Source organism: Stenella coeruleoalba (genome assembly GCF_951394435.1).
Source record: "Stenella coeruleoalba genome assembly, chromosome: 5".
Classification (NCBI taxonomy): domain Eukaryota; kingdom Metazoa; phylum Chordata; class Mammalia; order Artiodactyla; family Delphinidae; genus Stenella; species Stenella coeruleoalba.
Window position 1 is genome coordinate 141,604,622 of NC_137150.1, and position 112,588 is coordinate 141,717,209.

The 112,588-nt window shown below is 50.6% G+C and overlaps 2 protein-coding genes and 1 long non-coding RNA gene across 4 annotated transcripts; 2 read left to right on the top strand and 1 right to left on the bottom strand.

The window, feature by feature from the left end:
- Nucleotides 1-6,631: 6,631 nt before the first annotated feature.
- On the top strand, nt 6,632-17,093 carry NDUFV3 (NADH:ubiquinone oxidoreductase subunit V3). Of its 2 annotated transcripts, XM_079921377.1 has the most exons (4): nt 6,632-6,770; nt 7,994-8,114; nt 13,081-14,172; nt 16,696-17,093. In XM_079921377.1, the coding sequence occupies exons 1-4, from the start codon at nt 6,717-6,719 to the stop codon at nt 16,857-16,859; spliced, it is 1,431 nt and encodes a 476-aa protein (XP_079777503.1). In that variant the 5' UTR covers nt 6,632-6,716; the 3' UTR covers nt 16,860-17,093. The 2 variants fall into 2 exon arrangements, with proteins under 2 accessions (XP_079777503.1, XP_079777504.1); XM_079921378.1 differs by lacking the exon at nt 13,081-14,172.
- A 10,638-nt stretch (nt 17,094-27,731) lies between these two features.
- LOC307186485 lies at nt 27,732-46,049 on the bottom strand. The gene is made up of 5 exons (XR_013828344.1): nt 45,898-46,049; nt 45,220-45,273; nt 30,531-30,841; nt 28,235-28,379; nt 27,732-28,045 (listed from the first exon to the last, which is right to left on the bottom strand). It is a non-coding gene; the product is annotated as an uncharacterized lncRNA (long non-coding RNA).
- An 872-nt stretch (nt 46,050-46,921) lies between these two features.
- Nucleotides 46,922-97,282, top strand: PKNOX1 (PBX/knotted 1 homeobox 1). Its single transcript, XM_079921648.1, has 11 exons — nt 46,922-47,020; nt 67,323-67,429; nt 70,909-71,036; nt 73,047-73,218; nt 75,009-75,179; nt 78,904-79,003; nt 79,888-79,985; nt 85,660-85,788; nt 89,443-89,519; nt 91,668-91,840; nt 94,184-97,282. The coding sequence occupies exons 2-11, from the start codon at nt 67,379-67,381 to the stop codon at nt 94,393-94,395; spliced, it is 1,311 nt and encodes a 436-aa protein (XP_079777774.1). The 5' UTR covers nt 46,922-47,020; nt 67,323-67,378; the 3' UTR covers nt 94,396-97,282.
- The last annotated feature ends 15,306 nt before the right edge of the window (nt 97,283-112,588 follow it).

Here is a 112,588-nt window from a genome sequence, read left to right on the forward strand (position 1 = left end):
AGCTTCACTACTTTCATGTTATAGGTTACAACCTCGAGAAATAACTACAATTTTTGTGGAGTTGCACTATTCCTCTTAAGTCTTTATTATTTGTTATTTGGAGGAAAAATAATAAAGACTTAAGAGGAATACTGCATTGTATCAAAAGACGCAGAGCAGCTATAAATGAAAACTTAAAGATCTGTACTTGACCATCAGATGTAAGCAAAACTTAAGCATTTTGAAGTTTTTGAGTTGATAAATCACTTGCCTCATACTTTGAATTCTTCTAGTACTTGTGCCAACAAGACTTATTTTCCTCAAGATTTTTTTCATCAAATTTCATGATAACATCTACCTTTTTAATTTTAATCAAATCTAATTGAAGGGACTTCCCTGGTGGTTCAGGGGTTAAGAATCTGCCTGCCAATACAGGGTACACGGGTTCGAGCCCTGGTCCGGGAAGATCCCACCTGCCGCAGAGCAGCTAAGCCCGAGAGCCACAACTACTGAGCCCACGCACCTAGAGCCCGTGCTCCACGCACCTAGAGCCCGTTCTCCACAAAAAGAGAAGCCCCCGCGCACTGCAACGAAGAATAGCCCCCGCTCGTGGCAACTAGAGAAAGCCTGCGCGCGGCGGCGAAGACCCAATGCAGCCAAAAATCAGTCAATTAATTAATTTTTTAAAAAGTTAAGAGAATAGATCTTGAAAGTCCTCATCACAAGAAAAAAAGTTTGCAACTATGTGTGGTAATGAATTTTACCTAGACTTACTGTGGTCATGATTTCACAGTGTATACAAATACTGAATCATTATGTTGTACACCTGGAACTAATACAATGTTATACGTCAACTATATCTCAATAAAAAATAAAATAAAAATTTTACGGAAAAGAGAAGAAAAAAGAAAATGCTACATATATATATATACATATATATATGTATATATATATATAATTCAGCCATAAAAAAGAAGTAAATCCTGCCACTGCACCATTGCAACAACATGGATGAACCTAGAGGGCATGGTTCTGTGTGAAATAAGACAGGCAGAAAAAGATGAATACTGTATAATCTTATTTATATGTGGAATAAAAAAACCAAACTCATAGAAACAGAGCAGATTGGCAGTTGACACGGACAGGGGTTGGAGTGGGGAATCAGGGGAAAATGGGTGAAGGTGGTCAAAGGCTACGAACCTCCAGTTATAAGATGAATAAACACTGGGCATGTAATGTACAACATGGTGACCATAGTTAGGAATATTGGATTGCATAATGGAAATTTAATAGAGTAGATCTTAAAAGTTCTCACCACACACACAAAAATTATACCTATGTGAGGCGAGGGGAGTGCTAACTAAACTTACTGTGGTAATAATTTGCAATATATACACTTGACCCTTGACCAACTCAGGGGTTAGGGGTGCCAACCCCTTGTGCAGTCGAAATGCATGTACTGCTATCTCTGCCTCAAAGGGCAGGAAGCTGACGCAGTTTGTTCCGAATCAGGACTCAAACCCCAGTTCTTTTGATTCCGCATATTGGGATTGCTAATCGAACACAAACTTTTCCCTACACTTAGTTAATGTAAAGATCTGTAAAAGGAAAATACAGGTACTATATTTATTGAAAAAGATACAGGTATAAGTGGACCCATGCAGTTCAAAGCCTGTTGTTCAAAGGTCAACTGTACATACGTCAAATCATTACATTATTCACCTTAAACTTACACAATGTTTTGTCAATTATATCTCAATAAAGCTTAACAATTTTTTCCATTAAAAAAATAAAGTCACTCATAATCTCCCATTTGGTGTGGTTTTGACATATGTTATGGGTTGAATTGTGTTTCCCCCAGATATACTGAAGATATATGGAAGCCCTAAGCCCCGGGACCTCAGAATATGACCCTATTTGGAAAGAGGGTCTTTACAGAGGTAATCAAGTTATAATGAGGTCATCAGGGTGGGCCCTAATCCAATACGACTGGTGTCCTTATAATAGGGGGAAATTTAGATACACAGACATGCACAGAAGGAAGACTCAGTGAAGACACACAAGGAGTACGCCTTGTGGAAACAGAGGCAGAGACTGGACTGATGCAGCAGAAACCCAGGGACAGCAGGGACTGCTGGCCACCACAGCTAGGAAGAGGCAAGGAAAGATTCTACCCAGGATCTCAGGGGGCGCGTGGCCCTGCTGACACCTTGATTTAGGACTCCAACCTCCAGGAAAAACTGTGAGACAATAAATTTCTGTTGTTTTAAGCCACCCAGTTTGTGGTCCTTTGTTACAGCAGCCCCTGCAGGCTACTACGACACGTGTTTTCATCTTGAGGACACTAGTATTATAACAACTAAGTTCTTAGTGGCAGCACTCAGCTTCTCGCTTAGTTGGTAGCGACCTTTGTCCATCAGACGCTTGGAAAGTCTCCAGTAACAGCCACTTGGTGAGGCGGGAGAAACGTGAAAGCAGATCTTCCAAGCTGGATGCAGGTTTTATCCCAGTTGGTCCATCGAGAATGAGTTAGAGCATGCTTAGATATGCAGGATTCATATACACAGGACCTTGCTGGATAATCCTAGTCGTCACGTCAGTGTACAAGAAGACAGCCTTTCTAGTAGCATCGTTGGAATCTACATCCTTTCCATGAAACAGTGGGCATCTAAAACGATCATATCAGGACTCCCCTGGTGGTCCAGTGGTTAAGACTCTGTGCTTCCACTGCAGGGGGCACGGGTTGGATCCCTGATTCGGGAACTAAGATCCCACGTGATTCACGGCATGGTCAAAAAGTAAAAAAAGAAGAGAGAAAAGAAAACAATCTTATAACTCTGAAGCACCAAATGAAACAAAACATTTGTGGGGTTTTTTAACTCATCAAAATGCATGATGAAATATTTCTTACAAATCAAAACCATGCATATAAGAGAACAAACACTCCTGTACCCCCAATATACCTTAAGAACTAACCATTACAAACAGAACTGAAGCCCCAAGGCTCCCTTCCATGTAGGCCTCACTCCAGTCTCCCAAATCCCCTCCAGAGGTAGCCCCTATCTGATTCTTTTGGGTGGCTTGTCCCTCTTGTTAATAAGTAGGAAACGGGCTTCCCTGGTGGCGCAGTGGTTGAGAGTCCGCCTGCCGACGCAGGGGACATGGGTTCGTGCCCCAGTCTGGGAATCCCACATGCCGCGGAGCGGCTGGGCCCGTGAGCCATGGCCGCTGAGCCTGCGCGTCCGGAGCCTGTGCTCCACAACGGGAGAGGCCACAACAGTGAGAGGCCCGCGTACCGCAAAAAAAAAAAAAACAAAAAAAAAGGTAGGAAACACTTTATGTATTTTGGGAACCAATTCCTCACGAGTTAAATGATTTCCCAGTTTGTGGCTTGTCATTTCACTTTTTATACTATCTTTTGCTAGAGAGAAATTTTAATTTTAGGGCTTGGCATGTCCTGGACCATGGGAGGTATGTGTATGTTTTAACCCCAGACTCAAGAGAGAACAGGCCTTGAGGTATGTATCCCCACCTGACATAGACACATTTCCTGTGGACTTTTCTTTGCAGATTTTTTTGCTAGCGGGTGGCTTTGCCCAGGTTCACCCTGTCACTGAGGGGAGCTCTGCAAGGGCTTCCTCTGATGCTCTCCAGCCCACTCCCAAGTGTCCTCAGGGCCAAAGTCTTGTCTCCTCTTCTGATGTCAGTTAAACCAATGCTTTGGCTTTACTGAGATCAGCAAATGCTCCCAGGGCAGTGCTGGCTTCTTGTCGTTTCTGGCTTCTGTTTCTTGGCCCCTGGAGACACACACTTCCTGTGGTCCAGGACACTCCAGACTGTGAAACACATGATCACACTCGACCAAGACAACCAGCACTAAGAAGGGTATGGCAAAACCCAAATCCACTCGGGAGGAACGCACACTCAACCCGGAACTTGGGAATCCCCACAGAGAAGAGCCCAGAAACACGAGCTCCCAGTACATCACTGCCCGGCAGTCATGAACAGGAGCTAGCAGAGGCCACGGAAAGCAGAACTGGCGTGAGAACGGAACCGGTCGTTTGAAATTATGCTTGTAATACTGTACCCAGCATTGCTACATGTTTTGTAACCCGAGGGTTCTTCATTACGTCTCGTGGCCACATACTGCCAGAAATAGAAGTCATTACATATGTTTTAAAACACAGTTTTAGGTACATCCAGTATAACTTCAACTTTATTTTCTTATTTTTTCTTTATGTAAAAGCTTTTAAATTTACTTTTCCTGTTTGCTGAGCAATCTGTTTTTTTATTCGATTATTAAAAAGAAAATTATCTTACTAACTTAGGCATACTATGTATGGTCATTCTAAACAATAGTTTTAAACTACACTGTTATATACACACTACTATACATAAAATAAACAACAAGGACCTACTGTATAGCACAGGGAACTATACTCAATATTTTGTAATAATCTATATGGGAAAAGACTCTGAAAAAAAATATATATATATATAACTGAATCACTTTGCTATACCCCTGAAACTAACACAACATTGTAAATCAACTGTACTTCAATAAAAATAAATTTAGAAACTACACTGTTACTGAAAGCTTTGTTTTAAAAAAATCTTAATTTAAGACGTAATTAAATCATACATATTTACATAGGATAATGCCATAATACATTTCCTTTGGGGCTTACGAAGTATGTACATATTAGCCCAGGATGCAGAGTGAGGTCATGCGTATGGAAGGTGTGATAGCTGAGTATGTTAATTTTCCTCTTTGGCCCAAACACCTTTGAGTTCAGGACCCATCACTGGGTCCAAGTGATGCCCAAGTGATCCAGTTATCTTAAAAAGAAGTTTAATTCACCCTTGGTTGGGTGGGTGGTGGATTCCTAATAGTTTAGATAGAATTTTATGTGACTCATTAAGGAATATAGACAAACACAAGTTTTTGAGGTTTTGCCTAAAAACGCTGGATCATCACTTGCTAGAACTTCAGGCACAGGTGACGGTGCCTGCAGAACGACTAGGGCAGAGAATTAACAACTGACGAACAACCCCCACTGGCAGCAAAATCTAGCCTACACTTTTCCAGCTGACTGTGAAATAAGATATAATCTCCTCTCCACAAATACCTGTGAAACCACCGGCCCTTTCTCTGGCCCCTGCTTGATTTTTCTATTTCCTATTTGCCTCTTGCACTTGGCACTGTTGCTTCTGTTCCTTCTGGCCAAATGTCATGTAGGCCTGCTTAACCTCCCCACCTGACTGCAGCAGCGTCCAAGGAGGTCCTGCTCCCCCCAGGCTTAGGTGCTGGTGCCAACTACAAATTGTCCCTTGCCATCTGCCTCTACAAAGATGAGATCATCCTCCACTGCAGCCACTCACCTTCAACACCCCCTGAAAGGAGCTCAGGGTGGAGATCAGGAATGAGGCCCTCTGTGCTCTGGGAGAAACTGGCAGAACAGGCCCTCAGATAGTTAGAGATTTGCAGCGGATGTTATGAGCCAAATATCTAGAAAAGCACTAAAATTACTCACGGTGACATCTGTTCCTCCTGATTAGCAGGATCTGAGGGTGGAGTTTTCCACCCTCTGATCTCAAAAGGTCATTCGTCCGACACCTGGCACGGGCCCAGTTTTAGGGTTGGTGATCCCAACCAGTCTTAGCCGGCTTGAACTGGACAGGAGCCCACCCCAAGTTCCTGAAAAACGGCGCTGGCGGCCTGGGCGCTGGGTCACAGAAGTGGTCATTGAAAAACCACTAAAGTTCTTGAAAAACCACTAAAGCCTCCATTACTACAGTGACCCATAGGTCAGAGGTGTTATCTTTAGGCGTGACTAAGGAGTCAGAAGTAATTAAGGTGAGCTTGGTCAGTGAAGGCACGTTAGAAGCAGAGTTTTTAGCGAGCTGTTCCTTTAGCTGCTGTTCTGTCAGACAAGCGCAGGTATTTCTGTTAGTCACCAGTTTCTGTTAATCCTATGGGGATGCTTTTTTTTTAACCCTATGGGGCACGGTTTCACGGGGTATCTGTTTTACCCATTTATCTGGCACTTGTATGAGTCTCCAGCCTTAGCCACGGTGGGGAGCCTCTCCCGGGTGGAGTTGAGGTGTGGGTATGCTCCTCTTGGTTGGAATGCTTCCCGGCACCGGGCATGAGCAGGAGTGGGGAGGCACGATCAATGGGGGAGAAGGAAGCCAATAACTAACTACACCTACTCCATGTCTATGCCTAACTTGGGGGGAGTCTGCACCGCAAGTTATAAACACTCAAGTAAACTAAAGCTTGCACTTCTGATCTGTTTGGCTACGGGACTAGTGCGGTCACAGGCCAAAAGAGCGTCCACGGTCCCACCTGAGGCTGCCCTGCAGGGTGACCACAGGTGACCACTCCGGACGGAGTACAGGAAATGGCACCCACAATGATCACTTCGGTGACCCAGCGCCCAGGCTGCCGCGCCGTCCGGGTCCGCGGGCCCCAACCGCCAGTGATTGGTGGCTCTTCCCGGGGGCGTGGCCTCGAGGCGCAGCGCGGGGAACCTGGAGGCCGCCAGGATGCGCGCGCAGGACCTCGGCCGTGGTGCGCGCGCAGCAGCCGGAGCCCCGCCCCGCCCCGTCCCTGCCTGTGATTGGCGCCTTCATCCTAGGGGGCGGGCCCTCAGGTGGCAGAGGGCGCGCTGCGGCCGCGTCTGTTAGGTGTGACCTTTTTCCGCCCGGCCTGTTCCCCGGCCCGCGCCCCCGTCATGGCCATGGCGGCCTCGTTTCTGCTGCGGCAAGGACTAGCCGGGGGGCTGAAGGTAAAGGGGGGCCGGGCCGGGCCGGCGCCCGGGAGCCCGCGGAGGGCGGGGCGAGGGCCGCGGCCCTGACGGTCACCTCCAGCCGTCCGGGGACGCCGCTGACCCCACTTCCTGGGCCGAGGAGAGGACGTCTGGTCGGGGGCCGGGCCCGGGGAGTGGCGAGGGTCCCGGCGACCCCGGCCACCGCTCCCTCTGGTCCTGGATCACCGGGAAGCTCCGGTGTGCGGTCCGGGCCTCCGACAGACGTGGGGGCCGCTGGTGCCCCGCGCCGAGCCCTGTCCGAACCCTTGAGGACAGTGTCTCTACTGCTTATTTAACCCGCGAGGAAATAAGGGCACTTTCAGGCACCTGGTTGACCCGGTAACTTACGAGGCAGCCATGTGAAGCCAGCTTAGGTTACCTCATCTGTGAAAAAAAAGGAAGAAAGAAGGGCTTTCTCCATATAGGAAAAGCGAAGTCCCCTTCACTATCTTTAAAATTAAAAGGGGCTCTTATTACAAAAGCAAGAACTATTCGTGGCAAAATAAAGTACAGATGGTTGGAGGGGAGATCTGTTGTCAGAGAGGCCACTATTTACCTCTGCATATCTAGTCCCAGTTCATTTCGGGTTTTGCTTTCATGTATACATATACGCACGTGCTGACGTCATGACCATAGGAAGCAAATGTTTCACTCTCGTACATGGGCTGTGGGCACCTCTCTTCTGTGTCCAGCATCTGGAACAGTGCCCGGCACATAGCAGGCCTTAGTAGATGTATGCTGAGTGAATGAACGCTCTGTAAAATGCTTTCCACTTATGACATATGGTAGGCAGTTTGGAAGCAACTATTATTCATCTACATTATTTTTCATGGCTAGATAGTGCTTCTACTTTATATTCTAAGTACAGGAAAACATTTTATGAAAAGAATCAGTACTTTGTAGGTTGATAGGTAATTGGAGAGTACAGAACAGTACGCTCAGGAGAAAGTCTGGTTGGAGAAATACCCAAATGCTAAGCGTGACTGTCCTTGAACTCAGGTGTTTTTTCCTTGCAGCTTTTTTTGTATTTTCTCAAATTTCCATAATACACATAGGTTAAGAGAATTGTAATAACTGCTAGAAATATGCCATATGTATGCAAAGCATTTATATGTCATCATAATACGTAGTATTCGTGTCGTAATAGCTGTTAAAAACGGTATTACTCTAAAATATTCGTATTTGTGCCGTTCTTTTGTCAGACTGTGCTCCTAGAAGCAGGAGTGTTTCGAGGACTTGCTTCTACAGTTTCTCTCTCTGCAGAATCAGGAAAGAAGGAAAAGGGATTGCCACCGAATCCCAAGAAGCAAAGTCCACCAAAAAGTAAGATTTTAGTGGTCGTTTTAAGGGAGACAGAATACAGAGTAAATCAGTCAGCTTCCCAAGCAGGAAAAGGAGTTTACTAGCTACATAATTGGACTCTTTGTTTCTAGCAGTGTCCAGGTTATAATCAGACATAGGATCTGTAACAGGCTTTAGACCAAACACATCAGTAACATAAGTTAACTCTGTTAAGGCTGAACTCAACAATTAGCCCTGAACTGTTCTCTCTGTATTTTCTAAATGCCAAACTACACGGATAGCAACGGGCTGTAGAGTATGCAGGCTCTGTGGCATTTAGGTGGCCCTAATACCGATCCCATACTCCCGTGAAGTAGCTGTGAACCCCTCCTTTTTTTCCTTCCCTGATTGTGACTTTTCAGTGTCTCTGGGACTTATCCGTAGTCTCCCAGGCTTTGCTTGGGCATAGCCCAGGACTGCAGGCATCCTTTTACGACTGTGGAGAGAGAGTTAGGAGTAGGTACCGTCTTCCATTAGGACTCTGGTGAAGCATGATTCTAATCTGCTTCCAGCTCTGTCCACAGTCATTTTGACTTTTATCACCAGTTTTGACTTTTCCCCCTGAATCCAATGTCGTGTATCCTCATAGGAGGAGAGCAGGAAATGCAGCAGTGTAAACCTGGTTATAATCCGGGTCCACCGCGTTTAGTCTTAACTGATGAAACCCTAGTTAACTCTTAATACATGCATATGATATATACAGTCTCTTTATAAAGCTTTGACTGTGTGGGGTTTAGAAGGATAATTGGAGTTTGTCTTGTTTTCATCAAAATATCATTTACTCAGTTTGAATGCTTGAGAAGCGTGTAGACACTTGTCCCCCTTCATCTGCCCACGGAGACATGGGCAGCCTATAAAACGTGCGCGCGCTGTTGAGAGAGCCAGCCGCCCACCGCCTTTCACACGCCATCCGTCCACGCTGAGCAGGTGTGCCCTCCCCGTGGTGTCCACGCGCTCCCGTCCGAATGCAGCAGGAGCGTTGTTTTGTGTCCTGTGCCTGCTGTGTTTTTAGAGCCAGAATTCCATTTTCATCTTAATCTGTACGTTTCTAAACAGGTATCTTAAACATAAGGACTCTTCTTTTTTCCAAAGATCCCCCTTTTTACAAACATGCTTCTGCATATGAGTGGAAATGGAATACTTCATCCTGTGGCGGTTTGGGGTGCAGTTACGAGAAGGGAACACTGAGCTGGGAGTTGGCCTCGGGCTCATGTAGCTTCTGCCTCTGGGCGTGGCGGGCCCTGCCGCCCTCAGCGGGATCAGCATGCCAGTCTTGGCCTGGTCGATGTGAGACTGACGACTGGCGTGTCATGTGTATGTGCTGTCAGGTGGGAGGACAGTTTTTAGAGCTACACCGTCTTTAATGCACATTGTTTGTATCTCAGAATTTAAAAAATAATTACAGTCCCTCCATGAAGAAAAAGAAATGATGCTTCTAAGTCAACATGTGCAGGCCTCAGTATTTCTCCCGAAGTGTCAGTGATTGGTGAGTGTAAGATACAGAAATGCTTTGGCCCGCCAGTGGCGCATTGCCACTGTGGGTGGTTTTGGAAGCTCGAGGGAAAGTTCCCTGCGTGCAGACCGGGCCCCGAGCGCTCACCCTTGGGTTCACATCTAGTCCGGGGATCTGCATCTGGGGTGAACACGCTCTCCATTGTTCCACCTGGGGCGCAGCTCATCGTAGCCAACGCTTCCTTCCTGAGGGGAGCTGCCAGCATGGCGAGCACAGACATCAGAATCCGGGTCTCCAAGTGGGTGCCTCCCCTGCACAGCTGCCTGGCTTGCTTTGATGTTCTGGTGAATTCCATCACTAGGCTGAATTTTGCAATAATCAGTAATAAACCATTGACAGAATAACTCCTATGTGGCTTTCTAAAGACTCTGTCAGGAAACCAAAGTTCATTATCTGCTTCAAGCCCCTGTTCCAGTTTGAGAAACGAGGAATCTACGGAAATAGGAATTTGATGTATTTAATTCTAACCAATGTTGCTAGGCACTGTTTTAAGCACTCCGTATCTCCCCTCCACACCCCGTGAGAAGGTACCATTAGTATCCCTGGGTTATAGATGAGAAAGTGGGCGGGGGACTCCTGGGCTGCCCAAGGTCACACGGATGTCGGTAGTGGAGCCCAGTCTGAGCCCAGGCAGTAAGTCCCCACAGCCCATATTTATAAGCAATGTGCTGTCTTGCCTCTGAAAAAGGTCTCGGTTCTCGCATGTTCATTAAAACCAAAACCAAAAAAAACAAAACAAAACTTTTTTTAATAGTAAAAAACATGTAAAAAGAGGTTTTAGTTACCATACAGAATTTGAATAACTAGTCTTTCACATCTTGTTGAAATGCACCTTTGTTTCTGAATGTGCTTTGTTTCTGAAATTAGTTTTGTGACCCACTGACAAGATGTGGCGGTATTGTAAGGCTGCTGACCTGTTTCAAACACCAAAGGCATTTTTCCTTTCAGTAGGGGACTACTAAAACGTTGAAGGTCATGCCCTCCCTTGCTTTTCAATGAGCAGGAAAGAAATTCAGGAAATTCAAATTGAGAGGAGATAGAGAAGCAATAAGAGAACTCCTGTCTCTGCACTGTCACTAGTGTTCGTAGACCTTTATTTACGTGGGTTGTGATGGTCTCTGAGGGTTCGAAACCGTCCCTGAAAGCCCCCCTCTTGTGCTGGGAGGGGTGTCTCCATGGCTAGTCTTATTTAAGTAGCTTTGTGTTTTCGTATATTTATCTTTCAAGGAAAGTCACACTGAAACTAAAACGTTTTCAGAGTATGCAGGCATCCCGCCTCTAGACACGCAAGAGCTTTCATGAAAACAAACAGGTAAAGTCATACTTATATTCAAAGTGAGAGCCATTGTTCCTGTACCCGATGGTTGTGTCTCCAGGTGACATCCTGCACTGTGAATGCAGGTGTGGTGTCCACACTGGCACTTTGGCACAGAGGTCACTGGTGGCAGCTACAGATCGTTGTGGCAGGCTTCCTGCTGAGTCACAGAGGACGCTGGGCCTGTGCTGCAGCAGGTCAGAGGTTGGCTCTTAATAAAAAGCAAATATGCTACTGAGGCTTATTCTATTAGCCTTTCCATGGAATTGTCCCAATAACTAAGCCTGAATAAAAGATATTTTAAAACATTAATATTCTTATTAACATTATATGTTAATGTTAATAAGAGCATTAATGTTCTTATAACATTAAATAAGACAGAAGTTTCCTTTTTCAAACAAAATAAACTATATCATTTGAAGTCTTCTTCCTGTTTTCAATAGGTGATAAACTCTAACGTTTTAATAACTTATTTACATTTTTAAAAATCTCCACAATAAATTTTAGAAGATTGAGGCATAATAATTAGATAGCAGCCTATCTAAAATAAGCCTTACTTTTAGTTAATTTTTCACACTGGAAAATTCATGCTCAGCCTAAAAGTGTAGTAATGATACAGGTGAGCAGGCTAGCAGGGTTTGTAGACCAGCCTATGTTACCCATTGCTTATAGGAATTTCTGGGCTATATCAGGTATGGTTTAGAAAGACAGAGAGAGAGTTCAAGTGCATGTGCATGCCTTTGCCATGCTTTATGTTTAACACGATCCTGGAGCTCTGTTCTGCTCCTGTAGTCAGAATGCAGATTCTGGGGTGGCACACGGCCACAGAATCAGACAGGGCATGGCAGAGGAGGTGGGGGGGGTGGAGGTGACACGGTGATGGTTTTTTTAAGCAGTGACCCACTGCTCCAGCTGTTCAGTCATATCCTCTTACACTGCCCATTAACCTCTCTCTGGCCCGTTTCTCATTATTTCTGGTTATTCCTCAGTTTTCTTTGACCATTTTCTATCATTCTGTTTTAGAGAGAGAGAGAGTTCCTGAGCTCAGAAAACAATTAGAAACTTTTTTGGATACCAGTAAGATGGTAAAGTTAGAAATACATTTTTTTCCACTTTAAAGAAGTAGTATACTCTTTAGTATAAAGTAGACTCCTAGACTTGAAAGTAAGGAATGCATTTAGCGTTTGCTCATCTGAAATTCACTTTATAAAGTTTTGCTTTAGATTTGAAAAGTAATTTTAATTTATAAACACTTGTCCTGTATTTTTCTTCTAATCTGTATGGTTAAAAGAGATTTAGCACCTGAGAAAACTGAATGAAATGAGCTCTCATGAATGTACTGTGGCGGGCTTTCGTTTTCTTTTGTAACTGACTCTACAAAGTCTAAGACGTTTATATCAGCATCTTTTTGTAACAGCTTAAAACTCATTGTTTCCCATGATATATATGATACTAAATTATTTTAGACTTTTCTGGTCTTGTAATACTTTTCCTTGGCAGAGGAAATCCCCAAATGGTATGATTTTGCAGGACTTCCCATCCTCTCCAGCATCTTCACTTGAATCACATTACCCCCTCCGTCTGATCTCCCACTCTTAGACTCATGCATATGCTCACCCCAGGCCACTGTCTCTACTTCCGCTTTGCCGTTTTGTTCAGAAAGTTCAAATTCATACAATACGGGTAATTTTTTAAAATATTTGAGGTGCACCAGTTTTTTTTAGGGATTTAAGAAATGATACATTTCTAAAACTTCATTATCTGAAAATATCTTTATATTATAGTTTATCTTAAATTTAGATGAAAATAGCTTAAAAAATTACCATCCAGAAGCTCTCGCTGCAAAAAAATGGAGACAAGATTGTTACTTCTATTGGTAAAAATCCCATCTTAAAAAGTTTCAGCTACCGAGAAAAACATCTACGTTTTTTACTGTTCTCTGTCTTGTGTGGCTTGCCTTTCACTTAAGAATGGGTTTCGACGGAACAGTTCCTAAGATGATTATGTTGAAGATATTATCAGTAACAAGGTGATATGTAATGAAATGTCTGTGGCCTTGGTGACTTTTCACTGTTTTACTAAATATTAAAAATAATCTTCCTCTTTATGCCATTTCCTAGATGTAGTGGAGCCAAAGGAGAGGGGCCAGCAGCTAGCCACCCCAACAGCAGATGAATTGTCTAAAAACGTACCTTCACCCACTTCCTCCCCACCAGTTGTGAAGCAAGGCAGGGTGCTAGCTGGCCCTAACCCCGATGCCAGCATGCCGCTCACAGACCAAGGGGTTCTGAAGTTTTTGCCAAGAAAGACTTTGGTCGAGTTTCCTCAGAAAGTTGCACCTCCATTCAGAAAACAGGGTTCTGATTCAGAAGGAACCCAGCAGGGCAGGGAAGGGACAGATGATTCATCTTCGTCTTCATCTTCGTCCAGCTCCTCTGATTCCGAGTCAGATGAGGAGGGTGACAGCTCAGAAGCGGGTCCTCAGGCAAAGAGCAAGCTCAGAGGAGGGTTCCCCGTAGCACAGGCCTCCCATTCCTCTGCAGGTGGGGCCCCCCGAATTGAAATATCCGCACAAGAGAAGAGTGTATCACAGCAGCCGCATCCGGACCTCGTCTCTGCACAGAGGCCCCCCGGGGCGAAGAAAGGGGCCTCCCGTCAGCCATCAGAGGACAGAAAAGACCCCAAACCAAAAACCACGGCGCCCAAGCCACACGCAGGCGGAAAGTTTATGGAGCAAGATGTAAAGGAAAAACAGTGGCAGGAAGTATCTGCGTCCAATGAAATAGATAAGGAAAGCCAGAAGCCACTGGAAGTTAAAAAAACCTCATCTGACCGTACGAAATCAGGGTTATCCACGCGACCGCATGGCAGCCCAGCGCCCACTCAGTCTGCGGAAACCAGAGCAGGACGACGGCTGCCAGCGACTCCTGAGACCACAGAAAGGCTTTTGGAAAAACAAGTACCAGAGCCTGATGGGGAGGTGGCTCTTTCCCTGTTCCAAAAGGAAAATCTGGGAAGGCAAGTAGCAGAAGGAATCTTGAAGGCTAAGGAAGAGGTTTTGGAAGATCAGTTACCAGTGAAAAATTTGAAGCCAGTCCCTGTTCACAATAAAGACGTTTTTGATGAAAAGACAGCAGTACTAAAGCTTGAGGAAAAGGGCGGAATCATCGAAGACTCAGCAACTCAGATGGAAGGCCAGGACGGCACACAGGGTATACCTTGATTTGGGGCTGAGAGCTCTTGTCCTGTGGTGGTGGGTGAGACTGAAGAGCTGTGTGATCTGAAGAAGCCTTACGCTTGATCAGATTCTGCAATAGGAATATGGCCTAGAGCACTGTCTCAGATAAGCTGAGGGATATATGTTAGTTATGGATAAAAGTTCCTGAAACATTTGAAATTTATATCACAGTGGAAGAGTATGCCCTTGGCACTCTTGGACTGTCCCTTAACCAGTGTAACTTGTGAAAATAGGCAATTTAACGTCGTCACCCTTAACTTTTGAGGGTGTTTAAGTGTTCATTTCTTGAACCTGCAGAGCATGTCACTGAGTGGAGGGGGGGGGGGCTGTCCTATTAAAGTCCCACAGGTGAGGAGCGATAGTTCCAGCTGTACTGATGGTCTTCAGGTGAGCCAGACAGGCTGTGGCTTTCAGCATCTTTATGCCTAAGGGAAAATCGCATTTTAGGGAGTAAAGCCGTGACATGGAGGCAGCCATGAAATGCACGAGTCTCATTTACACTAGACAGTTCCTGCTCCTAAAAAGCACAACGGGCTGCTTTTTCTATATTGAATTTTTATGAAGGGCTTTTTTGCTACCCTAAATTATTATTATTATTATTATTTTGCGGTACGTGGGCCTCTCGCTGTTGTGGCCTCTCCCGTTGCGGAGCACAGGCTCCGGACGCGCAGGCTCAGCGGCCATGGCTCGCGGGCCCAGCCGCTCCGCGGCATGTGGGATCTTCCCAGACCAGGGCACGAACCCGTGTCCCCTGCCTTGGCAGGTGGACTCTCAACCACTGCGCCACCAGGGAAGCCCTGCTACCGTAAATTTTTAAAGGGAAACTTTATTCCTATTATTTTACCATTTTCTTGCCCTTTGAACTTCATAAAATGCAGTGTGCTCTAGGTGGATCATGGCAAAACTGTAAAGCAGGTCTCCTGTCTTAGGATCTGTGGCCCTTGAAAACGCATCACTGATAAACCCCGCTCCTTCCTGTTTGCTCTCTTCTTTTTAAAGCACCCCCCTTGCCTAATTTACATTACCTGTAATTATACTTACGGGTTGCACTATGTTGACAGGATTGATGTGTTTTCTTCCCTCTCCATCTTCTCTTTCATAAATGTGCGAAGTACCAGCCCCTGCCAGACTTCTCCAGACGTCAAGAACCACTTTCCTGATGCTGCTTTAGTCATTCTGCTGTAAATTTGTAAAACCTTCAGGATGATAACATAGAGAGTTGGGGGTTTTCAGACTGCAATCCTTTTGAAAACAATTTGCCCCTACTTTTTCATGGTTGTGTTATTTTTCCAGTGTTCTCTTTGCCCTTCAGAGGCTAAAGACACTGCCCAAGAGTGCAGCTCACTTGCAGGGGCAGCGTCTACAGGGGGGCCGACTTCGTCGCTCTCCCAGCCCAGCTGCCTGGCTCCTGGCCCTCCCGGGGGATTGGTGTTGGACAAGCGTTCTCCAGACCCTCGTTCCCTCCAGTCAGCACCTGCCCCACCTGGGCTGTAAGAGTGCATCTGCTTGGGATGTCCCTGGACCACATCGAAGATACTCTGCGTGTTGAGATTGGAAAGACAATCGTTTATTTAAATAAGACATCATTTATTCTAATACAACCAAAAAAATGAAAACCAAAACTTTTGGTATGAATCCAAATAGTGGAAAACTGTAGTTATTTTTTGTGCCGCATGAGTAGGAGTGGCGAGAATCCCGACGGCAGTGGTTTAGGGTCAGTAAGAACTTAACCAGGCTGAGCCGTCACCCACGCCAGCTTCGCTGTGCCTGCATCGTGTCGCGTGTCATGTTGCAGGAGAGCCGGGCGTCTTGTGCTTCATCCACGCTCTTAGTTCTAAGATCAGCAGTTGTGTAGGCGTGTGGATTTTAATTCTTCTTTCCACTTAGAGAAATAAGGCTAAGTATTTCTTAGTCTGTGAATCTAAAGTATACCAACAACTTCTTCAAAAAAAGTTAAACAACAGAACTTACACATCTCATTTCCAGTTCCCCTTAACTGTGTCATTATTATTATAACCACTGGGCTTTATCTAATTTTCTTGCGTTTAGAGACTTAAAAGGTTCACTTAGTTTCTGCTTTTAAATTTCTCTTCTGTGAATGGTTTATTTCTATTAGAGACATTTTTTAATAGATCTGCTTTTTTTCTGCATCTTTAAATGACCTGAAAGTCCCTCCATAACTGTTCTTGGCATCTTCAAGGCTAGAGGTATACAAAGCTAAGATGTTAAGGCACGTTGTAAAAGCTATTCCATTTCTTACATTATTGAGGCTGTATGTTTTAGGATAAATTTTCAGCTAATTTCTTTATTTTGCTTTTGAAGACAGTGTTGCTTTATGGGCTTTTCTAAGTAGACAGTGCATTCAGGAAAGGTTCATGTAGAATGCTTGGTATGTGAGTGTGTGTGTGTGAGTGAGTGAGTGAGTGAGTGTGCGCTGACTCACTCAGAAGCTCCCTCCCTGCCGGAGGTCCTCACCTGCGCTGTGTTTCCCCCGCAGAGTCCCCGCTGGCCGCCACCCCCGCTGAGCCATTTGACAACACCACCTACAAGAATCTCCAGCATCATGACTACAGCACGTACACCTTCTTGGACCTAAACCTGGAGCTCTTGAAGTTCAGGATGCCTCAGCCCTCCTCAGGACGAGAGTCACCTCGCCACTGAGAGCTCAGCTTAAAGATTAACCTTTCGGTGTCTTTCTGCATTCTTGCATGCGAAAATAAAATCTGCTCAGTGGTCATGCGGCCTGGTGTGTAGGATTGCTTTCCCTTCCACACCATTCATAGTGAGTTGTGAATTGGCAGCAGTCCTGCTGATGATTTATTCACCATGTGTTTAGATGCATCTATGTGCAGGGAATTTTTCTTTTTTTTAAATTAAAAATTTTTTAAATTAATTATTTATTTCTGGCTGTGTTGGGTCTTCGTTGCTGTGCGCAGGCTTTTCTCTAGTTGCGGTGACAGGGGCTACTCTTTGTTGCCCTGCCCAGGCCTCTCATTGCGGTGGCTTCTCTTGTTGCGGAGCACGGGCTCTAGAGCACGGGCTTCCGCAGTTGTGGCTCGTGGGCTCTAGAGCTCAGGCCCAGTAGTTGTGGCGCATGGGCTTAGTTACTCCGTGGCCTGTGGGATCTTCCTGGACCAGGGTTTGAACCTGTGTCGCCTGCACTGGCAGGCGGATTCTTAACCGCTGTGCCACCAGAGAAGTCGGGGAATTTTTCCTTAATTATAAAGTATGGGTCACTGGACAGATCCACACAATTAGAGAACTGCAGGTGCTTTCCCTCTGTGATTCTGCTGTGCTGGGCCCCTGGTCAGTTCAGCGTTTTCTGGTTCACCAGCAAGGTGTTGGTAAGGGCAGCAGGGCCTTCTGATTTGGGAGACCTAGTTCTTGATGAATTGGAAATAGGAGTTTTACACACGTTAACTACCTGCTGCATTGCAAAGAAGTTACTAAATCATGGCATTTTATTATCAGAAGGATGGGAATTCTTTTGCTCACTTGAATTAGGCATGGGATGTAAATCGGGGAAGTTTTGAGCGGCGGCATTACAGACAGGTGAAGGTCGTATAGGGTCCAGCAGCAGCTGGGTTCCCAGGTGGCCTGGCAGACTGAGCTCGTTTAGCCACAGAGGGTTTCTGGGTTGGCCGAATAACTCTGTCATTTGCGGGAACATTACCCAGGCTTGGGGACGTGCGCTGTGTGAGCAGGCTCCCGTGTGTCACTCGGTGCCTGCACCAGGCCCCTGTGAGGCCGGAATAAACAGTCCGCTCTGAGAAGTAACACATCCAGACGAGGTGTTGCTGGGCTGAGAGACTGCACCCATCTGCTGGGGCCTCGCGTCCCCCCCGAAGCAGAATGTCCGTCTGCACACCGGGGACGTTTCCTGGTTTGCCTGTTCTCACACTTCCCCGATGTTTATGTGCCCAAACTCGTGGGCCTTATTTCATTTCAATTCTGGTTCTTGGCCTCTAGGCAATTTATAGCAAACAGTACAGGGTATTATAACTTCTGACTCACATTTCTGTAATCCTGCATTTCTTAAAATGAGTCCAAGTAAGGATACCAGGACCGAAAACATGGTGTTGAAAACTAATATCGTGATCACATGTCTCAGACTTTGTTACCACCCTGGAGGCTTAGCAACTCTGCAAGATTCTTCTAATCACGTTTTTTATTATAATAGCACTAAAACCCCATTACCAAAAGAAAGAAAACGGGGTTTCCCTGGTGGCGCAGTGGTTGAGAGTCCACCTGCCAATACAGGGGACGCGGGTTCGTGCCCCGGTCCGGGAAGATTCCCACATGCCGCGGAGCTGCTGGGCCCGTGAGCCACGGCCGCTGAGCCTGCGCATCCGGAGCCTGTGCTCCGCAACGGGAGAGGCCACGACAGTGAGAGGCCCGCGTACCGCAAAAAAAAAAAAAAAAGAAAAAAAGAAAGAAAATGGAAAATACTAAGATTACCTAAAATCCCCTCTGCTAACCCAACCATTATTAACACTGAACAGGTTTTCCTGGTGGTGGTGGTGGTTTTGTTTAGATATGACCATATAATGTATGTACAGTTTTCTATCCTTCTGGGGCTTTTTTTTCATTGGATAGCTTGCTTCTCACACTGGCCCACAGAACCCCTGTGCTCTGTGGTGTTGGGGGGGTGGGCATGGACTCTGATGCCACGGAGTGTGTTTCCCTGGGCTGTTAACACCACGGAGAGTTGAAGTTCTTTTTACATAAAAACCAGTCCAAATATATTTTAAGTTGCATGAAGCTTTCCCTTGGAACCAGTGCTGTCGGGCTCATCTCTCAGTCTCTCTGGGAGTTTGGTTCCCTCTGCCCCGCCCCCTGAAAAGGCTTCCTGCGGCCACGATAAACAGCACCGGGTGTGGCTCTGTCTTCAGACCCCCTGGTCCTCCATCTGGGGGCAACACCGTGGTTACCCGCCAAGTGCAGCGTTTTGGATTTGTGTAATTTCCCATGTTCTCCTTTAAAGAGTGCTACCAGAAACACCTTTGTGAATGTAACTCATTTTGTATTTTGTATTGTTTCTTGACGATGAATTTCCAGAAGCGAAGCTGATGATCATAAGTGATTCATGAGCACAAGCATTGCTCTCATTTCTGTGAGATTTTTAAACCGGCTTAATATGCTTTTGAGTTCAATAAGGTAACGATTCTACCTCCTTTTATATTTTTCCCATCACGTCACCTGAACTCTGACATCTTCCTAGATGTTGGTTCTCTTACACCTGTTACAACACATACCCTGGGACCGCAGGAGGCTGTACAGAGACCCTAAGTCCAGGCCCTGCTTATTGTGGACCCTGGTTCTAATGCTTACTGGCCGCTGCTTAACCTGAAACTCAGCAGGTTATCGTGTGGCTTTTCTGATGCTGCTTCCAAGCCCGAGGTTTGTGTTTTGATAGTTTGTACGTTCTATTTGTCTCCCAACCCAAGAAAGTGCTCGGCGCTTCCTCGCTCACCCCCAGTGCTGTGTGACCGTGGCCCCGTACCCTGCGTGCCGGATGCAGGCAAAGGTTTGTAAAATGAGTTAGCCAACGGCACGATGTGCCTCACCCTGCAGGGAGGCTGCATGAGCTAGAAACGATGCACACCGACCCAGTCTGTTAAAGCAGGGGGGGTGGCACACTTTTCCAGAAATGGGCCGGATGGTAAATATTTTTGGCTTTGACACATACAGTCAGTGCGGCTCAGTCATTCTTTTTTTTCAACCCTTTAAAGATGTTAAAAACCATTCTTGCTGTGGGCCTTACAGAAAGACGCGGAGAGCGGGGTTTGTCTGAGGGCTGCAGTTTTAAGTGTTAATACCCCAGTGTTATGCGGCGGCCACAGATCATTTGATTCAGTGAAAGGCCAGCTAAGTGGCGTTCTCCACATGCTCAGCGCCCCAGCTCTACTGCCCTCTCCCCTGCCCTCCTTCCCTCCGCCCTCCTCTGGCCTTTATTCTAGAAGGGTCTGAAACAGAGACTAAGGTGTAAAATATTAACCACCGAAGTGATGCTCCTTTGGGAGTAGTTTTCTCTCTGGCAGGCCTGGAATCCACATCAGTCTAAATGTCTGCTCCACGCTGGGCTCGGGTCCGGGCCTCGGGTTCACAGATGGTAAAGGCCGCCGGCCTCTCCCGAGTTCACAGCCTGAGAGAGAAAGGAGGCCTGTGAGGCACATTGTAGGCCACGTGCCAAGTCTCATGACATGAGTCAGCTGTATGGAGAAGAGGTGAGGGTGGGCGTTCATCAGAGGAGGCTCTGTGGGGCGTGATGTCTCACCTGAATGCTGGAAGGGGGCCAGGGACGCACCGGTGCAGGTGTAGCTGGTGGAGGGAGCCCTGAAGGTCGGTCTCCGAGGCACGGGGGATGGGGGGTGTGATGCACGGGCCTGGATGCTGGAAGAGCGTTGTGTTTTCAGGAAGCTGTAAGTCCTTTGGCATTGCTAATGTGGTAAGTGCTGGTGCTGAACCAGGCAGCCAGGGCTCCGCCTGCCACGGCAAAATGCAGCAGGTTCAGTGGCTAAACCACACCCATTCACTGTCTCACAGTTCTGGAGGCTGGACGTCCAAGATCAAGAGATCTGGTGCCGGCTGATTCAACGTCTGGTGAGAGCCCTCCTCCTGGCTTGCATGTGTCCGCCTTCTCCCTGTGTCCTCCCATGGCAGAGTCAGAGAGTAAGATTCTGGTGTCTCTTTTTATAAGGGCACTAATCCCATCTTGGGCCCCCTGCCCTCCTGGCCTCTCTAGTCCTAATTCCTCCCATCACATCGGGGGTTAGGGCTTCAACATATGAATTTGAGGGGGACACAAACATTCAGTCCACAACAGGCTCTGTCCTGTAGGAGAAGAATTTCACTGTCTGGTTTTATTTTGTTTTTTTAACTGGTAATTTGTTTGAAATATTCTGACAAAAAGTATGGGAAGGGCTGAGCTGCAGAGATGATAAAAGAATGGGAAAATGATAATTGCTGAGCCTGGGTGATCGACGATTCTGTTCTCTGCAACTTATTAAGTCCTTGGGAACTTTCATAATAAAAAGACTTTTACAGGGCTTCCCTGGTGGCGCAGTGGTTAAGAATATGCCTGCCAAGGCAGGGGAGACGGGTTCGAGCCCTGGTCCGGGAAGATCCCACATGCCGCGGAGCAACTAAGTCCATGTGCCACAACTACTGAAGCCCGCGCGCCTAGAGCCCGTGCTCCGCAACAAGAGAAGCCACCGCAGTGAGAAGCCCGCGCGCCGCAACGAAGAGTAGCCCCTGCTCGCCGCAAATAGAGAAAGCCCGCACGCGGCAACGAAGACCCAACACAGCAGCAGATAAATAAATAGATTTATTAAAAAATAAATAAATACATTTCCTTTTCTCTTTCTTTTCCATGTGTTTGGACATCTAGCCTTCGGTGATAGCACTTACGTCTGTCCCCACGTCTACCATCTTCTAACTCCTTTCTCCAGACAGCATATCACCCCGCACCCTTGGTGGGAAAAAAACTAGGCAGTGAAATCCAGCTGCTCGGAGATGAATGAGCTTGTTTCCGACCCAGGGATTGGAGAGCGTGGAGGGGGCCGGGCTGACCACACAGCCCCTCTGCACAGAGCTAGGACAGAGCACGGGGTCAGGGTGGCAAGACAATGGAACTGTCAGAAACCTCGACTAATCAAACAAGTCAAGGGGTCTGGAGGAGGCAGGGGGGTCGGGGGGAAGCCTGAGAGGGTGACTCAGCTGGACCTTCAGAGCAAGTTGGCTGGGGCCTAGAGCAGAAACCCGGAGAACAGCCACGGGGCTCTGCAGGGCTCGCACGGGCTGTTTCTGGATCCAGTGGGATTTTTAGGAACCAGTGTGTCTTGAAAAAAAATGTGTTTCTGACGTTTAGGAACTCCTTTTTTACTTCAGTTTCTTTCCATCTGTTAAAATTTAATAATTTAATGCTTTTTATTTTTGAAAGTGTCAGATGAGTTCTTTTATGTCTGACAGATTCTTGTACAGAAGAGACTTTGTAAATTAATATTAAATTTTTTAAAAAATATTTTAAAACTTAATTTTTAAAATTTTTTGAAAGCATTAAAGTTTTTAAAATACAGTATTCTTAATAAAAACCTAATTTTTCTTAAAGCATTTTTTTACAAGTCTCAGTAACTTACTTATAAAGTCCAATTTTAACAAACATTTCTAAACTTATAAAGTAAGTTTTTACTGGATACGTATTTCTTAGTGGTTTGTATTGAAACTATTTTTTTCAATTAGTTCCTATATCCATGAATGACTAGTACTTAAGGCTAGAAGAGATTCAATGAAAATTAATGGAAAAAAAAAAAGAGAGAAAGTATAGCGCACTCTTGAGGATTGATTCAGGTTTTGTGGGGCCTAAATCTGACAGAATATGGAGCGCTCTTAAATAAAAATAATGCACAATTATGAATTCAAAATTAGGTATGAAAGTGATATTATTGAGAATGAGGAAAAACTAGCTTACAAATTTTAAAATTTGGTAGATACTGTAAACCTCGCAAAATCCAGAAAAATAACATGATCTTTCGATTCATGGCTTGACAGACCTCTTTATGTGTCAAGCAGTTAATACAAAAATAATTTTTGGTCGCACACTTTTTGAATCCTTCTTCACATGGCATTTTTATAGTACTATTTTGATAGAAGAGAAAGATAATTCAGTCTTTCCACCTGCAGGCTTGATCAAAATTTGTTTTTAGTCTGGACACGTGAAAATTGTGACCGCACACTGACACCCTCGCTGTTTGTAGCACTGCTTCAAGCACAGGAATTCTGATCAATATAATTTCACATGATTCCCATCAAAAAAGAGAAAGCAAGGCCTGTGTTTAATGGCATGTACTGTATTATGGGGTTTGTTCCCCACAGAGAGAAGTTCTGTTCGTCTAGGTATGGAGGGGAATCAAATCTGATGCCGTATTTCATGATGTAAAGAATTTTCCACGACTAGTTTCTGGCTCCCTGCATTTCAAAATTTGCTTCTCAGGACTTCCCTGGTGGTCCAGTGGTTGAGGCTCTGCCTTCCAAAGCAGGGGACTCGGGTTCAATCCCTGATCCGGGAACTAGGATCCCACATGCCTGAGGGGCAACTAACCTGTGCGCTGCAATTACTGAGCCCACGTGCTCGGGAGCCCACGGGCCACAACTGCAGAGAAGCCTGTGCGCCACAAGGGAAGATCATGTGTGCCACAACTAAGACCCGATGCAGCCCAAAATAAATAAATAAATAAACGTTAAAAAAGACAAAAATAAAAACTTGCTTCTCCTCCTTCCCCACCTACCGCTGCTGCCAAACCTCTCAGGACGTGGTCACAGCTTACGTTCACGTCACATGTTTGTAAGCATGCTACATGTTCACGGTCATGGGACACGGTCATAGCACATGTCCGTGACGCTCATACTGCAGTCTCCCCTCTGGTCACCACCTTCACATCCGCGTGCCTGGCGGGTCGGCTCGGTGGGAAGCAGGAGTGTCCCCGGAGGCCGTGCCCACGGCAGACAGCTCTCAGTAGCTCGGCCACACAGGAAGTCGGTGTGAACCCATAGACATGCCTCTAAACCCAGACAAAGTGTGCCCCGACAGCCACTCCGAGCCGGCCAGGAGCGGAAAGTGATGGAGGACCCTGCAGTGGAAAGAGGCTGTGGTTTGGTTTGGGTTTTTTGGCACGTGGGATCTTAGTTCCCTGATCAGGGATCGAACCCGTGCCCCCTGCAGTGTGAGTGCAGAGCCCTAACCACTGGACCTCCAGGGAAGTCCCAAGAGACTGTGGTCTTAAGTGATTGGGGTCAAATACCCTCCTTTCGCAAGTCTGACGCCACCTGACTGTGTGAAGCCTTGGCCGGCCCCTCCACTGCTCCCGGGAGGGGCCTGAGGCTTGTCCCCTTAGCCACGGGGGAGCCGCCCCTGGGCTGGGGTCAGCGTCCAGCTTGCACACGTGCCATGATGATGGCTGAGTACATCTTCACACAAAAGCCTCAGCACTTCCCATTAAGCTCGTTTACATGTAACACATACATTCGTGCAGGCAGGAGTGAGTGAGAGCAGGCAAGATTGCCCCATGTCAAAAAGAAAAATAAAAGAGTGTGGATTTATAGTAACCAGTTACCTTTTGGCAAAAATCAGTGACTGTTTTCCCAAGTCTGGAGAACACGTGAAACATTCAGTTTTCTCCGGTATCTGCTTCTTTTACTTGAGGATGTTACCTTGATCTGTCAGAAGTGAGGACTTCTCCCCGCCTCCTTGAAATCATGAAAACTGTGCAGCTGAACCCCAGTTAGTGAGAGCACTCACCACACACTTCCTTGTGGGAAACGTGCAGCAGGTGCCCCTGTATCCCGCAAATACTGAGTATCCCAGCTCCGCGACGCACACACGGCTAGGTGGGATCTCCGACCTGCCAAAGGTTATCGCCTGGATGAAGCCGGGAGTCGTACCCTCGAGCCAGGGGAGGGGGTCTGACTTTGAGTCTGCTCTGCTGTCTGAGGACCCTCGTCCTTCTTCCCTAATCGGAGATGGAAGGGGCACAGCTACATGGGACCACTGCTTTCAAGCCCACCACCCCCCTCAAATACCCAACGTCGTGACACAGGCCAAAATGTCTGTGTCTAATGCTACATTTTGTTCATAACAGAAATACACATATAAGCCCAGGGAAGATGGGAGCCCCACTGTGCGGTCCCAGGGCCTTGATTAGTGGGGCGTCCTCTGACAGTGTGAGTTGCTTCTTTGAGGGGTGCCCCGGAGATTTCTTTTTTTTTTTAACACCTCTGGGATGATGTATCCGAGCAGTCTCCCAGATGAGTGAGAAGCCAGCCTTTCTTCTGTGGGGGGAACAGGGTGCTGGTGAAAGGGGAGATGGACAGGGCAGGCACCCACCACAGGCTTCTCCAGACATCAGGGCACAGGAAGACCCAGGGGAAGGTGAGGGGTGCAGACTCTGCCCTCCAAACCACCCACGCCCTGTGCCCCAAGCGGTCCCTGCTGCCCAGCGCATATTAAAATACCTTTCATTTATACCGGGTTCGACACTTACAAATCAAGTCTTAACCTAAGTAATACCGGAAATGAAACAGTAAAACCGAATCAGCTCCTCGGCCACTGCGGGGCTGGGTGGTGGGGTACCTCAGTCGGGCGGTGGGTGAAGACGGAAATGGGTGTCCCAGAAAGTGGGCTGCTCGGGACCCGGTTAAGCAAGGTCTACGCACACGCAAGGAGAGGACCTTCCACAAAACAGATACTAGGGCAGCATGAACGATTAGGTCCATGTTAGAACTATGCCTGTGGCAGATGGAGACGTGGGTTGGAACACAAATTCTCCACGTATGTTCCTTTTATCCATTTGGATTTTTGAAGTATGAGAATTTATTACTCAAAAATAAAATTTTAAATCTTTGGAAAAAAATTTTTAAAGAAAGAAAGAAGCAACTCTTTTTACCAAATGAGGTTGAAGCTATTTCTTCTGTTGACCCCGCCTGCTGAATCCCCAGCTGAGCAGGGACGTCATGGGTGGAACAAATCAGGGACAGAATATGGCTAGGCATAGCCGTGCCAGTCTAACGTCTAAAACAGGCAACCCGGCAAACACATTAAAGGGGCAAACGTGGGCAGCCTGGAGAGAAGCTTCTTTGCGCTTTCTTAGGTGGTCGAGGCCAACCGACCACCTGCACCCCCTTGGCAAGAGCTGCCTCCAGGCTCTGAGGGCCACGGAGCGGCTTCCTGGACCACCACGCTCCGTCCTGGGATGCCAGTCCTGCCCCGGAGCGGGACCAGCCCTCGAGGGGTGGAGTCCGACCTGTGGCCCGGGCTCCCCCAGTCCTTTCTTCTCTCTTTTAAGCACTGGTGTTAAAACCTTACAAAATCCAAACTACTCGGGGCCCAGGTTACAAGTGTATCTTGATGTCTTTAGTTCATCAGAAGTCTTGCCAAGGTTTTTAAAGCGTGGGGCTTAAAATACATCATCCTCTGCTCCGAGCCAGCTGGGGGAAGCCAAAGGAAAACACCGTCTCCCTCTGAGCATATGGCCAGTCGCTGCTGCCAGCATAGGGAGAAATCAGGAAAGAAAGGACGCTCTGGCATGAAATTAAAATGTGGGTTTACTGCATGGAAATAGACAAAGCTTCATGCCACCAAATGCTGTTTGCAGAGCGAATTTTTAAGCTGAGATTTCTTTTTTTTTAATTTATTTATTTTTGTCTACACTGGGTCTTCGTTGCTCCACGTGGGCTTTCTCTAGTTGCGGCGAGCGGGGGCTACTCTTCGTTGCGGTGCGCGGGCCTCTCATTGCGGTGGCTTCTCTTGTTGCGGAGCACGGGCTCTAGGCGCGTGGGCTCAGTAGTTGTGACTCACGGGCTTAGCTGCTCCGTGACATGTGGGATCTTCCTGGTTCAGGGCTCGAACTCGTGTCCCCTGCATTGGCACGCGGACTCTTAACCACTGCGCCACCAGGGAAGCCCTTCAGAGTGAATTGTTAAATGACAGAGTTAATGAGAAACAGAAAGGGGGAAAGGCATTGCTGAAACCTCACTTGGGTGCTGGCGACCTGACCGTCCTACCTGAGATGGCGACCGGGAAGGGAAGGAGATAGATCTGGATAGAGTTAACATGTGCTCACTGCACAGCGAGGTTTGTGGGCAGGACGAGCTCCAGCCTGGGCCTCGTGGTCCTCCAAGCAGATCCTTTTCTTTCTTTTTTTTTTAAATTTATTTTATTGACGTATAATTGATTTATAATGTTGTGTTAATTTCTGCTGTACAGCAAAGTGACTCAGTTACATTTATATACACGTCCTTTTTCGTATTCTTTTCCATGATGGTTTATCCCAGGAGATTGGATATAGTTCCCTGTGCTCTACAGCAGGACCCTGTTGTTTATCCATTTGAAATGTAATAGTTAAGCAGGTCCTTCTCTGGCTCACAGCTTTCAGTTCCCACCTTCCCCGTTCTCACTGTGCCACCAGGTCCTTTAAAGCATCGTGATGGCATCGCCAGGTGTACTGCTGCAAACGAAGGTCACCTGCACGCAGGGCACAGCTTAAAGAGCTTGTGGTGCTTCAACCATATTTAAGGTTTATTTTTTTATTTTTTTTTTTTGCGGTACGCGGGCCTCTAACTGCTGTGGCCTCTTCCGTTGCGGAGCACAGGCTCCGGACGCGCAGGCTCAGCGGCCATGGCTCACGGGCCCAGCCGCTCCGCGGCATGTGGGATCTTCCCGGACCGGGGCACGAACCCGTGTCCCCTGCATCGGCAGGCGGACTCCCAACCACTGCGCCACCAGGGAAGCCCTATTTTTCAGCATCTTTTGACCCTGTATTTCTGCTCAGTCTTTTGGTTATTTAATCTAAAACGCATAATTCTCTTTTCCACACTTTTAGCATTCCTGGGGTTTCCACCTCGCTCTCCTCCTTTCACTGAATGTTAGACTTGTCATTGTTATTAAGGATTTGACAGCACAGAAGGAGGAAATTTTATGTAGTGTCACTGGAGTCAACGTTTTACTATTGGAGTTGGAGCGTCCTTAGGAAAATATGTGTGCAACAAGACTGCTGGTGGTGTAATTGTAGAGGTATTAGGTTAATATATAATGCATACGTCTGTGTCATGGATCGTTTTTATTCGTCATAAAATTTTCAAATGACTCGAGGAGGTGTGGCCCTCGCAGCTGTTCCCCCTCGCTAATGGCCTCGGGCTCCGACTCAGAGAGGAATTCCGTGCCAAAGCGCCTGGCAGCCACCACAGTTCTTGGGATCCTCCCAGGGAGATCACTCGTTGTCAGCAGGGGTGATGATGGCAAACCAATAAAAGGCTGCATGGGCAGGACCTGGTGAGCATAGAAGTCTGGGTCCCTGGGGAGTGAAGAGGCTGTTTTGACCCCAAAATGCTTACCGTTGATTTACTTACTTCAATCAGTTTCTATTTACAAAGTCCAATTTTTGCCCCCTGGAGCAGATCAGAGAGGCCCGTGAACACGAGTCCGAGGACACACCTGCATCTGGAGAGCGGATCCCCCAGCCTGACGCCCGCGTGCCCCTCACCTGGCTGTGCACAGTGTCCGTCTGAGGTCAGACCATGCAGCCCTCGAGATGCTCTGATGCTGCTGCCTCTAGGGCTGAGCTGCTCAAACTTGACCCCGTAGGAATCACCCAAGGGTGCCGGTGACTCCTGGGCCCAGGGTGGGAGCTGCGGGGACAAAACAAACGAGAGTGGAGATTGATTTTATTCAATCTGATAAAGGTAAGGGGACGCCCAAGATCAGAGCTGCTCAGCGGAGGGGGCCTGCCTTGGGCTTTACAGGCAGGGCCATCGAGAGACGGCTCAGTTCGCTGAACGGAAATGTTTGTCTCTGTGTCCAGCTGGTTTCACAGGGACAATTCTAATCTCAGCTCACCCTTCACAAGACAAAGAACGGGACATTGGAGGGCCTGTGTGTAAAAGGGCATCTTCTAGAAAAAAAAAAGGGGCATCTTCTGCGAGTCCTACGGGGTCGTGAGGAAGCGCGGACTTACCTAAGTCGTGTGGGGCAGGGGGTTTCCTGGGGCTCAGCACCAACGATCCGCACCTTAACAAACGCCCAGTGACTGAGAGGCAGGTGGGACTGGACCAGACGTTGAGAAACTCCCCCTGGAGCATCTGAGAGAGGCTGGAGGGCCCGTGTTGCCCTGGTAACACCTTCGCCATCTCCTGGTCCTGTGACAACCTGAGACACCGGGGTGCAGGTGTCCCAGCCTCTCCAGCGTTTGCTGCTGTCGGCCCATGAGGTGGGTCTCCCACGTCTGACACTGGGGAGACCCCAGGCCCACGATGGAGGCGGGGCCTCCCCGTCCCCGCTGCACAGAGGTCTGCCAGCCTAGGGTACCTGCCCTCTGCCCTCTGTCCTCAGTGACCTTTGCGGGCCTGCCCGCTCTCACCCCAGCCGGGTCGGACCAGAACCACCCGGGCTTCCCCGCCATGAGCCTCAGCGCTGGGCGGACGGCGGCGGCTCCCGCGGGGCGTAGGCTGCTTTCTGGGCCCCTCCCCTGTTCCCAGCGGGACACAGTCCCAGTCATCTGAGGACACTTCCTGCGGGCACTGGCTGCGAGCTGGGGCCGAGGGATGAGGCACCGCTGGTTCCTCACATGGGGTTGGTTATCGAGAGCTGAGAGCCCCCAGAGGGAGGGCAGGGGAGGGGCGGTCCCAGAACCGGGAGGCAGGCGGATGCCTGGGGCTGTGACAGCGGGCGAGGACCCTGCACCCACGGTGACCCAGGCATGACCCCTGGCTTTCTGCCGACCCTCTGCGTTCTGAAGGTGCCCACATCGGCCAGCCCCCCCGGGAGCCAGAGGAGGATCCTGGGGGCAGCCAGTGCGATGGCCCCTCAGGGCACAGAGCAGGAGGGGGCAGGGGGAGGGTTGGGGGCGGGTGCGGAATCCCCGCCTTCGCTGCGGGAACCGGGCCGGCTTCCTCCTTCTCCCCTGAAAAGGGCACCTCTTCCAGGGCACGGCGACAGCCCATGGGGACACTGGGGGTATTTTCATTTATCGGAGTCTATATTTTTGTTTGCTTCCATATTTGAGCTTTCAACGACGTGTGTTATTCGATAACAAAATCTACTACAACTGGTCCGTTCCCAAATGTACACGAAGCGGCGACGGGGGGAGACGTTAGGGCAGCTGGCCCATCCCCGCGCTCGCGGTGAGGCTGGAGGTACTGCCTCCTCTTAGGGCGTGGCCCCCAGGCCCCCGGGGTGCCATGCTGAGACCTGGGGGTGGTCGCAGGACAGATCCGGACCGGGCGCCTGGGCCCAGGGCGAGTGCGCTGGGGTGAGCGGTACGACTCTGACACCAACTCCGGGCTCAGCGCAGACCCTGCAGGTTGAGGACACGGCCCCCCACAAGACCGTCCTCACTCCGGACACCAGCTGCACTTTGGGGGTTCCAGGCCCCTCGTGCTTCTGACCAACTGGCTACAAATTTGGGGGTTCCCGGCACCCCCTCCAGTTCCATGGTTCGCCAGAATGGCTCACGGAACTCAGGAAAGCAGGTCCCGATGACTACAGGTGAGGTCCGGGAGGGCCCTTGGGCGCGCCCTCCGCCCATCAGCACAGCCACGTGATCCAGACGCCCATCTGAGTTTCCAGCGCCTGGAGTTATTAGGGGTTTGTTACACACGCGTGATTTAACTCTGATCTTGTGATTGAATCCAGTTTCCAGCCCCCCCCCTCGCTCTCCCTGGAGGTCAGAGGTCAGCCTGATGTCACTCGACACCAGGTCCCCACCCTCTAAACCCAGATCTTTCTGGCATGATGGGCCCCCCGCCCACACCTGAAGCTCTCAAGGGGCCACGGTTAGTCACCTCATTAGCATAAACTCAGGTGTGGTCTGAGGGGTTGAGCCGGAACCGGAGACAAAGACGGCTGAATTCTTGTCGTACGACAGCTGCCCAGGGGGTGCCTCGAGGCGCCGAGGAAACTCCCGAACTGGCCTTCTAGCCTCTGGGAGCTGCCCCGGAAGCCCCACCCTTGTGGGGAGGCCGGAGGGGGCGACGCGTCTGGCAAAGTTTCCTCGATGCCGCGGCATCCAAAGCTCAGCAGAAAACCCCACACACTCAAGACGTCTTGGCGGGAGATGGTGTTTGTTGTCATCCTCCTCGCAGGAACGTTGGAGCTGCCAGTGCAACAACAAAAATAAGTATTTTTAGGGTTGCAGTTAAACAAAAGGTCATACATTTATTCTTTATGACTCCATATGTTTGGATTTTAAATAACATTCTTCTGAGTAAATGCAATTTGGGGCGTTTAGCTTCCTAGTTATTCTTCAGAGGGACTCTGATTTTTACTTTCTGGAAGTAAGCTCTTAATTTATTTAAATAGTTGTGGGCTGAGATAAATCTCTCCATGTGATGGATCTGGTTGAAGACCTCTGTCCCAGCTGACACTGTGTCGTGGGTGACATGCTCTCTACATGCCCGAGTCAATCTGTGTGTGGGATGGCTGCGTCAGTTTGCAGGAGCACAGTTAGGACAGGGGGAAGTTGAGGACGGGGGCAAGTTGGCTTCTGGTGCCTACCTTCCCCCACAGACTCAGTGTATCATTCTGGGCGATACTTTTCAGTGCTTCTATTTTCCCATAAAGTGGAATTATTAACACTTGCATCCTACTGCAGTGAAATAGCATGATCTCTGGGATTTGCTTTAAACTATGTAAGGGGAAAAAAGGATGGGAAATAGATGAAACAAGATTGGCAAAATATCGACAGATGAATGAAGAAAGAAGATGTGGTGTATATATATAATGGAATACTACTCAGCCATAAAAAAGAATGAAATAATGCCATTTGCAGCAACATGGTTGAACCTAGAGATTATCATACTAAGTGAAGTAAGTCAGAAAAAGAAGGACAAATACCATATGCTATTGCTTATACGTAGAATCTAAAAAAATGATACAAGTGAACGTATTTACAAAACAGAAATAGACTCACAGACATAGAAAACAAGCTTACGGTTACCAAAGGGGAAAGGGTGGGGAAGGGATAAATTAGGAGGTTGGGATTAACATATACACACTATATACATAAAACAGATAAACAACAAGGACCTGCTGCACAGCACAGGGAACTATATTCAATAACCTGTGATAAACCATAATGGAAAAGAATCTGAAAGAGAATATATATATATATATATACGTATAACTGACTCACTTTGCTGTACACCAGAAACTAACACAACATTGTAAATCAACTATACTTCAGGGAATTCCCTGGTGGTCGGTCCAGTGGTTAACACTCCACGCTTCCACTACAGGGGGCATGGGTTCGATCCCTGGTCGGGGAACTAAGATCCTGCAAGCTGCATGGAGCGGCCAGAGAAAAAGAAAAGAAAAAAACCTGCAATAAAGGGTTGTCTGTTTGGGGGGAAAAAAAGAAAGTCGTAAAAAAAGATTGGCAAAATGTTGGTAATCTTACAGCTGAATGATGAGTCCACACAGGTTCATGATACTCTTCCCTCTACTTCTGTGCATGCAAAAAATTTTGTGAATTTTTGTGACAATTTCCAAAATGAAAAGGTTAAAAAGATAACAGTAATACCTGCCCCTGTGTACCGCACATGAGCTGTCCTTAGAGCACCTTGCTTCCCTTGGAGAAGGATGCCTCGTAAATACAGGACCGAGTCACTACTCCGTGGCCCTCAGATTACTGCATCACACCTTGAGGTATTCTTGACAAGGAGACAGAAAATAGATTAGACCCCGCGGGAAGCATGGCCATGAAAGAGGAAGACAAACTTTCAAAGCATCGGATGCTACGAGGAAAGAGCTCATCTTCAACTGACAAACTGGAGGGCCATCTGGGCAAATCGTTGACGTGGGAAGTACATTTGCAATACATCAAAAATATGTTTCCTGGTCGCTGACAGTTTATTTCTGGAGTTCCATAAATGTAACATTTCCGAACTTGAAAATAATAAATGTTTATTTATAAATCACTGGTTCCCAGAGGCAGATGAGCACACAGAATAAAAACAAGCTGCAGCAGCTGGTTAATTCCCAGCAGCCTGACTCACGGTGGGGATTCAAGAGCCCGCGGGAGAGGCCAATACATCCAGGAAACTGCGCTCATCTCAACACCAAGGCTACCAAGCGTGGTCGGCGACACCCAGAGCATCAGCGTGCGTGCAGCAGAGGAACGCGTGTCCTTGCAGATCAACAAACCTGCCCTTGCTTGGAAAGATGCGGACCGGGGCACGAACCCGTGTCCGCTGCATCGGCAGGCGGGCTCTCAACCACTGAGCCACCAGGGAAGCCCCCTAATTTTTAAAAACGGCTAACGTGCCTTTGGGAATGCAGGAGGGCTGAGGATTGGAACAAGGCATGAGTGAAAGCTTACATTAGTTAGCAAACCTTTTGGCCACGAGATAATACGATGGTGTAGATAAGCCTATAGTGGAATCAGAATAAGTAAGAAATGCTTTATTAAAGGCTTTGAAAACTTTTACGTACAATTGGCAAAAGCTTAGCTGATTTTAAGTGATTCCACCCCACTGCTAAACAAGCCTTCTGAATCCTTACTAGGGAAGCGTTTGTATTCTTCGTTCACTCTGAAGGCAGTAAAAGGGGACGCCCAGTTGGTTAAGCCGTGAAGACCACTGCCCGGGATGAGGGCCCGGCCCGGCTTCATGGCCCTTCGGGACTGCTGGGAGCCCTCAACGTGTCCAGTTTTCTTCCCATGAAAGGACCCCGGGTTTCCTTCCGGGTCTCTCATTACATGAGCACTTTCTGTTTTCGGGTAACAAATCTATTCTTTAATCTTTCCACTGATCCTGACTAATATTTGCACGTAAGAAAAGTGCATTTACATCGCACAGGGAGATCAGCTCGGTGCTTTGTGACCACCTAGAGGGGTGGGATAGGGAGGGGGGAGGGAGACGCAAGAGGGAGGAGATATGGGGACATATGTATATGTATAGCTGATTCACTTTGTTATACAGCAGAAACTAACACACCATTGTAAAGCAATTATACTCCAACAAAGATGTTAAAAAAATAAAGTAAAAAAAAAGTAAAAGTGCATTTAGATAATGTCATACATGGTGACACAGCCAAACATGGGGCCACCCAGCCCGACGGGCAGCGGGAGGGCGGCACAGCCCACCACCCAGCCAGGCTTGGTTCTTTCTTTTCTTCTCATTGAAAATATGTTGCAGAAGCAGCAGCTCTGTTCTCTGACGTCTCAAGAGATGGTAAACATTCATTTCAGCAAGATCAGGAAGAGAGCCAAGAATGAGGCGGCAAGAAGAAAGAGAAACGTTTTCTCATTTTCATGCTCCTTTCTGTGTTAATTTCGTGCTTTCTGGCGGGGGGGGGGGGGGGGGCAGGAGGACAGCGTGCCAGCTCCGCTCCCTCTCCCCTTGGGCCTCCATCATCAGCCTCCCCGATGAGCCACAGAGACGCCAGGCCCTGCAAAGGCCAGTGCAGCCAGCCGGCGGGCAGGGGTGGGAGAGGGGCCCGCAGCTAGGCCACCATCTCTCTGTCCCCCCTCATCCTCTCTACCCGCCCCCACTCCTCCTCAGGCAGGAGGGCACCCTTCCCAAGGACACGGATGGCTGTGGGCAAAGAGGAAGCAGGACTTGAAAGCACGTCTTCTGAGGCCGAGCCTCAGCTATATCATTCCTGTAGGAAGAACCTGGAGCTGAGCCTCCCAGGGTCCTCCCACGGCCACCTTGCCATCCACGGTAGGGAAGGACGAAATGGTGCAGCGAGTAAATGGAGCCTGCCTGTTCTCGTGGTGGCCTCAATGTGCCATTCTCAGGGCCTAACTAGAGACAGAAAGGGTACTTGTCTTACTCAGGGGTCTCCAGAGAATCAGAACCAATAGGATGGAGAGACAGACAGATAGGTAGATACAGACACACACATAGAGAGAGACAGACACAGAGACAGAGAGAGATTGATTTTAAGGAAGTGGCTCATGCCACGTGGGTACTGGCAAGCCTGAAGTCTGCAGGCAGGTTGGCAGGCTAGAAATTCTGGTAAGCAGTCGGCTGGGAGAATTCCTTCCTCCTCAGGGAAGCTCAGTCTTCTCTCTAAAGGCCTTCAGCTGGTCGGATGAGGTCCACCGCATTACGAGGGCGCTTGGCTTTACTCCAAGTCAGCTGATTCAAACGTTAATCACATCTGAAAAATACCTTCACAGCAATATCTAGACGGGTATGTGACCACACAACTGGGCACCCCAGCACAGCCACGCTGACACAGGAAACTAACCATCCCAGGTGCCGAAGCCCAGGAAATCCTGTCCTGACCCAATGCAGCTGAGACCATGCCCAGTGCCAGCTGCCTACACTGGGTCATCTCACAGCTCTTGCCTCTGTCTTCCTCCGGCCTGAGGGCGTTGTCTCTCTTTTAAAATGAAGCACAATTGGGCTTCCCTGGTGGCGCGGTGGTTAAGAGTTCGCCTGCTAATGCAGGGGACACTGGTTCGAGCCTTAGTCCGGGAAGATCCCACATGCCGCGGAGCAACTAAGCCCGTGCGCCACAACTACTGAGTCTGCGCTCTAGAGCCCGCGAACCACAACTACTGAGCCTGTATGCCGCAACTACTGAGACCGCGCACCTACAGCCCGTGCTCTGCAACAAGAGAAGCCACCACAATGAGAAGCCCGTGCACCACAACAAAGAGTAGCCCCTGCTCGCCACAACTAGAGAAAGCCCGTGCGTAGCAACGAAGACCTAACGCGGCTAAAAATAAATTTAAAAAAAATAAAAATAAAGCAAAAGTATTATTCAGCCTTAAAGGGGAAGGAAATTCTGACCCATGCCGCAACACAGATGAACCCTGAGGACACCGTGCCCAGTGACATAAACCAGTCACCAAAAGACGAGTCCACTCAGATGAGGCCCCCGAGAGGCAGAGACAGAAGGCAGAGCTGTGACGCCCAGGGGCTGGGGGGTGTGCGGGGAGCTGCCCTTCCAGGGCCCAGCGCCTCAGCCTTGCAAGACGACAGAGCGCTCTGGATGCGCGGTGATGGCAGGACTACAGCGCGCGTGCGCCAGGCCACTGACCTGGACACCTGCACACAGTCGGAAAGGCAAACCTTGTGTTATGCGTATTCTACCCAAGCGTGTAATACGGTGTCCAAATATTGGGGGTTTCCCACTATCTCTCTGTTACTGATCTGTAGTGTAGTTCCGTTGTGGTGGGAGGACGGGCTTTGTACGACTGGAATCCTTTTAAATTCCCGGACACCTGACCGCACTTGCTGGCTTGCTCCGTCCTGCTGTTGTTGCCATGTTTCCACTGCTCAGAGACCTCCTCAGCAAAGGGTCTCTTACAGGATTACAGAATCGAGTGATACGCAGAACGATTGGAGTGGACACGATATGACGGTATTTGTACGGTTCCCGGCGTGTGGAGGGAGAGGCCCTGGAGGGGTGTATGAAACGTGGGCTCCGCTCAGAATAAAAAGAGGGAGGGTCACACCGATCACTGAACACCCGCACGGGACCTCACACCCCGCGGGCTCTCAATTACAGGACAATAGCAGGTGAACGATGGAAAGGAGGAAAAGACGATGCTGAAGAGGTCCTGCGGGGAACTAACTAGTCTTCCGTGCGGCACGCACGTCTAACCAGCTTCTCTCAATGTGTGGCCCATGGGCCCCAAGGGCCCCCAGACCCGTTCAGGGTTCAGCAGTTTAGGGTCAAAGCTACTTTTTTTTTTTTTTTTTTTTGCAGTACGTGGGCCTCTCACTGTTGTGGCCTCTCCCGTTGCGGAGCACAGGCTCCGGACGCGCAGGCTCAGCGGCCATGGCTCACGGGCCCAGCCGCTCCGCGGCATGTGGGATCTTCCCGGACCGGGGTACGAACCCGTGTCCCCTGCATCGGCAGGCAGACTCTCAACCACTGCGGCACCAGGGAAGCCCATAGCTACTTTTAAAAATTAGGAGTTTGGGATTAACATACACACTACTATATATAAAATAGGTAAACAGCAAGGACCTACTGTATAGCGACTATAAGTAACTTATAATGGCAAAGAATCTGAGAAAGAGTAGAAATTTGTATGAGTGAATCACTTTGCTGTGCAGCAGAAATTAACACAACATTGTAAGTCAACTATACTTCGGTAAATTTTTAAAAATCTGAAGAAGAATATATATACGTATAACTGAATCACTTTGCTGTACACCTGCAACTAACACAACAGTGTAAATCAACGATACTTCAATTAAAAGATAACTGGTATTAATAAAAAAACTACTTTTCTAATAATACTAAGACGGTCCTTGCCTTTTTGCGGGGACACAATGGTACATATATATGTATATCACCATCTTTATCCATTCATCTGTTGATGGATACCTAGGTTGTTTTCACATCTTGGCTATCGTAAATTATGCTGCCATGAACATTGAGGTGCATCTATCTTTTGAAATTAGTGTTTTTGTATTCCTTGGATAAATACTCAGATATGGACTAGCTGGATCATATATGGTAGTTCTAGTCTTAATTTTTCGAGCAGTCTCCTTACCGTTTTCCATAGTGGCTGTTCCAATTTACATTCCGCACAGCTGTGATTTTTAACATTGTCTAGTGAAATGGGTCAACATTTGGAATAACTGCACCATTCAGTGAATTAATATTTTCCAAATGACCAAATGGCCATGTTACAAAATCATGCGTGGGTCATAGATCCATCCAAAGTGCCAGAGAGACCAGTGGGTTTTAGTCTAACAGCAGGAAAGGTACATTGCAGCGCTGCTGGAGTCCACATTGCAATGAACCCGTAAGGAACATCCATGTGTCAGTTTTGGTGGAGAACCTGTATGAACGCTCCTCCACTTTCCTGCTACACATCCCTGCGAGGTCAAATTTTCTTCACAGACATCAACTAAAACAATATATTACAAGAGACTGAATACAGAAGCAGCTATGAGAATCCAGCTGTCTTTTATCAAGCTAGACATTAAAGAGATCTGCAAAAATATGAAACAAGTCCCTTGTTCTCACTAACCATTTTTTGAAAATAATGATTTTTCATAAAATGTTATTTATTGTTGAGTAACGTGGAATCGGTTTCTTATTGTAGGTTTAAATGAATGAATAAAAATCTTTTAAAAACAATCTTTTAGTCTTAATTTCTAATATTGTATATGTTTTCATGAACCCAAAGCCAGCTGTGAAGTGAGACAGGGCAGGCTCTGGCTGGGAGAATTCGGGGTGGTAAAAAGGGACTCATTCCAATCCCTCTGGGAAATGTAAGTCTAAACTTCCCAATTCCTCATTTTTGGGAATTTCCTTATCTTACACATTTAACCTCTTAAGTATTCCATAAGGTAGGAGGGGAGAGAAATTGGGAAGCAAAGGAGTCTTAAAAATCACCGATACCGCCTCACGCCCACGAGGTATAGACCCCAAAGAACTGAAAGCAGGAACTCAAACAGATATTTGTACATCCACGTTCAGAGCAGCATTACTCACACTAGCCAAGGGGTGGAAACAACCCAAGTGTCCACTGAAAGGTGAATGGATGAACAAGATGTGGTCTATCCAGACTATGGAATATTATTCAACCTTGAAAGAGAAGGAAGTCCTGTCACCTGCTACAACATGGAGGAACGCTGAGGACATTGTGCTTGGTAAGATAAGCAGGGGCCTTCGAGCAATGCTTAAATCAGATCACTCTTCACAGCAAACAATAAAGAGAAGTTGTATTCTGCTTATTAGTTCTGTTTCTCAGACCAGGACGTGGATGCACAGCCTGGCTGGATGCTTCGGGCAGAGGTGGGCTTCATCCACCCACTGCCCTGGACCCCCTATGCCGGCGGCAACGATCAAAACGAAGCGAGCTCGGCCCTGCGAAAGCTCGTGTTGCCATTACTTTTGTAACTTCAACGAGAAACAGATTTTTAAATACGTGACAGCACAGACCATGCCTCTTGACCGTTACCCAGTTTAGAAACTGGCCGGATCACAAAGGAAGCTGAAGCAGCTGCTGGTTTGGGAAAGTCGCCGGCTGCAAGCGAGCAGCTGGGCCACGGTGCCACTTCCAGGTGCACGGCCCGAGGAGGCCTGTTCTGGTCCCGCTCAAAAAAGTCGCCACCCGCTCTCCTCGGGGGCAGCCAACTCCAGCACCTGCGGTCCCTCTGAGGGGTGGGCAGCCATCATGGTGCGACGCACAACGAGGCCAGGGACAGGGACCGCTGGGAAACAGGAGCTGCGGAACGAAGCGTCGTGCCATCGGCACGGCTGCGCCGGGGCAGGTGGTTGGAACAAAGCTTTCACTGGCAAAGTTGTCCAAAGGCTGTGCAGCCAGGGGACAGCCAGGAATCGTCCTCTACCACGGTGTTTCGTACTTTGTTTTTTTAACTGGACAATATAGTTTAATGTAGCAAAAATCTAGGGAACGATCCGGTATTTCAGTTAAGGCTCCGGGTGCCTGAAAATGATCAAGAGAAAATTGGTTTCACGGCCTAAAAACGTGAGGTTGCATCAGGGAACGTGTTCATGTAAGAAGACTTAGTTTAAAACATTGGTTAATGAAAGGTCAGGATAAAACCAAGAGGAAGCTGGCTTTTCCCTGTAGCATCTGCTGTTTGTTTTGACTGGTATTTCGTATCCTTGGCTTCATCTCAGGGGAGCATGCCTGGCCAGGAGGCAAGCCTGGGAGACAAGGACCACTGCAGCGCCCCTGCCCCCAGAATGCCTCAGGAATCATTTTCCTGATGAGCAGACTTTCAGTTAGTGACAGAGAGTCACCCCAAGTAAGCCGAGTCGTTCTGGTGCCAGGGCTGGAGCCCACTGGCCAGGAGAGGCCACGGGACCACGCTGACCTACGGGTGGGGAAGGGACCCACACAGCACGGACCTGGTGCGATTTGATGCTGTGACCAGAGCTCAGGCCCTGGTCCTCCTCACTATTTTGCCTGGCCAGCTGTGTTTCCAGGGTAGGATTTCCTGGTGCGAGGGTTGGATTGCGTCCCCCCAAAATTCATATGGTGAGTCCTAACCCTCAGGACCTCAGAACGTGACTGTATTTGGAGATACGGGGTCTTTATCAAGTTACAGTGGGGTCACTGGGGTAGGCCCTAATCTAATATGACTGATATCCTTAAAAAAGGGGGGAAACTGGGCACCCAGAGGCACACGGGGAGAACACCACGAAGGCAGAAATCAGGGTGAACTTCTACAAGCCAAGGAGTGACACAGCTTGCCAGCAAGCGACCAGAAGCTGGGGGAGAGCTTGGGACAGATTCTCCCTCTCAGCTTCAGAAGGAACCAAGCCTGCTGACACCTTGATCTCGGACTTCTGGCCTCCAGACTGAGAGAGAATAACTCTCTGTTGTTTAAACCACTCAGTCTGTGGCACTTTCTTACGGCCGCCCTAGCAAAGTAATACACCTGGTGTAAGGACACCTGGAATAAGCAGAAACGTTGCCTGGGCGTCTCCAGTGGGCAACTGCGCATTCTTTGGAGCTCACCCTTCTGGGTCATCTGATTCTAGCTCTTCCTTGCCTTTGAGCTATCTTATGGTTGTAGAGAACGAGTGACGATGCAAATTATTTTTGTCTCTGGACTCTGTGATGGAGGGACAGCCCTCACCCCATGGTCCCCAAATCCTCCCACCCAAGACCAGATTTGCACAATTTGCAAGTTCCCCCAATATTCCTGCCTATATAGGTGTGTGTTCTTTGCATTTTCCTTTGAACTGGCTGGAGCGTCTTACCAGTTCCCTCGCTCAACTAACAAGCTCAGGAAGCTGCTGGCCACCTGCTGATTGCACGTCTGCCTGAGAGTCACGATTCCTTCTTTGGTCAACATTATCTTTTGACATTGGCCGTGGCTGCCACGTCCCTGTTGCGCTGTGCTGGGATCCTTGAGGAGGAACCGTCACAGCTGGGGGCAGCGTCTCCCACCCTGATCTTGTAGGGACTTAATTGTTGGAATTGTCCCCTTTAGAAAACCGGGGCTCCGGGGGGGGGGTGGTGGGATGAACTGAGAGACTGGGATTGACATATATACAACTAACATGTATGAAACAGATAACTAATAAGAGCCCGCTGTATAAAGTCAATAAATAAATAAAATAACCAGTGGCAAAACACTCCCCCAAAACAAACAAACAAAAAACCCCAAATTGCTGACACAGGTGAAAGTAAACAAATAAAATTATTGTTAATTTTTTAAAAATTTAAAAATAAAATAAATAAAAACAAAACCACGAGCCATGAAATAGAGACACAGAGAGAGAGAAAGTAGATAGATAGAAAGATAGGAACACACATCTTTCTTCGGCGTTCTAGTGACTGATTCCTCTCCCTTTCCCTTCAGCCTAGGAGTTCACAGTGGTTTGCTGTTAATTAGTCCCCTGGATACTTAAGTATCTTTTTAAAATAGTACTTTTATTAAACCGCTCTTGAAATCTTCCTGATTGATACAACTCCCAAATTTGTATCTCTACCTATAACCTCTCTCACAAACTCCAGATTTGTTTACAAAACACTCACTTGTTATTCTCAGAAGTCATTTTGAAAATACCTCAAAGTCAGCATGCACAAAACTGAACTTTCGCATTTCCCCCAAATACCATCTCTGCCAGAGCCTTCCCCGTGTTATTCAATGGCAACTTCATCTGGGAGTTTCTTTAGCCACTCATTATATCTTATGATCCAACAATTCTTTTTTTTTTTTTTTTTTTTTTTTGCGGTACGCGGGCCTCTCACTGCTGTGGCCTCTCCCGTTGCGGAGCACAGGCTCCGGATGCGCAGGCTCAGCGGCCACGGCTCACGGGCCCAGCCGCTCCACGGCACGTGGGATCCTCCCGGACCGGGGCACGAACCCGCGTCCCTCGCATCGGCAGGCGGACTCTCAACCACTGCGCCACCAGGGAAGCCCCCAACAATTCTTTATTAGATGCACACCCCTGAGAAGTTCTTGCACGTGTACCCCAGGAGACATGCAAAAGAATATTAATATCATGTCTATAATCCTTGCAAAGAAAGAACAGTCTAAACCTCATTAAGAGTAGATTGGATAAAATGCTGGAGAGGGTGTAGAGAAAAGGGAACCCTGTTGCATTGCTGGTGGGAATGTAAATTTGTACAGCCAGTATGGAGGTTCCTTAAAAAACTAAAAACAGAACTACCATATGACCCAGCAATCCCACTACTGGGCATATACCCCGAGAAAACCATAATTCAAAAAGAGTCATGTACCACAATGTTCATTGCAGCACTATTTACAATAGCCAGGACATGGAAGCAACGTAAGTGTCCATTGACAGATTAATGGAGAAAGATGTGGCACATGTGTACAACGGAATATTACTCAGCCATAAAAAGAAACGAAATTGAGTTATTTGTAGTGAGGTGGATGGACCTAGAGTCTGTCATACAGAGTGAAGTAAGTCAGAGAGAAAAAAACAAATACTGTATGCCAACACATACATATGGAATCTAAAAAAAAAAAAAAAGGTCCTGATGAACCTAGGGGCAGGCCAGGAATAAAGATGCAGATGTAGAGAATGGACTTGAGGACACGGGGAGGTAAGCTGGGAGAAGTGAGAGAGTGGCATGGGCATATATACACTACCAAATGTAAAATAGAAAGCTAGTGGGAAGCAGCCGCAGAGCACAGGGAGATCAGCTCGGTGCTTTGTGACCACCTAGTGGGGTGGGATAGGGAGGGTGGGAGGGAGATGCAAGAGAGAGGGGATATGGGGACATATGTATACATATAGCTGATTCACTTCGTTATACAGCAGAAACTAACACAACATTGTAAAGTAATTATATGCCAATAAAGATGTCAAAAAAAAAAAGGGTAGATTGGATAAACAGTGGTTATACAGATGGAATAGTAGACAGCCCTTAAAACGAGTGAACCTCAGTACTGTGCAGACTCATAAATGTATGTCTCAAACCAAAGATTAGGTTAAAAGAACAAGACTCAATAAAATTCAAATATTGTTTTAAAACAGTGAAAAGTAAAATATATATATTATTTGAGATTTCAAATCTAGATGGTAAAACTATAAGGAAGGGCAAAGGAATTACAAAACAAAAAACAGAAGTCAGGATATGTTTATTTCTGGTTAGAGAAAAAGAAAAGCATTTAAGAAAGGAGACAGTGGGTTTGAAAGGTAATGGCATTGTTCTATTTCCCAAGATTGATAAGTATATTTATATTCCTTTTATTATTATATAAATGTATGTATATGCTATCTGTTCCCTTGCAGATAGATAATGTTTCATAATAAAAAGTTACACAATTAAAAAAAACGGGGCTCAGGCATGAAGAACCGTGGTTCCTCCAGTCTCGGCCCTGGGCACCCACTGTGTGCTGGGAGCCTTCCACACGCAGCTCATTGCCTCCTCTGCAGAATCCCCTGAGAGATGTACGAAGTCCCCACTGAAGGCAGGGAGCTGGATCTCAGGGAGGTCAAGCGCTCTCATCCACATTCACACGGCAAGTGGCAAAGCCAGACTCCACCCCCAGCACTGGGGACTGCAAGCCCAGGGCTCTTCTGACTACACCACAGTGCTCTCTTTTACACAGAAAAAGAAATACCACTTGGGTGGGCCCTAAGATGGTCCTGGGGGATCCTCTCTTCCTGGTGTTTGTGTCTTCCTGTGACCCCCTCCCCTTGTGTGTGGGCAGGACCTGAGACTTGTTTCTAACCAATAGACTAGACAAGGGTGATGGGAAGATGCTTCTGGGATTACCTTACATAACAGTGTGACTTCTGTCTGCCTAGCAGACTCTCTTCCTTGCTGGCTTGTATAAAGCAAGCCGCTGTTTTCCTCTCTGGACAGGTCCATGTGGCAAGAAACTGAAGGGGCCTCCAGCCAAGAGCCAGCAAGGACCTGAGGCCCTCAGTCCATCTGCCCACGATGATGTGCGCTTGGAAATGGATCCTTCCCCAGTGAAGCCTTCAAATGAGACCCCAGCCCTGACGGCCACTCGTGACAGGCCCTGAGGCAGAGGACCCAGTCAAGACACGCCCAGATTCCTGACCCACAGAAATTTGAGATAATGTATGTTGTTTTCAGACACTAAGTTTGGGATAATTTGTTATGAAGCAATAGCTAACCAATACACCATGCCTCAGAAGCACTCATTCATGCATTCAACAAATATTTCCTTGCCAGGCACTAGTACAGGTGCTCGGTATACATCAGTGAACAAAACAGAGTAAAATTCTTGTTCTCCTGGAGAGTAGATTCTAGTGTTTATGTGTGTGTGTGTTGGGGGTGGGAGTGTTGGATGATAGACATAACAAACAAGCTACATAGTTATACAGTTACATCATATGTTACATGTATCTACACAAGTACCACAGAGGAGGAAGCAGGGTGAGGACAGGGAATGGGAGTTTGCAATTTTAAACCTCTTCTGAGAAAGTGATGTTGAGAAAGATTTCAGGGAGTGAGGGAGAAAGCCATGCAGATATCTTTGGGAAGAGTGCTTCAAGCACAGGGAATAGGCAGTGCAAAGGCCCTGAGGCTGAATCATGCTTGCAGAGAGCAAGGAGCCGCAAGGTGGCAGACTGGAACACAGTGGGTGAGGGGAAGGATGGTGGGAGCTGAGGTCAGAAGTGCAGAGGGGAGAGAGATCCGGGAGACCCTCAGGGGCTCTGCATGGACTTTGCTTTTGCTCTGAATGAGATGGGTAACACTCGAGGTGTTGAGCACAGCAGTGATGAGGTCTGACATATTTTTAAAAGGATCATCCCCTACTCATCGCTGGTGACTTCCTGCTCACCTCTGCAAACTGAAGCAGCTTACACACATCAGCCACACTGGCCGCCATAACAAGCCAAGAGACTTGCCCTTATTTTTAGGTGTTTTTCTCACTCGTTTTTCTTACCAAAGCCCCAGATCCCAGCCATCCTCTGAGGATGGCCCAAGCCCTGCCTGCCCCCGTCACCTCCTCCAGCCTTCACCCCGTAATCTCCCCCACACAGTGAAGCTCCCTGCACCCCATCCAGGCTGCCACAGGCTTTGTGCACTGGCTCATAAGCTCCGCCAGGCAGGGTCCAAGGCTCGCCTTTCTCCTACGTTCTCCCCAACCCGCTCCAGCTTGAGACAGCGCTGCACAGGGGCTCTGTCAGGCTGGCCGGCGCCTTGGCAGAGTTCTTTCTGCCTTTCCTGTGGGTCCCTCAAAGCGTTCCTCCCCCTCCCTGCCTGTGCCCACCTACTGTGCCCTCCCCTCCCGGCCTCACAGCACCTACTGTCATCTGGACAGTTCTAGAAACAATTATATGAGGCTTTTCATTTCACACACCTAGACGTGGTCCTTGGGAAAACAGTAGCAAATCTTTATAAAAAAGAAATTGGAAGGAAAGTACTCAGAAGAGCTGCTTGTGCACAAACGTTCCTTTTCTGTTAGTAAACCACCCTGGTGCCAATACTAGGGGGCAGGCTGTGGAGGGAGGCAAATGGAAGCAAAGGAAGCCTTGCCCTCCGTGACCCCACTTCTACCTCATTTTAAATTATTTTTCCTAAAGAGGGCCCCCAAATGTGTGAGCCTCAGAGCCGCAAACCTGGAGGGGATCACCGACGGCACCTGCAGCTCTTCCTCTTTTCTGGAGATGGCCCTGTAGAGAGAAGGAAAGAAAGAGCGGCCAGATCATGGGGGGCACGGGTAGAGGAGACCAGGCGCAGAGGCCAGACTGGCGTGCAGGGCCTGGGCCTCAACTGCCTGGTGACTTGTACCTGGCTATCAGGGGGCTGCACACCCCCAGGTCTTCCTGGTCCGAGACCCCTGCTGCCTCACACACTTGATGGGAACCAGGTGAAAGCTTCAGCCCTGGGCCAGCACTAGGATGAAGCCAGTGAGGCCAGGGCTGCTGCACCGCGCCTGTGACCAGTGCAGACGGTTGGGCCCGAGCTTCGTATAATGCTCTGCTGTCCCTGCCTTAAAATTCTTAATATCCTTTGAATAAGGGACCTGTATTTCCATTTTGCACTGGGCCCTGCACATATAGGTAGCTGGTCTGCATCACTGAGATTCTGGGGTCCCCTCCCTCCAACTTTCCACTGGTCAGTGGCTCACTGGCCTCCCCTGAGCCCAAGCGCTGCTACAACCTACTCTCTGGAAAACAGAGCCGTTCTGCAGGGCCACACAGACTGTCTGTGGCTTCCTGGTGTTGCTGGAACCCTGAAGACTTAGAGGAGGGATGTCCTGACGAGCTGTTCACAACTGAACCCACCCCAGGCACCTTTCAGCCACGTGTTCCCGTCCTGGGTCTGCTTCTTCCCGGAGCAGCGCGGGAGCCCTTCTCCAGACAGCGATCCCACACAGGAGGAAGGTTTCTGCAAAAATGGACAGTCAGCCAAGCCCCGTGCCTCTGCACTAGGGAAGGCCTGCCCTTCCCTTCACGTCTTGGAGCGCAGGGCCACCGGCGGGGCCCGCGGACGCAAGGCAGCACCGCCTTTGAAAGTCCACCTTGAAATACGACCACACTTTCCGGGTCGCTCTAAGGGAGGCCACTTCACCTACAGACTGGGCCTTGCGTGGATCACCGGGGGACAGGTGCCTGAGGGCAGAGCGCGAGACCAGAGGCGAGCGTGCTGCAGTGGCTGGAGCCCGGACCAGGGCTAAGGGCGCTCGGGGTCAGGCGGGTCTCTGGGCACAGCCGCCGCGCTCGGGACGCACGTGCGCATCCGCGGGGAAGAAAGCGGGGGGCTGCCGCGGGCCTGTACACAAAGAGGGCGCTGCGCAGAGTAGGGGCCTGGGCGCCAAACGCCCGCGCGGCCCGGCCTCCGAAGGCAGCCCGGGGGGGCCGGGCCCCGCGGCGCCCTGGCGCGCGAAGAGGACCCGAGGCTCCTCCCGCGGATGGTACAGCCCGCCCTCCCCGCCGGACCATCGCGAATGGTCTCGCCCACCCGAGCCCCACCACACACCTCCCCTGGCCGAGGAGGGGCGAGCGGAGGGGGCACGGCGAGATAAGGCCACGCCCCCATCTGCGTAGTAGTGAGGCGGGGCTCGCGGCCAGCGGGGTGGGCCTCTCCTCGCGCCGCGGCGCAGCGGTCGTGGGCGGGGCCCGACTGGGGAGCGAGGCGGGGGTGGGGCCGGCCGCCGCCAGCCCCCGGCTCACTCTCCGCCCCCGGCGCCAGGCCCCGCCCCCGGCCGCCGCGGCGCCGGGACGGGGCGGGGCCCGGGCCCGGAAGGCCCCGCCCCCTCTGTGAATATTGATGCGGCGCGCGTCGGCGTCGCCCTCCTCCCATTGAGCGAGGCTGTGTCGCGTGGCCCAGCGTCGGCGTGACGGTTGGACGCGGGCGCGGCACTGCGGGTCCCGATTGCTGCAGCCGCTTGTCAGTGTGATGAAGATTGGCACCCAGGTAAGCTGTCACTCAACCGCTCTGCCGCCGCCGCCGCTCCGCCGCCCCGTCACTATCAATCACGCCGGCCTGCAGGCGCCGCGGCCACCGCCCCGCCGCCGCCGCCGCCCGGGTCTCCGCGGGTTGCCGCCGCCCGGGAGGGCCGCGCCAGACCCGCCGCCCGGGGCAGGGGGCGGGGAGGGGGCGCGGGTGGGGGAGGGGAGCCGCGGCAGCGGGGAGGGGCGCTGTCCGCCGGGCCGGCGCGGGGGCGCGCCCCGCTTGTTTTTCGGTGTGGGCTTAGGGACGCGGAAATTTCTGGAAGGCTCCGCCGCCGCCGCCGCCGCCGCGCGGGGCCCGTGGTGAGGCGCGCGCTCCTAACCGTCCCTCTCGGAGCGCGGCGCGCGCCCCTGCGCGGGCGGGGCGGGGGGCGCGGGGGCGCGCGGCGGGGGCGGGGCCCAGGCTGAGGAGGCGCGCGGGGGCGGGGCCTGGAGCGGGCGCGCGCGGGGGCGGGGCCGGCGTCGCGGGGGCGGCGGGGGTGCTTCGGGGGGTCACCGAGGCACTGCGTTGGCCGTCGCCGAGTCCGAGGCTGGGAGGGAGCCGGGTGCCCGGTGTCTGGAATGAGTGACAAATGCGTCGCGAGTAATAAACAGCCGATGTGAAGTAGAGGCCTGGGCGCGTCAGGCACGGTCCGGCCACTCGCTGGAATTCCACATTCCTTTAGAAAGAGATCGTGAGTCACTTCAGAAAAGGCAGGGAGCGTTAGTCTGCTTTATATCATCGTCAGGGCTGTTGAAACGCCGTTTTGTTAGCGGTTACGAGGCTCGGCCAGCCAGGTTCTCCTTCTTGAAGTTTGACTCCTAGAATGCGTATCAGCGCGTGCTGCTGGGGTCGGAGTCCCGGACGGGGGCGGCGCGGGGCGGGGCGGACTGGGGGCGCAAGTAAGGGCAGAAGGCAGATAGATCCTTGCGGGGGGGATACCTATACATGCGCGAATATGCATTTGGTAAATTTGATCGCACACCTGCAACCATCCAGGATAGATTTGCCATTCGTAAGAGGGTTAAAATTAATTTTGATCCCAAGACTTAGGTTTTTTTGTTTTTGTTTTTTTGCGGTACGCGGACTTCCCACTGTTGTGGCCTCTCCCGTTGCGGAGCACAGGCTCTGGACGCGCAGGCTCAGCGGCCATGGCTCACGGGCCCAGCCGCTCCGTGGCATGTGGGATCTTCCCGGACCGGGGCACGAACCTGTGTCCCGTGCATCGGCAGGTGGACTCTCAACCACTGCGCCACCAGGGAAGCCCCAAGACTTAGTTTTTAATAGAAACTACTGGTTTTTCCTTAGGAAGGGAGTGCTTTCTACTTTATGGTAAATGAAACCCTCAGCTTTCGTTGGGTATACTTGTATGATTTTTCCTGACATATTGAAAAGGGATTTATGTATTTATATAATACATAATTTTATATGAAGTATTTTGAATATTGTATGGAAGAATCGCAGTGAAATGTAAGCATTTTGCCAGTCAGTTACTGGTGATACTCTCAAGTCTAGTTGCACATGCATTTGGAAGATGGCTCACGGACTCAGATCTGCCTTACATCATTTTTTTTCTTAATATACCGAGCGTGGAGAGTGGTATGTAGATCGTTCAGTTACAGTATTTGGTTGAATCAGCGATGCACGGCTGTGTGATATTGACTGACACAGGGCTTTCCGAAGGCAGCAGTGGAAGGACTCTTCCACTTCAGAGATTTACAAGTGGGAATTGAAATATGGTAGGTGAAGTACGATTCGGAAGATTAACGTTCTGTGCTGAGGATTTAAGTGTCAGCACTAATGGAACTGGGTGCAAACAGCTGTCCTCAGTGTCCTGCATTTACATTTCCGTATCAGTGTCTTGTGACTTTAGGAAAGTATTACTTAGGATTAGTGAAAGGTAACATTCTGGTTCTAACTTTCGCTTTTGTTTCAAACTAATTGAAACTGTTTAGAAGAAAACCTTGAAACTTCTGGACTGATGCAAATCATGCGCCCCAGGGGACCTTTCCCTGCGCTCTGCTCGTCTCCAGACTCCTCCTCTCCTCCTACAAACGGTTTAGAAAAAATAAGAGAGGATCAAGAAGAGAACCTATTACACTGAAATACAGTTATCAAAATACTGAACCAAACTGGTGATAAATCTCTTTACATGCTTTTTAGTAGCTCACTTAGTAACAGATTGACACTGGCTCTAATAACTTCTTCTTGAGTATATGATGCTAATGCTTTGTGCAAATACCTGCGGTTTCTGTTGGTGAAGAAGTCACAGGTGCTCTCCAGGATTTCACGTCTGCCGGTGGAATTGAGTGAGTGTTAACTTTCAGCCAGATGTTATTGCAAATAAAGATGTGATTTTTTTTCTCATTCAGGTTCACAGAGACCAAGTTAAGAACCTCTGCACTGGAAGGCTGTTTACTCTCAGCCCATCCCTTAGTAGGAATATGTATGTGCCTCCTTCTTCCTTCTTCAGATGCTTATACTGATGGCAAGGGTGACGAGGAAGTAAAAACAGTGCAGCGAGGGAACCCAGAGCTTCACAGTATGGGGTCATAGTGGGGTGAGGCCACGTGGGTTTACTGCCTGACACCAGTTGTGATGACTCACAACTGTGATGGGTTACTGTTCTGTCTTGTACAATCTGTTTAGGAAGACGTGGAAAGTGAAATATCGTGTAGAAGAGGTTCAGTTTGGAAATTGTTAGAATAAACATTCAAGGGCTGGGAGGCATGGTTGTTTGGTTGGAAAGGCCTGGCTGCAAAGGGCCGCATCAAATGAGGCCCCTCCGGCCGTGCTGTCTGCCCTCCAGCAAGTGGACAGGGCGCCTGGCTGCTGGGTGCCCTCGCCAGCAGCCGCGCCTAGTGTCGGTGTGTCAGCCCCGCTGGTCTAGTCACTCTTTCTGGGAGTTTCACTCACAGAGGGCCTGGTACTGACCCAGCAGACCTGCCGTCTGACGAGGTGGTTTTAGACTCCTGATGCAGAAGCACTGTGGCCCTGAGGATGCGTCTGGGGGACTTGGGGAGGGGACAGAGCGGCTGCTTCTTTCCATCTAGGATTCCTTGGGGAAAGGGTCCTACAGCTTTGTCAGAATCTTGAAAAGTACTGATCAGTCACGTTGCAGGATTGAGGGCCAGTGAGTTAGTGAACCTTTCAGACGCCCTTTGTCTTGAGTCTTCCCTTCAGTGTTGGCGTGTGCTCGTCCTGACGGGTCCAGCAGCAGGCCTTGTCATCCCTCCCCTCAGGGTGAGCTGCTCAGTATGGGGTGATGCGCTCCTGTCTGGGGGATTATTTCTGTTCAGGGCGACCCTGCCACCCAAACGGTGTGTGTCATTTGGTGTAACCTCTGGCCTAGCAGAGCCTTGTTGGTGGCAGGCTGCAGGGCACATGGTGGGAATTGCCTTTATCGTTTGTGTCTGTCTTTGATGGACACCTGGCTGTTGTAGTCAGGCCCCAGGACGGCAGGGAGCGGGCCGACTTCAAGTCCGGGGGTTTAGGGTCACACAGGAATAAGGAAAAAAGGAATCCAGCGGGGTCCAGGGACCAAGGTAGTGCTGGGCCTTGGGGCTGATGGAACTGCGGCTTGGGCCCTGGCGGGATCCGGCTGCCACCCTGGTCTTGACCTTCCCTGTCCACTTCCACTGTTGCTCTTAACCACTGACTGCTTCTGCACACTGTCTGCTGCATGTTCTCTGTTTCCCAGCTCTGCCCACCTCATCCTCTTCCTGTTTCCCAGCGCACATCCTGGAGACAGGGTGACAGCTCTCTCGCCTTCCACCGTGTCCCCCAGGTGCTGACCTGGGCGCCAGGGGCTCCTGGTCCCCGAGCTCTCCCCAGGGAGGGGTGGGCTCCTTTCAGCAGGATCTGCAGTGGTGGGTGGGGTCACTCGGAAGGGACTGTGGATGGTAGGAATTGTGATCGCAGCTTCCTGAACAGTCTGATCGGACTTGCAGAGACAATGCCTTCACGAGAGTTTGGCAAGCCCTCACTATATGTCACATGTTGTCTGAGACATTTTACCAAAGTTTGTATTTTTTTTTTTTTTTGCGCTACACGGGTCTCTCACTGTCATGGCCTCTCCCGTTGTGGAGTCCAGGCTCCGGACGCGCAGGCTCAGCGGCTATGGCTCACGGGCCCAGCCGCTCCGCGGCATGTGGGATCTTCCCGGACCGGGGCACAAACCCGTGTCCCCTGCGTCCGCAGGCGGACTCTCAACCACTGCGCCACCAGGGAAGCCCCCAAAGTTTGTATTTTTTTTGCATTAAAAATCAGGAATTTAACTTTGCGATAGTCTAAGTTCAGTTATGTGTTTGTGCACAGTTTTTTTAAAAAACAAATACGTGGGCTTCCCTGGTGGTGCAGTGGTTAAGAATACGCCTGCCAATGCAGGGGACACGGGTTCGAGCCCTGGTCTGGGAAGATCCCACATGCTGCAGAGCAACTAAGCCCGTGTGCTACAACTACTGAGCCTGTGCTCTGGAGCCTGCGAGCCACAACTACTGAGCCCACGTGCCACAACTACTGAAGCCCGTGTGCCTAGAGCCCGTGCTCCGCAACAAGAGAAGCCACCATAATGAGAAATGAGAAGCCCACGCATCACAATGAAGAGTAGCCCCTGCTTGCCACAACTGGAGAAAGCCCGCGCGCAGCAACGAAGACCCAACGCAGCCAAAAATAAATAAATAAAAAAGAACCCTATAAAACAAATATTTATTTCAGTACAATTTATTGCAGCCTAAGTGAAACACCCCTGTGATCCTCTACGGCAGGCGTTCAAAGCTGGGGCCCCGCTGACATTTGGGGCTGGGTACTTCGTGTCCTGTGCGTTGTGGGATTTTAGCAGACACCAGAGGAGCCCCCACCCCCAGTTGTGATGACCAACAATGTCTTCAGATATCGCCAAGTGTTTTCTGGGGGACAAAAATCCCCCCTGGTCGAGAAGTACTGACCTAGAACAGCATTTCCCAAAATGCCTTGTGTGGAACCCGGGTTTCATGGGATGGGCATAAATTTTTACAAATTCATCAGTTCAGCTCCTTTGAGTTGTGTTTTTAGTCAGTGTTATTACATATGTTTTCATGTATTTACATAATTGACACATTTCTCATTTTAAATATTTGCCTACAGTCTCTTTATTTTCTGGCCGTGCCCGATGTTGTGAAGCCTTTCAAGCGTTTAGGTCTCGTTGTTTCCCATGTTTATTTGATCATCCTCTGGGCTGCCAAGCTGAGCGCCAGCCCGATCAGGATAGGGATGGTGCTGCCAGGCCGACGTCCACGGTGCTCTGTCCCTGAGCTCAGACGGTGCCCTAGGGAAAAGATGGTCCCAAGAAAGAGCCCTTGCCTTGAAGGGTGGGGGTTCCTGTTTTTCCTACAACATATTCATTGACCGTCAGTAGCAAGTATGTCATGAAAGTTTTAAATAGCAGTGTTTAGTGATGCCGGTGATAGTCATGGCCCTAAAGACAGAGCTGTGGTGTGAATCGAATCTATCAGCTGTGAAAGGCCATTCAGCCCAGAATTTACTGAAATGGGTTCTGAAACCATTAAACACCTTTGTTGTTAGAATTTTGCTGTGTCTCTTGGGGACATAGGTGGTTGGCTTGGAAATATTTTGGGGGGATAGATTTTAACAGGATTTAACGTCTGATTTTATTTGAATATTAAACTTCAAGTGGTACCTCCCAAAATCTTGCTTGAAAAATAAAGTGATATCTTGATAAATGTTTTCCTCAGAATGAGTTCTTGACTGAACACCGCCCTGGGATGGGACATGGAGCCAGGACAGAAAGCAGGGGACATCTGGCTGGTGTTCTCGAGTGGCAGTCACCTCAACCCCACACACAGGAGGAAAACTGATTGCACTGTAGTGACGTACAGCTGGTGTCCTGCAAGGTGTCTCAGAAAGGATCTGGTGTTTTGAATATAGGATTTTGAGAGTCTTGGGTTCCTTGGCAGCTTTCTTAGCTTTATTAGTGCACAGGTTTGGTTTAGAAAAGGATCATCAATTAAATGTTTTGGGAAAGATAAGCAACTGCCCCCTAAAATCTAGAGATATAGTTTGTATTGTCTCCCAGCTCTTTTCTGGCTTCATAACCAGTGTCTCACAGCCACTAAGACGGAAATTACCCCAGAATTTCCTGTGTTTCTCGGTTAGTGGAATTGGTGGAACTCTTAGAGCAGCTTCTGAGAGCAGCTGGGGAGGTGCCCTGCTGGGAAACTGAAGCCTAGCTGGGTGGGCGTGGCAGCCTGGGAGGGAGGGAGCTGCCTGGACGCACCAGCATGTGTGTGGATGAAATGAAAAGTGCAAGAGACTTGACATCACCGAAACTGAGTTAGAGAGTGCGCTGTAGCTGGGGTTATATTTGTCAAGTATAACATGTCTCTTGGGACAGCTAAACTTTAGGCCTGGGGTTGGCAAACTGCAGGCCTATGGGCCACGTCCCACTGTGGCCTGTTTTTGTACAGCCCTAGAGCCATACATAGTACATTTTAGAGGAAAAAGAAGATGGGGACCTCCCTGGTGGTGCAGTGGTTAAGAATCCGCCTGCCAGTGCAGGGGACACGGGTTCGAGCCCTGGTCCGGGAAGATCCCACATGCCGCGGAGCAGCTAAGCCCGTGCGCCACAACTACTGAGCCTGCGCGCCTAGAGCCTGTGCTCCGCAATGAGAAGCCCGTGCACCGCAACGAAGAGTAGCCCCTGCTCGCAGCAACTAGAGAAGGCCCACGCACAGCAATGAAGACCCAACACAGCCAAAAATAAATTAATAAATTTAAAACAAAATAAAAAGGGATATGACTACAAATATGAAAATTTTACAAGTGAGAACATCCATGTACAATTTGATGGCAGTAAATTTGAAAAGCTGTGGATAGTTTATGAAGAAGATATAAATGATCAGAATTGACCTTGGAGGGACTTCCATGGTTACGCAGTGGATAAGACCCCGAGCTCCCAATGCAGGGGGCCCAGGTTCGATCCCTGGTTAGGGAACTAGATCCCACATGCATGCCGCAACTGAGAGTTTGCATGCCGCAGCTAAGGAGTCCGCCTGCCACAACTAAGACCCAGTGCAACTAAATAAATAAATAAGAATTGAACTTGGAGGTAGAAAACTTGTACAGACCAGCAACTTTAGATGAAATGGAGAAAGGTAGTCAAGATTTATCTTTTTAAATTTTTTTTAGTAATTCTTTTTAAAAAAATTTTTATTTATTTATTTATGGCTGTGTTGGGTCTTCGTTGCTGCGCACAGGCTTTCTCTAGTTGTGGTGAGCGGGGGCTACTCTTTGTTGTGGTGCACGGGCTTCTCATTGCAATGGCTTCTCTTGTTGTGGAGCACGGGCTCTAGATGTGCGGGCTTCAGTAGTTGTGGCATGCAGGCTCAGTAGTTGTGGCTCGTGGGCTCTAGAGCACAGGCTCGGTAGTTGTGGCGCATGGGCTTAGTTGCTCTGCGGCATATGGGATCTTCCCGGACCAGGACTCGAACCCGTGTCCCTTGCATTGGCAGGCGGATTCTTAACCACTGTGCCACGAGGGAAGTCCCAAGATTTATCATTTTAAAAAGGCACTGGCGTGAGTTAGGTCAGATTTTCATGGAACAGATACTTACTGTGTTACATGTAACAACCATTCACTAACAAAATGACTGTGCACCTGCTGTGTACCAGACATTGCCACGGCGGTGGGGAGTATAATGGTGAACAAAGACAGACACGGCTCCTTCCTGCCAGGAAGTAGTAAAGGCACAAGTTAATCCGAGGCCCATCGGAATAATGTAAGATTACAGCTGTAGGAAAGACTGTAAAAGGGAGGCATGTTTTGCTCTGAGGTGTGGGTCGGAGGTCAGGGGCAGCTCTTCTAAGATGGGGATGACTGATGTGAATGGTCCAGGGGAACAGGAGTGGGCGAGGGGACGAGGATTAGGGTGACCAGTCCAGATGGGGGCGGGAACTGTGCTCAGAGGCTTTGGGGGTTGGGGGAAGCCCAGGGCTCTGAAGAACCTGGAAGGGCCTGGTATGCTTGCGGTGCGGAGAGTGGGGCGATGGGGGGCGGGGAGGGAGGAGCACAGTAATGACCCAGTCATGCTGCGTTACAAGTTATCATCTGTATCTTGTAGGCAGTGGGAATCCTCTGAAGGGTTTTAAGTGGGTGTGTCTTGATCAGATTTGGGTTTCCAGAAGATCCCTTTGAAGACTTGGAAACACACCCATGTCCACAGAGGGGCTGGTTAAATAACTGCACTGAGTCTGCTACACCTGTAGTACTCACTCTGCAGCTGTAAACAGGAGTGAAGGTGATGACAGCCTGCTGGGAAGCACCTTTAGGATGTGGTAAGTGAGAAAAGGAAGGCCCGGAGCTGAGAAGAGTGTGCACTCTTATCTGAGAGAGGATATGACTATTTGCTTATGATAAAAAAGCTTAAACCCCAGACTATTAAAATGAGGTTCCTTATTGGAGAGGGAGGGGACAGGGTTATAGATTAGGTTTCAAACGTATCTTCTATAGTAAAATTAAATCAAAAGGAGGGGGGAGGACTACCTAAAAATTAAAGCAAAATGAATCAAAGGAATCTAACTAGGGCTCCCTTGCCTCCTTGCTTCTAAGATGACCAAGAAAAGAAGGAAAAATGGTCATGTCAAAAGGGGCCGAGCCAGCTGTGCCCAATGCATGCCCAAGAATAAGCCCATTAAGAAGTTCGTCATTGGGAACATAGTAAAGGCCGACGCCGTCAGGGACTTTTCCGAAGCAAGTGTTTTCGACACCTGTGTGCTTCCCAAGCTATATGTGAAAGTACGTTACTGTGTGAGCACAGCATGGTAGTCAAGAATGGTTCTCGGGAAGCCGGAAGGTTGGAACACTCCCACCCTGACTTAGACCTGCGGGTGCTGCCCCATGGCCTCCACCAGAGCCCAAGTAAGGAGCTAAGTCCTTAAAGACTGAAGAAATACTATTCTCTGAAAACACAATAACATGGAAATTATACTTAAAAAAAAAAAAAAGAAAAGAGGACTTCCCTGGTGGTCCAGTGGTTAAGAATCCGCCTGCCAACGCAGGGGACATGGGTTCGATCTCTGGTCCGGGATGATCCCACATGTCCCGGAGCAACTAAACCCGTGCACCACAACTACTGAAACCTGTGCACTTAGACCCCGTGCTCTGCAGCAAGGGAAGCCACCACAATGAGAAGCACACGAACCAAAACGAACGAAGAGTAGCCCCCGCTCGCCGCAACTAGAGAAAGCCCACGCACAGCAACAAAGACCCAGCACAGCCAAAAAAAAAAAAAGAAAGAAAGAAAGAACAAGAACCTAACTAGGAATTGAATTGGTGGCTTAAGTACACAGAGAATTATTATTTCCAGTGACTTCAAAACAACTTGGATTGTACATCTATCCTAGTGGGATAAATCCTAAAGACAAAGAAACTACAAAGAAATCTTAAACAATTTTTAGTACTTGTATTGTTAGTAGTAATATTCATATTATTTTGAAACTATATATATATATATATATACACACACACACACATATAAAGTGATAAATAGGTCATTATGTTACTGTCATTTGGAAATTATTTTCAGGGTAAGAAAAGAGATATACAAATATTAATTTGAAGTAAAGTAAATACCCTGTAATCCCAAATTTGAATTGGAGGTATCAGTGTTATTTTGTTTGTACAAAATTTTTATGAGAAAACATTTCTTATCCCTGTCCATTGGAAAGGCTAGAAACAGTGACCAACCAATAGCAATGAGCACACAGCACCTGGATTGTGGTTTCTACGTATCATTTCCTATTGGAATCAAAGCCCCTTGGATCAATGGCAAAGTCTGGGTTTGACATAGAAAATAAACAATATGAGCCTGGAGTATCTCGTTTTACCTGAAAGCAAGAAAGCTATCAAGAATTACTAGAGGGCTTCCCTGGTGGCGCAGTGGTTGAGTGTCCGCCTGCCGATGCAGGGGACGTGGGTTCGTGCCCGGGTCCGGGAAGATCCCACATGCCGCGGAGCGGCTGGGCCCGTGAGCCATGGCCGCTGAGCCTGCGCGTCCGGAGCCTGTGCTCCGCAACGGGAGAGGCCACAACAGTGAGAGGCCCGCGTACCACAAAAAAAAAAAGAAAAAAAAGGGCTTCCCTGGTGACGCAGTGGTTGAGAGTCCGCCTGCCGATGCAGGGCACACGGGTTCGTGCCCTGGTCCGGGAGGATCCCACGTGCCGCGGAGCGGCTGGGCCCGTGAGCCATGGCTGCTGGGCCTGCGCGTCCGGAGCCTGTGCTCCGCGGCGGGAGGGGCCACAGCGGTGGGAGGCCTGCGTACCGCAAAAAAAAAAAAAAAAGAATTAGTAGAGTGCGTTAAAAGCTGTAGGAGGTAACTGAAGGGGCTTACATTGGAAAAAAGATGGGATAATTTGGAACATCAGAAAATATATACATATATAAAAAAGCTGTACTTATTATTTTTTTTTTTTGCGGTACGCGGGCCTCTCACTGTTGTGGCCTCTCCCGTTGCGGAGCACAGGCTCCGGACGCGCAGGCTCAGCGGCCATGGCTCACAGGCCCAGCCGCTTAGCGGCATGTGGCATCTTCCCAGACCGCGGCACGAACCCGTGTCCCCTGCATCGGCAGGCAGACTCTCAACCACTGCGCCACCAGCGAAGCCCTGTACTTATTTTTTACATGTTTAAACCCGTGGATCACAGCCTCACTGGTCACTATTTGAGAACGCTAGGGAACCAGCACGTTACTCTGAAAATTGATAGCAGAGGGAAAGCAGCAAGCCTTAAGAAACCCCATCACTGGGGCTGCAGTGTGGAGAATGGACTTGGGGGACGGGTGGGGTTGGGAAGAGTGGCCATGGGGGAGAGGTCCGAAGGCATTACGGGGGGCTCAGGGGATGGAGGTGTGATGGTTGGTGATTGTTCTGTAAGCTTAGTTGTTGGATCAACAACACCAGATGGCTCTTCTCCAAAGTGAAATTCTGGAAAATAAACTTTACGGTTGCAATTGGGGTCTTCATCGCCCAGCATTTCAACTCTTACATGCTTATGGGTAGTATCGTTACCATGTGCTGGCAACATACGGTGGCTGCATCATGTCTTTCTCATACATGTTGATCGGGCAGGAAGGAGGAGTTCCTTTCCTTTTCAGTAATTGTTAACGGTATTTTGGAGATGTCTGACTTGCAAACCTTGGCTGTTACTGGGAGATGCCACTTGTACACTTAGCACCGGGCCGTCATTTTCTTTAGACTCGTTACTGTTTGCAAAGCAGAGTTACCTGTGTGTGCAGCGTTGAATGTTACATGACTGGAGGTCATTTGTGGTGTGTACCTGGTGGTTCACCTTCTTCATCCGTTCTCTTAGTGTTTCCCGTTTTGAATGACACTATAATTCATAGATTGAACTGATGTAATTAACATCTGTAGGCATCAGAGCTGTCAGATTGTCAAACACTTGCCTGATTTCCTTGTGAGTTCTACAGTTATCTTAGAAACGGTTGCCATAAAACAGATAGACTGCTGGTTACTTCTCCAGCAAAATTGGGTTTATTCGGGACCAGCGAAGAATTGAAATCTGGGGTCTGCAACCATGGGGTGCCCGTGCAAGTCCCTGCGTGGCCAGGAGAGGAGAGCTCTTTTAAAGAGCTCTCGACTCAGGAGTCGAGAGTCCGCCGGAGGAATGGGTCCCTCCCGCGGCTTTTCACTGCTGGGCTGGGCTGGGGCAGCGTCTCCTGGGCTGAGGCCTTGCCAGGCGGGAAGAGGAGTCTGTCCACTTTCTGTCGGGTGGCCCTACCGTCGGGGTGTGGGAGTGCGCCTGCTGGCCTCCCAACTCTATTTTTTTTTTTTTTTTGCGGTACGCGGGCCTCTCACTGTTGTGGCCTCTCCCGTTGCGGAGCACAGGCTCCGGACGCGCAGGCCCAGCGGCCACGGCCCACGGGCCCAGCCGCTCTGCGGCACGCGGGACCCTCCCGGACCGGGGCACGAACCCGCGTCCCCCGCATCGGCAGGCGGACTCCCAACCACTGCGCCACCAGGGAAGCCCCCAACTCTATTTAATTAAGGGTTCTGTTTATTAATTTTTACAAGACAGAGTTCTGTTGTGTTCTCTGAAGTAGCACATAGAGGGAATGGCAGGACCTGGGAGCCAGGCAGATCGGCCTCTCAAAGGCGCTCCACCTCTTTACACCTGTTCGCTCATCGGCAGGGCTCCAGAGACTGCCGAGCGCTCCGGTCCCTACTGGCGGGGGCACAGGAGGCTGCACACCTCACTGCTCACGGGCCTGGGGGCCAGGAGTTTGGAAGGGCTGCGGTGGGAACGGCCCGTCTCTGCCCCACAAGGTTGGGGTCCTCAGCTAGGAGGGCGCCGGGCCGCGGATGGCTGGGTGGCTGAGGGCTGGAGTCTTTTGGAGGGGTTTCCTCAAATCTGCAAGTTGCTGCTGCCTGTTAGCTGGGACGTGAGCTGGGCTGCTGAGCACAGCACCTCTGCGTGGACTCTCGCTGTGGCCTGGGCTTCCTCACAGTGAGCGCAGGGGCCGCTCTGTTTAGTCAGACTTCTTACTTCTCGGGGCTCCGGAAGTGAGTGTCCCGGTGAACATGGCGGCGGGAGCTTCCGCAGCCCTGGAGTCACACAGCGTTGCTCCGGATGCGCTCTCCTGCTTCCCAGCAAGTCGCTGAGCGTAGGCCACGTTGAAGAGGAGGGAACAAAGACCCCATCTCGGGAGGAGTGTCGCGGTTTGGGGATGTGCTCTGAAAGTGCCTCCCTTAGGTCTGCACATATGTAGACCCTGGGAGATAGCTCCTCCCTCGTTTTCCTTCCTGCCCTCGCTAAGCCCCTCTGTGATGCTGGCAGTGCAAATGCAGATGGACCCTCCCGGACCAGTTCTCTGTGCGTCTCTGCGTTAGCGTGGGCCCCGTAAACAGGACTCTGATGCAGAGCTCTGATGCTGCGGGAGCTTCTGCTTGGCCCGCCCAGGTGGCCGAGAGTCCGCGTGCCCGTGGCTGAGCGGGAGCGCGTGGTTGATCACGTACAGTGTGTGTGTGGAGCAACACCAAAAGCCCGCGTTCACCAGCACTTCGCAGCAATTGATGAGTTCAGAGAGGTGTTTGTAAAAGCATCAAAATTCCAAAGCTTTTTGCATCTTTGGTACTTTTCCTTCCAGCCCTGACGAGTCCAGCGTCTCACTTCTGCTGTTCCATTGGCCTGTTTACCTGTTCTTGTGCCGTTAGCCACTTCTTAGTTGTTACCTGTGGCCTTGTAGGATGTTTTCCAATTTTTTGAGTTTTTCAAAAACAGCAGGAATCTTGATTGGGATTGCATCTGCGTGTGCTGAGAAACACCAGCAGCCTCTCCACGAGCTGTTAGGAATGTTGACGGGTACAAGGTTAGCCTGCGCAGACTGGGGGCATCTCTCACCCAGCAGTCCACCAGAAAGTAGAGTGACAATGAGATACTTTTGACAGTAGCAAGAAAAACCATGATGTGTTTCAGGATTAATTAACCAGGGCTACAGAAGACCTCCACAGAGAGGACCATCAAACTTTCTAAATTTTATTTTATTTTTTAAATAAATTTATTTATTTTTTATTTTTGGCTGCGTTGGGTCTTCGTTGCTGCACGCAGGCTTTTTTTAGTTGCGGCGAGCAGGGGCTGCTCTTGGTTGCGGTGAGCGGGCTTCTCATTGTGGTGGCTTCTCTTGTTGCGGAGCATGGGCTCTAGGTGCATGGGCTTCAGTAGTTGTGGCTCGAGGGCTCTAGAGCGCAGGCTCAGTAGTTGTGGTGCACGGGCTTAGTTGCTCCGCAGCATGTGGGATCTTCCCGGACCAGGGCTTAAACCCTTGCCCCCCGCAGTGGCAGGCGGATTCTTAACCACTGCGCCACTACGGAAGTCCCCGGACCATCAAACTTAATAAAGGATGTAGGAGAGGACCCCACGCTCTTGGTCCTAGAGAGCTGTCTCTTCTCCCCACATTAATTTCCAAATACTTTTTCAACATTGTTGTAAAGTTGTTTCTTTTTTTTTTCCCGGTACACGGACCTCTCACTGTTGTGGCCTCTCCCGTTGCGGAGCACAGGCTCCGGACGCACAGGCTCAGCGGCCATGGCTCACGGGCCCAGCCGCTCCGCGGCATGTGGGATCTTCCAGGACCCGGGCACGAACCTGCGTCCCCTGCATCGGCAGGCGGACTCTCAACCACTGCGCCACCAGGGAAGCCTGTAAAGTTGTTTCTTGACAGCAGGGACTGTGTTTGGTTTGCTGCTCCATACCCAGCATTTAGAACAGAGCTTGGCCCAGAGAAGACTTTCAGTAAACATTTGTGGATTGAATGAAAGGCACAGTTCCGTGCACAGCAGATTGTGTGCCCTGCTTTTCCACTTGACAGCACCCATGAGACTTTTCCTTGGACTTAACCTTCATGTTCGTGATTGATGGTGGGAACCGTAATGGATTTCACCATTCCCCTATGGATGACTTGCACGTTCTTGTTCTCTTTTCTATCAATGTGGATAAGAAACATTATTTGCCTCTGACTTTCTTGCCATGAGTTGTTTTTTTTTTAAACAAAAGGCTTCATTTTTTTTTTTAATTAATTTATTTTATTTTTGGCTGCATTGGGTCTTCGTTGCTGCGTGCGGGCTTTCTCTAGTTGCGGCGAGCGGGGGCTACTCTTCGTTGGCCTGCCCAGGCTTCTCATTGCGGTGGCTTCTCTTGTTGAGGAGCACGGGCTCTAGGTGTGTGGGCTCAGTAGTTGTGGCTTGTGGGATTCAGTAGTTGTGGCTCGTGGGCTCAGTAGTTGTGGCGCACGGGCTTAGTTGTTCTGCTTGCCGTGAGTTTTTAATGCCCTTTGAAATGAGGCTTTTGAGCTTTTCTCTTTTGAGAAGAGATTATTTGAGGTTATTTTTATTTATTTATTTTATTTTTTTATTTTTCTCTTTTTGCGGTACGCGGGCCTCTCACTGCCGTGGCCTATCCCGCCGCGAAGCACAGGCTCCGGACGCGCAGGCCCAGCAGCCACGGCTCATGAGCCCAGCCGCTCCGCGGCACGCGGGATCCTCCCAGACCGGGGCACAAACCCGTGTCCCCCGCATCAGCAGGCGGACTCTCAACCAGTGCGCCACCAGGGAAGCCCTGAGGTTATTTTTTTCTTTTTTTTTTTTTTCTTTTTTTTGCGGTACGCGGGCCTCTCACTGCTGTGGCCTCTCCCGTTGCGGAGCACAGGCTCCGCACGCGCAGGCTCAGCGGCCATGGCTCACGGGCCCAGCCGCTCCGCGGTATGTGGGATCCTCCCGGACCGGGGCACAAACCCGTGTCCCCCGCATCAGCAGGCGGACTCTCAACCAGTGCGCCACCAGGGAAGCCCTGAGGTTATTTTTTTCTTTTTTTTTTTTTTATTTTTTTTGCGGTACGCGGGCCTCTCACTGCTGTGGCCTCTCCCGTTGCGGAGCACAGGCTCCGCACGCGCAGGCTCAGCGGCCATGGCTCACGGGCCCAGCCGCTCCGCGGCATGTGGGATCCTCCCGGACCGGGGCACAAACCCGTGTCCCCTGCATCGGCAGGCGGACTCTGAACCACTGCGCCACCAGGGAAGCCCCTTGAGGTTATTTTTAAATCAACATTTATTAAGGCTACAAAGCTACAGCCCTGTTTTTCTCTCTATGCTTTTACGTTAGAATTTATAGATTTCATTTTTCTCTTTATAAGTTTAGTAAATTTTGATCTTTCACCCATAAGACAGCCTTTGATCAACTCAAGATGATCAGACTACATGCACCATTTTTAATGATCAGTCCCATATACAACTTAAATCTCCTTATGCATTTTGAACCCTAGTTTTAAGTTTAGTAGATACACTTTTTGTTTTAAGCACCTTAAATATCTGACCAAATAAATAAAACCTTCTCAGTAGATCTAGTAACTTAGAATTGCACATGTAGTGAATCTCAAGTTCTCAAACTTTCCAGACCTTCTACCAGGGAGTGACGTTGGTCGGATGAGGAACTTGGTTTTGCTCACTGCTGCACCCTCAGGACCTAGAATAGACCCTGGCAGTCGGTAAACTTGCATAAATGAAGTAATGTTTACAATCTTAGTAAATTTCTTGTGCCTTTTCACTAAAAAAGAAATGTGTAAAGCCAGTAACTCAGTTATACTTTTAAACTGGAATCAAGGCGAAAACCTAAGATTAATTTGCCAAAATTTCTTGCGTACTGCACACAACTTAAATGTCAAATACATAGATTATTCTGAAGCTAAACACAAAAATATTAAAATCTAAATCTCCCACAGGCCTTAGAGACACCGCTAAGGCAGGAAGGAAGTCATCTCAGGCGAGTCGGGCTTCTCATCTCAGGGACCACGTGGGCTGGGATGAGGGGAGCTGGGGTGCTGCTGACCTGGGGCCCCCTCCACCATCTGACCCGCATGCTGCACCTCCTCTTCCTGTCTCTGCAGACTGAGCCGTCCTGGACCTTCCCGGACTCACCGTCTGCTCTGAGCAGGAAGGCCTTCTCCACCTGGTGGGACTCAGCCAGTCTGTCTGCCTCTGGTTCTTCCCTGACTTGTCAGTCGTCCTTGACTAGATGCTTAGAGATATTAAAACACCTGCCTGTTAGATTTGGCTCACCTTTCATTTTTTTGTCTGCCTTTCAGGTTGCAACACTAATGCTGTCTTCTTAGCTGAGTTTGAGAAGAGTGTAACTTTTTTTTATGGGTAACTATACATGTGGTCAAATCGCCTTCCAAACCAATTGTGAGACCTAGGATTCCTGCAGGGTGCTGGGTTTCACTTCGTCTTTGCTAGCAAAGTGGCGCACTGTTGTTTTAAAGTTAATAATTGCTAGCTGAGAAAGGATGTATAATTTTAAATTTTGTATTTCTTTAATTACTTTTAGTTTTAACGTTTCTGTACATGAAAATTGGAAAGTTGTGTTTTCTTCAAGTCTGGCTGGAACTCTTGAAAGGGTACCAAAGTGACAGTGTCCATAAATGTGTTCTTTTTTAGCTGGATGAAACTTGTAGCCATAAAATGGACAAAACCGTGTCTCGCCCTTCAACACCATGGTGTTGTTAAGTCTGTTGGGTTGGCAGTTCTTTGACTTGGATTTTAGAGCCTTGCGTGACGTTAAGAATTGAAGACAGTTGGAGGAAAGGGAACCCGTGTGCACTGTTGCTGGGGATGTAAAGTGGTGCAGCCACTATGGAGAACAGTATGGAGGGTCCTCCAGAAACTAAATATAGAGCTACCATATGATCCTGCAGTCCCACTCCTGGGCGTATATCCGGAGAAAATGAAAACACTGATTCAAATGTTCATAGCAGCACTGTTTCCAGTAGCAAAGATATGGAAGCAACTGAGGTGTCCATCAGCACATGAATGTATAAAGAAGTGGTATATGTTTACACGATGGAGTACGACTCAGCCATAAAAAAGAGTGAAATCCTGCCGTTTGCAACAACATGGAGGGACTTGGGGGGTGTTACGTAAGTGAAATAAGTCAGAGAAAGGCAAATACTGTACGTTTCCTTTATACGTGGAATCTAAGAAATAAAATAAACTAGTGACTATAACAAAACAGAAACAGACTCAGAGATATAGAAAACAACCTAGTGGTTACCAGGGGGGAGAGGGAAAGGGCAGGTAGGGGTAGGGGATTATGAGACATAAACTACTAGGTATAAAATAAATAAGATACAAGGATACATTTTACAGCACAGGGAATGTAGCCAATATTTTTTAATAATCATAAATGGAGTATAACCTTTAAAAAAAGAAGTGAGGACACTGTTGTTGAGTTTGAATATAATAGAAGCTTACTTTTCTATGTAATGGGGGAGAGAATTAGGGATTAATTGATTGTTTAGAAATCTCAAGTTAACCTTGGTTTTCATATAATGCCTAAAAGAAGAGTTTTTGCTAAACAAAGATGAGCCTGCTGACCTTTCATCCTTGGGTTGGATGCTTTATTTCCCAGTTAATGGTAGGTTTCCCTTAGTCACTCAGGTTCTGTCTTGGGCCTGCCTTGGCCAGGGCTGGGAGGGCCTGTAGCTGAGTAGCTGAGGTTGCCAGAGGCCTGGACCAGGGCACGCGCTTCCTCCCAAGCCCAGGCAGCTCTGCGGGATGTGTGAGCCTGTGAATTCTGCTGGGGGCTGTTTGCCCGCTTGCAGGTGCCAGGCTGTGTTTCTGCCCCAACATGGAGGACCGTTTTGCTGCAGCCTGGAATTGAGCACCTGAGGACTTTGCAGATAGATGGCTGCCGGCGGGCCTGGACCACCCTTTCAAGCGGACGGCGCCATCTGCTGGCAGCTTCTTCCAGGCGCCTTCGGTGTCCTGCGGGAGTGGGACCTTGGCACTCTGTCCCCACCTTTTTACTCAACAAAATGTTAGTCATATGGAGTTGCCTCTTTTTCCTTATTTTTCCACTTCTTGCGTGGTGTTCCATTGTAGAGGAAGTATGTATTTTCAAAGCTTTTGACGCAAATTTCAAATTTTTTCCTTTAGAACGGTTGTACCAAGTTATGTCAGATATTGAAGTTTCAACCAGGTTGGTAGAGAGAAGGACTACACATCTATATGTTTTTAAAATGAAACGTTGACTTGTCCCCACTATTTATTATGGGCATTTTGAAAGCCCCCAGAGTTGGAAGAGTGATCCGCCACTGCCTAGATCCCGCAGCTGTGGGCTTGACCGCAGTGTCATCTCGTGGGGCGGGCCGGCCGGATGCTGGAAAGTGACCGTGGAGAGTTGGCCCCCAGCCGAGACCCACGTGGCTGTGGCTCTGCCTTCTTGGTCGAGGCCCTTCCAGGGCCTCTGCTGTGCATTTTGTTCAGGTCAGCTGTTGGGAAGCCACTGTCAGGTGGACGCCTGTAGGTGAGCAGCTCGGGCCCCTCCCGGCACTGGGCTCAGGACCGGCTCTGGGTGTCCTCGGCCTGTGTCAGCACCACTCCAGGCTGCTTCGGATTCACACAGGTTCACGTGGCCACGCCCTCGGCGCCTCTCCCCTCCCCCTCTCGGCAGGACACGCCTCTCGAGACCCCTAACGTGATTACCCCTGTAAAGACCCTGTGTCTAAGTAAGGCCCCACTTGCAGGGCCTGGGGGTCAGGACCTGGGCTATCTTGGAGGACACGTTTACACCGCTGCACGTGCTGGCCACGCCCTGACGATTACCGGGCTGGTACTGGTGGCCCAGACTCGCTCATCCAGAATTCCCTCGTGGGTATTGAGAAGCGTCTCAAACCTTCAACGTCCCATCTCTCGCTTTCTCCTCCCAGGCCGCAGACCCCGCTCCCCGCCGTTGGCTCCACCTCGGGACATGCGGCTCTGCTCTGCCGGTGGCTCAGGTGGGAACTGTCGACCCTCCCCGGACCCGCCCCCCTGCCCATCCCGGGCCATCTGCACGCCCTGTGCTCCCATCGGCCCCGGCCACACGGCCTCCGCCCTCCTCGGCCCTACAGTCTCTCACCTGCCCTGCACACCGTCAGAGGGACCGTCCCGAGCCGGGAGCCTCAGGGCCCTTCTTGTCAGACTTTCCTGGGGCTTCCCTCCCCCGCCCCAAGAAGGCGCACAGTCTCCACGTGGCCCATGAGTGGGTGTGACCTGCTCCCGTGTCCCCCACTGCCCCCCAACTCTGCTGTCCCACTGCACGTGGCTCCACTGTCCTCCTGTCTGCGGGGGGCACGGGTGGCATCCCCACCTGGTTTCTCTCGTCTCATTTACCTGTGTGCGTGGTGACAGGTGAATGACAGCGTTCCCACCTTTGCATCGCGTGCAGATGTGAGCCGATGCCCAGCGCAGCCTCCCTGAGCTCACCTGTGTCCTTCCTGCCTGAGGTCGGCCTCCCCGGGCTCAGTGTCAGTGCACCTGCCCCGTCACGCAGCCGTGTGACCTGCCAGCTGCGTGCTCACCCTCTGTCGTGTCACCCTGCCTGAGCGCCCCTACGCCCTCCGTGTGCTGCCTGGCCTTCCTCTTCCTTGTGGCCCCAGGAAAGCCGCAGGGCCCAGGACAGTGTCCCGCACGTGTAGACATTACTAGGTGTTTGCTGGGTGAGTGAAGGAATAAACCCAAATGCCTGGAGACGTGATAACGTGTCCGGGCCTGGGGCAAGTGCAGACACGCAATCGCCAGGCAGGTGCGGGGCTGCTGAGTAGGACTTGGCTTATACCGTAGTGTGGAGGATGGCTTTTACTCTCCGTGTGAAGATATGTATTTAAAAAGGTATACGGGTGCTGTGGAATAAGGGACAAGAAATGCTCTGAGTTATTAACCGATGCTTCTCTGCTTTTGTCTTCCCAGACACCGTTTGCTTTTGACTCAAGATGATTTGATGTTTTATAAAGAACTCACTCACCATGATGGCTACACAGACGTTGAGCATAGACAGCTATCAAGATGGGCAACAAGTGAGCACGGGCGCTCTGTCCACATCCTAAGTAGTCAGCCGACCTAGTACTGAAACACGAACAGTGCCCTGTGTATTCGCAAGCTAGTTTCCGTGAGGGTGCAGGTTCAATGTTGAACGTTTGGTGCATTTATTATATCTTGGTGCTCAGAAAGATTAGGGGTAGAATTGTTCAAGTAGTTTCCTAAATGACACCAAGATTGCCAGTAATTTTGAGTCCCCTAAGTCATAGTTTCTTGGGAATTTACCTTTCTAATGTCAGTGTTAGTAAGTATCGTTGCTCTTAAAGGTTGTGGTGATAATCATAGACTCCCGTGTTGCCCAGTTGCTGGCCTGGGCGGGAGCTGTGCGGTTTCGTTCCCCTGCATGTGGGTGGCAGAGGGGACCGTCCGATGGCACGTGGGGTGCAGCAGCGGTGCTGTCTGTACGTCTCCTGCCCCTGCAGGAGACGGTCATGACGCCCGGCTCCCTGCTCAAGGGTTTAGGGACACCCCCCCACAGGCCTGGGGCGCCTCGCCCACCTGTCACTCCCCACTTGGTGAGACTCAGGGGGTGTGTAGGACCTGAGCTGCGACCCTGTCCCCTTCTCAAGTCGGGTCTTTCCTTGATGGACAGTTTTGTTCCATTCCTGGAATGTTTCCTGTTGCAGTGATTTTGGTTTTGTTGATTTAAAAAAATGTTTTTGCTTCTTAGAGGTAGGGAACTCTATTTCAGGCTGCTCTCTTCACCAGGAAGTCCTCTGATATTTCCAAGAGATTTTGTTTCTCAAATGCACATCTAACGATGTCCCCGCTGTCCCTGGGCCCTGCGGTGGCTCCTCGTGGACTCCCTGCCCGGAGGGCCCTACGACCTCACAGGCTCTCACCTCTGCCTGCCCCGGGGCCCTGGCTCTGGTTGCCCCTTGGCTCTGCTCCGCTCCGTCCTGCAGGTCTTTGCTTCGCCCCGCTTTCTGCGAGGACCCCCCACCGGCCCTGGTTACCCCCACGGCCTGCTCCCCACCTGCCACCCGCTTCCCGGTCCCTTCCTCTGATCTTTGTTCTCCATCCGTGGCAGTGATCACCTTCTGACACACCCTGTTACGTGTCCGTCTCCCTCCAGCTGGTCCCTGCCCTGATGCAGGGAGTCCAGGGCAGGGCTGGGCGCAGTGGGGGAAAGGCCTCGCTTGTAACAGCTCAGCACTTCCCGTGACGTGGAGAACCGCTTGTGAGCATTCCTTTCAGTAAGGATTTGATCTCCTACAGTACAGACAGACCGCATTTACTTAGCCGGTCCTCTGAGGTTGAACATTTAGATTTCTCTTTTTTCACGATCATTTTTTTAAAATCCTGAAATAAATCCTTTAAGGCTTTTTTTTTATAATACTGTCAGACTTCTCTCCAGAAGGACTGTGTTTGATTGGGCTTTAGTCAGTCACTTTTGTTTGTTTGTTTGTTTGTTTTTTGTCTGCACTGGGTCTGGGGTGAGCAGGGGCTACTCTTCGTTGCGGTGCACAGGCTTCTCATTGCGGTGGCTTCTCTTGTTGTGGAGCACGGGCTCTAGGTGTACAGGCTTCAGTAGTTGCAGCACGCAGGCTCAGTAGTTGCAACACGTGGGCTCAGTAGTTGCGGCACGTGGGCTTTAGGTGCGCGGGCTTCAGTAGTTGTGGCACGTGGGCTCAGTAGTTGTGGCTCATGGGCTCAGTAGTTGTGGCTCGCAGGCTCAGTAGTTGTGGCGCACGGGCTTAGTTGCTCCACGGCATGTGGGATCTTCCCGGACCAGGACTTGAACCCATGTCCCCTGCACTGGCAGGCGATTCCTAACCACTGCACCACCAGGGAAGTCCCACTCAGTAGTTGTGGCGCACAGATTTATTTTTTTAAGAGAGAAGCAATTCCCAAGTATACTGTTCCATCTAAAGGCAGCAGAATGGAAGTAACCTGCTCTCTCTGGCCTGCTGGAGAGTTGAGAACAGGGCCCGAGCCCGGACCTGCAGGGCTGCTCTCTCGGCTGCAGCCCCGAGCACCAGGCTGGGTTCCTGGCAGGATGCAGGCTCTCCCATCTCCGTGGATGAGCTTCCCCCCACCCCACACCCCACCACAGGTTCCCCAACAGGCTGCTTCCCTGAGGGGCGGGGGGTGGCAGTTGTGGGCGGGGCAGGTGCATCCCAGATACCCCAGTCCTGAAGAAGCCGAGGAGGGCGGTGATCTGCTCAGGGATAACAAGAAGTTTACTGTAGCGATTTTGTTTTATTTGTGAACTGAATTCTTTATGTTGAAGGATTTAAATACTTTTCCCCGGATGTTACAAACAACACAGCCAGTTTAAAGCAATTTCAGTGGTAATATCTTTAAGGCTTCCTCTTACGTTTAACACTGTTTCTTTAAACACAGCTGGTCTTTGCTTTCTGGATGCAGTGACTTTCCTTAACATTTTTTTAAAAAATTTTATTACTTTCGGTTGCATTGGGTCTTCGTTGTGGTGTGTGGGCATCTCATTGCGGTGGCTTCTCCTGTTGCGGAGCGCGGGCTCTAGGCGCGCAGGCTTCAGTAGTTGCAGCACGCGGGCCCTAGAGTGTGCAGGCTTCAGTAGTTGTGGCTCGTGGGCTCTAGGGTGCGCGGGCTTCAGTAGTTGTGGCACGTGGGCTCAGTAGTTGTGGCTCGTGGGCTCTAGAGCGCAGGCTCTGTAGTTGTGGTGCACGGGCTTAGTTGCTCCGCGGCATGTGGGATCTTCCCGGACCAGGGCTCGAACCCATGTCCCCTGCATTGGCAGGCAGATTCTTAATCACTGCACCACCAGGGAAGTCCCCGTAACATTTTTATAGCTTGTGTATTCCTGAGTTTAAGGATAGGTAAGGGAGAATTTCAGCCCTGTCACAAATATGGAGCATCTTGGGTTTGAGTTGTTTTTGTGACAAGATAAGAAAGCTTGGATTATTTGTTTATTCTTCTCTTCCTGCAACGTTACTCAGCATGAGGACGGATAACAAGGAGAGGCAGACGAGAAAGACTGCATGTGTACCAGTTCCCTTCAGGGATGTAGAGTTATTACGGTTTTGAAAATCATAAGCATTTCACAGATAGCGGTCCTCTCAATTTTTAAATGTTTTGGAAATTTGACCTTTGTTTTAGCCGTTTAGAAGTACATTAAGTTCAAAGGACTTTGTTGGTAGTATTCTTTCCGTATTATTGCCTGTCATAACCGTCTGGCAGTTTACCATTCCACTGCATTTCTGTTTGAGAATAGAATACAGCAAGTCCCCTGCATACAAACGTGTTCCTTTCCAACAGCAAGTGCGTGTCCAATTTGTTCATAAGTCCAACAAAGTTAGCCTAGGTATCCAACTAACACAATTGGCTATATAGTACTGTACTGTAATAGGTTTATAGTCTGTTCGCATCTTTGAAAGTTCACAACTTGAAGGTTCGTACGTAGGGGACTTACTGTACTTGGTAGCAGCTTATTTTCTTTCTAGTAACAAAAGTTCTCTTCCTCCTTTCACAGATGCAAGTAGTAACAGAGTTAAAAACGGAGCAAGACCCCACCTGCTCTGAACCAGATGTGGAAGGAGTGAGCCCTCCCCCTGTGGGGTCCCAGACCCCGATGGACGCAGACAAGCAGGCCATTTATAGGTAGCAATGCGATGTGAAGCGTGTGGGTGTTCAGAGGAGTAAAGAGAATGGAAAATCTGGTTAAATGGAACGTGAGCTATTAGCCAGACAGAGCAGTGAGGCGTGATGTGATAACTACTGGTGTAAAAGTTTTCTCAGATTACAATGTTATTCCTAATATCTTTTAAAAAAAGTTTTGGAATGTAAATCTACATTTTAGTCAACCTTACAAAAAGCAATCTTCAGGCCCAGATAGTTGTACTGGAGAATTCTACCAAAAAGAAGGAAAAGCAGTAAGTCGACACAGTCTCTTCCAGGAAGTAGAAGAAGAGGGAATGTTTCTGAACTCATTTTATGAATTGAACATCACTCTGATACTAAAGCCAGACAAAGACAATATAAAAAAAGAAACAACTAAAGACTAGTATGCCTCATGAACTTTGGCATAAAAATCATTCATAAGATATTAACAAGTAAAATCCAGTAACGTGTAGAGAGAAGACTATTTAGTGACCAAATGGAGCTCATCCCAGGAATGTGAGACTGGTTCACCATTCAGAGATCAGCCAGTGAGACGCACAATGTGATCATGTCAAGTGATGCAGGAAAGCATTTGACAGAAGTCAACAGCCAGTTATGATTAAAAACTGTCAGTGAAGCAGGAATAGAGGGGAACTTTCTTGGCCTGATGTAGGGAAACTACAAAAGAACCCTGCAGCTCGCATCATACTTAATGGCGGAAGACGGAATGTTTTCCCCCAAGTTTGGGGATAAGGCAGAGATGTCCGCCCTGACTCCTCCTGTTCAGCTCTGTAATGGACGTTTAGCCAGTTCACTGAGGCAAGACAAAGAAAGAAAAGGCATATCAGGTTAGAAAGGAAGAAATAAAGCTGGCTTTATGCACAACTGACATGATTGTCCACATATAGAAAATCCCAAAGAGTGTACCAAAGAACTTCCAGAACTAAATAAGTGAGTTTAATTAGGTCACAGGTCGCAAGGGCAACACATGGAAACCAATCCTATTTCTCTACCAGTAATGTACAATTAGAAACTGAAATTAAAGAGAAAATACCACTTTCGAGAGCTCCAAAAAAATGTAGGTATAATTCTAATAAAGCACATACAGAACCTTTATGTTGAAAACTATAAAATGCCCATGGAAGCAGTCAAAGGAAACCTAAATGAAGGGCATACCATGTTCATGGATTGGAAGACTCAACATAGTAAAGATGGCATTTCTCCTAAAATTGCTCTATAGCAATTACAATTAACGTTGTAGCAGGATATTTCTGTACATATAGACAAGTTATTTCTAAATTTTATATGGAAGTCAAAAGAACTAGACCAGCTAAAACAATTGTGAAAAGAAGAATAAAGTTGGAAGAATCAGTCTACCTGATCTTCTCAGTGGAGAAAGGTGGAGTTTCCAACAGATTGTCCAAGTTGGAACAATTGGACATCCACATGCAGAGAGAAGATCCTTGACCTAATCTCACATCCTTTACAAAGATCTACTCAAAATGGAGTATAGATCTGAAAGTAAAATTTAAAACTGTCCAACTGGTGTTAACCATACAGTGAAATATTATGCAGCCATAAAAAAGAACGAAGTACTGTTATATGTTACAACACTGATGAGCCTAGGAAACATCACGCTAAGTGAAAGAAGACACCAAAGGGCACATAGTATATGACTCCTTTTATATGAAACGCCTAGAACTGGCCAATCTGCAGAGACAGAAAGTAGATTAGTGGTGGCCTGGGGCCGGGGTTTGCTGGAAAATGGAGAGTGACTGCTGGCAGTTACAGGGTTCTCTGGGGGATGAAAATAGTATAAAATCGACTGTGGCGATGGTTGCACAACCCTGTGACTATGCGAAAATCCGCTGCACTATAAACTGGAAGTAGATGAATGGTGTGGCGTGTGAGTTATATCTCAGCAAAGCTGTTACAGAAGACATTGCACATGTGCATGCTAGAACATTTTCATGGAAGTGTAGAACACATCTTTTAAATTTTTCCCCCCAGGCATCCGCTGTTTCCACTATTAGCTTTGTTGTTTGAAAAATGTGAGCAGTCCACACAGGGCTCGGAAGGCACAACTTCTGCCAGCTTTGACGTGGACATCGAGAGCTTCGTAAGGAGGCAAGAGAAGGAAGGAAAGCCCTTCTTTTGTGAGGATCCAGAAACTGACAACTTAGTAAGTAACATACATGGTCTTAATTTTTATTTCTTCTAAATTTAATCTGTTCGATAAATTTTAAATTTCTAATTAGAACTTCAGATTGTCTGTGGCTCTGCCGAAGGGGAGAACTGTACAATTCGTGAGATAATTTTCCGTGTGTGACTTGAATGTCGCCAGGTCTCCAGCCTTCTCCGTTGACCCCTTCCTGTAATAATCCAACAGGATGGCTTGAGCCTGCATCCTGAGTGGGCTGGGGGTTCAGTCCCTCCTGTATGTTCAGGAAGGTCCACTGGGGTCGGCGTGCCCTGTGTCTTGCTTCCTGGGAACGTGTCTGGGCCCAGCTTCAGGTGTTGGCTCTTCCCCGATCGTGGACCACAACTTTGTTCTCCAAGACAGCTCTGTCTGGAGGCTGGCACTGGTGGTGGGTGACAGACTGTGGATGACTCGGAGTGGCCTGTGAGCACAGAGCAGGGACGGGCCTATCAAGGGACCGACACCCCTTACGGCCTCCCTTAGGCTTCCTGTCTGAAGCCAGCCTGGCTCACGCGGGTGCCCCCCTCCCAGGTCCAGTGCTCCAAAACCTTGGGTTCTCTGTGCTTCCCGACAGCAATGGAGAGTTCGTTGGGCTGACATCACTGCTATGCCCAAGGGGAGTGGCATCCTTCAGCACCGGGCAGCCCTGGCAGCCTGTGTCTGGGGCTGGATTCCCACTAGAGTTGGCCAGCTCCCAGACCAGAGCCCTAGGCCCCTCATCAGCAGGAAAGGGTCTTTGGAAAACTTTTCCCTGAATAAACTGCCTTGGTCTTAGGTGTTACTGTTTTTAATTTTTCATTAATATTCCACCCTTACAGCCAAATAGATTTTATAGGTGAGTTGTCTGACTTTGAGTCTGTCTCCTCGTCTTCGAAATGGGACCAACAGTGCCTGCCTTTTGGGGATGAGGGCCTGATGCTCTCTCTGCCTCCGCATCTCCGTATGCGGCCATCAGCAAGGAGGGAACGGGCGTAGCCAGCATGGGCCAGGCGGGCAGGGACCAGGGCTCTCCTGCCTGGTGCCCTAGCACAGGGCCTAGCAGAGCTTGGTGCTTAGTAGTCGTTCTCACTACTCGCTGGCTGACTGGTTGATTCCACAGAGGTGTGTGCACTGTCACCAGCAAGGTCACGGGGAAGGAGCTGAGTCTTAGGTTGCTCGTTCACAGGAAGTGGTGTTTATGGTAATGGTTCATCACTAGTGTCCGTTATCTACTGCTGGGAGACGAATTACCCCCAAATGTAGTGACTTTGTATAAAACCGAAGAACTTTTAGAAAAATTGTAAGAGAAATTCTTTAGGATCTGGGGCTAATCTAGGGGTAGGCATAGTTCTTAGGCTTGATGCCCAAAGCAGAGTCCATTAAAGGCAGAGTTGGTAAGTTGAACTTCTTCAACATTAAGAACCACCCGGGAGGTGCGTACGGACTCATCCCCATTTACAGATGAAGGAGCAGTAGCGGGGAGAGGGTGAGTCGCTAGGTGAGGCCAAGGTCGAGGCCCGGCGGCTCCAGAGCTGTGACCGCCTCTGTCCCTGCAGCCACGTGGAGCCGAAACAACAAGCCACAGGTCGGTGGGGCTGGAATGCTTGGTGGTTCTGCGTAACATCTGGTGTCTCTCTCCTCCTGTTACTGGCGGTACAGGTGGCCTTGGCTGGCTCATAACCAAGCTGAGTCATTACCAAGCTCATAACCAAGGAGAGTCGTGTGGTGATAATGATAACTTACCGTCATGCTCCCTTTTTCTGGTCTGAAAGTCTTCATTTTCTTGCTTCTAGATGGTAAAAGCAATCCAGGTTCTGCGTATTCATCTTCTTGAGCTGGAAAAGGTTAATGAACTCTGCAAAGATTTCTGCAGTCGCTATATTGCTTGTCTAAAAACGAAAATGAACAGTGAAACTCTCCTGAGCGGGGAACCTGGCAGCCCGTACTCCCCTGTCCAGTCCCAGGTATTTACGGCGGGCCCTGTGCTCCTGCTTGGTCCCTGCAGCGTCGGCAAGGGTGAAACGTGCTGATGTCTGAGGCCGCAGCCCTTTCAGATTGTGGGGCTGCCCTCGGCTCTCCTGCTCTGAGGATCCTCTGGGTTTCTGAACGTGGCCTGTGCCGGGAATGTGTTCCCTCAGGCCAGAGAGAGAGCCCACCTGGGCTTCCTGGGTGAAAAAGGGAGGCTTCACTCTGTGTCCTGGATCCTGGACCCCATGTTTCTGGAGGCCAGTGTACCAGTCATTTATTTCTAATTCTTTTTTTTTTAATGAATTTTTAAGATTGTGGTAAAACACAACTAACACAAAACTTACCATTTTAACCATTTTAAAGTGCCCAGCTCAGGGGCATTAAGCACGTTCACATTGTTGTGCGACCATCACCACCGTCCTTTCCAGAACTTTCTCACCTTCCCAACCTGAGACCCTGTCCCCCTGCAACACTGACTCCTCACTCTCCCTCCCCCTCCCCCCGGCCCCTGGACCCCACTATGCTGCTTTCTGTCTCTGTGACCTTGACTAGTCTCGGTACCTCATGTAAGGGCAGTCATACCATGTTTGTCCCTTTGTGTTTGGCTTATTTTCCTTAGCATAATGTCCTCAAGTTCGTCCATGTTGCAGCACTGTAATATTTAGCCATTCTGAAGGGGTGTGGTGGCATTTCCTTGTGGCTGTGATTCGCATCTCCCTGATGGCCAGCGGTGTTGACCATCTTTTCATGTGCTTATTTCCCATCTGTGTATCCTCCTTGGTAGAAGGTCTGCTCGTGTCTTTTGTCCATTTTCTAATTGGATTTTTAAAAATGGTTGACCTTTGAGAGTACTCTAGATGCAAGTCCTCCACTGGATATATGGTTTGCCAGTATTTTCTCCAAGTCTCTAGCGTATCTTTCCATCCTCTTAACAGGGTCTTTTGCAGAGCAAACCTTTTTCATTTTGATAAAATCCCATTTATCAAATTTCCTTTTATGAGTCATACTTTCAGTGTCAAGTCGAAGAACTCTTTGCCTAGCCCTAGGTCCCAAAGATCTTTCTCTTATTTTTTTCCTAAAAATTTTACATTTAAATCCATGGCCCATTTTCAGGTTTGGGTTTTTTTGCCTAAGTTCGTCCATTTGCTCCAGCACCGTTTGTTGAAAGGGCTGTCCTTCCTCCGTGGAATTGCCTTTGCACGATTGTCAAAAACTAGTTGGTCATACTTGTAGGCCCTGTTGCTGTGTTCTCTGTTCTGTCCCATTGATCTGTGTATCTAGACCATATAGTCTTGATTCCTGTGGCTATAAAGTCTCAAAATCGGGTAGACCGATTCCTCCTACTTTATTATTTTTCAAGATTAGTTTAGTTATTCTAGTTCCTTAGTCTTTCCACATGAATTTTAGAATAATCTTGTCTATATCTGCAAAAAAATGTTACTGAGGTTTTGACAGGAGTTGCCACCCAGGGGAGAGTTGACACCTTTACTGTGTTGACTCTCCCAGCCCACAGTCGCGGCGCTCTCTCCACTAATTTACTCTTCTGTGATTTCTTTCATCAGTGTTTTCTCGCTTTTGACATAAAATTCCTGCACACGTGGTTTTAGAATTATACCTAAGTATTTCACTCTTTTGCACAATCGTAAATTTATTATATTTTTAACTTCAGAATCCATGCCAATATGTAGAAATCCAGTTGATTTTTGTATCTTTATCTTGTATCCTGGGACCTGGCTGAACTTCCTTATTAGTCCGAGGAGATTCTTTAGGATTTTCTACCTGTTTAGTCTTGTCATCTGCAAATAGGGACAGTTCTGTTTTGTCCCTTCTGATCTCTACACTTTCTGTTTCCTTTTCCTGCCTTACTGCTCTGCTGGAACATCCAGGACTATCTGGAATGGGATTCAGGGGACATCTTTGCCTTCTTCCCAGTGTCGGGGGAATAGTGGTAGGTTTGTTTTTTTTTCTAGATGCTCTTTTTCAGGTTGAGGAAGTTCCCTTCTAGTCCTGTTTTTCTGAGAGTTTTTATTATGCTGAATTTTGACAAATGCTTTCCTGCATAGATTGATATGTGATTTTCCTTCTTTCACCTGTTAATGTGGTAGAGTTACATTACTTGATTTTTTTGAATATTGAGCAAGCTTTGCATTCCTGAAATAAACTCCACTTGGCCCTGGCATGTAATTCTTTTTGTATAGATTCCTGAATTTTGTTAAGCATTTTTGTGTCTATATTGAGGGATATTCGTCTGTAGCTATTTTTTTTTTTGTACAGTCTTTGGCTAGGTTTGGTATCAGGATAGTATAAGCTTCATAAAATGAATTGGAGAATGTTCCCTCCTCTTCTGTTTTCTGGAAGAAATATGTAGAATTGGTTAATTGTGTTAATTCTTCTTTAAATGCTTGGTAGAATTCTCTGGTGACACTACCTAGACCTGGAGATTTCTTTTTTGGAATTTTAAAATTACTAATTCAGTTTCCTTATTACTTAAAGGGCTATTCAGATTATCTGTTTCACGTTGGATTTTGTCTAAGACGTCAAATTTACGTGTGTCGAGTGGTTTACAGTAGTATTCCTTTTTCATCTTTTGATATCTTCAGGGTCTGTAGTGATCTCCCCTGTTTCATTCCAGATATCGGTAATTTGTTTTTTTTCTCTTTTCTTCTGTCCGTCTTACTAGAGGTTTGTCACTGTATTGATCTCTGCAAAGAAGCAGCTCTTATTTCATTGATTTTTCTGGTTTTCTGTTTTCAGTTTCATTGATTTCTGCTTTCATCTTTCTTATTTCCTTCCTTCTGCTTGCTCTGGTTCCATTTGCCTCCTCTTTTTCTAGGTTCTTAATGTGGGAGCTTAGAATACTGATTTGGATTGCTTAATTTTTATCCTGACCAAGTTTATGTAGCAAGCTTCACGTAGACCTAGCAAAGCTTATACGTTCAAGTGGATGTGATAGCCCACAGGGTAATTGTCTTTGAAGGCTCTCTACTTAGGCTGTTTAACCGCTCAAGCATCTGGGTGCCTGCTGTGTGCCAGACCCCGTGCTGGATGCCGGGTGCGGAGGTCCGCCCCTCGCCGGCTCCCAGTCCAGCCATCACAGGAAATGGATACATTGGCCCATTTGCATCTGACTTCAGATGGGTAGATTCTCCGACATGGTGTTTACGGACACTTGCATGGAGCCTGCAGTAGGCCAGGCCCAGACCCAGCACCCCACAGACGTGGACACTGGGGGCTCCGGCGTGCTCTGTGCTGTGGGAAGGGCAGGTACAGGCTGTGCCCCCGGGGGGGCTCCCCAGCCTGTGGCATCATCTTTTGAATAGCTCATCCTGTCCAGGAGGCTTTGGTTCTTGGAAAACTCTGAGCCAAGTTGAATGGAGAAGGTGTGAGACTCGATCAGGTGATTTTAGTCTTCCTAGTTATACCTCCAGGGCTGTAGGGTGTTTAGTATGCGGAGGAGGTGAGAGATCATCTTTTGGAAGCTAAGCTGAAACTAATACCTCAGTGTTGATCACATTTAACACGCAGTCAGTTCGGCACCTCTTGCTTCCAGATACGTCTGTAACGCAAGCCTTACGAAGGCTTGTCCTCTGATGATGCTCTTTGCCTCAAGCGTCTTTCCTTTACTGATGATGCCATTATGCCACGTGTTTTGGAGTTTTAAACATGGGTTTTCTGTCTTCTGATAACATAACCCGTTCGCTGTGTGTTCATGACTTACAGCAGGTTCAAAGCGCCATCACAGGCACTCTCAGCCCCCAAGGAATCGTGGTACCAGCATCCGCTCTGCAGCAGGGGAGCGTCACCATGGCAACAGTGGCAGGTATGACGACAGAAAAAGGGACACTTGCCTCGAGCTTTTGCAGAAAGAAGGCCTTTATATTAGAATGAAGAAGTGCATCAGCGTGGTTTCTAATTAATGCCAGTTCCCGATACAGGAGTGTCAATGTCTAGAGCTCCTTGAATGCCTGGTTCTTGTTCGTTCTCAGTAACAAATATTTTATACAAATTGTGTTTCCCTCTCAAAAAATATTGGCAGGAAAGGTTTTATATGGGAGGTGAAAACATAGCAAAAACGAACAGAAATTTTCAAATAACATAGTTTTTAATTGTGCTCTTAGCAGCACCTGGAAAACCTTAAGCAGCGTCAGAAGTCGATGATAAGCAGGTGGAAATGCAGCCTCAGCGTTAGTGTTACTTGTCTCGGATGCACCAGGGAACTCTGGAATCCGTCCTCTTCCTGTGATGGTTTTTCTTGTACGTTGCACATACAGAACCATCATGAAAATGGAATGGGCACAGAAGGAGGGGGAGAAAGTAAACTAAAACCCTCCCCATAATCACACAAAGGGAAACCTCCGCAGGAAGATGAAAGCACGTTGGATGGAAAAAGTAACTAGAATAAAAATATTTGTTATCTAACACCTTTGGCCAAGTCCTTTAATACGTGCCAGGAAATGGAGGCGAGCGAAGCAGGGGACTCACAGACCACCCCCAGCCGCCCGCCCTGTGCTGTCTCACGAGGGGCCCTGGCTCACGCGCCCCCCACCGCCCAAGTGAAGCGTCAGCCAGCCAAGTGCTGCTGCCGTTCGAAATGATTTTCAGAGCTCATCAGCTACAGATTTTGTTCTTCGGTGAGCACACCGAGAAGAGCGGTTATAACCGTTAGGACTGGAGAGTGATTCAGCTTTTCGTGTTCCTTTCTAGGGGGCACAGTCTATCAGCCGGTCACAGTCGTCACTCCCCAAGGCCAGGTGGTGACACAGGCGCTGTCGCCCGGCACGATCCGGATCCAGAACTCCCAGGTCCGTGAGCTGGCCCCGCGGGGTGCTTGGGGGTGTGTTAGCACAGGGACGGGGGCACAGGCGGCCCGGGCTCCAGCCGTCCCCTCGGCGTGAAGGCCATGCGGGCGGTCTCCAGTTAACCTGAATGTCGGTGTCGTGCGTTTTCTTCACGGTTCATCTTCCACATTGTTGCAGAGTTCAGAGAAGCCTAAGGAAGGAGGAAAAGGTCCCTCCCCGCGAGGGGCCACTGCTGTCCCGTCTAACGCGGGGCTGTGTGGTTGTCTCCGCTTCAGCAGGGCGGAGGCTGCGTAGACGCGCCCTGCCCGGACCCCCGGACGTTCACCCCGACCCAGGCCTCCAGCTGAGGGGGTGGGCTTGGGCCGGCAGAACGCCAGCGCTGGCAGTGCCGCGACGTGCCCCGACCTGGGGGTCGTCTTACCCTCCCTGTGCCTTTGTGGTAACGCGAGACCAGTCCCCTCTACGTTCTAGGGATATACACACACATTTTTTTAATGTTTTACACTCAGCTAGGTTTAAGCCAGAAGCAGCGTCTCGCCGTCCGTTCTTGCTGAGACCATTGATTCATTCTTTCTGTTATCCTTTGTCTTTGGCCTGCACAGATGCTTGGTGCATCCTCCTTAACCACTTTGAGGCCCGGCGTTGGGGATGTCAGTGTTTTCTTAAATCAGAAGCAGGTGTGAGAGGGCCTGGGGCAGGGGCCGCCTGGGCACACCTGAGGCCAGGACACGAGGTGGCCCCCAGGCCCAGCCACCCAGCGCCGGCCCGCCATCCCTGGCCAGCCCGCCGTGCCTGAAGTTTTCCATTTACAGTGGCTGGGAACAGAAAGCTGGTTTTCAGAGCGTTTCCTGGCCTCACAGTGAACTGTTTTTAGCGGAAGGAAACACTGTGAAGTCCAGTGCTTACTTGTACAGTGGAGGCTCATTCGTTCTGCTGTTTAAGGAAGAATTTCACCGAGTTTACATAGCAGACGTGCAGAGTTTGGGTCACGTCCGCGGAGCCCCTGCTCCCTGAGGCTGCTGGCCAGGAGCCGCCTCTGCTCTGGTCCTCAGTGACCCCGCAGCCCACCCTGCACTTGTCCCCTCCCAGTCACAACCCTGGTGTCTGTCCCTTGCAGGGCGGCAGGGCTGGGGAGCTGGAGAGACAAGCCCCGCGCAGGGCGGGCGGGGGGTTTCACAGAAGAGTAAATAGACAGGCTGGGGCCCGGCTGGGGCCTTCTGTGACCAGGGAGCCCACGTGTGTAGGTACGTGATCCTGCAGAGCTGTTGTGGTCACTCCGGGCGTTTTTCCTTCTCATTTGGCCGACGTCTGGGTTCTTGCTGGGCTGCAGGTAGTTAGGGTGAGTCCCTCAGCAGTGACGGCTTCTGTGTTCTAGAAACTGGAGGTCAAGAGAGCGCGCGGTTGTCTCTGACGCGCACGGCGGTGGCCGGCCCCTCCCCGCGCCGGGCGCATTGGCCACGGGGGCGTTTTCTGACCTGGCGCCGGTCACACGGAGGAGCCGGACGCTCTTCCTGGGCTGCGCCACCTCTACAGAAGGGTCCCCCGTTGTGCTCGCAGTACATACTCATTTAAAAGCATTTTTTTCCGAGAAAATAAGAAGTAGCCAGGGCAGTGAGACTCCACTGATTTCTCCTCGCCCCACCCTTCTCCCCTTTCCCGGGTTAGTCTTATTTGTACAAAACCGTTATTCGTATGGGTCGGGGTTGTGCTGTTGTCTGACGTGTGACAAGTTTTCGCCTCCTTTTCGCGATTTACAGTGATGCTTGACTCTCTGGTATCAGGTCGCCCTGTGCCCGCGTTGCTGAGAGGCCTGGACCAGACTCACAGCAGCCCCCACCCTCACCTTCGCTCCCCTTGGGTGACCGCTTTCAGGCCTCCTGGCCATTGCTTCTGCTGTTCCCTCTGTGTTTGAAATAAAATCCCCTCCCCTAACTCACCCGTACAACCTGTAGCTTGGGCTTTCTGTCCTGCTGGGGGCTGTGCTCTCTCCCGTCCCCTCCCTGGCCAGGATGCCGTCCACGTAGACACAGTGCAGCTGATGCGTTTTCATTGTGAACATCCTCATGAGCGTGTAAATGCTGGTTTCTGCTGAGCTGCGTGTGTAACCGTGACCACGCTGCGGGAGGTAGCAGCTGGGTTCTCCCCCACCCACCCCTGCACAGTTTCCACGGCGTCGGCGGCTGAATCCTCACGGATGCCTAGCATGCTTTCGGTGTCCCTGTCAGGTAGCTGGTCGGGGCCGCGTGGCCTCGGGGCTCTCGGCCTCCTGGTCTCCACCTCGGCCGGGCGTCGTGCGTCGGGCATCCGGCGCGTCACCCTGAGGAGCCCCTTCTCCGCGAGCCCATGTCTTCTACTTTCTAGGCTTCACTGCCCCTTCGAGAACTTGCGGAGAAAACATGTGTGGGAGGTGCCTCGTGTTGGGACTTAGCAAACCTAGAAGTGACTTGGTCTCATCCTTGACACGCAGTTGGTTTGCATGTACGATTCCAGGTCGGGAAGGGGCTCCCCGGGCGCCGTCAGTGTGTTCTAGCAGCCGTGCTGCCTTCGAGGAGGTCAGCGTGGCTCCGCTTTCCCGTCTTCGGTGTTTTCTCCTCTGTCAGATGCGTCTCTTTCCCCTGAGCTTTTGGCGCGGGTCTTGTTTGTCGGCTGCGCTGGGCGCTGCCAGGGACCTCGTGTCCTTGAGGCTGGGACATTTTCCTGACCTCTCTGTGACAGCCCCGCCCCCGCCCCCAACCTGCACATTCTCTCCTTCCAGAGCCCTTACTGATCGGACGCTAGACCTTCTGAACCGAGTCTCTTGATTTTTCTGTATTTTTATATTTGTATTCCCATTGTCTACTTTCTATCTGCTTTCGAGAACTTGCCTTTTATCTTCCAACGCGTCTGTTAGGTTTTACATTTCCGTGTGGTTGTAACTTCTGAGACTCGTCCTTGCCCGCTGTGCTCTCCTACCCTTGGTTCACGGATGGTTTATCTTCCAACGCATCTGTTAGGTTTTACATTTCCGTGTGGTTGTAACTTCTGAGACTCGTCTTTGCCCACTGTGCTCTCCTGCCCTTGGTTCACGGATGGTTTATCTTCCAACGCATCTGTTAGGTTTTACATTTCCGTGTGGTTGTAACTTCTGAGACTCGTCCTTGCCCACTGTGCTCTCCTGCCCTTGGTTCACGGATGGTTGGCACGTGCTTTGCTTTCTGCACTTGCCCTGTTTCCCCCACGCACGTCATACCATTCATTTGCTTTGCTGTTGGCTTTTTGTGACGGAGGCGTTCAGGTGTTTGGGGGCAGTTGGCTGTCCTTCTAAATGTAAACACAAGGCACTGGAATGCTCTTTGGCGCTCGTCAGGTGCTGCGCTTTGGCGGGCCGGCTCCTCTGTGGCCTGGCCTCCAAATTCTGCGCTCCCTCGGCCTTTTCTTCCTTCATTTCCCCGGAGCAGGACTCTGATCTCTTGCTTGGGGCGGAAGCATAGTTGCAGGGGCAGGAGTGGGCGGGGTCTCCCACCTTGTGTGCAGATCTTCTTCACCCTCGTTCTGGCCTCGCCCCTCCTCCCACCCTCGAGCTATGCTCGGTCTTCAGCCTCTGGTCTGTTTCTTTGGGAAAGAGACCCCGAGTCTCTGCAGGGCTGGGGGCAGATCAGTCACCCGCAGAGAATGATGGGGAGTGGTATGGGGGCCCCACTGCTCCTTAAATGGGTTTTCACCCAGTTTCCTAGGCTTTAAATCCCCCTGCCACGCGCAGGCTCAGCTTTGCTGGAGGGCGGTGGGCCGGTTGGCCGGTCCCCCCGCAGGCCCTCGGCTTCGTTGGCCTCCCCAGGCCCCCTTGGTGGCATCTGTGAGGTCGAGTCATGTGGCCAGCTGTCACTTTCCCTGTTCATGAGTCCACATTTGTTTTAACCCTGCACAAAAAAAGCAACACTGAAAATGAAATACATGTCACATTGCATGAAGAAGGTCATGTATTAAATTGAGGCAAACACAGCAGACAGGCTCCATTTTGGCCCTAGTGGAACTAGTTTTAAAAGCCCATTTTTCATTCCTTTTCCCGTTGCACACAAGTGTGAGCATACAGGCATTTGCTTAATACTGTTCAGTCCTTGGGGCTTCCCCGGCGGTTCAGTGGTAGAGAATCCGCTTTCCAGTGCAGGGGACATGGGTCCGGTCCCTGGTCGGGGAACTAAGATCCCACATGCCGCGGGGCAACTAAGCCTGCGCACCACAACTACTGAGCTCACACATCTCAACTAGAGAGTCCGTGTGCCACAACTACAGAGCCTATGTGCCCTGGAGCCTGCGCGCCACAACTAGAGAGAAGCCCGAGCGCTGCAACGAAGATCCCTCGTGCCTCAACTGAGACCCAACGCAGCCAAAAATTAATCAATCTTTAAAAAAAATACTGTTCAGTCCTTTAATGAACAAACACATGCATTCCAGAAAACAGTTATGCCCTTAGTAATAATCTTAGGTTTTAAGAAATTTTAGTTAGTGGTTGTAATGTCTCCTTTAAGTCATAAATTCTGTCTGTTTAGATGCTGGTGTTCAGTCTTTTAAAGAATTATCCAAAATGATGTAAATCTAGAGGAAGAACAAATAATAGATACCTCTCCAAAATAAACTTCCAAATCCTGTAAATGATGTTTATGACTGTATTATACTGAAACTGACCTACAGAAGTTGATGCGTATTTATTGATTTTTCTTTTTTTTTAGTACATCTTTATTGGAATGCAGTTGCTTCACAATGCTATGTTAGTTTCTGTTGTACAACAGAGTGAATCAGCCAGATGCACACATGTACCCCCATATCTCCTCTGTCTTGAGCCTCCCTCCCTCCCACCCTCCCTGTCCCACCCCTCTAGGTGGTCACACAGAAGTTCTAAGGTAAAGCATGGATCACAGTGGAGAGGTCCCGATGTGTCTGTGTGGAGGCCCCAGCGCGGGGTGTTGGTTTTCTCCCTGGTCTGGGGGATGAACGCCACTGGCACCATCTCTGCAGCCCCTGGCTGGACGCCTGGGGCATGATGCTCTTTCCTCGTGTTTGTGTGAGCGGACGGACGCTCATCTAAGGGGACTTACACACGTGTCCTCTCCTTCCGAGATGGAATGAACAGGCTGTATCTCAGGCTCTTCTCAGGGTGAGGGGGGCAGTGTCTTGAGTGGCCGTGGAGCCGTCTGGGCAGAGGTCATCACCTTGGCCCCTCTGCTCTGTGGTCGCTCTGTCCGCACTTTGTGTGTTTCTTTCTCTCCTGGCTGGGCTCCTCTAGTTAGTGGCCCTTCCAGCTTCCCTGTCCATCCTTGTCGGTTGCTTGAATCCTGCTCCAGGCCAGGAAATGGGCTGTTGTCTCATCTGTCGCCAGAGGAGACAAGCTGAGGACAAGTGTGTGCGAGGGCGGGGCTCGGCTGCGTGCAGGGGGGGACACTCGGGGCTTCTCGGTGCCCGTCCCACCTGCATCGCCAGACAGGGGGCCCCTGCGCGGCTGAGACGCGAGTGTAAAGGGTTACAACGCGAGGGGCCACATCCTCGGAAAATCAGCCCTACGGGGTCCCAGTGTTTATGCCTTTCCTGTAAATAAGACGTAGCTGTAAGATCCTTGGTTATTCTCTACACCTGCACTCATAAGCTACTTGGGTATGTCATCATTTTCTATGCTTTCTAACGTTATTTTTCAATTGTTTAAAAGCTTCAGTTACAGTTAAACCAGGATCTCAGCATCTTGCATCAAGATGACGGTTCATCTAAGAACAAGAGGGGGGTCCTGCCGAAGCACGCCACCAATGTGATGAGGTCCTGGCTCTTCCAGCACATCGGGGTGAGGACACACGTGCTCTGCAACTAGCCAGACCTCCGTGATGCTTTCTTTCTGGCTTATTTTCTAGAAAAAATGGACTTATGTGGGCTGGTAGGCCTGGGTTTAAGAATCGGTGTTCTGTTGACTGTCCATGATGGGTCGAGCACAGGACAGAAGGGAGGGTTACCCAAAAGCTGGTGACAGGGAGTAAGTTCAGCCGCTGTTAACGGTACGCGCCCGTGAGAGAAACTGCCCGTGGAGGGTGCCTGCGGGGAGGTGAGGTTGATGAGAGAAGTGGGCAGAGGAGAGGTGCTCTGGGGCAAAACCTTGGAAAGTAGCGGTTTGATACGTGGGATTTGGGAGGGAGATGAGGAGTCGAGCTTGTGGACGGAGGGGCGGCACGTGGCCGTGACCGTGAAGGGGAGCTTGGTGTGCCTTAGGCTGCGCGCCCCCTTTCCTCACCTGGACCTCGGCACGTCCCCCTGAAGCCGTCCTGTCTCAGGGTGCACGCTTGCCCACCGATTTCTGGGGAAGGCTGGCTGGTTCCCCGCCTGAACCCAGTCCCCACGCCCCCGACCTCGGGGGAGGGTGTGACCGCGAGTAGCTTCCAGGAGTGACAGCCTTCTCGCTGCTGCTGTGTTGGGAAGGACCGGGCTGGCCCCGGGGGGCGCGGTAGGATGGAGGTGGGAAGGTGGGCGCACCGCTGGGGTACGGCCTGTGCGGGCAGAGGGAGGGGCCCAGGCGGCGTGCGGGCGGATGCGGAGGTCCAGAGGGTCTGGAGGACCGGGAGGGAGAAACCCCTTTCCGCGGACCTGTCCATCCGCAGCCCCGGCCCGGCCGCTCCTGAGGGCTGAGCTGGTCGGCCCGGACCTGCGCCTGGGCGTCAGCGCTGCCGTCACCCACTGCGGCCGCGTCCTCACTGCCCCGGCCTCCCCGCCTCCACCCCGTGCGCCGTGGTGCCCTCGGGTCTCCGCAGCGCCCCTTTGCCCCTGGGGGCGCCCCCCGCCCGGGCTGCGGCCGCGTCCGTGCCTGGGCGCCCGCCTCCATCCTCACCCGGCTGTTGCCTCCAGTCCCCCTGGGGTTTGGCCCTGGTCGCTGCTGAGACCCCTTCCTCTGCCCGGAGCTGGGTTCTGCGGGCTGTGCCCCGGCCCGGAGGGGGCGGCTCACGTGCCGCGGGAGAACGCGGTCGTCATCGGCAGTGCGACCCCGCCTAGAAGCTGGTCCTAGCGAGGGTCACGCGCAGTGGAGACGTTTAGGGACAGAATGTTACAGTGCTGTTTGCTGCCATAATGGGAGATGGGCTGGTGCGCGTTAGGGAGGCTGTGCAGCGCGTTAGCGCGACACGCGAGGGCCAAAAGCACTAGGGAGCTGTAGGTGCGTGGGCGTAAGTGGAAAAGTAGAACGTACGTGTTTCTAAATACATTGTGAGTATTACAACTGATAAATGTGTCTGTAATGTAGTGATTGGACTACAACACAAGTAAGTGGTGGAATTGGCTATTTTCCTGTTAAGTTTCCTTTAATGTTTTAATCATTTCTAAAATAGACCCTGCTCAGAGGTTCAATTAAAATGCCTCTTTTTTTCCTATGAAGCATTTCCTGTGTCTTCTTCTTGACCTCATTTCTCTGAAATACTGTCCTTTCCTTGTAGTTTTCCTGACACTCTAGGCAGCACTCACTACTGTTTTGGTGGGTTTTTGTTTTGTTTTGTTTTGTTTTGTTTTCTGGTTTGTGTACTTGCTTCCTGCCCCCTTTTTATTTTACGAGCCTTTTTTTTTTTTCAGTACGCAGACCTCTCACTGTTGTGGCCTCTCCCGTTGCGGAGCACAGGCTCCGGACACGCAGGCTCAGCAGCCATGGCTCACGGGCCCAGCTGCTCCGCAGCATGCGGGATCTTCCCGGACCGGGGCATGAACCTGTGTCCCCTGCATCGGCAGGCGGACTCTCAACCACTGCGCCACCAGGGAAGCCCCTATTTTACGAGCTTTTTAAAGGACAAGAACAATATTTCTGTTTCCATAAACTCTCCCTTGGGGCCAGATGCTCACCTATAGAATGAAAGTGAGTCACTGTGGGTTAGTGTGAGGAGTGGGACCACTGCTGTTGAGATAAATGCGGTTATATATCCCAGAAGGCATAGTGCCCTTCCGGACACACGGAATGTTCGCTTAAAAAGCAAAAGAGACCCCCACCTCCTTACTTTGTCGGTGCCAGTCACTCCCTGGGGTCCTGCTCGGTGCAACATAAGGGCCTTCAGTGCGTGCACGTTTTAGAGTGAATGTCGTACTGGTTTCTACAGGCAGATGGTAACCGACCTTGGAGAAGTTGTTTGTTACTGCAGATAGAAAGTGTTTTCCTCTGGTTCGTCTGTGAATTTTGGTACAAGCGTACTGCACTTTATTGCGCTTCTCAGATGTTCGTTTTTCACAAACTGAAGGTTGTGGCAGCCCTGCGTGGTCACATCTATCGGTGCCATTGTTTCCAGCAGCGTTTGCTTACGTCATATCTCTGTGTCACATTTTGGTAATTCTCTCAATATTTCAAACTCTTCCATTATTATTATATTTGATATGATGATCTGTGCTCAGTCATCTGTGATGTGACTTTTGCAAGAAGGCTCAGATATGGTTAGCATTTTTTAGCAATAAAGTATTTTAAAATAAGGTATGTACATTGTTCTATTAGATGTAATGTTACTGCACACTTCATGGACTACAGTAGAGCCTAAACATAACTTTTATATAACATTTTTGGAAACACAAAAATTCGTGACTCGCTTTATCGCAATATTCTCTTTACTGAGGTGGTCTGGAACTGAACCTGCAGTATTTCCTAGGTGTGTCTGTATTTATTATACTTCTGGCTTTTTCTGAGTGAAATATTTCGGTCATACGTGAAATGAAGAGTAAATAGCAGACACCCCGTCCCCAGCCCTCAGTTCGGTTCTCTGCCAGCCGCACACGCGAGTCTAGTGACGCCGTAGGTGACACCCGTGCATCCGTGTCAGCTCGTGCTGGCGCTTCCCGTGACGGAAACGTGTCGCCTGAATGTGGCGGCCTGGAGCAGCCCCATCCGCTTCCTGCCTCCTCTTGTTCAGCCGGCCCAGGATGCGGGGAGGGTGTGCACTGCCCTGCTCAGTTTCCTCATCGTAACATCACGGTGGCGGCAGCTCTGTGAGGAATCAGTGAATCTCCGTAGGATGTACAGGGGTGACCTGCGCGCTCTGTCTTGCTGTGGGTCGGAACGCAGCCATTTATCTGCTTTAAATGGTTGCAGTTTATGGTCCTTGAATTACACCTGTAACATTGATGCAAAGCCATAGATTGTGTCGGGTGCTTAGGGCAGCAGCTGGTGCAGCCCAGGAGCCCCTCTGCGTGCCCCGCGCCCTTCCCCTCGCCGTGGCCTTTGAGTGTGCGGACTCCTGTCTGCGTCACACCTCTGCCTGGGCTTTCACTAGCTGCTGCAACACCTGTGTTCTGGGGCTGCTGGGAGAAAGGCTTCATTTGCTTTAGGCATTTCTGGGAAACATGATGAGACTGAAGCTAGGTTTTAGCTGCGAGCACCCTTGACGCCGGTTTTTACTAACGATTGTTTGTGTGCCTCTGTTTCACCAGGATGATCTTGAGTTCCTTTTTAAGAGCTGGAGCTCACGGTGACCCTTCTTTTTATTTTCAGCATCCCTACCCGACAGAAGATGAGAAAAAACAGATTGCTGCTCAGACAAATTTGACGCTACTCCAGGTGAACAACTGGTAAGCTGCCCCTGCTTTCCGAAACGGTGCCGTCCGCACGGCGGAGCGCCTGCAGGCCTCACGCCAATAGGTAGTAGATTTTGGTTGAAGTACATGAGTTCTTTTAACTAGCATTCCTGTGTTATCAGAGTCTGGAATCGGGGGCAGCCAGGTAAGCGTAAATCACACACACTTTCACCTTAAATTTTCAATGCTCGGGACCCCACTAAGGGCCTTTGGCCGACATCCCCTCCCTCGATTAGAAATGGGTTTCTCCAGGGCATTAGCCAGCGCCCCTCACCCCAGCCTCCACTCACAAACACCACGTTTCTGTGGACGAGCTCCTCTGGGCGGTGGACGGCCGAGGTGCGTTCCCCTCACCCCGGTGGCCCCTCCGCACCCCTCACACCTTTTGAAACCCGTGTCACTTGTTCAGCAGTGACTGGGGGAGGGAGTCCCATGGCCGGCCGGCCGCGCGGTGGTCCTGCCCCACAGGAGGCCTCAGGGTCCTGAGAGGGAAGCGTTTCTTTATGAAACACCCTGTTCTGCTTCTCGTGTCACATGGCAGTGTGGACACTTGGACCCTGACCGTGATGGTTTCCCCTCACACAAGAGGCGCTCACATCACTGAGCGGCGTTGAGGTCTGGGTGTGCACTTGCGTTCTGCTTGCAGTCATTGGCCTCATTTTTATTTACTTCTTATTCAGATGTAGGAATTGATTTCAGGTTAATGAAATTGGCTCGCGTAAAAGAAAAGGAAATACAGATTCTACCACTTGTAAACATTGTTATCTTTTCATTTTAACTGTTAAAATTTAAACTTGAAGGTCAGGTGAGTTCCAACATAAATGATAAATTCTTCCGTTTTGGGCAGTTGTGTATGCAGGAGGTGTGCTTTGGCGTCGCATCAGGTATTTCCAGTATCTTGCACTTGGGCCAGTACTTTTTACTTAGCTAGCCGTAATAGACCATACCCTTTGAATCAGCTCCTGTTAGACCTTTTAGGTAGAGTGTTAACAGGAGTTCAAAAGTTTCGAGTACTGTGTGGCTGTGAGTTTTGTAATGTCTTAGCATGTTCTCCGTTATTTTCCTGCGGTCCCACGTAGAGACTGTGTCTGGTTTAGTGATGGATGGATTGAGGGATGAGAGACGCAGAGGTGCGTCTCTGGATGTTCTGGTGTGTTTATCGCCAATCAGCCTTCTCCTCGCTATTTGTTCCTCATTCGTGGGCTCCCTGCCCTTCCCTAAGTTGCTCCTCTGCTGTCTTAAGAGAATTGTCTTATCTAGAAGGTTTGACCTCAACTTTTAATTTTGAAATTCATCACAGTTTAAAACATGACTTTTATAAATTCTAAACTTTCTAAAGTCTTTTAGTTAATATTTGAAGCTATTTTTACCTCTTCTGACTTTCTTTCCTTTTATATTTGCAAATATTATATCTTGGAGCGAGATTGGACAACACTCATCGTTAGCTTAGGCCTCTGCCTCGTAGCAGCTTTGACAAAGATGGATAAAGAGACAGATTGAAAGGTAGCAGCAGGTGCCCCTTCCCAGGTGGCGCTGGGGTCGGCGGTGAGCTTCCGGGGAGTCCAGCTCACGCTCAGCTGCAGGGACCAGAGATCGACGCTGAACGAAGCTCTGAGGCGCCAGCCCGGTCATTTGTATTATTAGAATATGTCCTAGTGCAACTGTAGATGTTTTTGAATCTTAGGACTTTGAAGTTAGGCAACCTCAGAGCCAGACATCTGTCCACACTCAGGGCTTGGCCGGGTGGGACCCTCAGATAGGAGACGCACAGCCTGCAAGGCCTCGGGCGTCACGACTGCAGGGCGTGTAGTTTTGCTGCTTTGACCTTCCTCTTCCTCAGAGAAAATCATGCCGCATTCACAACGTTGACAGTATCATCAGTGTCATTATGAATAGCAGTTTCACCGACAGGGAGACGTCGGTTACAGTGGAGGAAAGGCCCCATGGAAGAGCTGGTCTGTATTCAGATGAATCACTTTAAAAGCAGCCCTGTTCTCTGGACATTTAGATAATATGCGTGTCGTCACCGAGTGCTGCTTCTAACAGGGAATACGTGTTCCTGCTCGTGTGGTTCGTCAGGCGGGCCTGTGACTGCCTTGGGCGACCTCGGAAAGGCCGTTTTGACCTGTTTCCTGCTCGCAGGTTCATCAATGCGAGAAGACGAATCCTGCAGCCGATGTTGGATTCTAGTTGCTCAGAAACTCCAAAAACAAAGAAGAAAACTGCTCAGAACAGACCCGTCCAGAGGTTTTGGCCCGATTCCATCGCCTCAGGAGCCGCACAGCCAGCCGCCAGCGAGCTGACCGTGTCCGAAGGTGGGGACCGGGCCCGGGCCTGTGCCCTCGCAGCCGGTGGGCGGCCGCTGTCCTGGGGGCTGGGGGGGGTGTGAGGCTGTGAACCAAGGGCAGGCAGTGGTCGTTCTGCATCTGACCACGAGAGAGCGCTGGTCCCGGTGCTTGTTAGGGGTGCAGGTGTGCCCGGGAGAGCCGGGTCCCAGGCCAGTCCCCCGAGGTCCCTCCCGCCTCTTTCTGTCCCTCCTGCTTCGGTGCAGCGAGTGGACGTGTCGTGCGCTCACCGCCTGGCGCTTCACCCTTTCTGTCCCTGCGGCCCTCATCCAGCTGTTCTTCTTCCCTTTGACCCGCGTCCCCTCATCACGGGCCGCTGCTTCTGTGTTTAGTTGACGAGCATCTTCTGTGTGTGTGAGTTCCTCACACTTAAGATGGTTGTGTGTGTGTATTTTTAAATGTAATAAGTTGTGTTATTATCGCATTCTTACCTTCTCGTTCTCCTCTTACGTTTTCCGCTCAGCAGTTTACTGTTATTCAGTTGGGAAAGTTTGGGGCCATTATTTCTTCAAATATATTTTCTGAGCTCCCCTCCCCCAGGGGCTCCAGTTGCCCCTATGATAGGGCGTTACAACTCACACAGTTACTGCTGCTTTCTCCAGGATTTTGGATTCTTCTTCTCTGTTTCGTCCTGGATAGTTTCTCTGTTTCTATTCCTAAGCTTCCCCAGTCTTGTGTTCCGCGATGTTTGATCTTCCGCTAATCCCATCCCTGTGTCTTTCATGTTGGACGTTGTCTAGAAGCTCCGTGGGAGCTTTCGTATCTCTCACGGTCTACTGAAGTTTTGAACAAACAGCACACAGTCTCCAGTGACTGTTTTGATGACCTCCTCTGCTACTTGTAACATCTGTCAGCTCTGGGCTTGTTTCTGTTGACTGAATTCTCATTATGGGCTGTTTTCCTGCCTGTTTGCGTGCCTGGTAATCTTTGACTAGAGGCCAGACATTGTGGGTGTGACCTTATCGGGGGATGGGTGTTTCCGTGTGTCGCTCCGGGTCTCCCTGAGCTATGTTCTAGCGGTCAGGTTACTGGGCACTCTCTGATCCTCTTGGGCTTTGCTTTTGCAATTGGTTCTTGCCTGGTGGTCCCGGCAGTGCTGGGTCCTGGCCTGCTTTTCCCCCTCGACAGAGGCAAGACCTGTCAGTGCCCGGCCCAGGGCCTGTGCTCCAGGGTGTGTCCAGTCCAGCTCTGCCAGCTCTGGACACTGTGCTCTGTGATCTTTGGGGCTGATTCTCTTCCTGGCCTCGGTTGTTTCCTGCGCACATGCACTCATCTGTCCTCTGCCGATGCTCAGGGTGTCCCAGAGCCGGGCTGGCCCTGGGCTCGGAAGGGGCCCCTCACGGGATGGGCCTGTAAAGCCTTGGCTTCTTTATTTGGGTTTTGATAGGCAGTGGCTTTACCTTCATACTTAGATCATTTGTATTTTCCATTTTTGTTTTCCTTTTTAATTCAAGGATTAGTTAGAAAGGTTTTTTTCCTCTCTCTCTCCCCCTCCCTTGCCCCGCTCCTGGAAAAGGCAATACCTATCCACTGGGGAAGAACTTCAGGCAAGGATATCCAGTGAGAAGTACTCTTTCCTCCACCCTGGCTTCTTATCTTCTCCAGAGACAACCCTTAGTACCAGTTTCCCGTGGAGGCTCCCAGTGCGTGTCTGATGCCGTGGTCTGTGCACAGACAAGAATGAATGCATGAATGAATCATTTTTAGAAGTTTCCTAAGCGTAACGCTACATGAATTATGTAAACCCCAGATGACACCTTCTTGCTTTCTTCACCCGCTGGTGCTGTGCAGATTTTTATGGACGGGCACGTGTGACCCACCATGTGGGGTTCCCTAGCGCAGCGCAGTCCTCGGCCCAGCGTGTCTCATCGGCGTCCCGCTCGCGGGCCCTTGGTGCTCTCCCCCCTCCGCTGTTGGCTGGGGGAGCAGGAACGCGTGTCGCCGGTTCTCGGTCTCCGTCTCAGACCGGCCTGCCTTCCTTTGACCCAGTCCTCCCGCCCCGTCTCCCCGCTTTGTTGTCTCGAGGCCTCTCCCCCGTGTCCTGGGTCTCTTGTCCTCTGTGTGGCGCTCGCTCTGCACCCCGGGCATCTGTGCCCTTTACCGTCCTGACCCTCGGACCCTCTGTAGACTGAGAGCTTAGCCGCGCAGGGTCTGGGGCCCATCCTAGAGACACGGGTCCTTAACTCCCTGCGGATGGTCCCAGGAATGGGCAGGGGGCTTCGCGGGAGGTCAGGCAGCCCGGCCCCACAGGTCGAGGGGTAACAGTTGGCATCCAAGCGCCGATGGTGTGGTGACAGCCGCCTTGTGCCGCAGGAGCCGTCGTGACCATCACCGCGCCCGTGGGCATGAACGTGGACAGCCTGCAGTCCCTGTCGTCGGACGGGGCCACGCTGGCGGTACAGCAGGTGATGATGGCCGAGCAGAGCGAGGACGACTCGGTGGACAGCACGGGGGACGGCGGGGCGGCGCTGGCGCCCGGCCACCTGGGCGGGCTGGTGCTGGAGAACAGCGACTCCCTGCAGTAGGGCCGCCCGCCCCGCCTTTTATAGTTGGCACAGCAAACATTTTACACAGTTTTATTTCTAACATGTTTTATATGTAGGCATAGAAGAGTGCACTTTTGTATTTCCTAGTAAGCTTCCAGGGCGTCTTTGCTGGTGCAGCGACTTCTTTCAAGGTGTGTGTGTGCGTGTGTGTGCGTGCGTGTGTGTGTTTTTAAGGAAATTCTTTCAAGGTTTAACGCTAAAAGTATGATGAATGACAGACCCCCCCCCCCGCCCCCTGAACCCCCGACTAGATTAAGGAATAGTGCTGCATTCTCTAGAAGGTCACGCAGTTGTGATTTAGCTCTGTGCTGAAGGCAGGTCTCAGTGGGCTGCTTTATTGACGGAGCCCGCGGACTAGGAAGCAGCTTCTGGCCCTGAAAAGTGCCGGTGTGAGGCGGATGACAGCACACAGCAATAAACCGCGTGCGACCTGGCGGCGAATGTATGGCGAGTTCAATGTGGTTCCGTTCGCTCGTGTTCCGTGAGCCTGTGTCATTTGCTGTATGTGAAAAGAAACTCCTATTTTTACCTTGCTGGAATTATTGGATAAAAAGCTATTTTTATAAATTCGTTATGAATTGGATTATGACTATATCGAGGATAAAATTTCTAGAGGAGAAACAGTACCTGCTTACTGTCTCAATTTGGAATGTTCTGAATTGACCAAATTTGACGAACCTGCCCAAAGTTAGCTAGCATTCCATGGCTCTCTGCTATCCCAGGGTAGCAATTTACATTTACTCCTATAAAAGAAACACCTATTTAATGAAGGTTTGATATCTTCAAATTTTAGTCTGTCCGTACGTGCTCAGATTGCATCCCACACTTATCTTAAACAAACGTCTAAAGGTACTTGCTAGGAAGAGCTTAGGTAGCCAAGAACTGGTAGCCAGTGGTCAGTTCAAAGCTCTTACTGACATATTTCAGTCTAATTTAAATTTGACCACAGTTAAATGGTTAGTGTACCATGTTAGCTGGGTGTTGTTTTAGAATTTTTTAGTCAGCCATATGTTACGTGTAGAATGTTTATGATAAACTAATATGAAGTGTCCTCTATCCCGCTGGCTCAGAGCCGGGGTAAAGAGCAAGCCCTCAGCTTTGTTCCACGATTAACAAACATCCCCTGCGGGACGGGAACGAGTGGGGCCTGGAGGACGGGGTGACGGTGGCCCTCCTGCCGCCGCGTCTCACGCTGGTCCTGGGTCTGTGTTCTCTCCTGCACGTGGTCCTTCCCTCTGACTCGATCACATCAGATCTGGAGTAGTGTTGGGACTTCGGTTCCTGGTGACCAGACGAACCGCAGAGCAGACTGGGTTTGTTTCCTTGGGTTTTGATTTGTTTCTGTTGGTTTGCTTTCAAGTGGGGCTTTTCCTCAGAGAGGAAGCAGAGGCCCTGGTTTCACGGAGGAAATCTTCGTGTTACCGTCAAGCTCAGCGCACTTCTCAAGGACAGTCTTACGGTCGGGAAGGTCGTCAGCTCCTGAGAAGCAGTGACAGTAACTGGTTGTGGACCAAGGCTACATGGGGGTATTCTGAGCTGGTGCACGTTGTTTTCTGGAACTGACTTTCCCCCCCCGAAATTATTAATAATTAAAGTTACTCATAGGAGAGCACTTCCTAGGTAACTCAGAAGGAAGCAAGAAACACACAGGAATTTCTTTTAAAATATTTCAGGAGGTTTAAAAGAAAAACTTGATTCTCGACTCTTTTGGGGGAGAAAATAACATTATAAAGCAGCTATTGCGTCCCTCATTTGTAAACAATTTCAAATATTTTAAGTCAAGTCTACACCAGTTTAAAAGATCATTTGAAGTCCAACGAAGTTAGAATTTAAGACGAGGCCCTGTGGAAACCGGCCAGCCCCTCCCTCCCACCTCCCTCCCTTCGCCTCCCCCCCCACCCCCCGCGCGCCCCCCCATCCCTCTGCCCTTGGGCTCAGATCAGTGACAGGGGCAGGTGGTCGCTCCAGGTCCCCGTTTCCCTGCAGCAGAAATCCTGTCCCGGGATGCGTGCTGCACAGGCCACGGCAGTGCTCACACGGGGCCGCATGGGGGTCCAGCCGTCGGTGCCCGGGGTCTCGGCCACACTCCCTCCAGCCGAAGTCTGCGTGCTGCTCGCCACAGTCAGAGGACAAGGATGAAGCCCACTCGAGAGAGGGCGCTCTGGACACAGCCTGAGGTTCCTTTAAGCCCTTCCCCTGAGTAACCAAGGGGATTTGAAACAACCCGACAGGCAGACTGTTAACCGCTGCCCGGCGTATTGGTGGTCACTTGGTCCCTAATAAATACCCGTTTTCCAGCCCTCGGATTTTTGAGAGCATCTGTGAGAGCACGACCCGTTGAGCTTTCATTTTAAATGAACAAATTCGACCTTGACTTTGCTTTTGTTAAATTCTTTCCCTGTGAAGGATGCTTTTGACGGTGGTTTGAGACCCAGGTTAAGCGTGGTATGTTACCTGCGGCTCAGCTTGCGAGCCGGTAGCGGATGGCTGGTCCGTGCCCTGGCCACGCTCCAGCTGCTGCACTAACGGAGCTTTCCGTGTCTTGATTCCAGAAATAAGACAGTGTAAGCATTTATCCAGCATGCAAAGTGAGATGGGCCCCGGCCCCAGCTCGCTCACAGACCACAGAGCCCTGATGCTGGAACCTCAGCCCCAAGGGTCCCGGGAGTCATCTCTGCATAACCTGCCCGTGACCCGACTCTTACCTGGGCGACAAAGTGTTGGAGCACTTTTTCTTTTAGACAAGCTCAGACATCCCCGGAAGGTGAGAACGGTCCACCTCTGGCAGTTAGGGACAGGAATAACTCCGCCGTCCTCCCGTTTCCGTTGTTTGGTCTATGAACTGACAATCTTTAAATGTGAATACTGTAACAATTGTTTTCTCGGATTGTTGTCTTTGAAAGGGATTTTTGTGAAGCAACTGATCTATCAAAGCAAAAAAATTAAAAACAGAAACATGCTTCATGGACGTTTTATTTTCTAGAGTCCGTGTCACCGCAGCTGCTTTTCCATTTTGAGAACAACGTTCAGATGTTGGCGTGTTTGCTGGTGGCGCTTGGGGTCCGCGGTGAGCCCCGCGCATCCTTAAAATGAGGGCCGCACCGCCCTGGCACGTTCGGGCCCGGTTACATTTTCAAGAATCTTTTCTAAGTTTCTTCAGGTCGTCATTGGTTTTCCAGGAGAAAAACTGGAAAGTTTTTACTTGTTTTTTATTGTAGTTCGCCACAAATCTAATTACTTTGATAGTAATGAGAAAATGATTCATTAGTAGGTATTGCCTTCGATGGTTCACGTTGTCACATTACCCGCCAGAGCAGTTGCCGGACATACTGAAGGGGGGTGTCCACTGAAACACTGGCAGAGAGTTTTAACTCCCAAACCATTTATACTTACAAGCTAAAGTCAGCAGACTTAAGTGATTTTGTAAAGTGCATCTGAAATCGTGAACTTGGCTGGAATGAGGAGTGACAGCTATGAAATGTGTTGCTCCCAGACATTGTTCGGATCCATTTGACGGAAAAAGGGAGTCACCCTCCTCTCTCTCCAACTCTTTTGAGGTCAGAGGTGAGAGGGTAGGCGTGAAATTTCACCAGGTGAGACCTTGGCTCAGCCCTGGGCCCCTCTGGGCTTCAAGGGCTTCATTTGTAAATGGGAAGAAGTTGGTTTATCAAAGGAAGAAATTGGTTTATAAGATTTGGTCTAGCTCAAGGTAATATTTGATGAATAAAATTCTACCTAGAGAGAGGTGAGTGAATAAGTAATGAGCTAGCAAATCGTGAAAATAAGAACTGAATTTGGACCAAGTGCCCAGTGTTCCTGCGTCCTGTTGCAGTAGGAGATGTCCTGAACAATGTATGTAAGAACTGAATTTGGACCAAGTGCCCAGTGTTCCTGCGTCCTGTTGCAGTAGGAGATGTCCTGAACAATGTATGTAAGAACTGAATTTGGACCAAGTGCCCAGTGTTTCTGCGTCCTGTTGCAGTAGGAGATGTCCTGAACAATGTATGTAAGAACTGAATTTGGACCAAGTGCCCAGTGTTCCTGCGTCCTGTTGCAGTAGGAGATGTCCTGAACAATGTATGTAAGAACTGAATTTGGACCAAGTGCCCAGTGTTCCTGCGTCCTGTTGCAGTAGGAGATGTCCTGAACAACGTATGTAAGAACTGAATTTGGACCAAGTGCCCAGTGTTCCTGCGTCCTGTTGCAGTAGGAGATGTCCTGAACAATGTATGTAAGAACTGAATTTGGACCAAGTGCCCAGTGTTCCTGCGTCCTGTTGCAGTAGGAGATGTCCTGAACAACGTATGTAAGAACTGAATTTGGACCAAGTGCCCAGTGTTCCTGCGTCCTGTTGCAGTAGGAGATGTCCTGAACAATGTTTAGCCCACGTGCTGTCATGCACACTCTTAAGAAATTCTTAGCACAAGCTAGTTTTGCCCTTTTACAAACAGATCCTCTTATTTTCACTAAGACCTAAGGTCTCCGGACCATTTTAAAACTAAAATTTGCAAAACAGTAGAGCCATAGCTTAATCACTTAATGAATGCTGGCCTAGGGGGCGGGCACTTCTGCCCACGGCTGGGAGCCTGCTCCGCTCATCACACTGACCCCCAGCCCAGGCCCGGCCTCTGCAGAGGAGGGTCCAGGGCCATCTCAGCTCAGCAAGATCTCTTCCGGCTCTTCCTTGTTAGTCTATAAAGGACTAGTTAGTGTTGCTTAATGAGATAATTTGGTAAGTATTTTACATACAAATAGTATTGAGAAGGCATTTCTCGCACAGATGTTTCCATTTTTTTATGTCACTGTTTAAACGAACCCAAGAGAGCACCCTATAAAAGCCAATAATGGCTTTAACATACAGGGATAAATCAGGAATTCTTTTATCCCAGTGTCTTTGAAAAGGAACATTTTAGTGATGTTGATGGCTCTAGTTGCTTACACAATTTTAGAAAATGGTTGGGAGAAAAAAATCAGGTATATTTAAAAAATATTTTGCTTTATGTTAACTCAGTTTTGTTTTTTTTTTTTGATATTAACACTGCAGTCAATCCAAGTAAGTGGTGAAGCCCTTTGTAGTTTATGCTCTGAGTGTAGACCTGAGTTTTCCAGCCAGAGAGTTCTGTTGCAGGAGGACAGCCCTGGAGCTGCAGGAAGTGCTCCCCGGCATAAGCCAGAGAAGCCAAGGAAGGGGTGTTTCCAGGAGGAGCGGAGTGTGGGGACGAGGGGCGGGGCCCCAGGCGCCCAGCCTCAGGGACGCGGGGCCCGGGCCGAACCGGGCGGCCGGGCTCCCAGGGCTGGTGGCCACGGAGCCAGCGGAAGCTAATGGAGGAGCTCACCGTCATCACCACAGGGCGAGGAGGACCTACGAGGCCGAATGCATGAGTCAGAGGACGAGGCCTGGTGGATGCGGCCAAAGCAAAAGGGCGGCAGCCTGGCCGCCGACAGGCGACACTCGGGGAGAAACGCGGCTCCCTCGCTTTCCTTGTTAGCATCCAAAGCTGGCAAGGAGTTCATATTGAGGGTAAAGGGAGAATTCTCGGAAATCAAAAGAAAAGGGCAGAGGATCGTAAGTCAGTTCACTGAAGGGAAAACCCGCGCAGCCAACAAGCACGTGAAGACGTTCTGGGCCTCACCGCCACCAGAGACTAAACCAAGACCACGAGGAGACTCTGCCCCTTGCCCGGCAGCGGTTCGGAAGGTGGCACTGAGTGTGGGAGCTTCACCGGGATGGCCGTCCCCAAGGAGATGGAGCTGGACTCTGGTCCTACAGGCTCTGCCAGAATTCCTCTGCAGGGTCACGTCAGGACCTGCAGAGGTGCCCGCGGCCGTGCTGTCCGTGGCGGCAGGAGTCAGGGAAGCGCCCTGGGGGTCCCTGCCGAGTGGAGCGGCTGTGCGGTCCGGGCTCGGACAGCGACGGGCGGCACGAGGACACTCTCGGGGCTGGTTCTGAGGACGAGGGGTTGTCTTCTCTTCGCCGCGTGTCTCATGCTACGTGGCCGAATGCCGGACACTTTTTGTAGAAGGGCAGAGACCAAAGCCGAGAGGCCTCGCGCGGAAGTGGGTGCAGCCAGCGGCAGGCTCGCGGTGCGGGGCTGAGTCCGTCTGTTGGGCCCTCGTGCTGGGTTTGGGGTTTAGTTTGGTCGCTGCTTTCGTGGCCTCCGTCCGTGTTCCTGCCCGGCCTCCAGCTTTCTGCCTGCCCACTGCCGGGGGCGGGGGCGGGGGGGGGCGTGTCTCTCTGCTTTGTTCCTCCCCCGCCCCGCCCCCCAGGTGGAGGCAGGTGTTCTCCTAGTCCAGGCTCGGTCGCAGGCAGGTCCTGCGTCCTGGGGCCCAGGGGTCAGCCTTTCCAGCCATCCTGCCCCCTCCCGCCTCTGCCGCTGCCTCTGCCTCGCGTCTGGGTGTGGTTCGGGGTTTGGGGGCGTGTCCCTGGGGCGGGGCTGAGAGGCTCCCTGCTCCTCCCCAGAAGCAGCAGCCTTCACCTGGGTGGGGTCGGGGGGTTGTCCCTCCACCGCTGGATTAAGGCTTTGCTTCGAAGGAGGGGAGGGTCAAGGTGGTGGGTGGTGTTTCACGCCTGCTCCCCCGGGGCACCGGGCTGGGGGTGTGGGGGAGGTCTCCAGCCCCTGCCCTGCTCCCCGGCACACGGGGGAGAGAACGCTCGCCGGCCGAGGCGGTGCCCTTTGCAGCTGGGCTGCCGGCTATGCCAAAGGGGAACCAGCCTGCAACCCCGCCTCCCGCCTTGGGGGGCTTGTCCCTCTTTCGGATTCAGTCACCTGCTCGCCTTGCAACCGCAGCTCTCTGAGCTCAAGCAGCATTAAAGATGTTGTAGATTATCCACTTTTAATCCTTGATAGGCTGCGAAGTGTTCTCATGGCCTCTACATCCAAAATGGAACTGGGGCCCCAAAATGATTACTGAAAACAAGATTTTACCATCGGTTTGAGTGGAGAAAAAGGAAGTGGAACCAGACCTGTTTCACCATTTAGGCACATGGGAAATGGAAGAAACGCTGTTTTTCAAGGATACATATCTTTCTGAAGGTCCCAGGGAGGATGCCTGGGAGGGAGGGGGGAGGGAGGCGTTAGGAGTGGGTCCTGAGGATGAGCCCGTCTCAGATGAGGTGGGGCCTTGTCCAGACAGGGTCGGAGTACACAACGAGCTCTCTGCACCGCAGGTCAGGAATTAAAAATGGGAATTGGGAGTGGGAAGAACTGTGCCTAGAGACTGTTTTCATTGGGAATTGAAGGGGCTGTTCGGTCGCCTCCCACCTTACTGTTGAGCGACCTAAAGCCGTTCCCGTCTTGCTTCTTTGCCCGGCAATGCTGGTTCGCGGCAAGCCTTGGGGTCTCCACAGGTTAATTTCCCCGCAGTGGCACAGCAGTCTTTCCAGGCCCATGTGCTCTTCTAGAACTTTGTCCGTCGAGCAAGTCCCCTTCTCTAGAAACTGGCTGAGGTCTGGCTCCTCCGCCTTGCCGTCAGGCAGGATGCGTGTCTGTGACGCTGGTGACTGAGGTTAGAACAAAAGTGGACAGCGTCCTGTTGGCGCTGTACCACTCGGGACGCGTGCCCTTGTAAGGAAGCCCAGGCCACGTGCAGAGTTTCCAGGCACGGCATCAGCCTCCTGCCACGCACGGGCGGGTGGCCTCGCAGACGCTGGGAGCTGCGCTGGGAGGTGGGGCCGCTGCTCGACGTGGGAAGTGTGAGCAGGTAGATGTCGTCGTTGCCCGATGCTGCTGGGGGTGCCTACCTGGGCAGCCCCGGTGCCGGCGCTCCGCGGTGCCCTGCCTTCGCGGTGCCCCTTCTCCTTCACCACGTCAGGCACTGGACCCAGGAGAAGAGAGTGAGCCGCGTCGATTTTGATGCTGGTCTGGATCCAGTCACTAACCTTCCCCCCACTTGGATACTGGGCCCGAGGAGAGGCACTGAGAGGGGCTCAAAGGGCCTGTCTTGCCAGGGACGCCGCCCTCCAGCCAGTCACCTGCCTTGTCCAGGGTGCGGAGCTTACGTTTGGCCCTGCGGTGGTGTCTTCAGCGAGGACAGGCATCCGGGGCTGTGCAGCGAGGGGCTCAGCTTCCCACCCGCTCCCTCCCGACTGGTGCGCGTGTAACTCAACCCTGCCTGCTGAGAGCCCTGCGGCTGCAGGAGGCCGGGCCTGCCTGGGACACTCCTGACCCGATGGAGGAGGTGGATGTGTCCATCCCCACGTGGGCCGGCCCGGCCCCACCGGGGGACATGGCTGGGCTAGATCACGGGAGCAGGAGGCGTCCATGAGAAGGCTGAGCCATAGACTGCAGAGAGACCAGTCCTGTCGCTAAAGCGCACAAGAAACGCGCCAGCGGCAAATCAGGTGTCCCTAGGACGGAGGCTTTAGGGCCTTGTTTAAATTACGGCCCGTCTGTAACGAGCAGCCTGCGCGTCCTGGCGATTAAGTGCCGCTGCGTTTCTGAAGCGATGATGCGTGTTCTCGAACCGCCAACGGCTGCACAAATGCGCACGTGGCCGCCCTCCGCGGACCCCCCAGTGCCTGCCTTGCCCAGGAGGCTCCACGTCCTGCAGTGGCAGCCGCAGCAACTGGGGCTCGTCCCGCGAGGTCACGTGCCCGGCCGGGGACGTAGGCACCAAGGGCTTGCCCAAGCCAAGGCCCCTCCCCGGGTGGGGGAGTCACTGCCGCCCCCATCTCCAACGTCATGGCTGTAGGGAGGGGCTGGGGGCTGGGGGAGCCCCTCAGCAGCGTCCAGGACCCCGGCTTCCTCCTCCTGTCCTGCCTTGGGGGCTCCCGCAAGACCCCGGCCGGGAAGCAAGGGGACGCGGTGCCTCCGCGGGGGCCACCCTGCATCGTGTTCCCCTTGCTGCAGCGTCACACGTGGAGGGGGTAGATCTGATGGTCCCGCAGCACTTCCTCGTCTCCTCCCCAGCTGCCCCCCTTCGGGGTGTGTTCGTTCCCTCGGGGCTCATCAACTGGCCTTTGACGGTTCCCATAGTCTTCCAGTGGCACACGTGGTTCGTCCATCTCCCCCTTTCTTTCAAGTTGTAAACCTTCAAGTAAATACGTGCTCCAAAATACTGCACTCTACAATTCTACCCACCCAGTTAAAAATAGCTGACATGTATTTATTATTACACAATACTGAGACGCTCACTTAATTTTAAATTTCAAAAAAATTAGAGAACTTAAAAAGTTCTGAGGAGATCGACTCCCAAAGGCACGCCGCCCGCCCGCCTTGCCATGGTGACTCAAGGGTGGGGATCCTGGACTCGAGGGAGGTGTGTCCACTGGCAGAGCCCACGCGAGCATCCTGCCCAGGGGACCCCGGGGGGCACACTGAGCCGTCTGGGCAAAGCTCCAGTTCCACGGCCAGCTTTTAGGGACCCCGGGCGGGGGGCAGTCTCTGAGGCAGGGCCAGCCTTCATGCAGAGCCGACCTCATCACACCCACTGGCTCTCCCCAGCTCCCAGATGCGGGGCTGTCTCTCCCTGCTCACGGCCCGACCTCCCTCTCTGCTCCCCTGCTGTCCTCCCGGCCATTCTGGTAAAGCAGCGGTCCCCAACCTTTTTGGCACCAGGGACCGATTTCGTGGAAGACAGTTTTCCCACTGATGTGGGGTGGGGGATGGTCTAGGTGGTGATGCCGGCGGCAGGGAGCAGCAGTGAAGCTTTGCCTGAATGCCCGCCGCTCACCTCCTGCTGTGCGGCCCGGTTCCTAACAGGCCGCGGCCCCCAGGGGTTGGGGACCCCTGTGGTAAAGGGTTGAGGAGGAGCTGGCGATGCAGCTCTGACGACGCCTGCCGGCCTGGACCCCTCCTCTGTTCTCGTGGTTTCATGGCCTCTGCTGTAAGAACCGCATCAGGAGATGCTCGGCGAGACCTCTGCACACCGTGGACTTGCCGTGTCCAGAGCACCGGCACACGCGTGCCGCACGGGGCTTCCGTTCACCAAAGAGCCGACGTGAACTCCACCAGAGCCAGCCTCTGGTGGGTGCATGGCTCAGACCAGGGCAGACGTGCTCCTGCAGGAAACAGAGCACCGAGCCAGAAGCGACGGGCCACCTCAGCTGTGGGGCTGCCCTCTGACTCGGCTCTGAACCTGCTCCCGCTGCGCGCCTGGTCCTCGGCCCATGCCCTGACTTGGAGAGCATCTCCTGCCCCAGGGCCTTTGCACCTTCTGTACCTTCAGCTTGCTGGGCTCTTCCCCTGCTGTCCACCGGGCAGCCCTGCCAGTCTGTTGGGAAACGCGGCCACTCTGCCTCCCAGAGATCTTCAACCCTTTCCTTGCTTTTTCTTTCTTTTTAAAATTGCGGTGAGGGCCTCCCTGGTGGCGTGGTGGTGAAGAATCCACCTGCCAACGCAGGGGACACGGCTTCAAGCCCTGGTCCGGGAAGATCCCACATGTCGCGGAGCAGCTGAGACTGTGCACCACAACTGCTGTGCCTGCGCTCTAGAGCCCATGAGCCACAACTACTGAGCCCGCATGCCACAACTACAGAGCTCATGAGCCACAACTACTGAGCCCTGAGCCACAACTACTGAGCCTGTGCTCTAGAGCCTGCAAGCCACAACCACCAAGCCCATGCCCTAGAGCCCATGAGCCACAACTACTGAGCCTGTGCTCTAGAGCCTGCAAGCCACAATTACTGAGCCCATGTGCCACAACTACTGAGCCTGAGCCACAACTACTGAGCCCATGAGCCACAACTACTGAGCCTCTGCTCTAGAGCCTGCGAGCCACAACTACTGAGCCTGTGCTCTAGAGCCTGCAAGCCACAGCTACTGAGCTCACATGCCACAACTGAGCCCGCAAGCCACAACTACTGAGCCCACGCTGTAGAGCCCACGAGCCACAACTACTGAGTCTGTGAGCCACAACTCCTGAGCCCATGTGCCACAACTACCGAGCCCACGCTCTAGAGCCCACAAGCCACAACTACTGAGCCTGCGAGCCACAATTACTGAGCCTGTGCTCTAGAGCCCGCACTCTAGAGCCCACGCGACACAACCACTGAAGCCTGCGCGGCTAGAGCCCATGCTCTGCAACAAGAGAAGCCACCACAATAAGAAGCCCGTGCACTGCAATGAAGAGTAGCCCCCACTTGCCACAACTAGAGAAAGCCCACACGCAGCAATGAAGACCCAAAGCAGCCAAAAATAAATTAATTAAATAAATTTTTAAAAAATTGTAGTAAAATACACATATCATAACATGTACCATCTTAACTATTTTTTTTTTTTTTTTTTTTTGTGGTACACGGGCCTCTCACTGTTGCGGCCTCTCCCGTTTCAGAGCACAGGCTCCGGATGTGCAGGCTCAGCAGCCCTGGCTCACGGGCCTAGCCGCTCCGCGGCATGTGGGGTCTTCCCGGACCGGGGCACGAACCCATGTCCCCTGCATCGGCAGGCGGACTCTCAACCACTGCGCCACCAGGGAAGCCCATCTTAACTATTTTTAAGTGCACAGTTTATTTCATCCTCCCAAACGGAAACTCTGTCCCCGTTAAACACTCGCTCCCTGTCACTGCCCCCCGCCAGCCCCGGGCCCCCACTATTTTCACTTTCTGTCCCTATGAATCTGACTCCTCTAGGGACCTCTGTGAGTTAGGGACTGTACAGTACCTGTCCTTCTGTGACCAGCTGATGTCACTCGGCGTAATGTCCCGCAGGCTCATCCACGTTGTGGCGTGTGTCAGATGCCCCTTTTCGAGGCCCAATACTATTCTACCGCGTGCATAGACGGCGCTTTTTATCCATCGTCCATAGGTCTCTTGCTTTTTCCTGGTGGCACAGATCGCCTTTGCAGTTGTTTTATTTCTTCTTTGATTCTTCCCACGAGCAGGGAGGCCCCGGTGCCTGATCAGTGGTGGGACCTCAGTGGCTATCTGGTGAGCGAGTGAGTGAATGAGGGAGAATTTTAAGGCTCCTGCTCTCAAGCCGCCCTCCCCGGGGGTTGTCCCGGTTTGATCTGCCCTCATCGGGAGCTGGTGGAGGCCCACGCCGGGTGGGCAGGGATGCCCAGCACCTCCCACTGCTTCCTCTCTAATGCTGACCGATTTGGTAGATAAAGAAGAGCCTCGCTGTGAGCCTGCAGGTCTCTGCGCACACGTGGAGGCATGTCTCCTAAGGAGCGCGGGGCTGCTGACAGTATTTCAAGCTGAAGAGCTCTATTAACGGGGACAGGAGTCTTCCCAGCACTACCGAGACCACCACGGAGAACAGCTGCTTCTTTCTCCAGCTGGCTTGGCTCCGGGAAGCGGGAAGGGTTCTGGAACCCACTGTGCGCTCAGCTTGAGGGAGAATGAGGGCGGGATGAAAACCCAGCCATCCCTGGCGGCGGTGGAGGGGACATGTCCCTGCTCAGGGCTCCTGCTGCAACCGGCACAGCCCGCGGCTTGTTCGGCAGAAGGGGAACTGTCAGGGGGGCCTGACTGATGGCCACGAAGTGGGAGGGCCAGGCTCAGGCTGGCCACCCACCCATGGCTGGTCACACCAGGGATGGGGAGGGGGCCACGCTGCTGCCACCAGTGGGTGGGACGGCACTGCCCTCTGCATGCCGGCCGGACCCTGCAGAGAGGCTCGCCGTCCCTCCTCCCTCCTGGTGGCCCTGGCCCCGGACCTGGTCGGGGTGGCGAATCTCATCCTCCAGGCATGTCGGGGGGCCTGCACCCTAGCTGCAAGGGATGATGCGGGAGTGGCTGGCGCTTCCGGTCCAGAGGTTAGGAGGTGGGCTGTCTCCCCCCAGGACTTGAGTCATGAGACGAGGCAATCCACAACCCAGGAAGACCCCCTTCCTGCTGAGCACGGCCAGGCATGACCCATGTCCACCACCCCAGCTCGGGGGAGGGAGGGTCCACCAGCCACGTGGGCTGACCATGGGTTTGGACCCAAGGAGCTCCATCAGTTTGCTTGCTCTCTGGGACACCAGTGTCCTGAGCCAGCTCTCTCTGTCATTTGGGTTTTTATTAAAAAGGGCACCTTGGGAAGGTGTGAGGGTATGGCAGAGATTGAAACCGGCACCCAACTTTTACTTTTTCTTCTTCCTTAGGACTTCCTTAGACACCCCCCCCCCATTTTAAGCTGAGCCTGTGGCCACGGAAAAAATGTTCCACTGCCCAGCCTCCCTTGCAGCTAAGGTGGGACACGTTCCCACATTCAGGCCAGTGGGCAGGGCAGCCTCCTGTGCTAACACTGCTGTGGCCAGAGCGAGGGTGTGGAGCAGAGACGGTGAGGCTAGCTGACTCCAGGCCCACCTCTGCTCACTAGAGGGTCCCCAGCACAGGCCTGCGTCCTGGGTCTGCCTGGAGAAATGGCAGCGATGGACTAATTCACCATTTTTCCAATTTGCACAAAGGCACTGTCGCCTTACCAAGCTGTGTGCCCTCAGGGCTGCATCTAGCAGAGGGATTGCCTTTTTCAAATTCACCCAAAGGTACCTCATGTGCTGGCAGCTGGATCAGCCAATAGGATCCAAGTGGAAGTGTCGTGTATGACGTCAGAAGTGTCAACAAAGGGATGAGGGCACTCTTCTTTTTTTTTTTTTTTGCGGTACGCGGGCCTCTCACTGTTGTGGCCTCTCCCGTTGCGGAGCACAGGCTCTGGACGCGCAGGCTCAGCAGCCATGGCTCACAGGCCCAACCGCTTCGCGGCATGTGGGATCTTCCCGGACCGGGGCACGAACCCGCGTCCCCTGCATCGGCAGGCGGACTCCCAACCACTGCGCCACCAGGGAAGCCCAGGCACTCTTCTTTATCCCCTTCTCCTCCCTGCTTGCTGGAGCATACACATAATGGCTGGTGCTCCAGCAGCCATCTGGGATCATGAGGTAGAAGCCTGTGTTGAGGATGGAGGAGCAGCAAGGTAGAAAGGTCTTGGGTTTCTGCTGCTGATGGAACTGCTGGCCTCTGCACTGTGATTCAGTGAGAGAGAGAGAATCTCCTCTAACCTGAATGGAGCCATTGTCATCTGGGTTTTCTATCACTTGCAGGAGAACCGAATTATAAGTGATACAGAGAGTGTTGATGCTCATTAGCAAACTGAAGGCTCTGAGAAGTCCTGCAAAAAAAACAACTGTTTCCCCAGTGCTTGCCAAACAGTCAACCACAGAACTCTCTCACCACCCAGCTCTTTACCCCTTAGGAGTCCCTTTATTTAGAGGAACAGCGTTTGGGGGTGACAGCACCACATAAATTATGACTCAATAATGAACACATGTGAAAGCATACATTCTAAAGACTTAATCCACAGTGATTGGTTGGAGACCTTCCGGGTTCCTGGGATTCCATTTCTCAATAATGGGTGGGAGAGGGAAAGAGTCAACTGTCTCAGGCATAGATACCGTGAGGTTTCAGGCTCTCAACTGTGTTTAAAAACATCTGTCCTCAGGCTTCCCTGGTGGCACAGTGGTTGAGAGTCCGCCTGCCGATGCAGGGGACATGGGTTTGTGCCCCGGTCCGGGAAGATCCCACATGCCGCGGAGCGGCTGGGCCCGTGAGCCATGGCCGCTGAGCCTGCACGTCCGGAGCCTGTGCTCCGCAACGGGAGAGGCCACAGCAGTGAGAGGCCCGCGTACCGCAAAAAAAAAAAAAAAAAAAAAAAAAAAATCTGTCCTCAAATAACTAGCTTTTGGAACTGCTCCCTGCAGAGTCTGAATTTAGTCCCATCGCATAGTGATGGGTTGATGTAAGTCCCAAGGGTGTGCAAGTTCTGGGAAGTGAGTGCATGGAAGCACAGGGGCATGTCCCACAAGGCAGTGCCCTGAGGAGGGGCAAACGGGGAAGCGGGACAGGGGGAGAGGGATGGTAATATTACCATGATTGAGGCTTACCATGACCGTGGGTGGACCCTGATCTAGTTTGATTGGATTCCAAATACCAGTGAGGTCGAACTTACCTCCTTCTTTACAGACACAGAAATCAGGGCAATCTGCCCAAGAACCCCGCACTGATAAGTGGGAGAGTCAGGATTCAAACCCAGATTGAACTGGGCCCAGGACGCTGCTCTCTGCAGGACTCAATGCTTGTTGGGGTCTAACAGTCCCAGCACAATTTGCACAAAGGCACTGTCGCCTTGCCAAGCTGTGTGCCCCCAGGGCTGCATCTAGCAGAGGGATTGCCTTTTTCAAATTCCCTCAAAGGTACCCTGTGTGCTGGCAGCTGGATCAGCCAATAGGATCCAAGTGGAAGTGTCGGGTATGATGTCAGGAGTGTCAACAAAGGGATGAGGGCAGGTTATGTCGGGGGAGTCAGGGGCTGACTGCGTCCCTTCCAAATTCATAGGTTGAAGTCCTAACCCAGCACCTCTGAATGTGACCTTATTTGGAATGAGGTAGTTATAGATGCAGTTAATTAAGATGAGGTCATTAGGGTGGCCCTAACCTGATGACTGGGGTTCTTATAAAAAGGGGTGACTTGGAAACAGACACATGCAGAGGGAGGACGCCGTGTGAAGATGGAGGCAGAGGTCAAGATGATGCTTCTGCACCCCAGGGAAGCCCAAGAGTTACCAGCAAACCCCTAGGAGTTGGGAAAAAGCCTCCGGACGGAACCAACGCTGCCCACACCTGGATCTTGGCCCTCTTTCCTCCAGAACTGTGCGAGGATTAATTTGTGTTGTTTAAGCTGCCCAGTTTGGGGTACTTTGTTATACCAGCTCTAGCTAATGTGGGGTGGGGGGCAGGTGGCCGTCTATCTCTGGAGAAACTGAAGACACCGTCACTCCTAGCAGCCCCCTCCTCCTGCCTAAGCATCCCAGAGAGGGTCGGGCCCACCTGTAAGTAGCACAGACCCAGAGTAACAGTGGCCTATGCAACAGAGGAATGAGTGTCTTTCTCTCTCATAGAAGTCTAGAGGTTAAATCACGGGACTTCAACTGAGTGAATACACATGAAATGCTTAGAGCAATGGCCAGTTCATAATAGCGATCCGTAAGGTTTAGCCACTGCGTTCAGAGATGTTTGTGGCCGCACCACGTGTCACAGTAAAGCACTGGAAACAAGCCCGTCCGTGTGGGTGGGCGAAGCGGTCTGACGGAAGATGACACGGCCGGAAGTGGGTGAGCCGGTGCGGCACCGTCAACACACACCACCCTGAGGGCGCGGAGCTGAGCAGAAAAGGCTGGCGGCACAACGGTACCTATGATACCGGTAACGCACGCCATCTAGGGACACACGCGTGTGTAGCGAGACGACACAGGCGCCATCAGAAAGCCACGCGGGGCTCCAGCTGCCGTTGTGAGGTTTTATTTCTTCAGCGGGGCGGTTACTGTTCTTTCCACCTGTTTGTATGTCTGAAATTTTCCCTTAAAATCAGAATATTACGCTGAGTGAAAGAAGTCAAATACAAGAGTATAATCTGATGATACACTGGGGCTGCTGAAACAAAGCACCACGAACGGGGCTGAAAGCAACAGACCTTCATTCCCTCCCAGTATGGAAGCCAGGAGTCTGAGATCAGGGTGTCACAGGGCCGTGCTCCCTCTGGAGGCTCTGGGGGCGGGTCCTTCCGGCTCTTCCAGCTTCCGGGGCTCCAGGCATCCCTGGCTTGCGGCCGCATCCCTCTCGTCTCCGTCTCCACGGCCACATCCTCCTCCTCTTGTCCGTGAGTCTCAGGTCTCCCCTTGCCTCTCCCCTAGAGGGACCCTGTTGTCACACACGTGAGGGCCTTTAGGCCTACCTGGATGACCCAAGATAATCGCCCCATCACACCTGCAAACACTTCCAAAGAGGGGAACATTCTCAGGTTCCAGGGATTAGGACCTGATATTTCTTACTTGTCCTACCACAGTTCTACTGAAAAATACTTTTTTGAAAAAACTTCCCCATCCTCAGTCAAATCATCAAATGAGCCCCCCTGAGGTCAGAGCACATCTCCCGCCAGATCTGTGCAGTCCCAGGCCCTCCTCGGACCTGGTGGGGAAGGCCTCCGCCTGCCAGGTTGTCTGTGGGGACCGGGACGGCTTCCCGCACAGCCCCCGGGGGGACAGTGGCGTGTGGCCTGCTCGCGGCTGCCGGGGGCCCAGGGCTGCAGAACACCCGGAAGGAGCCTCGGTCTTAGAGACACATAGCTGATGAGTAAGGAACTGGCCGTTCCCAAAAGGCACACCCAGCTGTACCTGGGGCTCTTTACAGAGGAGTGAAGCCGCGTCCACGACAGGAGGCCTTTCCCGGAAGATAGATGGAGCGCGGCAGCCGGGACAGGGTCAGGCAGCTGTGAGCACCCCCTCCACACAGCCCAGCCCCGCCAGAAAGCTCCCAAGGGACGGTGGCCTCTCCCGTCGAATCTTCGGCCTGCCCACGTGGTCTGAGGCCTTGGAAGGGGCTCCGGCGTGTAGGAAACAAGAGTGGGCCCTCAGGGCTGCATCTTCAGCATGTCCTGCACGCTGTGTCCGTCTATTGAAATATCTATGGCTGCCCAGCCCTGTTCCCCGTCACTCTGGGGGTACCTGTCTTGATGGCCTGCTGGGGCCCTTGTTTTCCCCCTTCATTTTGGTGGAGTGCATCTTCCAGTGCTCCCCTGGGCCCGGAGGCCACCTGCCTCGGGGGAAACGTCTACATCTTCCCTCCAGGGTTAAGGGAGAGCGTGCCTGCACCCAGGATTCTGGCCCACGTCCCTTCTTTCAGATGTCTTGAGGCTTCACTCCCTTGTCTCCCAGCCTCCACATTCTAGAGATGGAGAAGCTGGATCCCTTTCTCATTCCCTGGACTCTCTCTGTGAGCTGGGTTTCCCCACCCCTAAGTGGAAACTTTTTCTGATCTTCTTGTCCCTGTGTGGGTCTTTCTCCATCTGTTGAGCTGAGTACTAGGTGGAACCTTTCAATCTACAAACTCGTGTCTTTCAGACTGGGACAGTTTCTTGAATTATTTCACTGGTGATTCCTTCTCTGTTGTTTCCTCTTTTCTGGAACTCCTACAAACCAGATATTGGAACCCAAGAAGCTCAAAGAATTCCAAGCACAAGAAACATGAAGAAAGATAGATCACGATTTCCAAAACAATACTGAACATAAACAAAGCCAGAGGACTCACACTTCTTGATTTCAAAACTTACTACAAAGCTACAGTAATTAAAACAGTGTGGTACTGTCATAGGACAGACATATAGACCAGTGGAACAGAACCAGAAGTTCAGAAATAAACCCATACATCTATGGCCAACTGATTTTCCACAAGAGTGCCAAGACCATTCAATGGAGAA

Bases quoted from the DNA above. Each gene is read 5' to 3' on its own strand.
- NDUFV3 (XM_079921377.1), top strand. From the start codon at position 6,717: ATGGCCATGGCGGCCTCGTTTCTGCTGCGGCAAGGACTAGCCGGGGGG. The intron at 6,771-7,993 runs GTAAAGGGGGGC...TTCTTTTGTCAG, and splicing joins GACTAGCCGGGGGGCTGAAG to ACTGTGCTCCTAGAAGCAGG. The intron at 14,173-16,695 runs GTATACCTTGAT...TTTCCCCCGCAG, and splicing joins AGGCCAGGACGGCACACAGG to AGTCCCCGCTGGCCGCCACC.
- PKNOX1 (XM_079921648.1), top strand. From the start codon at position 67,379: ATGATGGCTACACAGACGTTGAGCATAGACAGCTATCAAGATGGGCAA. The intron at 85,789-89,442 runs GTGAGGACACAC...TTTTATTTTCAG, and splicing joins GGCTCTTCCAGCACATCGGG to CATCCCTACCCGACAGAAGA. The intron at 91,841-94,183 runs GTGGGGACCGGG...CTTGTGCCGCAG, and splicing joins CGAGCTGACCGTGTCCGAAG to GAGCCGTCGTGACCATCACC.